Genomic DNA, 144179 nt, shown 5'->3' on the forward strand with positions numbered 1-144179 from the left:
ATAGTCTATACCTATATATGTATGTGTGTATGTATATGTATATATATGAATGTGTGTGTATAGTTAGAAGGTTGGACTCACAAAAAGTTCTTTGCAATTTTTCAAAAGCAATTCAACATAGTTTCCTCCTCCTTTTCAATTCTGGGCCAAGTTCACTGTTCATATGTATTGTCTGTATAAGATATACATACAGGTGTAAACAAAATTAACTTAATCTGTAAATTTTATAACTGTGGGCTATATGAAAAATTATAACTTTAGAAAAATTATAATTGGGCCATAAATCCCTTCGTGGTCGCCATTCAAATGTAAAAAATATTATTAACTAGTTTGGATGGTTGATTGGCTGGCTATCTGATTGCTATTAATATAATATGGACCGTTCTTTCCCCCACTGCATTTCAGACTAATAAGGAAAAAAGGATTAAAATGCCTCTTTTAATTAAAGCAAATATGGGGTTTATTTAGGTGAATAAACTTAGAGTTAAATGTAGAAACAAGGGTAACAAAATTAAAATACAACCTGTCAGTTTTTTAAACTTTCTGCCACCTCTCGCCTATGGGTATGCTGGCTGCTGCTGCCACTTGGACTGGTTCGCTTTCAGTCCTCTCCAACTTTAATTCTTTTTCTCCTTCACTCCAGCTCCCCTGCTTTGCTTTCACTGCTCAGCTCCTTTCTTCTAACTCCAAGTCCCTTTCACTTTGTTGACCCCCCTTACCATCTAACTTTCCTCTCTGTACTGCCACACTGAACAAGCGCTTCTTCTCTCACCAACCTCCTTTCATTCTCTTAGTCCTCCGGCATCCTCCCTGACTGTCTAACTACCCCAGTATATAAAAACTCTTTCCTCACCTGAAACTCAGGCTGACCACCTACACACCAAGCTAATTTGCTGGCCTCCCCAGGGCCAGCCAAGTCCTGTGCCACATACACTGGGAGCTGAGAGCTGGACAAAGCCAACTCCTGCGTCCCTCAGGTTTTTTTGTGCACATCTCCACTGTGCGCACAGGCCTTTTCACCCGCGCAGCTTACCCCAGCTCAGAGGCCCCCACAGCTGAAGTGGAGGGGGAGGGGCAGCTCCGCTTGGGGAGCCTGAGGCTAATTTTAACACCTACACAGGTTAGTAAAAGATGAGTTCAACATTTCTGCCTTTTCTACTTTGTTTATGATATTTTTGTGCCAAGATACATGGTCAGTTTTTGTAAAGGTGTTTTGCCCACCTGAGAAATGTATAAACTCCTTTCTGTTTCCATTTAGTACTTGCCAGAGGACTATGAAATTTATTTTTCTTAAGTTCTATTCAGGTAATTAACTCCTTGCTTATGTTTTAAAAGATTTATCTAGGTCTGAAAGTGGTACATTGAGTTTTCTCTTGTGGGGAATCTCCTTTATAGTTTCTCTAAAAATATGAAGAAATAATATTTTCCTGGTTTAAAAAAAGCCTTTGTTTAAAGATAGGTTAGGTAAAGGAAAAAAGGGAAATGGATTAAGGATGATAACCAAACTTAACTCTTATCTTAGTAAGATCATTGTCTCTAACCTTCAGAAGTTTTTGATATTATGATTCACCTAAAGGCAGTGTCTTCTTCACATTCAAGGTTAAAATACTGATTGAAGGTTGAAACTTTTTCAGTACTTGAGGGAGAGTGGCCTAGAAAGGAACTGAGTAGTTACTATTGTTTAGAATAACCTGAAACTGTATTTTAATATATTATATTTTCTTTATTCAGGATTCCTATAAATGTTACTTCAAATCATGTTTGGATAGAAATTCATGTCACAGGACATGAGGAATAGGTGTTCCTTTTTATGATTAAGAAAGGGTTGGTGAGAAAGAAGTATTATTCTTAACACTAGTGAGCATAATTTAAGAGATCTTCCTTTCCCTTCTTCTGTTATCTTTCCCCAGTTCTCAACCATGGGATTTCATTCTATCTTTCCTTGTATTCTCCCCATCATGCTTTAGCCTCTGATGTTGGAGTTTGCTTTGCATATCACCATGTCCTCACCTACTGTGCTCTCCTTAAACTTTCCTTTCCCCTCTTATCTCCCTATCTTTACTTCCCCATTGAGTTTAATGTATTTCTACACAAACCATTTGTTTATGTATATATGGAGTGGGGGAGCAGAGAGAGAGGGGAGGGGGAAAAGAATTAAAGGGTAAGATGGAGACAAAGAGATTAGTCAATATTCCTTTGGTTCAAATTAAAATGAGCTTCATGGAATTCATGTTTCTCCCACCTCTTACTCCACATCTATATTATAGGCCTTATGTACACTTATTATGTATTCCCTCTATTTTCTTTCCTTCCTAGCATATTCTTCTTTCTTTCCCATTTTCTTCTCCCAAAATCACCACAAAAGAACAGAACCTGCCCTGGTCATCTGTCTTATTTAATACTCTCCATTCTCCTTGAAAATTAGATTTATAGATTTCCAAGATTGTAATCTAATTCTTTCCAATTGGTCAAATAAATATATTTCCTTTTCTATGTTTCTTGATTTCTGCATTCGATTTTCAAATATTTTACTCAGTTCTGGCCTTTTCACTAGGAATTCTTGAAAGTCTTCTATTTCATCAAAGATCCATTTTATCTCTGTAGGATAATACTCAGTTTTGCCAAATATGTTATTCTTGGTTGTAAATTTTTATCATCCTCTCCCTTTTTGAATATTGTTTTCCAAGCTCTTCTCTTCTTTAAATGACAGTTGCCTAGTCTTGTGTGATGCTTGTTGTGTCTCACTGGTACTTGAACTCTTCTTTTTAAATGCTTTCAGTATTTCTCATGTAACTTAGAAGTTCTGGATTTTAGCTATGATGTTTTTGGAAGTTTTCAGTTTTGAATTTTATTCAGGTGGTGACTGTTGGATTCTTTCTTTTTTCAATTTGTTCTCTGGTTCTAATATATCTGGGCAGTTTTATTTCTTATTTCTTAAAAAATAGTATCCAGACTTATTTGGGGGAGGGGGGTTCACTGTATTCAGATAATCTGATGATTCTTAGATTATCTCTCTTTGCCCTATTTTCCAGGCTAATTGTTTATGATAATATATAACTTACACTTACTTTTGTTTTCTCAATGTTTTCATTTTTAACAAAATTCTTATTGTCTCATAGAGTTATTACTTTTTGTTTGATCCTTTCTAGTTTTCAGGAAGACCAATTCTTGGGTCAAGTTTGCCACCTGTTCTAAGTTATTGATTCCTCTTGCCTTTCTTTCTTCCATAGTTGTCATTTTATTTAGCATTTCATTTTTATTGCTTTATTTCTTCTAGGTACTTTTATAGTCATTGTGACCAGTGCCTTCTTTTCATTGAGGTTCTACTTGGAATTGTAGAGTTACTCTTTCTTTTTGGGCTTTTCTCAATCCAAAGTGTTTTGTCATTGTGTTTAGCACTTTTTTCTGTATACCCCTATCTCTACCCTCAGTTTATGGTTTAGGGGGCTTTATGCTTGGGTCAGATTGTTTCCTCCTGTACTTTTGGATTGTATGGACAATCTCTGCTTAGACCTGGATGGGGTGGCTAAGGCTAAGCCTCCACCTTCTTCAGGAATTTCTGGGGTTTGGCTTGGTCTCTTGGTGGCTTGACTAAGGTTTTGGTCTTGGCCCCTTCTCTCTCCTTCTTCTTCCATAGTCTGAAACCTGAATTTGGCTCCATTCCTTTCTGTGACCATTTCAGACCCCAATCCGATGTTGTTGATGGGGCTGGTAGCGGGGATCTTGCAAGGCCCCAGATGTTTTTCTTCCCTGGAGCAGCCCTAGCCTGTAGGAACTGTAGTTCCTGATGTGGCTTCAGGGTGGGCTGCCTGAGTGCTGGCTTGGCCATGAATCCTTTACTGGTTTGCATGTGGACTGCTTGTGCTCTAGGTTTGGCATAGGCTGCCTGGTCACTGGATTGGGAATGGGCTGCCTGGGCATTGGTTTAGCTCTGTCTCCTGCTGTGGCTAGGGGCTAGGCTGCATGGGCCCTGTGCTGGGTGCTGTTCTGGCCCTGTGGCTAGCTGTGGTTCTGGCTGCTCTGTTTTGCTTTCCCCCTGGCTTGTCTCTGCTAGAGCCTGGCAGTCTTTTTGTGAAGTCCTGGACAGATTGGAAGAGCTTAGAGCTGTTTCTCTTTGGTTTTCTTTATAATTGTTCTTTCTGGTTCATTCCTGGAAACTTTATTAGTGTGTGTGTGTGTGTGTGTGTGCAGGGTGCAGGGGGGAGATTTAGCCTAAAATGTTTCTATCTTTTCACCATTCCTTTCCCAGGACTTTTATCTGAGGGGCGACTTTTTCCCAGGTTCTCAGAATTCTGTATCTCTGCCCCACTACTGACAGTCTACTTTTCTCACAGAAGAGTCTTTCTTTTTAAAAAATGTTTTAGAACTTTCATCAAATAAAAATGTCCATATAAAAAAAACTACCAACTAACAGGGGAACCAAGACTCAGTGAGAGTTGTGTTCAGAAGTTGTCTAGTGGTACTCATCTGAGCGCGACCAGCTGAGCTTGCTTCCAGTATTCAGTCCACAGAGAAGGGTGGTCAAGCCACATAATACTACAGTGTTACAGTGCCCAGAATGGAATGGAATCCTTTAGACACGGTCATATTGAGCCAGAGGAAAGGGGGACTATCAACTCTCTGACTCTGGATACTAATTTTATTGGCTAACATTAAGGTAGAAGGGAAAGGAATACGCATTTATATAGCATGTACTATGTGCCAGGCACTGTGCTAAGTGCTTTACAAATATTATCTCATTCGATCCTCACAACAACCCTGTAAGATAGGTGCTATTATTACCCCTATTTTGCAGGTGAGGAAACTGAGGCAAAGAGAAGTCAAGTGCCTTACTCAGGATCACACAGCTAGTGTCTGAAGCCAGATTTACACTTAGGTCTTTCTAACTCTAGGTCTAGTTCTCTATCAACTATACAATCTAGCTGCCTAATCAGCTCATTAGCTGTCTTGGTTGCCATCTCATGCGTTTGACATATTCAGCTTAGAGATTAAACTCAGGGGGAAAAGCATGAGCAAAGGCTAGGAGTGTGGTAAGTATGAGGAACAGGGTGGCAGACATGGAGTATATTGGGGAATACCAGGATACCTTCTGTTCTCCCCTCCACTTATCTAACCTCATCTCATCAAGGGCCAGCTCAAGACCTACCTTTTCCATGAAGCCTTCCCCAACTACACCAGCTCAAAGGCAAGGGATGACAATTACTTTACTGCTACAGAGAGAAATGAATCCTGCACTATTATATACCAGAAATTGATGTAGTGAGTGGCAGCATGGGCTAGTGAATGGAGAGGTGGCCTAACAGTCAGGAAGATCTGGGTTCAAGTGTGGTCATTGATGCACATTGGCCACATGACTAGGCAATTCAATGAAGCCCTCAGTGTTTCAGGCAATTCTCAAAGTTGTAAAGCAGATGCTGACCTCCACTCTTTTATATGTGTTGTCTTCCCCTATTAGAATGGAAGTTCCTTGTGGGCAAGAACTATTTTGCTTGTTTATATTTGAATCCTCATAATTTTGAATCCCAGGCACAGTGCCTAGCATGCTTTCATTCATTAATTGGGGAATGAAAGACCATGACAGGTATGGAGCACTGTGTGAAGGAAAGTATGGAAATAAAAGAGGGCAGGATGAAAACTGTCCTTTTGAAGAAGACTATAGAATGGTTCAATTTGATTAGAATATACTACATATGAAAGAGGTGGGGTGGGTGAAATAAGGCAGGAGCAAATAGGCTGAAGCCAGATTAGGGAAGGCCTTGAATGCTAAGATGAGGGTTTTATTGTGAGTACCAAATTGGAAAGCTAAATTTAACCAGGATAAATATAAAGTCCAACACTTAGGTTCAAAAAGTCAACAAGTAGTGGCAGCTAGATGGCGCAGTGGTAAAGCACGGGCTCTAGATTCAGGAGTACCTGAGTTCAAATCCGGCCTCAGACACTTGACACTTACTAGCTGTCACTGGGCAAGTCACTTAACCCTCATTGCCCTGCAAAACACAAAAACAAAAACAAAAAAACAAAACAAAACAAAACAAAAAGTCAGCAAGTTGTGTAAAGCATTAGGAAGATAGAAGCGTAAGACTGGTTTCATATTAAAGAGATGTTGAGAGCTTAGTTGACCAAAAACTCAGTACATGTCAAGAATGTGACTTTATTAAGTAGGTTAATAGGGAATCACTGAAGGTTTTTGAGTCAAAGAGTGACACGAGAGAAGTGCATTATGAAAAGCATTGTGGAAGCTAGATGAGAAAGGATAGACTAACAACAAGGAGGCTAGAAAAGAGATAATTAGAACAGTCCCAGAGAGCAGTGGTGAAGATGATCTGAATGAGGGCAGTTAGCATTTTAGAGGAGAGGAAGGTTCATATATGAGAGAGAATAAGGAGGTAATGAGGACAGGATATGTGTTATTGTTGAGTTGTTTTTCAGTCTTGTCTGACTCTTCATGCTCCCGTTTGGGGTTTTCTTGACAAAGATACTGGAGTGATTTGCCATTTCTTTTTCCAGCTCATTTTACACATGAGAAAATTGAGGCAAACAGGGTTAAGTGACTTGCCCAGGGTCACATGGTTATTAAGGATCTGAGGCTAGATTTGAACTCAGGAAGAAGAATCTTCCTGACTCCAGAGGCCCAGCAATCTATCCATTGAGTACCCAACCTGCCCCAGGTAGATGTGTACAGAATTATTATTTTTCAGACCTGACCCTGTTGGCAATTTTACTTCTTAGATTCTGAGCTTTGGCTAAAAATTAACTCCCTGCCCTCACCCTCATTTCTAATCTCTGAGTGCCAGGCTGTATATTTCCCTGAAGGCTTCCACAACTAGGCCCCATCCTTTGAACCCGAGTTTCATGGAATTATCTTATCAATGCTACAACCCTTGGCTGCTGATATAAGAGTATTGAATGGGAGATTAGTCAAGTCTTTGAACTAATAATGTTCCTTAGGACCTTTTTTAGCCAAGCAAAAAGTACCTTATAGGTGTTCTGGTACAGTTATTAGGTAGAACACATATTTCATTCATTTCTATTTCCAGAGTGTTTACCAAGTCTATATTATGTGCCCAGCCCTTTGATAAGTACTATAGTTTGGGTTTGAAAGGCTAACCCTATATAGTTTAGTCTGAGTAATCGCTCCTGGTAATTGTGATAGTTGCCACCAGATGATATCACAAACAAACTGTGTGAGCAACTATGATTTAAATTATGAAAGGTCTTAAATTGAGTAGTTTGGAGTTAATGCAATGGCAATAAAAAACCATAATAGGCTCTTGAGCATGGGATAGAGGTGTTGGAAGTACTATTTTATTAATGTAATAGGCCTTTGGCCACACTCACAGGGGAAAATGATTCAAGAAACTTGGAATGAAGTACCTGCTACTGTTGGCAGAGTGGACTGATCTTGATTCTCAACTTTCCCACCCTTGGATTTATGGGAACAAGAAACAATGGAGAAAAGTTTGAAGCTGAGGAGAGGAGGGTCACTATTGAAAGAAAAGTGGGGCAGAATAGAGGTAGCAACTCTGCTGATTTCTTTCAATATTCCCCTCCAAATGACTTTAAAATAAGACCTCAAAACAAATTTTGGAGTAGCAGAGACAACAAAAGTTCAGGGTAAGACATTTTTCAAGCTTAAGAAAAATTAGGAGGGGCAGCTAGATGGCACAGTGAATAGAGCACCGGCCCTGGAGTCAGGAGTACCTGAGTTCAAATCCGGCCTCAGACACTTAACACTTACTAGCTGTGTGACCCTGGGCAAGTCACTTAACCCCAACTGCCTCACTAAAAAAAAAAAAAAGAAAAGAAAAAAAGAAAAAAAAGAAAAATTAGGGCATCAGCTGGAAGAATTTGTGACACCAGTGTGGAGGCCTGTCCAGAGTACACACACATGAAGTATCAGCAACAGTGGTTGCAGGAGCAGCAGCAGCAGCAGAAACAGCTTCAGTTCTCAGCTCAGAGATGGTAAGGGGGTTGGATAACAGGTCAAAAAGATTAAAGGAGGGGCAGCTAGATGGCACAGTAGATAAAGTACCAGCCTTGGATTGAGGAGGATCTGAGTTCAAATCTGGCCTCAGACACTTGACACTTACTAGCCATGTGACCCTGGGCAAGTCACTTAACCCTTACTGCCTTGCAAAAAAAGAGAGAGATTAAAGGGGATGTGTTTCTGGCACTGGGTGCAGCTGTCACTGATTGGCAACCTTATTGCCCATACACTATCTGGATCTGGATCACAGTTCCAGAGCAGAGAGGAAGACTTCTGATTGGTCACAAGGGAACAGGGGAATCACAATTCCAGGGCAAAGAGGAGCACTCATGATTGTGGCTGCAAGGGAGCTGGGACCCTTCCTGAATGAAGACCAGAATACAGACCAGGAGACCAAATCTCTCTCCAGATCACACCACTTTGGAAGCACTGAAAGCTTGCAGATCCCAAGAAACTAGTTCTGAACACAGCAGCCTGAAGCTTGAGAAAATATCCCTCTCCTCCAAGTGAACAACTTTAACAAAAAGTGCAAAGTCAAGAAATAGGCTGGGAAAATGAGCAAACAACAAGAAAAGAACTTCATCACAAAAAAGATACTATGGGGGCAGCTAGGTGGCACAGTGGATAGAGCACTGGCCCTGGAGTCAGGAGTACCTGAGTTCAAATCCGGCCTCAGACACTTAACACTTACTAGCTGTGTGACCCTGGGCAAGTCACTTAACCCCAATTGCCTCACTTAAAAAAAAAAAAAAGATACTATGGTGGCAGGGAGGATAAAGACACAAACTCAGAAGAAATAATGTAAAACCAGTTACAAACAAAGCCTCAAAGAAAAATGCAAATTCAACTCAAGTCTAACAAGAATTCCTAGAAGCATTAAAGCATGAGATGGGAGTGATAGAGGAAAAATTGAGAAAAGAAAGAAAAAATGATGCAAGAAAATTATGAAAATGGAATTAACAGTGTGGTAAAAGAGGCACAAAATTACTGAAGAAAATAATACCTTAAAATAGAGAATTGGTCCAATGGTAAAAGAGACACAAAAATTCAGTGAAAAAAAAGAACTCCTTAAAAAAGCAGAATTGGCTAAATGGAAAAAGAAGTGCAAAAGCTCCCTGAAGAAAATAATTCCTTAGAAATTAAAATTGGGCAAATGGAAGCTAATGACTCTATGAGACATCAAGAAACAATAAAACAAAGCCAAAAGAATGAAAAAAAAGAAAATGTGAAATATCTCATCAGAAAAACAAGTGATCTAGAAAACAAATCAAGGAGGATAATTTAAGAATTATTGGACTACCTGAAATCCATGATCAAAAAAAGAGCTTAGACATCATATTTCAAGAAATTATCAAGGAAAACTGCCCTGAGATCTTAGATCCAGAGGATAAAATAGAAAAGGAAAGAATCAACTGATCACCTCCTGAAAGAGATGCCCAAATAAAAACTCCCAGAAATATTATTGCCAAATTCTAGCAATACCAGTTTAAAGAGAAAATATTGCAAGAAGCTAGAAGCAATTAAAATATTGTGGAGCCATAGTTGAGATCACATAAGATTTTTTTTTTTTTGCGGGGCAATGGGGGTTAAGTGACTTGCCCAGGGTCACACAGCTAGTAAGTGTTAAGTGTCTGAGGCTGGATTTGAACTCAGGTACTCCTGAATCCAGGGCCAGCGCTTTAACCACTATGCCATCTAGCTGCCCCCTAGATCACATAAGATTTTGCAGCTTCCACATTAAAGAAGTGGAAGGCTTGGAAATAGTCTGGAAAGTAAAGGAACTAGGATCACAACCAAGAATAACCTTCCCAGCACAATTGAGTCTAATTCTTCAGGTGTGAGGGGAATGGATATTTAATGAAATAGAGGAGTTTAAAGCATTCCTGATGAAAAGGGCAGAGCTGAATAGAAGATTTGACATTTAAACACATAACTCAAGAGAAATATAAAAAGGTAAATATGGAAGATAAATCATAAGGGAATTAATAAGGTTAAACTGCTTATATTACTATGTGTAAGATGATACATGTAACTCTTAAGAACTTTATCATTATTAGGGCAGTTAAGGAGTTTACATAGACAGAAGGCATGTTGTGAGTGGACTATGTTGGAATGATCTCCAAAAAAAAAAAAAAAATCAAGGGATAAGAAAGAGGACTGCATTGAGAGGAGGAAGAGGTAAAATGGGGAAATTTTTCTCACATAAAAGAAGTATGCAAGGAAGAGCTTTTACAGTGGAGGGGGAAATAGGGGTAATAGTGGTAGGCAATGCTTGAACCTCACTCTCATTGGAAGAATACACACACACACTATATATAGCTTGAACCTCACTCTCATTGGAAGAATACACACACACTATATATATATACTCAGTCATATATAGAAATCTATCTTACCCATAGGGAAATAGGAGGGGAAGAAGACAAGAGAAAGGGGTGAGGGGATGATAAAAGGGAAGACTGATTAAGGGAGACAGTGGTTAGAAGCAAATTAGACTTTTGAGGAGGGGCAGGATAAAAAACCAGAAGAATAAACAGAAGAAAATGGGATGAAGAGAAATAAGCAGGTAGTATTCATAACTGAGTGTGAATGGGAGGAGCTCACCCATATAACAGAAGTGGATAGCAGAATGGATTAGAAAACAGAATGCAATAGTATTTTGTTTATAAGAGACATACTTGAAACAAAGACACACAGAGTTAAAATAAAGGGCTAGAGCAGAATCTAATATACTTCAGCTGAAGTAAAAAAGGCAGAGGCAGCAATCATGATCTCAGACAAAGCTAAAGCAAAAAAGTGACCTAATTTAAAGATATTATCAGGAAAACAACACTTTGCTAAAAGGTACCATAGTCAAGGAAGCAATATAAAAATTTTTTTACAGCAAGTTTCTCTGATAAAGGCCTCATTTCTTAATTATATAGAGAATTGTGTCAAATTTATAAAAATAAGAGATATCCCTCAATTGATAAGTAGTCAAAGGATATGAACAGGCAGTTTTCAGAAGAAGAAATAAAAGCTTTCTATAGTCAAATGAAAAAATGCTCTATTCACTATTGATTAGAGAAATGAAAATTAAAACAACTCTGAGGTACCACCTCATGACTATAAGAAATGACAAATGCTGGAGGGGATGAGGGAGAATAGGTATATTAATGAATTGTTGGTGGAGTAGTGAACTGATCCAATCATTTTGGAGAACCATTTGGAGTTTATGGGTATAAAACTATGCATATCCTTTGGTCCAGCAATACCACTATTAGGTGTGTATCCCAGAGAGATCAAAGAAAAAGGAAAAAGACCTATATGAAAAAAATATTTCTACCAGCTCTTTTCCTTGTGGCAAAGAATTGGAAATTGAGGGGATATTCATCAATCGCAGCATGGCCAAACAAGTTGTGATATATGATTGTGAAGAAATACTATTGTGCTATAAGAAAAGACAAGGGGGGTGGTTTCAGAAAAACATAGCAAGATCTATATGAGTTGATGCAAAGTAAAGTGAGAAGAACTGGGAGATCATTGTTCACAATAACAATAATGTAATGATCAACTGTGAAAGACTTGGATACTCTGATCAATATAAGTCCTAATAATATGCCCATGATAATTACAAAGGGCTCATGGTATTAAAAAGCGATACACTTCTAGAGAGATAACTGATGAACTCTGAGAACAAACTGAAGTATCATTTTCATACTTTATTTTTTATTTGCTTTTTTGGGTAATATGGCTAATGTTGAAATGTTTTTGTATGAGTTCACATGTATAATTGATATATTGCTTGCCTTTTCAGTGGTTGGGGAGGGGGTGCGAGGGAGGATGAGAATTTGGAACTCAAAATTTTAAAAAAGGGGGCAGCTAGGTGGTACAGTGGGTAAAGAACTGGCCCTGGATTCAGAAAGACCTGAGTTCAAATTCAGCCTCAGACACTTGACACTTATTAGCTGTATGACCTTGGGCAAATCACTCAACTCCCATTGCCCCGCGCGCGCGCGCGCACACACACACACACACACACACACACACATTTTAAAAAGAAAAAAATATTAAAAGTAAATAAATAATATATTTTAGGGGCAGCTAGGTGGTGCAGTGGATAGAGCACCGGCCCTGGAGTCAGGAGTACCTGAGTTCAAATCCGGCCTCAGACACTTAACACTTACTAGCTGTGTGACCCTGGGCAAGTCACTTGACCCCAATTGCCTCACTAAAAAAAAAAAAAAGTAAATAAATAATATATTTTTAAAAAAGAAAAAGTAGAGAGTGAAGCTAAGCCAAGAGCTGCAGCTTCCGACCTGGCTAGGCTTAGGAGCCCTACTGAGTTACAGAAATACTGTGCAGAGCTGGGAACAACCCAGAGGTACTTAGCTGTGGTCTAAATTGTCTGTATCTGGTGTCTTTTGGTGAGACTTGGGATTTTCCCTGGTTCTTTCCATGGGATAGCACTCCTGCTCTCATTTACTTGTCCCAATCTCCTCATAGGCCTTTATCCCTCCTCACAGAGTAGGATGGAAGGTTATCTAATTATAGCCTCTCCCTTTTCCCTCCCCTTCCTGATTGTAGCCTACACAGATGTGGCTTAGAACTTTAGTATTATCTTTCAGAATTTGTATTTTAAAAAAAGATTACCTGATTTATGTCAGGTGCATTTTGTCTGAATGTTGTTTAGTTGTTTCACTACTTCTTGTGACCCTATTTGGGGTTTTCTTGGCAAAGATACTAGAGTGGTTGGCCATTTCCTTCTCCAGCTCATTTTACAGATGAGGAAACTGAGGCAAACAGGCTTAAGTGACTTGCCCAGGGCCACACAGTTACTGTCTGAGGCAGAATTTGAATTCAAATCTTCCTGACTTCAGGACTGGAACTCTATCTACCCCTCCATCTAGCTGCCCATTTTTCTCTGGATGCACATGGAAAATTGATCTAGAGAGAGAACCTTCCTGGTTGAAAATCTGGTTATCTGTGTTAACCATGTGTTCTACTATAAGCCCTTTGTATAGTATTAGGAATTATCTTATATTGATCAGAGCATCCAAGTCTTTCACATTCTGAGATTTTATAATTCTATATCACAGAATTTCTTGTAATATCCTTAAAAAACAAGGTGGATTGAGGTAGATCAGATGACAATATGGCTGGATATATCTTTGAACTAGTTCAGTCATGATTTGTAGATCAATATTAACCTAGATATGTCTCTAGTGGAGTATCCTAGAGACTAGGGGCCTTGATTTCAATAACATTTGATCCATGACATGATACCACCTACCTTTCAGGACTGTCATGAGGATCAAATGAGATGATAATTGTAAAGTGCTTAGCACAGTGCCTGGCACATCGTAGCACTATATAAATATTAGCTATCTTCTTCATCATCATCATTGCTAGCATGAAAGCCCAGATGACATGATTATCAAATTTGAAAGTGACATGGAATTGAGTGGGATCGCTACCGCAGAGAACCCACAGAATGAAGATCCAAAAGGATCCTATCAGGCCAATAATAAGATTTTAATAAGATTTAATAAGATTTTCATAGGGATAAATGTAAAGTTTTATACTGTACTCACATTTAAGAAATGAACTGCACAAATACAAGATGGAGTGCTTGAACGATAGTTTGTCGTGGATTATAAATTCTGAACTAGAAGAGCTATTAGAAATCATCTGACGAGAATGATGTTTTAAGGGTTTCAAAGTGCTTTACAAACATTATTCTCATTACAAAGAAGGAAAGAAGGAAATAAGCATTGCATTTATCAGGTGCTTACTATGTGCCAGGGACTTTACAATTATTATCTCATTTGATCCTCACAATAACCATATGAGGTAGGCGCTATTAACTCCAATTTACAGATGAAGAAACTGAGACAAAGATGATGTGACTTGCCCAAGGGTCGCAAAGCTGGTGAGTATGTGAGGACATATTTGAACTCAGGTCTTCCTGAATCCAGGTCCAGTGCTCTACCCCTGTACTACTCGGCTGCTTAATCTCAGTCATTTAATCCAACAAACGAATAACTATATGGAGAGATATACACGTGTTTACTCTCCATCAGACACCGTTCCCATTCAGTTCCTCAATGGTCACACACCTAATGTTGTCATTACCCACAAATACACCGCCTCCATATTGCCAATTGTGCCTCACTAAGCAAGCTTCAGCCTTGGATCACTCCCACCATCTGTCGCCTTCACTCCTGTACATGTACTGCTGAACAAAGGTGGAGAGAATCAATCAACTGTTCTAAGTCTTCCAAATTTATGTTAACCTCGACTGGCTACTCATTCCTGCTAGGCAATCCTTCTACACCTTCCTGATCAGCTCACTAACCCACTCTCCACAGTGACTTTCCCAAACCTTTTCATCTCTTTTCAAACCTCTCTCTCTCTCTTTTCTCTCAGCTAAGAACCTTGCCTCATATTTTACCAAAAAATATGAGGCCTTTTGCCATGAGCTCCCTCTTCTCTCCTCTTCTTCATCTCATATCACTTAGATAACTTTTGCCACCATCTCTTCCTTCACCCTTGTCTCATATGAAGAGGTGGCTCTACTTCTTACCAAGACATACCCCTCAACCTGCACAGGTGCTTCCATTTCTTCCCATCTCCCCCAACAGATTGCCCCCTCAGTCATGCCTGCTCTTTCATTTATCCTCAATCTTTTACTGTCTACTGACTCATTTCCAAATGCCTACAAACATGCCTGTGTCTTTCCTATCCTTAAAAAACCCTCACTTGATCCTTCTATCCCTGATATCATCTTATCTTTTCTGCCTCTCACTCTTTTTTTTTTTTTTAGTGAGGCAATTGGGGTTAAGTGACTTGTTCAGGGTCACACAGCTAGTAAGTGTTAAGTGTCTGAGGCCAGATTTGAACTCAGGTACTCCTGACTCCATGGCCGGTGCTCTATCCACTTTGCCACCTAGCCGCCCCCTTGCCTCTCACTTTTAACCCCTTAAAATTAATTTGTTTCTCTATCATTCCATTGAAATTACTTTCTCCAAAGTTACCAATTAGCTTTTAATTGCCAAATCCAAAGGCCTTTTCTCCTCATTCTTCTTGACCTCTCTGTAGCCTTTGACACTCACTGGTTGATACTCTCTTCTTCTTGATTCTCTCTTTTATCTAGATTTTCAGGACATTACTCTCTGTTCTCTTACCTATCAGACCACTTTTTAGTCTGCTTTACTGGATACTTATCCACGTAATGTGCTCTAACCACAAGTATTCCTCAAGGTTTGGCCCTGGGCCCACTTGATTTCCCTCTATACTACTTCTCTTGATGATCTTATCAACTTCCATGGATTTAATTGCATCTCTCTGCTGATAGTCCTTAGATTTACCTAGCTTGCTCTATTCTCTCTGCTGACCTTCAATCTCACATATCTAACTTTTTTTCAGACATCTCCAACTAGATGTCTAAAACACATCTATCTGGAACTCCACTGTCCCAAACTACCCATTATCTTTTATTTTTTTTTCTGGGTCAATGAGGGTTAAGTGACTTGTCCAGGGTCACACAGCTAGTAATTGTGAAGTGTCTGAGGCTGGATTTGAACTCAGGTCCTCCTGAATCCAGGGCTCATGCTTTATCCACTGTGCCACCTTATCTTTTCCCATTATCTTTTCTCCTACACCTTCCCCCCTCCCTTTTACCTTGCCTATTACTGTAGAAGGCAACGCCACCCTCCCATTTCCTCAGGCTTGCAACCTAGGAATCATTCTTGATTCCTCACTATCTCTCCCCCCATATCCAAGTTGTTGCCAAGGCTTGTTGACTTCATCTTTGTAATTTCTCTCCCATATAACACCTTCTCTCCTCTGACACTGCCAACATCCTGGTATAGACCCTCATCGCCTCATACCTGGATTATTATGATAGCCTGCTGGTGGATCTGCCTCAAGCATCTCCTCAATCCATTCTGTCTTCCATTCAGCCACCAAAGAGATTGTCCTAAAGAGACCAGTCATGCCCCTGCTCAGTAAACTATAGTGGTTCCTTGTTGCCTTCAGCTTCAAATACAAGATGCTCTGTTTGGCATTCAAAGCTTTTCATCACCTGGCCCCCTCCTATTTTCCAGTCTTTTTACACCTTACTCCCCAACACATATTTTTCCATCCAGTGACACTGGTCTCCTGGCTGTTCCACACATGATACGCTATCTCTTGCTCTGAGAATTTCCTCTGGTTGTACTCCATGCCTGGAATGCTTTCCCTTTTCACCTCTGCCTCCTGGATTTCTGGCTTCTTTAAAATCCCACCTTTCACAGGAAGTCTTTCCTAAAAGTTCTTATTTCTAGTGCCTTCCCTCTATTAATTATTTCCTATTTATATTGTCTATATCTTTTGTGTTCATATTTGTTTGCTTGTTGTCTCTTCCATTAGATTGTAAGCTCCATGAAGGCAGGGATTGCTTTTTGCCTTTTTTTGTATTTCCAGCATTTAGCACAGTGCCTGGTCCATGGGAGACATTTAATGAATGTTTATTGACTGACTAACTGAGCAATTCAAATGAAGAACATAACATTTTTTCCAGCCTTCATTTGGACTTAAAACAAAAACTGATCATGTGAGGAGGTCTGAAGAAGGCAGAGATAATTATGGAAAAGAAGAGATCCCTTTCTTTTATGACATTACAAGCTAGAATGCAATAAAACTAGTTGTAAATAATGATACAATGAATAAAAAGTATGGGGGGCAGCTAGGTGGTACAGTGGATAAAGAACTGGCCCTGGATTCAGGAGAATATGAGTTCAAATCCAGTCTCAGACACTTCACACTTACTAGCTGTGTGACCCTGGGCAAGTCAGTTAACCCTCATTGCCCTGCCCGCCCCCCCCCCCTGAAAAAAGTATAGGAACTCACAGATACTAAACAATTGACAGATAATAACTGAATGAAAAAATAAATTATAGGAACAATAGCAAGTCACATCAGAGATAATGATAATTAAGATAATACACCTTCAAATAGATATGTTTTTATGGGTTGCTTACAAAGCAGAACTTAGACAAAGGATTATAAACGTTGAGAGAAAATTAAAGAGTTGGATTTGCACCTAACATATTGAGAAAAGCATCAAAACTGCAGAGAAAAAGAAAAATGGCCAAGATCAGATCAGAAATCAATAAAAATGAAAATAAGAAATATTTGTAAATGTTAAAATAGATCTGTGATCTTATCAATTGGTCAAAATAGTTGAATTCTGTCCAGCAATTCAACTATCCATGCCTCACCAGTTTTATAGGAGGAATGTTTTTTCTTTAGATCAAGTTGTACCATATGGCCACTGAGGTCATTGTGACTCTGTGATTGATCAATCAATTGATCAATAAGCATTTATTAGATACCTATTATGTGCTAGGCACCCACTTTTGGTATAGAATTAAACAGATTGATTATGAGTGGAATTGCCTAAGGTCATATTGGTAATAACCACTAGGACTAAAATTTGAACATGTTTTCTTTTCATTAAGAGGGAAGGTCATGTGGGACTGGATGGCCAACAACCTCCCATGGGCTAGCCCTGACCTTTATCCATTAATATGGAATCTGACCCAGAATATTACCAATGATGGCTTGGTTGCAAGACATGATGTAAAAGAAATCATTCTGGATGTGTGTGACCAGAAGAGGCAGACTATGTAGGGAGAATGAGGAATAACAAATGGACAACCTGAATATAGCTTTGTTATCCAAAGCACACAGTAGGTGCTTAATAAATGTCTGATTGATTGATGCATGAAATATTAAAAGACAGAGGAATTCCTTCAGCATGTTAAACAGAAGATCTCCTGCTGTGCCAGGCTATGAAAGATATATATCATTGTCATAAACCTAACATGTCTCTGGACAAAAGCTGAAGTTTGTGGGTCATTTGTTAGAGAATGGAATGATGGGATCAGAGTTAGAATGGACCTCAATGATCAGCTAATCCAATCCTACAATACTCTCTGTGACATGCCCAATATGGCAGTCATATAGCCTCTACTTGAGAACCTTCAATGAAGGGGAACCCATTACTTCCTGGAGAATCCAATTCCACTTTTGGACAGGTTAGGAAGGAATCTTAGAACATAGAATGGTGGTGTTGAATGAGCTCCTCAGAAGATCAAAGAATCATAGATTCAGAACTGGAAGGGACCCCAGAGACCTGGTAGTACAATCTCCTCATGCTATGGGTGAAGAAACAGGACTGAGAGGGATTTATTGATTTGTTTAAGGTGACAGAGATATTAAGCAACTAGGATTTGAAGCCATGTTCTCTGACTTCAAATACATTACTCTCTCTACTGTTTGACCCAATTCCATCATTTTAGATATAAGGAAACCAAAGCCTAAGTCTTCTGACTTTGAATACTGTATAGGGTATCCATACTTCACACCAGAATTGGGGGGCTAGGTCTCAAAGTGGAATGGACCTGGAGTCAGGAGGACCTGAGTTCAAATCCTGACTCAGATCCTTACTGGCTGCGTGACCCAGGACGAGTCACTTAACCTCAATTTGCCTCAAATTTCCTCATCTGTAAAATCCCTCTCAGGATTGTTGTGAGGATAAAATGATGTTTGTAATGTGATTCCAATGCCATGGAATAGCATTGGAAATACTAGCTATTATCGTGTTGGAAGAAACCCATGGCTAGAGTTCTATCCCTACAGGAAGAGAAGCTGAAGTTCTAGCAGCAAAGCAGAAGGGATGAAAACAGAAGGGGAGAGGCCCTCTTTTTGAAGTGACGCTGACATTCATCACTTGTGTGACCTCGGGAAAGTCACTTGCCCTCTCTGGGCTTCAGCTCCCCACTCTGTAAAAGGAGGGGTTTGGACTAGGTGACGTCTATGGTCCCTTCCATTTAGAAGTTTAGGGTTATGACCTCTGACCTTCGGCAGCTCTCTCGGGCTCGCTCCCTCCCTCTGCCCGCTTTCCTCTTAGCTCCGCCTCTTTCTGGTCACGTGCGCTTATCCCCTTCCCAGTGACAGCAATGCAAACCCCGCCTCCAGTTTGACCCCTCAGCGGCCTCCGTAAGTGCTTCGCCGTCGTTGCCAAGGAAACCCTGACCCCGCCGGAAGCACTTGTTCCGGCCCACCGTGAGAGGAGACTCGTTTCCCGCCGGCGGGAGCTGTGGCAGTCGTGGCGGCGGCTGCTGCGGCGTGAAGAGACGCAGTTGGGGACTGTCGAGCCCCTTGCCATGGCGGACCAACTCTACCTGGAGAACATTGACGAGTTCGTCACGGACCAGAACAAGATCGTGAGGAGCCCGGGGCGGCGGAAGGAGGGGGGGAGGGGCTTTCGCCCCGGGGCGGGGAGCCGGCACCTTGGTGCGGAGGGGACAGGAGGAAGTAGAGAGTAGAGCTGGCCTACCATGGGGTTTGAGGGAGGGGGCGCGAGCCGGCTGTGCTTGTGACCCGGAGTCTTCGCGTCCTCGGGATGGCGCGTGCAGGGCTTACACCCCCACGCTGTGTTTGAGGGTGGAGGAAGGGGAGTGGAGGGGCTTGGCACTCTCAACCGGAGGGCTGTGACATGCTGAGGCCTGGGAGAGAGTGAGGAAGGGAAGGGAATAAGATGTCAGTTTGGCTTCTGAAGGCCTTTCACACAGTCTGCTGTGACTGCAGCCTGTCTTCCTTAGCTTCATGTTAGGTCCCGTGGTTCCTCTTGCGACACTCTCCATCCCAGCCCAACTGCTCTGTTTGCTTTGCTCTCCCTGCAAAAAGCCTTTTCGCAGGCTGCCCAGCATGCCCAAAACGCCCCCCCTCCTTATTTCTTGATTCCACATAGGCTTCACTCAAGGACTGTCTCAGGTTAACATGCATTTATTAAGCACCTGCCGTGTGCCAAGCATTGTGCTAAGCGCTGAGGGTTCCAAGAAAGGCAAAAAGAAGCCCCTGCTCTCAGGGAGTTGATAGTCTGATGGGGAAGCAACTATATACAAACAATATACAGGCAGGATAAATTGGCGATAATTAACACAGAGGAGGCTCTAGAACCTAGTTATGAAATGGGAGGAACAAGGGAAAAGGAGCAGTAATTGGACTTTTTGGGGGATCCGATCTGTGATTTCATTGGTATGAGTTTCACTCATAACCATTCAGGTCTGTATCTCCCCTGCAACTTATAGGGTTAAGAGGTTGTGCCTTGCCCCAGATTGTACTCTTTGTGTCTGAGGCAGGACCTGAAGTCAGGTCTTTCTGCCCTTGAAACTGGCTATAGCCACTACATCACTCCAGCTTTGCATGGGACTGTGATACTGTAGTACTGTGCCTGATTGTGAGACTTTATGGCATGGACTTTGAATAGAAAGCACTACTTCTTTCCACCCAGATGGTGTTCAAGGCCAGCCATACTAAAGTAAAAATAAAAGGTATGTATGTATGTACATATATTTTTAAAATTTATATATAATTTTAAAAATGTCAAAAGCATCAAATTATAACATAATATAATAAGTGTAAACAAAATTCAAGTCTTTCCATGTTGCTTCCAAAGCTGTTATTATAGTACCTGAGTTTAGGGTATATTATCACTCTAATACACCATTTCTCAAACTTTTAGTCTCAGGACCCCTTTAGATTCTTTTTTTTTTCTGGGGCAATGAAGGTTAAGTGACTTGCCCAGGGTCACACAGCTAAGGAAGTGTCAAGTGTGTGAGGCCGGATTTGAACTCAGGTCTTTCTGAATCCAGGGTGGGTGTTATATCTACTGTGCCACCTAGCTGCCCCCCTAGACTCTTAACAATTATTGAGTACTTCCCTAAGTGCTTTTGTTTATGTGTAGGTTATATCTGTAGTCATTTACCATATTAGAAATTTAAATGGATAAGTTTAAAAATTTTTTTTTAAAGTGAGACAATAGGGCTTAAGTGACTTGCCCAGGGTCACACAGCTAGTAAGTGTCAAGTGTCTGAGGCCAGATTTGAACTCAGGTCCTCCTGAATCCAGGGCCAGTGCTCTATCCACTTCACCACCTAGCTGCCCAATAAGTTTAAAATTTAAAAATATATGTCCATTTACAAATAACAGTAACAGGCCCATTATGTGTTAACAAATATTTTTATGAAAAAACTTTTCCAAAACAAAAAGAATTAGTGAGAAAAGTGGCATTGTTTTACATATTTTTGTAAATCTCTTTAATGTCTGTTTTAATAGAAGACCCTTGGATTCTCATAGCTGCTTCTGCATTCTGTCTATTGTGGTTTGTTGTTTTGGTTAAAGAGTACATGAAGAAAATCTGGCTTTACACAGATAGGTAGTTGGAAAAGGGAGGAGTATTTTAATAGGCGAGTAATGTCTTAGCATTATTATGAAAATAGTTTTGACCTTGTGGAATCCCTGAAAGGGTCTTGGTGGAGACCACTGTTTTTATAAACCATTAAAAATAGTCAGATTTTAAGAAAGAATAACTTGTGGTTAAACATTTAATTTTTCTGAGACAACCCAAATTAGTTAACATCTGCCTAAAAGGCCAGGGAATTTTTCACGGTCAATACATTGAGCTGAACATTCAAGGGTATTACCTCATTTGGTTAAGAGCCCTTTACTAAGGCCTTTGGGATGCCCCATGTCTAATAGCCTTTATTTACTCATCCCCAGGGCCTTTCACTTAGTAGATGCTTAATGAATACATTGTTTAATTGAATCAAATTTCCTTTGTTCCCTGGGTACTTTGGATAGTTTTCTTGACTTTATCACATTTCCTCTTGTCATTAATATGTCCCCTAGTAGATTATAAACTGATGAAGACAGTGATTGTTATTTAACTTTCTATGTTCAACACTCAGTACATTACAGTCTTGACTTAATATTGTTAATTGAAATGTGACTGAGGATTCCAAGGGTTAAGTAGGAGAAGGAACTTGTTTGTGTGAAAAAGAGAAACAAAAGAATTTGTGTTGAATGTATTTGAAAGTCAGGATATAAATTTTCTTATACTTGGGACCAGTACAGTGCTCTCTGGTCCATTAATTTATGTTTTGATGTTACTGACTCATGACTATATAAATGCATTTGCTTCACCTAATGAGGGAAGCAAGTGAGGGAGGTTGCAGGGGTAATGGAGTAGGATAGGGAGGCTGGGTGGAGCTTGGGAATTGGTACTGTTTCTGGCACTGAGAGTGGAGTGACCTCAAAAGTTGAGAACCCCACATCCTTTGTGCTGGGGCATGACTCCAAGGGGTAACCAATAGGAGCATAGAAAGATGAGTTGCATCTTACTCCTCGCTGTGGTAGTTAGCCTTGGGACTTTTCTTTCATCAGCCCCACCACCGTTTCACTATTATCCCCCAACACTTTTAAATTTGATACCTCCACTGACTGACTGCAAGCCCCCAGGCTCCCTTTCTGTTCTGGGAGTAGGCTTCTCAGGGCAGTTATAACTTAACCAGTTGTACAGGCAAAATTCCCCTGCCTCCTAGCACACCTCATATTATGGACAGTAGCTCTCATTTGACTTTGCTCTATTGGGAAGTGGCCAATGAGTAAGATTCAACCTCTTTTTTGGTGGGACAGTTGAACTGCACAGGATAAATGAGCATGGTTGGGTGGTGATCTTCACTGTAGATCTTATTACATTATCTGCCCCCCCCCCCCCACATACCCCTCTTCTGAACTTCTTACTTATTTCTGGGCTGCTACCATCCAGTTAACCAGGTTTGCAATCTCAATAACATCCTTTCTTCATATTCTCTCATGCCATATCCAAATCAATTGTCAAGTTATACCTATAGCTTCTCATATGTATCCCTATCTCTTTACTCACACAGCCACTGCTTTTGTTTAATCCCTCATCAACTGTCCTTTTGACAATTTCAGTAGCTTCCTAATTGGTCTCATTGCCTCATGTCTCTCCCCATTCCAATCCATCCTCCCAAACAGCTGCCAAATTGATATTCTTTTGTTTAAGTGAGGCAGTTGGGGTTAAGTGACTTGCCCAGGGTCACACAGCTAGTAAGTGTTAAGTGTCTGAGGCCGGATTTGAACTCAGGTCCTCCTGAATCCAGGGCCAGTGCTCTATCCACTGCGCCACCTAGCTGCCCCCAAATTGATATTCTTAAAGCACAGTTCTGACTCCATGAGCATATATTTCATCTTTATGTCATCCTTTTAAATTCTATTTTCATTTATGTTTTGCAATGTATAAAATTAGTATAGTAATTATGTATGGTATAGTAATTATAGTAATGGGCAGCTAGGCTGTACAGTGGGTAGAGCTCTGGGTCAGGCAGACTTGAGTTCAGTTCTAGCTGCAGACAGTTATTTAGCTGTGCGACCCTGGGCAAAACCCTGTTTGCCTCAGTTTCCTCATCTGTAAAATGAGCTGGAGAAGGAAATAGCCAACCACTTCAGTATCTTTGCCAAGAAAACCTCAAATAGGATCATGAAGAGTTGGATGTGACTGAACAACAACAAATCATGGAACTGTTGTGTGTCTACCCAAATTTACACAACCTCAACTGGGCCCTCACTTCTGCTAGGTAATTTTTCTATACCTGCCTTATTCATTCACTATCCCATTCTCCATAGCAACTATTCCAAATCATAGATCCCTTCTCAACCCTTCCATGCCTCCCCTCCTCCTACTCCTCCTCCTCCCCCCCTACTATCTACTGAAATCCTTGTCTCATGTTTTGCAGAAAAAATTGATCATTCACCATGAATTCTCCCTCATCCTCATCTCCTATCACTCAGGTGCCTTTGACAATTGTCTGCTCCTTCATCCCTGTTTCACATGATAAAGTGGCCTTATTCCTCACCTCTACCTCCTCAAGTGATCCCATTCCATCCTGTCTCCTCCAACACTTGGCTCTGTCATCCCTACTCTTTCACTTTTTTTCAGTCTCTCATACTACCTACAAACATGCCCATGTCTCCCTATCCTTAAAAATCCTCACTTGATCCTTCCATCCCCACTATCATACTATATCCCTTCTGCCCTTTGTAGCTAAACTCCTCAAAAGCCTGTTCTAATAGGTGCCTTCACTTTCTCTCTTCTCCTGCTCTTCTTAATCCCTAATAATGACTTCTGACCTTGTCATTCTACCAAAATTGCTTTCTCCAAAGTTATTAATGCTCTCTTAGTTAACAAATTGAATGTCTTTTTCTCAGTCCTCCTCCTTCTTGACCTTTCTCCAGCCTTTGACACTACTGATTACCTTCTCCTCCTTGATATTCTCTTATGTCTAGGTTTTCAGGATACCACTCTCTCCTGGTTCTTCTCCTACCTGTCAAACCTCTCCTTCTCTGTCTCCTTTGCTGTATCCTCTTCCAGATCCTGCCCTCCAACCATAAGTGTCCCACAGGGTTCTGTCCTGGGACCTCTTCTCTTCTTCCTCTATACTACTTGGTGATCTCATTGGCTTAATTGTCATCTCTATGCTGAAAATTCTCACATCTGCCTTTCCTGCCCTTCTTTCTTCTTTCTCTGTGACCTTCAGTCTCGAATCTCCAGATCCTTTTCAGACATCATGAAAGGGATGTCCAGTAGACATCTTAAACTCAACTCATCCAAAACAGAATTCATGATCCTTCTACCTAAGTCCTCCCATTTGCTTACCTTCCCTATTACTGTAGAGAGCAATAACATCTTTTAATACTTTTGTCTCACAGCCTAGGAGTCATTCTGAATTCCTCACTATTCCTTGTCTCTCCATATCCAAGTTGTTGCCAAGGCCTGTCAGTTTCACCTTTGCAATGTCTCTCACATACTTCCCCTTCCCTCCTCTGACACTCCCAACCACCCTGGTGCAGGCCTTCGTCACCTGGACTATTATAGTAGCTTGATAGGTGGGTCTGCCTGCCTTGAGTAGTCTATCTCTCACTCCAATTTACCTGCCATTTTCCTACAGCTCCATTTCACCCATCTCACCCCTTCTACTCATTACACTTCTATTACTTCTTATTACCTCCGTGATCAAATACAAAATCCTCTGTTCAAAATCCTTCAAACATTGCTCTCTCTTACCTTTCCAATCTTCTTAAATCTTTCTCCCCAGCACGTTTTCTTCCATCCAGGAAGACATTAGCCTCCTCTGTTCTCCATCTCCAGGCACGTGGCCTGGAATGTTCTCTCCTTATCTCCGTCAACTGGTTTCCCTGGCTTCTTTCCAGTCTCGATTAAAATCCCACCTTCTATAGGAAGCCTTTTCCAAACCCTCTTAATTCTAGTGCCTTCCCTTCCTGTTTATAATGAATATAACTGGATATATATTCTGAATATTTTGTTGTTCAGTTGTTTCAGTTGTGTCCATTTGGGGTTTCTTGGCAAAGATACTGAGTGCTTTGCCCATTTCTTCTCCAGATCATTTTACAGATGAGGAAACTGAGGTAAACAGGGTTAAGTGATTACCAAGGGTCACATAGCTAGTGGGTGTCTGAGATTTGATTTGAACTCGGGAAGATGAGACTTCTTGACTATCCACTATGCCACCTAGCTGCCCCATCATGGAGAATATCCTGAATATCTCCCTCCCTCTCTTTCTACACACACACACACACACACACACACACACACACACACTCTCTCTCTCTCTCTCTCTCTCTCTCTCCCCCCCTCCCTCTCCCTCTCCTTTTCCCCTGTACATCCTGAATATAGTATTTATCATATTTTCTCTCCCATTAGTGTAAGCTCTTTGAAGGCAAGGAATGTCTTTCACCTTTTTCTGTTTCCACAGCACTTAGCACAGTGCCTGGCACATATTAGGTATCTAATAAATTTAATAAATGTTTATTGATATTGCTCAGTAATAATTCTTGTATTTTTAAATCCTCAAACTGATCTGTGATATTACCCGTTTTGCATTTCTGTCCAAGTAAACAGATTATAATCCATCCATGCCTTCTTTTTTTTTTTTTTTTAAGTGAGGCAATTGGGGTTAAGTGACTTGCCCAGGGTCACACAGCTAGTAAGTGTGTGTTAAGTGTCTGAGGCCGGATTTGAACTCAGGTACTCCTGACTCCAGGGCCGGTGCTCTATCCACTGCGCCATCTAGCTGCCCCCATCCATGCCTTCTTATTCTGTGTTAACCATGTCCTTCAGAAAGCTCGTTAGAGGGCATCTACCCAATTTACTTAAGGCCTTCCTCATTTTCTTGTATGTGTGTGTGTGTGTGTGTGTGTGTGTGTGTTATATCAGATAAATATAATCTGGGAGGTAGACATTGTTCATCTATTTGGTCTTTCTGGTGTAGATGGACAGAAAGTAGACTGGGTTTCATCACAGCTAGGTGATTATTATGATAGGTGTCATTATTTCTGTTTTCCCTTTCTCACTTCTGATTTTCAGTGGCATATTTACGTAATTCAAGGTTGAGTCTTAATTGTATATGATTTCTGGGGGGGGGTGAAAATCAAATAAGATAATATTTCTAAAGTGCTTACCATAGTACCTGGCATGTAGTAGATGCTGTATAAATGCTAGCTATTATTACTATTCTAATATTCTTTTTATTATAATTTCTCATTTTAGCTCTCACAGGAAGATGGTCTGACTGTGCATAGACAGCTGACAAGAATAACATCCACATCCATAATAAATCTTTTTCTCTCTGTTAAAATGTATTCAATTTCATTCTTTGTGGTATTTGGTGCTTTTCATGCCCAGATCCTATCATTTCTTTTTCTGAAGAAAAGTTTCATGATATAGAGGCATGAGTCTTCTCTGTATAATCTGAAATTATTTGGCTTCTCTTGTTTCTTTCTCCTGAACCATGATTTATTATATATTTTTCCCTATCCTTAACTTTTCCTACCTTTGCATTGAAGTCATCAAGTATTAAGAGTGTGTGTTGATTTAATTTGGGGCATCAAGTTCTTCTGAGAATTTCTCTACCACTTCTTCCTCAGTGATTGCCGTTGATGCATAAGCTGCCATTATTTTCTTTGTGGGTTTTTTGCAAATACTTGGCATTAGTACTGTAATATGATGACCATAAGTCCTAAAAATAGTATTTCTTATAGCTTTGGGATATAAAATATCTGACATTTATTCAGTGTTTTATGGTTTGCTAAGTACTATATTATCTCATTTGGTCCTTAAAACAACCCTGTGAGATAGAGGTGGTTATTATCCCCTTTTTACAGGTAAGGACTTAAGGCCTGACAGGTTAAATGACTTGCCCAAGTTCACATAGTTGGTTACTGTCTGAGGTAGGATCTGGATTTAGGTCTTCTTGACTCTAGGTTTAGCACTCTGTACATAGTATCACCCAACTGTGATGAAACTCGATGCCCTTTTTTCCTTTCTTGGCCACTCCCAGGAATGCTTATGAACCATTTCCCCATTTCCCTGAAACTTTTTTCAGTAGCTGGTAAGTGTTTCAGGCTGGATGTGAACTCAGATCTTTTCTGCCTCTAAGTCTAGCACTCTGTCCAATGTAAAGTCCTTGAGGGAAGAGACCCTCTTTCTTTTTTGCTTATATTTTTAGAGTTCATCATAGGAGTGGGTTCCTAGGGCTAATTTGTGGTCTACCATCTATACATGATAACATTTTGAAAATTGTTTTCTCTTATAGGTGACCTACAAATGGCTTAGCTACACACTAGGGGTCCATGTTAACCAGGCCAAACAGTAAGTAACTAGATTGCTCAAAAACTTTAGATTGCAATTACTTTCTTTTTTTATAAGCTCCAAGTTTCTTTTCCATTTAAACACAAAAGACTAGGTTACTATTATGAATTGTAACTTAATTAGGACAAGTGAAAAAGACCATTTACTGATTTTTTTATTATCTTTTTTGCTGTTAACAATAAGCATTATGAAGTTCCCTATTATGTACTAATTTTAACTGCATTGGTTTGGTTTCATTTCCTTTCCCATGCTTTCCTGTAAAGCTTTCATTTCGTTCATATGGTTCTTGGTTTATTTCTTCCCTTTGCTTGCAGGTGTTATGGAAACATACTGATTTCCCTTTACACAGACACACTCTTTCCTTATCCCCCCACTCCCACCCTGGCCCCTCCTGTCTTTTTAAGCTACGTATTAGAATCTAATATTAGGCAGTACTTTAGTTTGAAGTCTACTTGGTCTAATCTGAATTAGAAGTTCATATCAGTCTTTTTTTTTAACTATTGACTGAAATAATGCCCCTTTTCTTCTTAACAAAAACCCAACTACTTTCTTTGAGGAAATTAGTTAAAAAGATGGAAAACTGGTAACCAGGGGAAAATCTTTGTAGCAGTAGTATTTGATAAAGGGGTTACATCCAAAACATGTAAGGAATTAATTTAAATTTATAAGAATAAGAATCATGCCCCAATAGAAAAATAGTCAAAAAAATATGATGAGGCTGTTTTCAAAGAAAGAAATCCAAATGATCGAACATGAAAAAATCCTTCAAATGCTAAATAATTAGAGAAATGTAAATTAAAGCAACTCTGAGGTTGCACCTCACATTTACCAGATGACAAAAAAAGGAAAAAGATAATTGGTGGAGGGGCTGTGAAAACAGGAATACTAATGCACTAATGATGGAGCAGTGAATTGGTCCAGCTGTTCCAGAAAACAATTTGGAACCAAGTCCAAAAAGTCACTGAACTGTGTTAATAAACTTTGACCTAATGGTTTGACTACTAGGCTTGTAACACAGAAGTTTTATTTAAAGACCTTAAAGTACAAAAATATTTATAGCAGTTCTTTTTGTAGTAGTCAAGAAATAGAAACCAAAGGATGCCCATCTATTGGGTAATGGCTAAACAAATTATGGCATATGAATGTAATGGAATTATTTCCCTGTAAAAAAGGATGAAAAGGATCTCAGATTAACTTGGCAAGACTTGTATAAAGTGATCCAGAGTGACATGAGCAGAATGAAGAGAACAGTGTATACAATAACAACATTTAGAGAAAATTGTCTTTGAAAGACTTGGTTTCAGATCAAAGCAGTAATGACAACGACAGCAGTTGCATAGTGCTTCAGGGTTTGCAAAGCACATTACAAACGTTGGTACCATTTATCCTCACAATAACCCTGGGATGGAGGTACTATTATCCCCATTTTACAGATGAGGAAATTGAGGCAGGCTGAGGCTAAGTGATTTGCCAGCTTCATACAGCTTGTAATAATGAGGCTGGATATGAACTCATGCCATCCAGGCCCAAGGCTCCATCTGTGCTACCGAACCAAAAATACTAACTTCAGTTTGATGATGAAACATGCTCCCCACCTCTTGACAGAGAGGTGATGGACTCCAAATGGAGAATAGGTATACATATTTAGACTCAACCAGTGTTGGAATTTGTTTTGCTTGTGCTCTGAGGATAGAATTAGGTTCTGGATTGATCCACTTAACCAGCAATACCCTATTTATCCTTGCCTGGACTGGATTAGGGTAATGATCAGATTAGGAAAAGAAGTTTTTGATTACTTCATTTAATGGAATTATCTCTTGATTCACCTTTAATCCCTGAAAGGAAGATCCTTAGAGGGAGTGGTCAAAGCCAGATTTAATAGTTTTAGGAAAATGATTCTCTAGTGTCTACTGATGCTTTTAAAAATCATGTTTTTTTTTCAACTAATAAGCATTTTTATTTATTTTCCTTCCCACTTCCCCCACACCTCAGGGGGCTGGAGGGTGGGGTGTGTGAAGCAAACCCAAACCCAAATCCTTCTAACAAATAGGCAGTCAAACAAAACAAGTTCCTGATTTACTTGTTCCTCATCTTTTGTTTGTTTGGATTAGGATGCTGTATGATTATGTTGAAAGGAAGAGAAAGGAAAATTCAGGAGCCCAGCTACACGTGACCTACTTAGTGTCGGGCAACCTTGTTCAGAATGGAAACTCTGTAAGTACCTAAAATGTTTTAATAAGTTGAAATATGCTTGAATTGTAGGCAGTGTTGTTGTTTAGTTGTTGCAGTCATGTCAGACTCTTCATGACCCCATTTGGGGTTTTCTTGGCAAAGATACTGGAGTGGTTGGCCATTTCCTTCTCCAGTTCATTTTGCAGATGAGGAAACTGAGGCAAACAAGGTTAGGCTAAGTGACTTGCTCAGGGTCACACAGCTAGTAAGTGTCTGAAGCTGGATTTGAACTGAAGTCTTTCTGACTCCAGCTCAGCTCTCTGTCCACTGTGCTGTCTAGCTGCTCCTGAACTATAGGTAACCTATAGTTAATGGCACATAGAGAAAGGCTAACACTTTATAGGACCATTGACTACTATAACAGGAAGGGACATGAAAGATTAAAAAAAAAAATCCAACTTCTTTATTTGATTTCTTGCTTTTCATATTTTCCTGATTACCTATGTGACTATTACTAAATTATGCCTTGTTTCCTACTGAATTGTGTATGTGTTGTCTCCCTCCCCTCATTAGATTATTAAGTCCTTGAGAGAAGGGACTCTTGTTCTTCATCATCTTAAATCCATTCAGCACTGAGCACAGGGCCTTGAACATTGCAAGTTCTCAGTCAATGTTTGACTACAAGTAAAGAAAACAGAGAGGGGAAGGGGCTTAGCAAGTTTGCACAGCCCCTGTGAGCAGAGCCAGGAAGCTGGTGCTCTTCACATTAGATCACACTGTTTATTGTTCACACAAGCGCTCTGATGAATTGTTTAGATTTTTAGATTAATTTAATTTGTTAATCGTAATAACTTTTATTTGCACTGTTCTTCACGTCCATGTTCTCATTTGAGCCTTTACCACAATACTGATAGGTTTTGTGAATAATATCATTCCTATTGATAAGGATGCTAAAGCCTAGAGAAATGACATGCCTTGCCCATTATACCATAGTAAATGGCAAGGTGGGGGGAATGACAAGCATTTTTTAAGCACCTAATAAGTGTCAGGCACTGTACTAAGGGCTTTACAATTAATTAGCTTATTTGGTTATCCCAGTACCCCTGGGAGGGAGATGTTGCTGTTATCCTCATCTTATAGTTGAGGAAAGTGAGGTAGCCAACTAAAGTGACTTGCCCAGAGTCCCACAGCTGGTAAATGCCTGAGATCAGATCTGTATTCAACACTTCCTAACTCCAGGTCTGATGCTGTGTCCCCTTTGCCATTTAGCTAAGATTAAAACTAATTCCAAGCCCAGTGCTTTTCTCTCACAGGCCAGCTCACCATAATGATTTGATATAGTGAATGTTCTAAAGCTGAAATCTTTGGCAGCTCATTTCACAATTTGCTGCTGTTGTTTTGTGAAATAGAGAGGGTGGGAGTCTGTCACAGTGGAGAGGGCTGGTATCAGAGTTAGGAGGACCTGACTTCAAGTCTCACCTCTGACACATACTGACTGGCTGTGTGAATGGGCCAAGTCCCTTAGCTTCTCCATGCTCTAGACAGTTTTCTAAGGCTGTCACTTGCAAAGAAAGTGCTGACCTGTATTCCATGAGGGATTTTCCTCATCAGGCAGATCCATGTAGCTATGAAATCACTGGTCTAGTCTCTGTCCTTCTACAAAACAGGCAGTCAGATGGCTACTTTTGCAATTTCCATTTCACCTTTGTCCTGTGGACTTCTTTTTTCTTAAAACTAGGAGAGTTAGGTCATTCTCATAAAAATAAAAGCCAGAGTTTTGTTTGGAATTTAATTTCTTATTCTTTTTTTTAAGATTGCTGTGTTCAGTAATTGCTTATGTCATGGTCTCTACCTTAGGAACTGAGATAGATTCATACTTCCTTTTCTAGAGCAAAGCTTCTTAAACTGTGGGTTCCAACCCTATATGGTATTGTGTAACTGAATATGGGGATTGTGAAAAATTTGGCAGTAAATGTTTGATTTGTATACCTATTTTATATACCTATATACCCGGGTTTATGTAAAATTTTCTTGGGTAAAAAGGGGTTGCGAGTGAAAAAAGTTTATGAAGCCCTGCCCTAGAGAGATGACTTCCTCAAGAAAGATGGCTACTAATACATTTGTACAGTCTTTATATGTTTCAAAGTTCTTCCAAATCTGTTAGCCCATTTGGTTGTCACCGTAACCCTATGAACTAGGTAGGGCTGGTGGTATTGGAGAGGAGGTCAGTGAGGCCCCCAGAAGTTAAACCTCATACTCAAGCCTATAAACCAGGTTAATGGCAGAGTTATACTAGAATCCTTGAACCTAGTTCAGTGTCACATGACTAAAAGCTGACAGAGGTAAGAATACAATCTGCACCATTATGTCTTTGCCTCACATTATTGGGCAAAGTTATCAGTATCTTTCAGTGATTCATAGTTGTGTAGAACTCTTCATTATTCCTTTTGAAATTTTCATGGTGAGGTATAAGTAGTCTGTAAAAGTGTCACCACTCATCAGACACTGCCACCCCGCCCCCCCCCCCCAAAAAAAAAACCCTGTGAAATTTTTTGTGTAAACATAAAATAGATTTAATAGATTTCTTTGGAAATACAGGCACCAAGATAAAGTCCAAACATACTTAACAGTGGTAAAATTAATTAGGAAGAATTGTGGGAAGATGGTGTGTTAGGATCTAGAGGAGCTGAGATCCTTTTACAAACGCCCTAGTAAAACTCTAAAAAGTCATCAGATGGAATAAGACAGAAAGCCAAAGAAAAACAGCTCTAATCTCTCTTATCCAATCCAAGACTGCACAGAAAGACTGCCAGAATTTTGAAAGCTCTGAGTGGCTTTCAGCCAGGGTAGGCAGATTGATGAAAAGATTGCAAGTAACACAGACCCAGAGTAGTAGATGGGGCCAGATCAGCACCCATGCAGCCTCATCCAAGGCATATGACATTTAGTGGTGCAGCATCCATTAGGCCTGCCTAAGACATTGGGAGACCACAGCCTATACCCAAGCAACAACAGGAGAAAGGGCCAGGAAAGCACCCAGGAAGAAAAGAACCTGAAGTCTTGGAGGCCTGAAATGAGTGCAGTCAAAAACATCTGGTTGGAGTCTAACAGGGTCATAGTAAGGGCTGGAGATGACCCCGGGTTTAGGACTGTGCAAAGACACAGAAAGGGCCAACATCAGAACCTAAGTTGAGCCACCAAGAGGCTTAGCCCAGACCCAGGAATTCCTGCAGAAGGTAGAGTCTAGTTTGAGTGGTCCCTTCCAAGACTAAACAGGGTCCCAAACCAGATGCTGAAGTTGGAGTTTGGAGTAAAAAGAAGAAAATGCTGAACATAATGAAGAAATCCATTGTATTTAGAGAAGCCCAAGAGGTAAATACAAAACAGAAGAGTAACCCTGCAATAGGTGCAAGGAAAGCCTCTGAGAAAGGAAGGCCTGGCATCAACACTGAAAGACACACAGCAGGATGAGATGCGAAATGTGATGTTAAATCACTTTTTTTTTAATCATAAAAGCATTTTATTACTTTTCAGTTACATGTAAAAATATTTTTCAAGATTTTTAGTTCCAAATTTTTCTCCCACCCTTCCTTCCCTCCCCCCAAGACATAAAGCAATCTGATATGGGTTGTATATGTACAGTCACATTAAACATATTTCTGCATTAGTCATGCTGTGAAAGAAGAATTAGAACAAAAGGGAAAAACCTCAAAAAAGCAAAAAGTGGAAACGGTATGGTTCAATCCGCATTCAGAATCCACAGTTCTTTTTTCTGGATGTGGAGAACATTTTCCATCAGGAGTTCTTTGGAATTGTCTTGGGTCATTGCACTGCTGAGAAGAGCCAAGTCTATCACAGTTGATCATCACACATTTGTACTGTGTACAATGTTCTCCTGGTTCTTCTCACTTCACTCAGCATCAGTCCACTTAAGTCTTTCCAGATTTTTCTAAAATCTGCCTGCTCATCATTTCTTGTGATGTTAAATCAAATGGCAGATGGAGAGGAAAAATGGCAAGAAGAATGAAAGGTGATAAACCTTACCCAGAAATTGAACTCTTTGAAATCAAGAATGAGTCAAACAGGGAGCAACAACTCCATGAGACAATAGGCAATACTAAAACAAAATCAAAAGATGGAGAAAAGAAGAAAATGTCACAAGCAGCTGACCTGGAAAACAGGTCAAGGGGAGATAACCGAAGAGTCTTTGGGTTATGTCAAAATCATGATTTTAAAAAGCCTATATACCATATTTCAAGAAATTATGGACAAAAAATGCCCAGATTTATTAGGAGCAGAGTGTAAAGTGAAAATAAAAAGGTTCTACCATTTATCTCCTGAAATTAACCCCAAATGAAAATTTCCCCAAACATCATAGCCAAAAATCCTGAACTTCCATGTCAAAGAAAAAATATTACAAATGGTCAAGTATCAAGTACCAAGAAGCTATAGTCAGGATCACTCAAAACTTGTCAGCTGCCATTGCAAAGGAGAGAACTTGAAATAAGGTATTGCAAGAGGCAAGAGATAAAGGCTTGCAACAAAGAAAAAAATCTAACAAAACAGTATAGTTCTGCAAGGGGAAAGAATTGATCTTTAATGAAATAGAGGACTTGCAAACATTCCTCCTGAAAAGGCCAGAAGGGCATAGGAACTTGGAAAGGCAAATGCCTGAAGTACAAAGGTAAATATATTTGACCATTTAGTAGAGATTACATAACAATGAGTTAATTATATTCCAAATGAGTGAGAAGACACAAAAGACCTAATGTCTTCAAGAGTCATGGAGTTAAAAAAAGATAGGCAGAAAGTCTGGGGGTAATTTTGTTTTACTTTGATAATCTTAGGATAAGGAAAAGGAGGAGAAAACTTAAAGTTGGTTTTTAGTTAGTAGTTCAACTATTAATTCACTAAGAGGAGTAAATTAGGAGAAGAATATACAAACATTAAAGAAGTCTTAGGGAGAACGTGCATCCCTTGAATCTCACTTTTATCTGAATTAGACAAGAAAGGTTTAATACATTCATAATACATACACGCAAACATGCATATGAAGAGTTTTGTGTAGAAATATCTTGACTATAAAGAAATAGGTTAGAGCAAGACGAGGAGAGAGATTTGAGGAGGAGGCCAGGATAGGTGAGGGAATGGTCATACACAAAATAAACTCCAACATTGGAGGGTAGAGTGTTAAGAATAGATTAGGCACCTGACACCTATCAGATTGGCTAAAATGGAAAAAAAAGAAGATAATAAATGTTGGAGAAGCTGTGGGAAAATTGGAACACTAATTCATTGTTGGTGGAGCTGTGAACTGATCCAACCATTCTGGAGAGCAATTTGGAATTATGCCCAAAGGGCAATAAAGCTGTGCATACCCTTTGACCCAGCAATTCCACTTTTAGGTCTTTTTCCCAAAGAAATCATGGAAAGGGGAAAGGGACCCACATGTACAAAAATATTTATAGCTGCTCTTTACGTGGTAGCAAGGAATTGGAAGTTGAGGGGGTGCCCATCAATTGGGGAATGGCTGGACAAGTTGTGGTATATGAATACAATGGAATACTATTGTGCTGTAAGAAATGATGAGCAGGAGGAGTTCAGAGAAACCTGGAGGGTCTTGCGTGAGCTGATGATGAGTGAGATGAGCAGAACGAGAAGAACATTGTACACAGTATCATCAACATTGAGTGCTGACCTACTGTGATGGATTATATTCTTCTCACCAATGCAATGGTACAGAAGAGTTCCAGGGAACTCATGATAGAAGAGGATCTCCAAATCCAAGAAAAAAAAACAACTGTGGAGTATAGATGCTGATTGAACCATACTATTTCTTTTGTTTTGGGTGCTATTGGTTTTTTTTCTATTTTGAGGTTTTGCATTACTGCCCTGATTTTTTCTCTTATGAAAGGATTAATGCAGAAATAGGATTAATGTTATTATGGATATATATGTGTGTGTATGTGTGTGTGTATATATATATATATATGTATATGTATATGTATATGTATATAGATATAACCTATATCAGATTACCTGCTGTCTAGGGGAGGGGGGAGGGAGGGGAGGGAGGGAGAAAAATCTGAAATTGTAAAGCTTGTATAAACAAAAGTTGAGAACTATCTTTACATGTAACGGAAAAAAAAATACCTTATATGTAAAAAATAATAATAATAAATTGAATGTGCTCAGAAAAAAAAAGAATAGATTAGGGTGGGGCAGCGAGGTGGCACCTGAGTTCAAATCGGGCCTCAGAGACTTCACACTAGCTGTGTGACCTTGGGCAAGTCACTTAACCCTCATTGCCCCACCAAAAAAATAGATTGGGGGTCAGCAAGGTGGTGAAATGGGTAAAGCACCGGCTTTGGATTCAGGAAGACCAGAGTTCAAATCTGGCCTCAGACACTTATTAGCTGTGTGACCCTGGGCAAGTCACTTAACCCTCCTTGCCCTGCAAAATAAAAAAAAGAAAAAGAATAGATTAAAAGAAAGGAAAGATTAGAGACTGAATGTGGGACAATGGATTAGAATAGAACTCTTCAGTTATGGGTTACTAGTGATAAGCAAACTCCTACTTCATCCCTTTCTTTATAAAGAAGTGAGTATGGGGGAAAGAGGGAGAGGAAAAAGTACAAGAGGATTAAATGAAGAGAAGTATACAGTTAACAATTATAACAACATGAATGGCATGAAATCGACCATGAAAATGGAAGAGGATATCATGGATTACAAAGCAGGATCCGACAGTTATTTGAAAGATAAAAATTCACCCAGAGATAAGATAGAAGGTTGGAGCAAAGTCTTATGGTTCAAGTTGTGATGTTTAAAATCTAAATTGTGGTCGCCTTAAATTAGAAGCTTCAGCACCAGTCTTTGGGCATTAAACATTTATTAAAGCATAGAGGTATTCACAAGGAGTTCAGAAAGTTAAGAAAAAGGCTATCTAGCCTAGAGTTCCAGCCTGGTTGGGTTCTTCCTGAAGTCCTCCTCCATGAGCCTGCTTTAATAGAGAACTCTCCAGCAAGCTGATTGTGGAAGCTTTTTATAGGTCTGGAGCAGAGGCAGTCCTTACACACTGCTTCAAGCTGATTGGTTGGCGTCATCCAAATCCATTGACTTTGAAGGTGTTCTCAAGTTGAGTTCACAGTCTAGCTTCTGAGAACAATACCTTCTTAAGGGCTAGCCAGGTGTGATTACAATCCAGTTAACTTGAAATAGGCTAATCAGCACTCAATCACTCTCACTTGATTCAATCAGTCTAGATTAATCTGCAGGTGGGTCTTTGAGTATCTTCGAAATCCCATTATTTCATCACAAAGTGAACATAAAAAAAAATGGCACCATAGATAATGAATTGATACTTCCAATACATGCTCTAATAACATAGCATAAATACTTAAAGGAAAATTTTGCAAGGGAAAATAGTAAAATTAAAATATTGGGGAAAGCTTATTGTGCTTTCAAACCTATACAAATCTAACAAAATAAGCAAGAAAGGCATTAATGACTTGAATATAACTTTAGAAAAGTTAGATATGATAGATTTGTTGTGCTTAGGAACAAAACTTAGAATAGAACAAAATAGGAACAGGAAGGGGTTTACATATTTCTCATGAGAGTATGGCACCTTTATGAAAAATAATTATGTATTAAGGAATTAAAAACTTCACGAACCAATGAAGAAAAGCAGAAAGCATTCTTTTTTGACCACAATACAGGAAAAATATATCAATAAAGGGCTGTTGAAGTATGGTTTGAAAAAAATTAGTGACTACTTTAATCTAAAGTAATTAGTGAATCAAAGAACAAATAATTGAAACAAAATATTTCCATAAAGAAGATGACAATAGGGAGACAACATACTAAAACTTACAGGATGCAACAAAAGCAGTGTTTAGGATACAATTTATGTCTCTAAATGCTTTCATCAACAAAGAAGAGAGAAAAGAATAATGAATTGAGCATGTAACAAAGCAAAGCAAAACAAAACAAAAAAACAAACCTAGGAAAGTAACATAAAAAAACTCCAAATGAACATTAAGGTAAAAAATTTGAAAATCTGAGAAGAATTTAACAAAAGCAAAAAAACTATTGAGTTGACAAAACTAGGATCAACTGGTTTTTTTTTTTTAAACCAGCTAGATAACCTAATTTTTAAAAAAGTAGAAAGCAAATGAAAAAAATTAATTAGGAGAATTCACAACAATTGAATATGAAGTAAAAGAAACCATAATTAACTTTTATCCAGTGTGCCAACAAAAAGGATAACTTAGATGAAATTGATAGATATTTACAAAAACACATAAAATTGTCAGATTAATGAAATGAAAAATGCATTATATAAACATGTTACTCTCAGAAAAAAATCAAACATTTCACAAATGAACAACTCACAAAAGGGGGAGAGTACCAGATGTATTTACAAGAAATTTCTATCAAACTTTAAATAACAAGACCAAAATTACATAAACAGTTTGCAAAAACAAGAGATTCTTTCAAGCTCTCTGATATAGATAGATATGCTCTTTATTCCTAAACCAAAGTGTGACAAAGCAGAGAAAGAAAACTATAGCTTATTGTCTGTAATGAATATTGGCACATAAATATTAAGTAAAATACTATCGGAGTAGTAACAACAATGTCTTAGCAAGGTTACATATTATGACCAAGGGGATTTATATCAAGAATGCAAGGTTGATTTAATAGAAAAACAACAACAGATGTAATACACAGTAAAACCCACATTATTATGGGAGTAAAGTCTGAAAAAGACTGACAAAATCCTACATCCATTTCTATTAGAAACGCTAAAAAGGGAAGGAAAAAAATTGGATTTTTTTTTTTATTATGTTAAGTAGAATCTAAAACTAAGAGCTAACATTTTCTCTCATGGAGAAAGAATAGAAGCCTGTCCAATAAGATCTGTTTAAAGTACAAATGATTGGGGGGTGGAGCCAAGATGGCAGAGGAGAGGCTGTGACTCCCACAAGCACCAGATAAACCCATCCACTCACTCCCAAATAATGCCATAAAATACAAATGATCATTATCACCACTAGTATTTGATACAATTCTGGAAATGCTGTATATAGCAATATAACAAGAAAAAGAAATTGAGGGAATTAGCAAAGCCAAAGAGGAAACAAAACTCACTTTTTGCAGATGTTGTGATAGTCCATTTAGAAAACTCTAAAGAGTCAACTAAAAAATTAATTGAAATAATAACTTTAGCAAAGTTGCAGGTTATAAAATCAATCCAAATAAACCATTAGCATTTCTGTATATTTCCAGCAAAACCCAGCAGGGATAGAGAAATTCCACTCAAAGTAACTACAGAATGTGTAAAACATTTGTGAATCTATCTGCCAAGACACACACAGGAACCATAGTGATATATCTAAAACATTCTTTATAGAATAGAGATGGGCCTAAATAATCAGATATTAATTGCTCATGCCTGGACCGTACAATATAACAAAAATTACAATACTTTCTAAAAACATGTACTTAATCAATATCATACCAAAAGATCACTTTATATAAAGCCAGAAAATATTAATAAAATTAATCTGGAGGAGAAAAGGCCAAAAATCTCAAGGGAAGTAATTAAAAAAAAAAAAGTAGAAAGGTAAGAACCCTAGCAATTTTAGATCTTAAACTATACCACAATTCAGGATTCATTAAAACAACGTGGTATTGGTTAAAAGAGAAGTCATTCAGTGGATCAGATTAGGTATACACCATACAGAAGCAAAAGAACATAGTAGCATCCTGTTCTTTAAACCCAAAGATCCCAGCTACCGGGATTCACACTGTTCAACAAAAATTTCTGGGAAAATATGGAATGCAGTCTAGCAGAAATTAAGCACAGACCAATAAACTCTAAGTGTGTGTGTGCCTTAGATATGAAAGATCACATCATAAACAAAGATGATCAAGGAAGAATATACATTTCGCTGCTATGGGTGGGGAAGAGTTTTGATCACAGACAATAAAATGGACAATTTTGATTACCTAAAATTTAAAAGTTTGTGCACAAATCCAGTTAGTGCATTTAAAACTAAAAGGTAAATGGGGGGGGGGGAATTTTTATAGCAGGTTTCTCTGAGTTTCCTGTACTTATTTGGTATTTTTGATAGAAATGGATGTTAGATTCTGTAGGCACACTAATGCACTGTTGGTGGAACTGTGAGTTGGTGGAGCCATTCTGGAAAGCAATTTGGAACCATGGGGTTTTGTTGTTGTTGTTGTTTTATTGTTTTTTTAGTGAGGCAATTGGGGTTAAGTGACCTGCCCAGGGTCACACAGCTAGTAAGTGTTAAGTGTCTGAGGCTGGATTTGAACTCAGGTACTCCTGACTCCAAGGCTGGTGCTCTATCCACTACACCATCTAGCTGCCCCCTGGAACTGTTTTAAAAAACCAATAAACTTTGACAAAGTGAGACCATTGCTAGTCCTAATATCAAAGAAATCAAAGAAAGAGGAAAAGGCCCCATATGTATTAAAATACTTTTTGTAGTTCTTTCTGTAAAGGCAAAGAACTGGAAACAAAGGAGGGTGTGTATGCATGGATTGGAGAATAGCTGTATATAATTATGGTATATGCATGTAACCAGACTATTATTTTGTAAGAAATTATGGAAGGGATGATTTCAGAGAAACTTGGAAAGACTTGTAGGAACTGATGCTGGGCGAAGTGAACAGAACCAGCACAATTTAAACAATAACAACAGCATTGTAAAGAATAATAACTTTGAAAGACTTAATGATCAGTCTCAATTCTGTCATGATGATGCATGCTCCCCACCTCCTGAGAGAGAAGTGATGGGTTCAGAGTGCAGAATGAACAGTACGTTTGCAGACATAGCCAATTTAGAAATTTGTTTTTCTTGACCACCCTTTTTTATTACAAAGGCAATGTTTTTATTTTTATTTTTTCCACTAGGTGTGTGTGGAAGAGGGATATGAATTAGGGTGTCTTACTCTTTTCTCTCTCCCCCAAAAAAGAAAAAAAAGAAAAGAGGATCAAAAGAACAGAAGTGAACAGAAGGCCAGAAAGAATCAAAGTTGGGCATTTGAATATTATGCATTTAATTTATTGAATACTTTTTTTAAAAGCAAGCTATACATTATAGAGATTTGCAGGTTTTTTTTTTTTTTAAGTGAGGCAATTGGGGATTAAGTGACTTGCCCAGGGTCACACAGCTAGTAAGTATTAAGTGTCTGAGGTCGGATTTGAACTCAGGTCCTCCTGAATCCAGGGCCGGTGCTCTATCCACTGCGCCACCTAGTTGCCCCCAGGTTTGTTTTTTTTTAAGACTTAGTCTTTCAATTCTGATATCTGTCTACACACAAATGAAAATTCTCATTTTTAAGGTTCAGAATGCAATTTGGAATTATTTAGTTTTGGTATTTGTAATATTGAAATAAGCCTTGTAATTTTCCTTTATCTAATTTAGAAGATAAATAGTAGGACAGACTTAAAAGGGTCTGTCCCAAGCTTTAACTTGTGCTAGTGCTCATCATGCACTTTATGTTCCAGGCAAAGTGGAACTTTGTTACCTGTTATTCTTCCTTCTTCCCAATATCTATCATTCTGTCCCTATCTTCCACCCCTACCTTAGGATCTCTATTTGTTGAAGTTCCTCTCTTCTTTCAAGGTCCCATTTCATGTGCTGCCTACTCTGTGAAGCAGGACCTAATATGTTCTTCCCTTCCTTCAGCAGAAAGTGATCTTTTCCTCCACAGATTTATCATAGGCCTTTGATGGAGTCCTTCCTTTGCGTTTACCATCCTGTTCTTTGCATCTTGGTTATGTATATATGTTTTTCTCCCTCCCTCTCTCTTTTCTTTTTTCTACCTCCCTTCTCTTTGCCAATTAGAATTTAAGTTCTTTCACAACAAAGCCTGTGCCATATTTATTTTTGTATTCCCAGTGCTGAGCATAGAGGTTATCACATATTTTTGAGATATTCATTGCTGTCCTAATACTCCTTCCAAGTACTATTGAAATATTAGAAAGCAAGCCTTACAATTGTAATGGACATAAACTGTTATTTCTTGCAGTGCCACAAGGTTGCAGTAGTGAGAGAAGATAAACTGGAGGGTAAGTGTTTGAGTTGTTAAGCAAGTTTTTCCTCTTAAGGTACCAAAATGTAGGTATCATAAAAAGCTGCTTTAACATCTGCACATAATACTTTCAACTGTTTAGCTGAAGAGTTCTGAATTCCTTTTATTACCAGTTTCTCAAACCTTTTAAAATATGATACTCCATCTGCCTAACCTCACACTCTTATAACTTAATAAAAACTGACATTTATATAGCACTTTTCATCAGAAGACCTCAAAACTTCTGATGGACATTCCAAACTACTGAAAGCTCAAGAGATTTTTTTACCAATCATGGAGAGACAGTAGCCTTTCATCAGTGCACTGTGCTCTTTGACAGTTGTTTGGGAAGAGAATGAAATAGAACTTCTCTGGAAATCCCACAGAGCTTCGTGTCACTTCCATATTAAATGTTTGAACACCATAACAAAACTCTTCTGTTTTGTTTTGTAGCAAAAACAAAAACCACCACCACCACCAGGAATCTGTATTAACAATGAGATGTTATGGTCTTGGATCTCTGTTTCCTACCAAAGCATTGGTTGTTGTCTTTGTATGGAAAGACCCATTTCCATACCAAACTTTCCATTGTTAGCTAAAGTTAAATTTACTGTGTTAATAACGGTAGTTACCTTTTTCTCCCATCTCTTTGCCATTTACACTGACATTCTTCTGGTAGCAGAAGCAAGGTGGTTGATGGGGTCTGGGGCATTTGCTATAACCTAGATGTATCTTTTCCCTCTGTTTTTTCTGTATTTGATAGGCAGGTGCTGTTGTATCCACTCTGCACCAATACCTTTCATTTATGTGAGGGTAATAGGATTGTAGATTTAGAGCTGGAAGAGACCCTAGAAATCACTAAGCCCAGCCCCCTCTTTTACAGTGAAACTGAGGCCCACAGAGATTGTGACTTGCTTAAGGCTATAAAGTAATAGGTAGAAGAGTTGGAGTTGAACCCAGACTTTCTGACTCTACACCATCCTGTCTCCTCAGGCAAAGCTTTATGAGAAGACTTATTTCATCATTCCTCGATGCTGGACTCAGTAGTCCTCTCATAATTCTACTAATATGCCTGTTGATCATTGTTAAATTTATAATAAAAATTAAATTTAAAGTTTAAAAAAAAGGTTTTGAGACTTTAAAAGCTATTTGTTTCCAAAGGATTGTGTTCTTTTGATTTATAGCTCAAAGGGACCTTGGAGATCCTCTAATCCAATCCCTTTGTTTTTATAGAGCAAAACAGCTGCAGAGGTGCTAAGTGCCTTGCTCAAGGTGGCAGAACCTGCCACGTTTTCCAACTAATCCCAGGCCTTTTTACTCTGTCATGCTGTATGCCTTTGTTCCTATATTCCTTCCTGTATTCTTGAGGAGTACTCAGGGATGAATTGTTGCTCTACTTTGCAGATGAAGAAACTGAAGTGAAGGTTACCTAGGTAGCAAGGAGAGCAATTGACCCTCAAACCCATGCTTCTGTCTCCTGTTCTAGTGTGTGTCCCACTAAACCATGCTAAGCATCTTCCTAAGAGAATAGTATCTCTGTGCAGAGATTAATAAATATTAATGTATATTGGTTCAGGCAGAAATGACCTTCAGCAACCTTATTTCCCCCCTAGCAGTATGCTAGACTACAAATCCTTCAGTGACCTAGGGAAAGAGAACCCCTGCTTGTCATCATCAGTCATCAGTTACTGTTTATTGAGTACCCGCTGGATGTGTGAGACGATAGTGGGCTCTATGCTGCCTGACTCACTACCACCTACCTTGTCAAAATGTCCGTGTTTGCAGACAGATGAGTTGATGTTATTGCAGGGTGGCTCGTTAGCCTTTGAAAGCTGTTGGACTACCACAAAGTGAGAATGGTTTAATGCAGAAGGGTTTCTTGTTATATTCCTCTTCATGCCATGAAGACTATGTATTAACAGCGTGCTCTTCCTGTTGACTTGTAGCAGTGAAGTCCAGGCTTGCTGTGACTGCCAGCATCCATGTGTACAGTGTCCAGAAAGCAATGCTCAAGGACAGTGGGCCTCTGTTCAACACTGACTATGACATCCTCAAAACCAACCTGCAGAGCTGCAGCAAGTAAGTGCTTGAAACCTTCTCTGTGGGCTTCTTGGCTAATTGGTCTTGTAAATTGTTTGCACAGTGGCTCCCTCTTAGAGTGAAATGTCAGCTATGTTTAAACCCCCATGGCCTTACAGTGCCTAGTCTGCCACTGCTGAAAACCCCCAAAAGCTCCGTGTAAAGGAAGATTGGATTTCCCTAAGCCCCTGATCCTGAAATCCTAATGCAGTTCCTCTGTGCCTCTCTCAGGAAGAACTCCAGTGTTTACTGCAGTATGCCACAAAATGCTTATTAACTAGAATCACAGAACCTCAAAGTAGTCATGGATTGTAGACAGATAATGCTGTCTAATCCTTCCCTTCTCTAGCCCAGATGCAGAGACCTGGTCCCAGAAACAGGAATTGCTCTGTAGCATCCCTAATTAGTGGCAATCTTGATGGGGTGATAAGGAAACTATCTCCTGGCTTCCTCCATTCCTTCCTTATGCTGAATTGATATCTGCCTCTGTAGAACAATAACTCCCCCCACCCCTACCCCACTCCTAGGCTCCCTTAATTTTGTCCCGGTGGAGCTAAATAGTGCATGTCTATTCCCTCTTCCATGGGATAGCCCTCTAGATATTTGGAGACAGTAATGTTCTCTACCTTATTCCTTTTTCTTTTCTCCATGTAGGGTAAGGCTCATGAAATCTTATTTCTTTTCTGATGATGACTCTGTAAGTCACTATAGAATCTGAGTTTGGGCTAAATATCTGTAGTTCCTTCAAGAAGTTTTACTTGTTTTCCTGATAAGTGGTCTTGCAGCTTCTTTGAACATCTCTAGTGATGGGGAGATCAATAATGAACAAGGCAATTTCTTCATTAATTTAATAATCAGCAAACATTAATTATCTACTCTGCGTAGAATGCCCATTGTCCTAGGCACTGGGAAGGATTCATACTTTATATGACACAATCCCGGGCCTCACTTGGTCCACAGTCTAGCAGGGACATCTTATTTTCAGTCAGCCCAGGTAGGAAGTAAGTTCTGAAAAAATAAAAATAATAAAATTGTGTGATTTGTTTTGTGAGAATTTAAAAAAAATTATTAAAACTCTGGTAGGTGTCAATCAAGTTAAATGATTATTCGTTTTTGAAAAGCCTTTTTGCATTATAATTTGGAATGATATGTTAGGTTCCAAAAATCAGTCCCGTATTGCAAACAGCATGTCAGTAAGCAAGAAGAAAAGGGACTCAAGCAATTTGAAAAGGGAGTTTGCTCAGGGCCCCCTAAAATAAACAAGGCAAGTGGAAAACTTGGTAACAGGAAGCATTCTAATGAAATTTCACTTAAGCTATTCCCGGTAGAAGTATGAAAAATTTATCTTCAATAAAGAAGTTTGTATTTAGCCCTGAAAATTGTGGGTCACGAGGGAACTGACTCATTTCTAGGATTGTTTCATGTGTTTGAAGAAGTGCTGTGGAATCAGGAGAGTTGAAACTTTAGAGTTGAGCAGAGGGCCTTTGTATCCTGGCTCAGATTTAGAACCACAACTTGTTCCATTTCCAGCCCAGTCCTTAGGCTGAGAAATATAGACTTAAGAAGGGAATAGATTGCACTGACCCAACAGTTGATATTGACAGTTCTGTGAAACATAGCCCCCTTAATTGAGAAATAGACATTTTTCCATTTTCACTTGTGTAAGGGAGCAGAGTAGCTAGGGAGAACGAAGGGTTAATACCAGTGCTGATATTCTGTTCCTAACTTTAATTGGACAAAATTGTTTTGTAAGTATAGGTTCTTAAAAGGTGATCTTCATGTAGGAACTTTATGCTGACATGGGTCTTTGGAAAACTTCTGAAACTCTAATATTAATAATAATAGCTATACAATAATAGCTATAATAACAGCTCTCATTCGATGCTCACAACCATCCTGAAAGGTTGGTGCTGCTATTATTCCCGTTTTATAGATGTGGAAACTGAGGCAAACAGGTTAAGTAATTTTACCTTGGGTCACCCAGCTAATAAGTGTCTTGAGGCTGAATCTGAACTCAGGTCTTTGACTTCAGGCCAGTATTCTATCCACTGCTCCACTTAGCTGCCCTATAGCCTGAGGTGACTTTTGAAACTTAGTGAATGATCAGTAGATTACAATCCATCAATAAATTTTGAAGCCAGATCTTCTTGATATCCAAGCTGCTACTACCACATACTCTTCTTCATAATTTTTGAATGATTCCCAGCTGAGGGGGGGCCTGAAGTCATTTGTATACTCTTCACCCCTATCCATCTCCAAGGATATTCATAATACTAATAGCTAATATCTCCATAGTGCTGTAAGGATTATAAAGTAGCTTCTTCATAACCACCCTTTGAATGGAAGTAGTACAAGTGTTATTAACCTTTTTTAATGAGGAAAATCTTTTATAAATGAGGAAACGGAGACTTGTAGAGCTTGAATGACTTATCCAAGGTCACATGGTAAACGGCAGCAGAACTGAGACTCAAACTTTTGAGTCTTCCAACTCAAAGTCTAGTCTGTACTCTAAAGTTGGGGTGGGGGAGTTGGGGAAAGTTAGTGTGGAAGAAATCAAAAGTAGTCTTTCCTGCAGAAAAACTTGGTAACTGTAGCTTGCATCAACCTTTTGAGCAGGTCTGAACAATGTATGTTTGAGAGACTCTGTTTTCTTTAACCCTCAGCAATGATCATCCTAGAATAGATTTGATAAATTTGAGCTCAATTCTCATGAACTTGAGTCTTTCCTCTGATATTAAGGGAAAAAATTAATCTCTAATTTCTTTATTTGGTTCTCTTTTTGTTCTGTTTGTGCTAGGGTTAAATTCATTAAAGTTACTCCTTTTCTGGTGCTAATCTCATAAATCATCAGAGAGACTCAGGTTTTTCTTCCTTTTTTATAAGAGGGCTACTGAACTGATAGATCTGGGGATTGCTATAGACTTAGTTTACCTAGATTTTTTTTTTTTTTAGCAAAGGATGTGTATTATGTTAGTTATTCTTGTGGAAAAGGTAGAAAGCTATGGGCTACATGATTTTCCAGTAGAATCAAGTGGCTGTATTCACAGCTGTGAGAAAGCAAGTTGGCCAGGCCTCAAGAGAAGTGGGTAATGGCTAGATGTCAGCTTGGAAGGATGTCTCTAGTGGGGGATCCCCCAGGGAGCTGTGCTGCTTAATGTCTCAGGCAGAGAAATAGAGACATCTTTATCTAATTTGGAGAAGGTTTGGTTAGGAGGAGCAGCGAATACACTGTACCACAGTGCAAAATCCCCAAACGTTAGACTATTAGGCAGAATATAAAAAAATGAAATTCATTAGGGGTAAATGTAAGGGCTTATACTTGGCTTCATAAATTTGATTTCATACACACAGGATAGAGGAGTAAAGTGTTAGAGAAGTTCGAAAGAGATCTGGAAGTTTTAGTGGACGGCCCTCATCAGACCACGTTTAGAGTGTTGGGTTCAGTTGTAGACACCATGTTTTGGGAAGGGCATTGTAAGCTGGAATGTGACCAGAAGATAGCAGCTAGAATGGTGAAGTACCTGGAGTCCATATTATATGAGGATCAGTTGAAGGAACTGGGGAAGTTGAACCTAAAAAGAAGGCAGGAATGGAGGGAATCAATGTTTATATAGCGCCTGCTGTATAAACCAGGTCCTGTCACAACAACCCTGGGAGGTAGGTGCTACTATTATCCCTATTTTATAGGTGAGGAACCTGAGGCAGGTAGCAATTAAGTGACTTGCTCATTGTCACCCAGCCTGTAAGTGTCTGAGACCAGATTGGAAGTAAGGTCCATTATATCACCAGTGAGAATGAGAGAGAGTGAAAGACAGTGAGAGACAGAAAATATAAGACAAGACTTAGGCAGGACATAAAAATACTTGAGAAGCTTTCTTTTTTGTTTGTTTTGATTAAAGATTTTTTAAGCAAAGAAAAAGAGGGGGGAAAAATCAGCAAAACTGAAATAGTTTCAAAATATGTAATGTTCCATACCCATTCCTTCCTCCGCAGAGGAGTGGAAAACAATGTCTTCTTATATTTTTTTAGAGCAGTGATTATTCTTTTGTAATTTTTCTGCATTCACTTTTGATTGTTTCCTAGTGACTCTTTGTATTTCCTTTGTTTTGTTTTTTTAAATTTTTGGTGAGGCAATTAGGGTTAAGTGACTTGCCCAGGGTCACACAGCTAGTAAGTGTGTTACGTGTCTGAGGTCGGATTTGAACTCAGGTCCTCCTGAATCCAGGGCCGGTGCTCTATCCACTGCGCCACCTAGCTGCCCCTGTATTTCCTTTGGATAGTGTTTTGTTGGCTCTGCTTACTTCACTTTGTATCAGTTCATGTGAGTTCCATTATTATCTGTGCTCATCATCATCATTGTTTCTTTTGACCCAGTACTATTCCATTACAGTCATGTGCCACATCTTACTTAGCCATTCTCCTAATCAGTGGCATCTACTTTGTGACAGACTGTCTTGTGATAGGAGGAATAGATGGGGGAAAGGCAGAAGTAAGAGCAATGACTGAAGACTCCTTTCACCTTGGTGTCAGGGTTAAAATTTCTAACAATGACAGCTCTCCAAAAGTGGAATGGGCTGCCTCAGTCTTCAAGCAGAAGCTGGAGAACCATGGATTGGGTAAGACTAGATGGCCATTGGGATTCCTTCCAGCTCTGAAATGTTGTGATACTGAGTTGGAAGGGACATCAGAGGTGTCAAACATGATGATCCTCTTCACTTCCCTGTGCAGAACCAGATTAAAATAGAACTGAAAAATATTTAATGAAATCAATTAAAAAACAATAGAACATAGTATATAGTGGGACTCCCTAAGTTACATTAATGTTAATTTCTAAGGCAACATATGGTCTGCAGGGATCTTTATATGGTTTAGTGGCCCCTGTTTCATTTGAGTTTGACACCTCTGTTCCAGTCTCACTTCAAAGGGAAGTACCTCCTCTGCAAATCTCTAAAAGTCTTAATCAGTGAGAGTGAAATTGCTATTTCTTTGGGTTATTTTTGGTAGTCAGTCAGTCAGTCAGTCAAGCACCTACCATGTTCTAGGAACTCTTCTGAATGCTGGCTACAAAGAAAGTGACACTGGTTCCTGCTATCAGGGAGTTCACATTTTAATAAGGAAGAAAACGTGTAAATAATTATATATGTGCAGGTCATGTACAATGTAAAAGGAAAATAATCTTAGAGGGAAGGGACTTGCAGTTGTGGGGGGAGGGAATAAGAGGGGGGAGAAATTAGAAATGTGTTAGTCCATGTTTTGGGCTAAAACCTTTCTGTTATTTTAAACTCCTAGAATCTTAAGAATGGGAATAATAATAATAACAATAATAATGGTAATAGCTGGCATTCATATAGCCCTTTATGGCTTTCAGAGCTTTCTACATGATCTCTCACCTGATCTTCACAACAACTCTGAATTAGGTACTATTATTTTCCCCCATATATAGATGAAGAAATTGAGGCATAAAGAGGTTAAATGATTAGCCCAAGGTTACACAGCTAGTGTCGATGAGGCAGAATTTAAACTCAGGTCTTCTTAACTCCAAGTCCAGTTCTCTTACTCACTGCCCTTCTGACTGCCTCAGGTCATCTCATTCAGCCCCTCCCCTCTACGGAAGCCTGAATCTCCTCAGTTGTATCTCTGACCACTGTCAATCTACCCTATGCTTGAAAACTTGTAGTGATAGGCAGCTCAAGCTACTTTTGGGCAGTTCTTATCATTAGGAAGTGTTCTTCTACACTGAGCTAAAATCTGCCTTTAAACAAAAAATTATAAAAGTATTTTATTATTTTCCAGTTACATGTAGAGATAGTTGTCAACATTTGTTTTTATAAGATTTCTAGTTTCAAATTTATCTCCCTCCCTCCCCAAGACAGCAAGTAATCTGATATAGGTTATATATGTACAATAACATTAAACATATTTCTGCATTAGTCATATTATAAGAGAAGAATCAGAGTAAAAAGGAAAAACCTCAAAAAAGAAAAACAACAGCATGAGAAACAAAAGAAATAGAGCATGGTTCAATCTGCATCCATATTCCATAGTTCTTTGTTTTTTGTTTTTTTTTCCCCTGTTTTTGGAGAGTCTTTTCCATCATGAGTCCTTTGGAACTATTTTGTACCGTTGTATTGATGAGAAGAATCAAGTCTATCACAGTTGATCAACACACAATGTTGTTGATACTGTGTACAATGTTCTCCTGGTTCTGCTTATCTCACTCATCATCAGTTCATGCAAATCCTTCCAGGTTTCTCTGAAATCTGCCTGCTCATCTAAAATCTGCCCTTTTTACTGTTGACCTGTTGCTCCTATTTCAGCCAGTAGAAGAAGCCAAGTAAAACAGATCTAATCACCTCAGCTTACTGAGCACTTGAATATGTTCTCCAAAAGACTTTGTCTATATTTAATATGCCCCTTCCCTATTTGTTCCATTGTTGCTGTATTTGAACATAAGCTCCTTGATGATATGCATGGTTTCTTTTTTGCTTTTGTATACTTAGCTCCTACTACAGTGCTTTGCAAATAGTAGCCATTTCAGGTTTTTCAGATTGAATTTTTGAATGTAACAAAATTGTTGTATAACACTATTCAAAAGAGTCATAGTCAGCATCTGCTGTGATGACAATTTAACTGTGTAAACGTCAACTTAAATTATTTGATATATCCACCTGTTGGTTTACTCAAATGCATATATGTTATAAAATAATAAACTTAATTCATTTCATTAGTATTGAACTGGCTATTTTTATGTTTTAGAGTTCTGTGACAAAGAAATATACAAAGATGAGAGATTATTTCATGATTAATATTTGCAAAATATTTCAGCATATTCCTCCACCTGTCCTGTGTATTCAAACCCATGTGGGACCACTAACTGATATTAAGGAAAATTAAGTGTAGTAAATGGATGTGTAGCCATAGGTCTTTGGAGCTGGATAACCCTTGTACTAAACCATGACTAGCACCAGCAAAGAAATTTGCCAGTAATTTTATGTTTAAGCCCCATAACTTCATATTTATTAATTACTAAATATCTATAAGATAATTGCTATTATGGATTTAGGATTAAGAGCCCAGTGAAGATGTTCAGTTTCACATTAATAGTGGCTGTGTCGAGGTTTGTTGTTGTTACTTGCTGGTTCATATTTAATTCTGGATTGGGTTGCTTCTTTTCCAGAAACTGGAATAAGTAATTGGACTTAATTGAGATGGTGTTCTTTTGGGGAAAGGTTAAGATGGAAAGGAAAGCCAGGGTTGGCTTCAAGTTGTCATGAAATGAAGCTAATAGAATGCTTTCTTGCCCCAGGTTTAGTGCCATCCGATGTGCAGCTGCCGTCCCCAGAGGCCCTGATGAAATGTCCCCTTCAGAGAAATTTGGACAGGCCGATCCTCAGACATCAAATGAGGCCCTCTCCAATGGTGGGCCTACAACCAATGGCCATGGTCCACCTGCTACCAAACAGACATCACAGCATCCCAAAGGGATTATGGGAATGTTTGCCTCCAAAATGGCTTCCAAACCCCAAGACACGCACAAGGAGACTAAAACAGAGTCAAAAGAGGCAACGAATGTAAGTTAGTCATTGAATCTTGCATCTTCCCTGTATGATGCGGGTTGTCTTTTAACATCCTGCTACTTAAATTATTTTAGTTAATATTTTAATATTTAATGATAACATTATCAACTTTAGCTTGAATTCAATAATGCTTGTAATTTTTCTCTCATTGTGAGACAGGGGGCATGGTATGGTAGAAAAAACACTGAGTTTGCAGTTGGAAGACCTGAATTTGAATTCCAGATCTGCTTATGTCAGCTGTGTGACCCATGGCAAGTCCCTTGACTCCGGGGCCTATTTCCTTCTCTGTTAGATGTGAGGAGGTTGGACCAGATGGTCTTTCTGCTCTTTATCTATGATCTTCTGGCTGACTGTTTTTTGTTCCTTTTTAGAACTTGCTCCAGTGTCTAATCCTCCATTGTTTCTCTTTCTATCAGGTTGGAATTCTCATGGATTTGCCTTATAAATGTTCTTCACTTTTAAATTTTGACTTTTAAGTGCATTAATATAGTGATAAGGTTCATAATTCAGTTAGGTGCCTGCCTAGATGTGTGTCCTCATTGCCTCATCTCCCTGCTTTGTACACATCTACTCAGTAACAGTTGGCTCAGATACGTTTTAAACATCATTTAGAGAGAAGTTTGGTTGTGTAAAATAAAAAGTAGCATATCTGTCAAAGTTAGGGAGATTTTATGGAAGAAATATTTGTAAGGGTCTGGGGTTTCCATATCGTGTGTACTGCCTTCCCCAGTGTGGATGGTAGTCCCTTTGTACTTTACTGATTTTATTCATCAATTGCTGGGGCTTAAAAAACAATTTTAAGAGTGGCTTACTTAGTCATGTCTTTTTCCATGTTAACTGTGGGTTTGTACTCACCCAGGAGATGTCGAATCCTCTGTTGGGCTTCTGTTTAGAGCTTTTGTGGTACGATGGGACTAGACACACAGCCTGTGTTTCACTGGTACAGCTACTCAGGGTCTCCCCACAGTTAGCATCACAGAAAGACATGACAATTATAGTACTTGTTCTCTGAGAGTGACACCAGGGGAATATCTACAAAGGGTCTTTGTTATTTTGTTTGATCTTTACAATAGCTTTATGGAGCGGGACTTGATTTCTCATCTATAAAATAGGGTTGATATATTTTGTACTACCTACCTCACTCGGTTGTTATAAAGGAAGTGTTTTATAAAATATAAATGTGAGCCACTCTTTAGTGTTAACTGAGGGTTAATAGACTAGAATAAATAATTCATCACTAGTAAATGGTGGGTCTATAACTTGAATGCAGGTCTAAACCTAGGTTTCAGAACAGTTTAAATACATTTGCTAATTATATATCTATAATGAATTACTAAGAAGAACTGGGTCATTTGGAAGTTTATCTGAAACCTTTGGGTTTTGGGGGGTTTTTTTTTGGTTAGAGAGACAGACCAATTATGCCCTCTCCCATCTATCTCTTAATGTTACTGTCAGACAAGTATTGATTAAGGTGGACAGTTGGCTCCACCTCATATGTGCTTTTGTCTGAACCATGGAGATCCAATCTAATTCATGAACTCTTCCTTCCTGCATGATGTCTTTAGTGTTGGAGTGGAAGGTGAAGACTGCTTCTATATAGGTAGGATGAACTTGACACCAGAATTGTGGAACAAACTGTTTTCTTTTCTGTGCTTTCAGACATCTTCAGCAAGCAGCAAACCACCAGGGAAAGGGAATGTGATGAGCAATTTTTTTGGGAAAGCTGCTATGAGTAAGCATGTCCTTGTCTTCCTAGATGCTTCTGCTATAATGAATAGAATTTTTTTAAAATTTTGTTTTGACTTGTGATTTCATTAGTGTGGGGAGCTCCCTTTTATGCAGCCCTGCCTCCGCCAGTGGTGTAGACTGGCAGCTTCTCTGGAAGTTAACTGAGTTAGAGAGTTGCTTGTGGCCTGGAGCCATGATATACCTTTTTTGTTTGTTTGTTTTGCTTTGTTTTGTGAAGCAATTGGGGTTAAGTGACTTGCCCAGGGTCACACAGCTAGTAAGTGTTAAGTGTGCCTGAGGCAGGATTTGAACTCAGGTCCTCCTGACTCCAGGGCAGGTGCTCTATCCACTGTACCACCTAGCTGCCCCGAGCAGTGATATGACTTGAGCAAGATCGTGCAGCCAGTGTGACTGATTCACACAGAGACTGATTCCAGGTTCCTCTGTGCACTATGCCAGGTTACTTCTAGATAATGATTCTTTACCTTTTGGGGTCATGGACCCTTTTGAGAGTCTGCTGAATCCCATGGATTTCTCAGAATATTTGTAATTGAAGAGAAGCCTAAATTTTAGTTAGAGGTTAGTAAAAATAAGGATGTAATTTTTTTCCCATTTCCAGACCCCGCTCTGAAATCTATCCATAAACCTCCACGTGTGGATCCCAGGTGAAGAACTCCTGATCTAGTCCAGTCCCCTTATCTTAAAGAAAATGATGCTTCTCTTCTTCATCGTTTAGTCCTTTATGATTTCCAAAGTGCTTTGCTTACAGTAGCCCAGAAAAATAATTATTGCAAAGGGTTATTCCGTTTGATAGATGAGGAAACCGAAGCTCAGAGAGGAAATCATTTGCCCAATGTCATATGGCTAGTAAGTAAGTCATAGTGTCAGAATTGGAACTTGAATCTACATTTCTTGACTCTAGATGGAGTGTACTTTCCATCATACTGTGCTGTGAATGAGGTCATGCATAGGTGGCAAATCTGCCATCCTTTTCCATACAACCTTTTATACTAATCTCTGTGTGCAACAGGAAAGACAGGTATGCAACCAACAGTTTTTTTCCACATTTGCAACTGTATAACTTTTTCACTTTGCAACTAAAACCACCATTTGCAGAACCTAGTGCTGCTTTTAGAGATCCCCCCTTTGTCTTATGCCAGAGCACAGCAAACACTGGGCCACCACACAGCACCTAATGTTTTTATTATGGTGCCTGGTATTGAGAATTAACTTTTGGAAAGGGCAGGTGGGTTGTTTATCCTGCCAAGGGAGTGGTCTGACTCTGTTAGATTGGTACTGTTCCCATTTTTAAAGAGGCCTTAAAGTGGGTGGGGGTTGTGGAATGTCTTAGATATTAGTAACTGCATCGCATCTTTATAGAAGTCAGAAATCCTGATCAGAGTGAGGATTGGAAAGAGGACTCCCAATGGAATTGAGATCTAGATTTAAGGATCAGTCATGGGATTTTAGGAATACCCTTTACTCCTTTGAGCTTTGGTTTTCTTAGCCATAAAATGGATGGTAGTACAACCTACTTTCTAGGCTGTTGGGGCGAAAAGTATTTTGTGTTATGGAAATTAGATTTTTTGTTGTTGTTCATATATCTATGATAGAATTTCAAAAATAGAAGGATCCTCAGAAGCCGTCTAGCATATATAATTTTTTTTTTTAAGTGCTGGAATCAACTCTACAACATCCCTCTTAAATGGTACTCTCATCTCTGCTTGCACATTTCTGGTGCTGGGCAGCTCCAAAGGCAGTTCTGCTTTTGGAAGATTAATTGCTAGGCAGGTCTTCATTTTGTTGTTTTGTAATCTGTCTCTCTGATCTTTTACCATTTTTTTTCTCATGAAGGTAAAGAGAGTTGTCAGTTTCAACAGGTAGAAGAGACTCCAGCCAGCTGAGACAGAAAATATTGAAGCAAAAATATTAGGTTATCTGCTTGTTTATGTGTAAAATCTAATATATTTTTTGCATCTTTGTTGAAATGTACCGTAGTTGGACAGGCAGCCCACCCAGTTGTCCATCAGTAGGTATGTCTTAGACAGTTGATGCAGGCAGACTGATCCAAGCCAAGAATTGAGCAAGAGGCAGAAATCTGGAAACCTCATATTTAGAAAACTACCTAACACTTTCGATGATACCCAACTGTTCACTGCTTTTTAACACTAGTATTCCCCTAATGAGGTTTGTGGATTACAAAAAGACCAAACCCACAGGAAACTCAAACTTACCAGGTCTTCATAGGGCAGTGGAAAGCTCTGAAGAAGATGGATAGAAGTAGTCCACGGCATGCCCATGACTTCCATGTGAAAAATGACAAAATAGATTTTTAAGGACATGCATGACTAGAACATGGGTGGTTCATTTGTGGAGCTGGAGGGAGGGAAGAAAGATGGACAGCTTGAGTGCTACCTTGATGATCTGAGAGCATTATTAGAAGGTCTTCAGGACTTTAGGTAACTCCTGTGGAGAATTTAGAAATCAGCGATCCGGGAAAGTGTCACTGTCAGTGAAACATACAATTTGAGAAATTGGAAAATGTGTCTCCACTTTTGATCCAGCTCTTAGGTCCAGAGCAAATTTGTTGAGCCCAATTTTGTACTACTTTACAGGCTTATTATTATTTTTTAATTTTTAACCCAGCCCAAGTGATCTGTGTCCACCGTGTGCCAAGCTAGTCTGTGCTGCATTGGTTTCCCACAGCTAGGCCCCATTGTTTGAATTTTTGCTTTGGTGCATCCCCAAAGATTTTTTTTCTCCCCCATGTCCATCTTAATTTGCATTTGCCCTAGTTTGGTGCACCACACAATGGCTAGTTGGATATTCTTTTATTTTCTGGCCAGTGGAATTATATTGCAACAAGCCTTGCTTTGGGGCTGGTATTTGGCTGTGTTCTAGGATCTTGGTGTTAATGATCTTACTTTGCCATTTAATGTTAATCGCAGTTTATTGGCAACACTTATGAGATTCCTTAAAGAGATCAAGTGTCAGGTCCCAGCCATAAAGAAGGTTGGACACCACCACTTCACATTTTAATTTGGTCTGGAGTATGATGCTGGACCAATGCCACAATCCATCTTTCAGATTCACAAAAGACTTTGCGACTATTTTCTTTTGTTTTCCTATTCCCTTGTCAATCTTTAATGGTCATTTGACATTTATTGAGTACTTACTATGGGGGAAAACCCTTAGCAGAAGTTGGGAGTGACAATGTTGGAAGTAGAGACTACTGCCATATATTTCAGATGTTAGCAAGATAAGATTTAATTTGGATAAACATGAAGTCCTTTGTTTAGGTTAATAGAAATCAACTATGCAAGTATAGGATGAGGGAGATGTAGTTCAGATAGCATTTTTTTAAAAAGACTGGGGGCAGCCAGGTGGCGCAGTGGATAAAGCACTGGCCCTCGATTCAGGAGGACTTGAGTTCAAATGTGACTTAAGACACTTAGCACTTACTAGCTGTGTAACCCTGGGCAAGTCACTTAACCCTCATTGCCTCATCCCCCCCCCCCCCCAAAAAAAAAAAAGACTTAGGCATTTAAATTACTGTAAGCTCAGTATGACTTAAAGGACTGGGGAGGTTAGGCCAGAGAAGACAAGACAAAGAGGTAGCTTGATGCCTGTCTTCAAAAATTTTAAAAGACTATCATATGAAAAAGGAATTAGTCTGATCTATGTGGCTTCACAGGGGAAAACTAGGTCCATTGACTAGAAGATAAAGGGAATTGGGTTTAGGCTCTTTTTAGAACTTCTTGAGTCATGGGGGTGTATAACCCCTTGTTGAGGATATTGTAGAGCTTTGGTTATGAATTGTATTAGAAGGCCTCTGGGGAATATGAAGGAAAAAAAGCTGAGGAGATGGTTCACATGTATAAATTCTAAAAGATAGTGATTAGATTTCTATTCTAAAAGAGCTAAAACTCAGATATGTGCCTAATAATACTGATTAATTTATGAGGTGAAAGTATTGACTGGTGTGCTTGATTCAAGAGGTGGTGATAAGGTAATATATATATATATAAAACTTACCCTGCTGTGTTCACAGATAAACTTAAAGTCAATTTGGACTCAGAACAAGCAGTAAAGGAAGAAAAAACATTGGAGCAACCTCCAGTTTCTGTCCCTGAACCAAAGCTGGCATGCCCTGGAGGCCTGAAGAAACCCTACAAGAAAGTAGAGCCTGTTAAAATGCAGCAAAAGGAGAAAAAAAGGTAGGAAAGTTTTGTGGAGCTTGGAGGAAAAGCATCTCTGCTGGGGGCCAGGAGGTCTGAGCTTTAGTTTATTGACACCAGTGGTTTTTAGCTGAGTGGTGAGGCCTTCCTGGTACCATAGGATAGAGCCATATAACCAGAATGAAGTAAAAAGCCAACAAGTACTAGTGTATCTCATGAAGCCAACCCTTTCAGGCTTGGCTCATTGTCTCCCTGTCTTTATTTTAGTCTTATAGACATAACCTAAGAACACCAATTTTTTTTCTTTTTTCTAACTTCAGATTGCCAATTGAGGGTTTACTCAGGGATACTGTTTCCAGTCAGGTTTAAGAGAAGACTTTCTGTGTTTACTTTTTCTATCAATGAGTTTATTTTTCAAGTGGTAAAAGGTAATTAGAAGAGAAACTAAAAAGCACGTAAGCTATTAAAAATGGGTCCAGAAGTTTGAGACACTACCTCATAGTCGGTAGCAGTAAGTCTGTTGAAAGAACCTCTGAGCGACTCCGTCAGGACCGATAGACCCTAGAAAGGTCTGACTTTTGTGGGGAGGTTGGGGCTGTTTCTTTGCCAGACAGATGTCAGCCAGTTCTCCTGAGGTTTCAGGCTGAGTTGGAGCACTATCCAAGGGACTTCACCTTGCCATGAACAGGTGATATGGATGGATTAAAATGTTCCCAATTGTGGGTACACTATTCGCTGTGATGGCTGTTGTTGGCCCTGTAAGTGGGGCTGGCAGAGTTTCCAGGGGCAGGAGGTAGGGGAGAAGAGATATTGTATATTAGTGGAATGTCTCATTTACAAAGTATATGGTACAAAATGTGGTTTTTATAGTCCTTGGTCATTGGTCTCTGAAAGAACAGGCTGCTTGCTACCTCCCAGTTAGGGACTGGGGGATTGAACATCTAAGTCTCATCCCAACTCGATCTCCTCTGACTCAACTCATTCCATCTTTTATGTTCTTAGGGATGCTGTTGGCATTGGAGATTGGCAGCCTTTTGTAAACTCTTTCCCAGTGCCACTAGAATTTATTTGATCGCATCTTTGCCTCCTTCCCTCCACTGATTCGAGCCAGATATGAGTTAGGGACACCTTACCATCTATTAGGGAAAGAGTAGAAGTGTACTTTAGAGTTCTTGAGAAATCATTGAATATAGACTCCCAGGGCTCTTACCTGAAGCTTTCTTCCTTTTTGGTCCATGTCTGTTAGCTTAAAGAGTAAGTACCAGGGGCAGCTAGGTAGTGCAGTGGATAAAGCACCAGCCCTGGATTCAGGAGTACCTGAGTTTAAATCCGGCCTCAGACACTCAACTAGCTGTGTGACCCTAGGCAAGTCACTTAGCCCCCATAGGCCCGCCAAAAAAAAAGAGTAAGTACCACTAAGCCTCAACATCACATAATATTTCCATCTTGCTCCTGGGAGCTCAGATAAGGTCATACTAACTTTAGCTTTCCTCAGGCTTAACTCCATGAGATCCTGCAGGAGTTATTTTAACCTCTTTGGGACTCATTTCTCTCAGCTATATAATAAGGGGATTGATAATAAGACCATCTCTAGGGTCCCTTCTAGATCCAAATCTTTATCCTCTTCCCTTCTTTCTGTAAGCCCTTGTGTCTACTGTGAGCCACCAGTCATACCTATACCATAATAATAGAGATCTGTCTGTTCCTCTTACTAAGTGGGTTGTATGTTATTACACACGCCCTTCCTCAAGGTACTAGTTATGCACTTAGTATAATGAACTTGTATATTGTAATAGCCATATGTATATACACACACATATATAGTACGTGTGTATGGTATATCTATGTGTGTATATGTAGTAGATTCAGTATTTTCCTCAAAACAATCCTGTGAGGTTAGAGAACATCCCATTTTACAGATGAGGAAACTGAGGCCCAGGTGAAGTGGTCATAGACGTAGGGGGTGGTAAGTGGCAAGTCCAGGATTTGAACTTAAGTCTTCTGACTCCAAATCCAGTGTTCTTTCCTCTATATTCGTCTGTCACTTCGAAAAGGGTCCACTTTTTAACAGACTTGTGAACTCACAGTTGGCTGTTTTGACACAAACAGGGTTATAATAGGTGATAATGGGAAAAACATTGGAAAAAAGAGAAGACCAAGTATGTTGATTTTAACAATGATGATTCTATTCTAGTTCCCATAAAACTTTGCCGTGAAATTTTAAGGTGATTCAGAATAGCCTTCCTGGGAGAAGGGACCCTTGGGAATCTTGCTTTCAGGGGACTTCAATTAAGAGGTCATTTCAGCTGTTTGCTCATCTGAAGACATGGTTGCACCTAACCAGATAAATCCCCCCCTCCTTTTTTTTAAACGACCTCTAAAGAAATTTTGTTACTCACATTTATATAAAGGACCGAGCTTCTTGTACATATTTTTGTCCCTTGCAGTGCTCAGATATTCTTTGAATGGTTGAGAGGAGTCTGGTAGGATACATAGGAAAAGTACCCCCAGAGAGGACTGGAAAGGACAGCAAGAAGGAGAAACTTCTCTGATCAGCTTTGATCACCACTTCTGGTCACGGGGTGGCAGTGGCAGTGCAGTTCAGTTCCAGTTGTAGATCTAGTCTTCTTTCATCCTAGTCTTGTTAACTTGAGCCCACGTTTCTCTTCCCTCTCTGGTGCTCATTTTGTGAGCTTTATCAGGCAGGAATGATAGACCATTTCAGTATGAACATTTGAGCTAATGAATTCTTGCCATGTGTAACATTGTCTGTTTTTGAAAGCAAAAGCACTTACTGAAATAGAAACAAACAAGCAAAACATTCTTCCATAAACCCGGGATAACTGTCTCACAGATGTACACAAAAAGCTCGCTTGCAGATTGCCTTAGTAGAGAGGCACACATGATGGGAGAACAGATCCCCAAGGCAGCTCACCTCCTTGGCGCTGTAGGTTTCCCTGGGCTCCTCCTTTTGCTCCGCAGAGTACAGTGCACTTCCAGGTGGTAGGCGGCTTGCTCTCCCTCTCCTCTTTGCAGCTCAACCCCAGTCACTGGGTCCGACTCTCTCTCTACCAGCTGTTCTTCTGAAAGACACTGTGGTTGTGGGGAGGCCAGGGAGAAGAGATACAAGGGAGATGGTGAGAAGAAACGTGCTCATTTTTATTCTTGGATGGCAACAGGGGAAAGCCAGCTGAACTCTCAGATGATGAAAGCCAGAAGAAAAAGAGGAGAAGAATTAAGCTTCCTGAATCAGACAGCAGCGAAGATGAAGGTCAGTTATTCCTCTTTGGGTTGTGGGATTGAATCTTTGCTATGGTTGTTTATCTTTTGCTCACTTGCTATATGGCTATCTAGGCTTTAAAGGTGACTTTATTTTAGGTATGCTAAGGAAAGTTGTCCTAATTAGGATCTCTATCAAATTCCTTCCTTGGAAAACATACCCTATTCTTGTTCAGGTTTAAATAGTTGGAAATTCTTTTGGACTTCTGGAATTCTTCCAGCTGGATGGTGGGAGAGCACACATAGTTGAATCCTGGTCTACTCTTTCGGAGGGATTCCTTCTTCTCTAGCAGACTCGTACCCTGGGTTTACTGTGCTCCGTCACCTGCCCCTTATCTAACCTTGGCCTCCGGGTTACATGGGTTCTTCAGCTTTCCTGACCCAGAGAAGGAACAAAAATCCCTTCTTCCTTTAAGTTGGTAGACAAAACAGTAAGGATACAGAATCCATCTTTTTTGTTGTTCATTCGTTTCTGACTCTTCATGACCCCATCTGGACTTTTCTCGGCAAAGATACTGGACTGGTTTGCCATTTCCTTCTCCAGCTCCTTTTATAGATGATGAAATAGGCAGACAGGGTTAAGTGCCTTGCCCAGGGTCACACAGCTAGTAAATATCTGGAGGCCAGATCTGAACTCAGGAAGTTGAATCTTCTTGATTCTAGACCAGGTGATCTTTCCACTGTGGTACCTAGCTACCCCAACTCTAACTTTATGAGGTAGTTAAAGTAAAAGGTAATAGTAGTAGGGGGCAGCTAGGTGGCGCAGTGGATAGAGCCCTGGCCCTGGAGTCAGGAGTACCTGAGTTCAAATCCGGCCTCAGACACTTAACACTTAGCTAGTTGTGTGACCCTGGGCAAGTCACTTAACCCCAATTGCCTCACTAAAAAAAAAAAAAAGGTAATAGTAGCAAAACTTTAGGTAATCAAGTTTATAGAGGTGGAAAGGTTTTTGTTTGCCCCTTTTTGGAGGAAGTTAGGGTTAAACTCTGCCTTCCTCTTCCCCAGCCTCTCTTGTCTTGCCCTCTTTGTTCTGATGAGAGAGGGATAGGAGGAAAGGACTAGAGCAAGTCATGTCTGTCAGTGGGGGCATCCCCCAGTCAGGAACTCTCCCTAATGCTTTTTATTAAGGACACATTGTCCATCAAATAGCACATATTTTGCAATGAGGATCTTGGTCACTACATGGGAATGAGAGGGCTCCCAGCAGAGTTCTGAGATACTGGAGTAGATTCATGATTTCATCACTGTAGGTTCTCCCTCCACTAATTCACATCCCAAACCCTCCCAGACGTAGTCTTTGTGAGTTGCTCTAGTCAAAACTGTTCATCCCTTGGTCTCCAACCTTTTAGAGATGAAGGCCAGACATTTAACAGACCCGTGGGGTGTCGTGAGGACTCAGAATTGAAGCCCTCCTGGTCTGGGGAGACCTTTTGCTCCATTGACTTCACCTTTGAGAGGCTGCTCTCTTCTCTGTGCCACAGTCTGACAAAGGCAGGAGTCCTGAAGGTCTGTCTGGCTGGGTTCGAGGCCCACCTCAGATCCATTCTGGCTGTTTGGCTCCAGCCAAGTCACTGACCTCTCATGGTCCCAGGCCTCTTCCAGGCTTGTAGAGTAGAATGGGAATGTCACACTTGTAGCCCAGAAAAACCTCCAGTGATGCAGAGCCAGATTAAGATGCAATTGGGCAATGTTTAACAAAATAAATAAAAATCCTGTATAACACAGATAGTGTTAGTTTATGGTGGCCTTCAGGGAATTCATGCCTATTTGCGTCTGATACCCCTGGTACTTGCAGAGTACTTCATTGGTAGAAGAGGCTTACTCACCATGAATTCTCTACACTCATGAAATTATAGGTCTGGACAAATGAGCAAAACCTCTAGGTTGCAGTTTTTCAAAAGAAGTGAGAGATGTTTGGAAATCTTCAGATCTTGACTATGATGGAGGGAAATATACTGAGCTGGGTGTATAATTAGCTAGAATGGAATTTGGAACGTCTGGTTTGTAGGGAGGCTCTCTTGCTCCTCCAGTATAGTACAGTATGGCATATGTAAGAGCAGTGTACCATGTGTCTGCATCAGAATCATCTTGGGGATCAGAATCGTTTTGAGGGTGTACATGCAAAGACAGTTATTTGGACTAAGAAGCTAGGCAAAGCAAGGTTGCTGAGTTCAGACACTGTCTAGCACCAGAGGGTTGTTCTGCCCGATTTGGAGCATTTTAGACTTCCAACAATAATTAATCTGGGGGAGGGGGAAGAGAAGGCAATACAAGGCCAACGAATGAACGTGTAGCACATTTCCAGAGAAGAGCTAGTGCCCCAGATCTTCCCCAGAGGCGGAAACTCTCACACCAGCTAAAGTTTGCCAAGCAAATACAAATCAACCAATACCCTTTTCTTCCTGAGTGCTTCCAAATATCCATGATTTCCTTGGTGTGAGCCCTCTGACCGACAGAGGAGGCAGGTCCGCCACACCTGAGCAGACCACTTGCTGTGGCCCCCAGCATGCCCTGGTGACAATCCTCCACACCTAGTTTAGTAGAATTTTGCAGAGCTAAAGCTCCACCTCCATAATTAACCATCAGGAATTTAGGATCATCCCTCATCCATTTAACTGAAGAAGAAACGAGTCCTGCTGAACTCTAGAATAGCAGCCCTGAGCTGCCACAGACTGACTGTATTCCTAGCAGATCCAGCCACAGGAGGGGGGCCTTGGGAACACAGTAGATTCAGCTAACGTTCACATTTCCTTCAGGTCCCTAAGTCTTCATTGAGTGTCTGCTATGTATGTGTAAAGTGCTGTTCTGGGTATTGGGGACGTACAAAAATGAACTGTGCCTGGTCTTCAAGGAGCTAACTTGCTGCTGAGTGGAAAGAACCCATACCCTGGAAATACAAAACATGTAAGAAGTGCAGAGTGACTTGAAGTGGGGTCAGGAAAGGCTTGTGTAGGGCAGTTCTTGAGCCTGGATCCTGAAAGGAGCTATGATTCCCTGACATGAGAAGCACAGAGGCAGGAGACGGAAGAGCATAGTCAGAAAAAGCACTCCGGACAGTTTTGCATGAGGCAGGGTTCTGGGAAGGCTCCGAGCTCAGGGTTCACCTCTGATATCTACTGACAGTGACCCTGGGCAAGTCACCTAACTTTAGAGCTCTCGCAGCCCACCTGGAAACATGGGCTTGAGCAAGATGGAGGAAGTTGCTGGTACCAGTGAAATCACAAGTCTAGTCCCTGTCTCCTACATTCATGTATAATCCTTTGTTCAGCCAGTTCCACTGGTGAGCACCCATTTATTGACAGTTGTTTGCTATAAGAAGCGCTGCTAGGGACATTTTTGTACACACGAGTACTTTCTCTTTGTCTTTGACCACTTGGGCTTGTATGCCTGGTAGTGGCTTATATCTAGCTAGGTAGTGCGCAGATGGAGCACTAGGCCTGGCATCAGGAACACCCGAGCTCAAATATAATTTCAGGTGCTTCCTAGCTATGTGGCTCAGCAAGTCACTTGGTCTCTCTAAGCCTTAGCTTCTTCAACTATAGAACAAGGATAACAATAGCACTTATGCCCCAGGATTGTTGTGAGGATAAAATGAGACTATTTGTAAAGTGCTTTGCAAACCTTAAAGCTCTACATAAAATGCTATTATTATTGTTGCTAATATGTTAAGGGGCATGCACAATTGAGTGACTTTTTAGGTATAGTTCTGAATTACTTTCCAGAAAGTTTGGACCAATTCACAGTTCCACCAATTAACACATCCCTCCCCCCCCCCCCAGGCAATTGTCATTTTCCTTTTTTTTTTTTTTTTTTGTTTCCCACTTATGCCAATCTAATGGGTGTAAGGTAGAAGCTCAGAGTTGTTTTTAATTGTATTTATTTTTGTATTGGTCATCTGAAGCATTTTTCATGTGGTTATTGCTAGATTGAACTTCTTTTGAGGACTATCCCTTTACTGAACTAAACTATCTGTTAGCCATTTACCAGTTAGGGAATGACTTTGTTCTTAGATATTTGTATCAATTCCCCGTCTTAATGAATTTTCAAAAAAACATTTAATTCTCAGTATTCCTAGAGGAATAATCTAAATCAAGAAACAGCTTTGGTTGTATCGAGCCCTTTTTTTTTCTAGGAACTATAGAAATTTGATCATTGTATTAAAAGACTAATACCCATAATGATTAAAATGGTTAAATGAATAGTCAGTTTAGAAAAATGAGAAGTGGATAACATAATGATAACTTATTACATAGAGCAGAAGTTCCACCTTTCTTCTGGCACAGATGATTTTTGGAATCTGAAAAAAATCCATAGGAATTTTTTGAGTATGAAGTTTTTCTTTCTTTTTTTTAAATCTAGAAACCATTTAAAAATTACGATCTCAAACTCCGATTATTTATTTATTTTTCACTGTTTTGCTGCATATATGTTTGTTCACATTTCCTTATGCAGTATATTCTCAGCAAAACTTCAGATGGAGCAGTGGAGCTTAATAAATATTCCTCAGTAATCCACATTAGACTGTAGCCTTGTCTCTCAGATTAGCCACTCTGTTCTCACCCCCAGTTCTCTTTCTTATAATCATTCTCCAGTCTGGCAGTTTCTTTGTCCTGAAAACACTCAGCAGTCATAGGATCAGAATCTTAAAGTTGAAAGACCCTTACAGGTCATCTGATCCAACCCTCTGATTTGACAGAAGAATGAACTGAGGTCTAAGGAGTTAGTGACCTCCCCATGGTAGTGTGATAGGTAGTTGGGGGTAGAAGCGAATGTAGAACCCAGATTTCATGGACTCTCAGAGCACATCTAGTTCATCCCCTGGCTTAGAGAAATCCCTTCTACAGTGTCCCTAGAAAAGTGGTTATTTAGCCTCTGGTATGTAGGAAGGAGCTCACTACCTCCCAAGGTGGCTTGTTTTACTTTTGAATAGCTCTAATGGCCAGGAAGCTTTTCCTTATGTGAAGCCCAGAATTCCTCTCTGAAATTTCCATCCCTTTTTTTCATGGTTCTACCCCTTGGGGCCAAGAAAAATCAATCTAACTCTTCTTCCACATGATACCCTAGAGGAAAAGCTAATGTCCCCATGAAGTCTTCCTTTCTGCCTAAACCTCTTCAGGTCTATGAACCAGTCATTAGGGCATGTTTTTTTAGTCCCTTAACCATCCCGGCCATCTTTGTGTGGACGTCTTCTGGCTTCTCTCCCGACTCCCAGTCGTGTTCTTTTCACCTACTACAGTCCTTTGAGGCCATTTTGGGAAGTAGTAAAGTGGGCTGTGAATACTGTCACAACAGAGAGAGAGAGACACCTTGGTAGGCAGTAGGTTTGCAAATTGCTCTCATTCCCTAACACTCCCTTCCCCCCTTCTCCCTGTCTCCTCTGGGCTAACTTTTTTTTTTATTAAAAAAAAACCATTTTTACAAGTGCTAACTTTAATTTATTAGAGCAAAACTTGTCTAACCAATGGACCTTCATAAGCCATATAAGTAAGCAACCTCAGACCCTGAAAAACTAAATGCTGTAGATAGAATCATATCTTATTGAAGTCAAATCTCATTTCCCATAAGTTATTCTGCTTGGTTTCAGCTCCATACCATCATATCGTAATGCCACCAGTCTGGGTACCTTCTGCTCCCTCTTGCTTGGCTCCTCCCCCCACTTCAGCTTTGTGTATTGTCTTTCCCCATTTGATTGTTGGCTCTTCTTCTTAGTCTGGGACTGTTTTTCTTATTTGTAGCCCCAGCACTGAGCACAATACCTGGCATTTAATAAGTGCTTAATAAATATTTGCCTATTAACTATCATTGTCATGGATTCACATAGATTTGGAAAATTTACATAACCTTCCAAAAATGCAAAAATGGGTTTTTATCTTCTCAGGACTTTTAAAACTATAAATTTAAATAAATAAATAAATATCCCCCTCTGAATATTGTCCTCAGCCCAGCTAAACTAAAAGGAAGACCACACGCACTTGTTCAGCAAACAAAAGCCTAAATATAAATAGAGATGCTCAATATTCTGGGGAAAAGAATTCTTGCCTCAAAACTTCTTGTCTTGGATAACCTTCTGATGATGATCCTGTCTTTTTTTTGTTTGTTTGTTTGGTTTGGTTTTGGTTTTGGTTTTTGCGGGGCAATGAGGGTTAAGTGACTTGCCCAGGGTCACACAGCTAGTGTCAAGTGTCTGAGGCCAGATTTGAACTCAGGTCCTCCTGAATCCAGGGTTGATGCTTTATCCACTGTGCCACCTAGCTGCCCCCTGATGATCCTGTCTAAATGTAACCAGGCCAGTTCTTTTTTGGCAGGGCAATGAGGGTTAGGCGATTTACCCAGGGTCACACAGCTAGTAAGTGTCAAGTGTCTGAGGCTGGATTTGAACTCAGGTCCTCCTGAATCCAGGGCTGGTGCTTTATCTACTGCACCACCTAGCTGCCCCCTTTGGCTGGTTCTTAGATGACAGATACCCTGTCCATTGCTGGGCCCATATCTGAAGCCTTTTCAGCCTACCAGAGGGCTGTGCTTAACTGGCTACCCCTAGCTTCATGCCACAATAAGGCACTGAAGGAATATTTTAGTGGAAGACTTTTTCAACTAGTAAACTCAGAACTCTGGCAGCATTGACTGGTTAGTTCTTAAGTCCATCTCCAAAGGAGGTCAAAAATGTCCATTTTGCCAGGAGGGAAATGAGGGTCAGAGTGTATTAGGAGGATTCCTTGGAGCTATGAATGAGCTCAAGAAGTTCTCATGCCACCTTCTCTAGACACCAGAGTTGATTACATTTCCTTAGCACTTATTAAATCTGTAGAAGAGAAAAATTAAATGACATTATCGTTACCTTTAAATATTTATAGAACAGACATAGGGAAGAGGCATTAGATTGGTTCTTCTTGTCTCCAGGGTGCAGGGAAGGGTAGAATGAGATGCAGGGGAAGAAAATTGCAGAGATGTGGATTTTGGTTTAATGGGATTAAAAAACCCAAACAGCCCCCAATGTCCTAACAGAGCTCTCCAGAACGGAAATGGGTGGGCTTGAGAGGGTAGGTTCCCCATCGTTGGAGGGTTTCAGGTAGAAATTGGGTGACCATTTATTAGGGATATTGCAAAAGGGTTCCTTTTCAAGAATTGAACTGGATCACCTCTGAGGTACTTGGGGAGTCTTGACATTCTCTGGGAGCTTTTCTGTTTTGTGATTTCCTCAACACCACAAGGATTCAGGTAGAGGCTGGATGACAGTTTGTTGTAGATTGTCAAGGGGGATTTATTCTTCATACTGGAATGGAACTGGAAGAGTTTCCTGGTCCCTCCTAACAAGTTTTTGATCACTATTATGATTCTAAGAACTAAAAAACCTTATACAGATAACTTAAATAAACTCCCAGCCACAGACATTTCTAGTTTTTTTAGCACTGAAAAGTTAGTAGAGTGAATTGTATGCTTGATGAGGTTGTTTTTTAGCTTGAAAAGTGATTGGTTAGGTGTCTTGTTTTAGTCTAAAACAAGTTAGTTTTAAAAACCTAGAAATAGATTCTAGGAATGAATCATTTCATTAAGCTGTTAAGTAGCTTTTCTTTGACTGCTTCAATTTAACAAATATTATTTTTAAAATTTTATCATTGAGTTTCATTTTCCACTCATGTTCTTGGAATAGGTATTTCTGGGAGCTCTTTGGATTTTCATGCCAGCTCATTCAGGGTGTTAAATTCCAGTGGTGGGAAATTAATACCAGTGCTTTGAATGTGGCCGCAGAGCTAGCTATCTTCTGAAAGAATTCCTCCAGATAATCCTTGGGTAAATTTATTTGTTTTATAAAAATCAGAACTTTTCACATATGAAAGAATGAATAGACTCATTCTTCTTGGCTCAGAGGAAAGAACTAGGACCAGTGAGTGGCAACTTCAAAGAGGTTCACATAAGCTTGATGTCAGGAAAAGAGCTTCCTAACAATTAAAGCTATCCCAGAGCAGCATGCTGTTTCTTGGGATGTAATCAGTTCCCCTCCTTGGGTGACTTATAGAAGAAGTGAGATGACCACTGGTTGGTACTTGATGCACCATGAATAGTTATGGATTGGACTAGAGAGTAACTGACTTGGGCTCTGGTGATCCTGCTTTTGTTTTATAAACAGTAAAAACAGAAGACTTAGGAGACTGTTCCTTAAACTCTAAATACAGGGAGTGAAAGGTTGTATATCAGTGAAAAGTCACCTCTGCCCTTGACGTTACCTCCCCAAGGAGCCCCAGATACCAGATGGGAAATGGTTTTGTTGTTTTTTATGTTTCATAGCAATCTTTTTTTTGGGGGGGCAGGGCAATGAGGGTTAAATGACTTGCCCAGGGTCACATAGATATTAAGTGTCAAGTGTCTCAGGCCGTATTTGAACTCAGGTACCCCTGAATCCAGGGCTGGTGTTTTATCCACTGTAGTTTCATAGCAGTCTTGATGAATTTCTCAAAAATGCCAGTGCTGTTGGTTTGTCATATAGTTATTTTAAGTTTCTTCATTCTCCGGTCCTAAATGAACTTGTTCACTGCTTCTAGCACTCACTTTCCTAACACAACAGCATGCAGCGGTGAGACACCAGATGCAGTTGGGTCAGTGGATCAAAATGTGGTAGGGGATGGATAGTGGGAAAGCCCATAGGGACTCCTCCCTGAAAGGCCAGGAGGTCTGAAGGGACTTCTGGGAGAAAGGCCTCTAACAACAAGTAGTTATTTTGAGGGATTCAACTGTCTGCTTATTTTATTATTTTTCTTATGTGTAATTTAGCTTTATAATGTATAGTTCTCTGGAAGCAGAGAACATTTTCAGTCATTTTAATGTGTTTATATGAATTTTATTTTTTTGAAGCTAAAATAACCAAAATAATATCATTTCCATACATATAGCAGAACACAAAGATGAAACCATAAATCTGTTCATACCACTTGTTTGGTTTTTTTAAGTCTAAAATAAATTCTACATATTACTTTCAAAACTGCTTCCTTCTGAGATTCCTTCTCTTCTGTGGATTTTTAAAAAATTGTTCAATGGCTTTCTTCTCCTATTCCTCCTCTTTCTGTTTTCCAATAAATAATAATAAAAAAAGATGCCAGCAAGATAAAGGGGACCCACTAATAGCTAAGGCAAAATTATTTTGAAATAAGAGTCAAAACAATGGAAGTAACAACAAAGCCCCAAGGAACCTTTTCAACAACAAACACCACCAGTAAATGCAGAGTTTCTCCCCATCTGCTGGATGAGGAATCCAACTTCCAAGGAGGCAGTAATGAATGAACACAAGCTTGCAGAATCACTGTTGCTAACTCCTCCCTTCACCCACTCACCAAATGAAGAACTGAAAGGAAAAATAAAGCCCTTGTAACAAGCATAGTGAAGCAAAATTAAATTGGCCTATGCCCAAAAAATAGGACTCTTTTTGTACCTTGTGTCCATGTAGAAGTAGATAACATGCTCCATTCATCCCAAGTCCTCTGGAGTCTTGATTGGTTGTGCTGTTGATCAGAGTTCTCAAATCTTTCAAAAGTGTTTTTCTTTGAAATTTCTTTTGCTTGTGACTGTTCCCTCCCAGGCATTATCCTTCCTCTTAACCCTTCTTCTCCTCTTTGTCTCCTGTTGAATTTGATCTCTTTCCACCCCCTGACTCTGCCTGTGTTTGATGTATTCAACACTCCTTTGTCCATTTGAAAGAAGAGTAAGGCTCTCCTGGTGCCCCCTCCCCTTCCCCTGCCTTCCACAGTTGTTTTCTCTTCTTTTCACATCCTCCAAGTATGAGAAATGGCAAGTTCCATGCCTTTCTTCCTCTTTTCTACATTCTGTTTTTTTTACCCTCCCTAGAGGTAGCTAGGGAGTACCATAGTTCCCAGAATGTTGGCCATGGAGTCTGGAGGACCGGAGTTCAGATATGGCTTCAGACACATCCTAGCTGTCTGACCCTGATCAAGTCACTCATTCCTGTTTGCCTCAGTATTTTCATTGTAGAATGGGGCTAATAATAGCACCTACTGCACAGAGTTGTTGTGGAGTTCAAATGAGATAACATTTAGAAAAAGTTCTTATTAAAGCATGGTGACTAGCATATAGTAAATAATGTAAATGTTTATCACCTTCTTCCCGTCCCTTTTAAAACCCTCAGAGCAGACCTAATCATGCCCAAGAACTCTGGGTTTTGTTTTGTTTCATTTTGTTTTGTTTTGCTTTAGTTCATGGCCTTAATATCCTTTGGAGATATTAAGGTTTTGAAGGGACACTTACTTTTTCTCCTGTCAGAATATTAGTTCTCTATCTTCCTACAGCTCCTTGCATTTGCTTAAATAAATTTGCCATTCTAGTTTTCTCTGGACTCTTGTGTTTCTAAGTGCAAGATTTGGTGTCAGAAAGACCTGAGTTCACATGTGACCTCTCATTTAATAGCCATCTGACTGGGGGAAAGTCACTTAACTTCTTAGTCTCAATTTCCTCTTTTATAAAATCAGAATAATAATGGCACCCACCTCACAGTTGCTTTGAGGACCAAATGAGATAACTTTAAAAAGCTCTTCAGGAACCTTAAAGGGCTATATAAAGTATTTTATTATTCATTTATTCACTCATTCACTTATTTATTCATTCACTTATTTTTATTTATTTGTTCATTTTCCCTGAAGTTCCTGCTCAGCTCAGGTCATTTCATCAGAATGCTTAAAATCCTCTTTTCCATTAAAGGTTCATTTTTCCCTGTAGCTTTTCAAACTAAAGTATTCTTGGTTGTCAGCCTAGATCTCTTTTACCTTTTAGAATATTTTTATGTCAGGAACTGCTTCTAGTTTTTAGTAGAAGTGAACATGGTTCCCTAGTATTTGAACTACTTCTTTCTGGAGAATGGTGGTATTTTTTCTTTGAAGCTGATCCTTTTTGGAGATGACATTCCTAGAACTTTTCCTTTTGGGGTTCCTTCCATGAGGTAATGGGTGGATCCTTCTTATCTATACTTTGCCCTCTGGTTTTAATAGCTCAGCAGTTTTCATTTACGGTTTCTTGAAATGTATTGATATTGTTCAGGTTTTTTTAGTCATAGCTTTCAGGTAGTCCAGTGATTTTATGATTTTAAAATTGTCTCTCCTTGGACTCTTTTCCAGGTGAGAGGTTTGTGGGGTGTGTGTGTGTGTGTGTGTGTGTGTGTGTGTGTGTGTGTGTGTGTGTTTTGATATCAGGTATCTTAAATTTTGTTATATTTCAAAAAAAAATTTTTGATTTTTTTCCCCTATAATTTCTTGCTGTCTCATGGAGCCATTGATTGTTGTTTATTTCTAGTGTTCAGGGAACCCCTGTCTCAGTATGGCCACACTGGGCTGTTCCCCATTTGTCCCTTCTCTCTTTTGACTTCCAAAACCCTTGCCCTGTAGCTTTCTAATTATTTCTGTTGCCTTCATACACACAGAGCTTTGCTGGTCCCCAGTGTCCCCAGCCTGTCTCTGGCTATGCTTCACTCTGGGAGATTATTCTAGACAGCTGCCACCTTTCCTATTGCCCTCTATCTAGCTGACTTCTTGGGCATTTGGGAGTAGTGCCAGAAGTTACTGTAGTTTCCCATTACATTTCCTTATCATTATTCAGTCTGGTGGGAGCTTGAGGCTAGAGAGCTATGTGGGAAGCAGGGAGTCCGATTTCTTATTCAGATCAGAAACCATCTCAGCAAACATTAAGTGATTACTGTGTATGGAGTACTGTGCTAGGAACCTTGGCAAGACAAAAACCAAGTGTGATCTAAGTTCTGAGAAGGGGGGATGGTTATAGTTAAGAGTCATGTAATAGGTTTTCTTTCCCTCCTGGGGGGAAAAAAACGAAATAAAAACATTATAGTTTGTCCATTTTAGCACCTTTACCTTAAGGGAAATAAGTTGTTTGGTTCTCTGCTCTCTTTTTCTCCTACTTGAACTCCTTATTCTGTTCTATCTGTTTAAGGTCCGATCTCCTTCTGGGCAGCATCCCATTGTAGTTCTGTATCTTATTCCAAAGTTTACTGTCTCAGTTCATACTTGCAGTGGATAATTTATGGTTTCATGTTGGCTGCTGCTCAATCTTCTTCACCTCTGCAGGTCATTTGGCCTAGTGCCCTGCATGGTCATAATTTTTAATACTGACTGACCTAATCAGTGGGGAGAATTGTAGGTCCAGATTTTGTGTTGAGTTTAAATCCAGGCATGAGATCCAGGGAGCAGGTGAGGCAAACAGCTACTCAATCTTCTGTCCAAAAATTTCATTGTGCTGATTGAGCAATAGGTCACTTGAGGATTTTGACTTCTCCACTCATGGGCTTTGCATATTTGCTAACAGATGAGATTTCCGTGGTGATGCTATCCTTCATCTTCCTCTGATAGAAAGGTTTCAAAAGGCTAATAGTTTCCCACTGAGGTTACTTTCATTTTGCTTTGCATAAGCCTTAGATGCACATAATTATTTACATATTGTGTTCTCCTTTAGAATGTGAGCTCCTAATTTGGAACTGTGCCCCAAAGGCAAGAGAATTGTGCATACCCTTTGATCCAGCAATACCACTGCTAGGTTTATATCCCAAAAACATCCCCAAAAAGAGATAAAGACCTAGTTGTACAAAAATATTTATAGCAGCTCTTTTTGTGGTGGCTAAGAATTAGAAATCAAAGGAATGGCCACAAATTGGGGAATCTTTAAACAAGCTGTGGTATATTATGGTGATGGAATAATATTGTGCTGTAAGAAATGACAAGCAGGATGATTTCAGAAAGGTCTGGAAAGACTTGTGTGAACTCATGTATAGTGAAGTGAGCAGAACCAAGAGAACATTGTGCACAGAGACAGCAATATTGTTTGATGAAGAACTGTGAATGACTTGACTATTCTCAGCAATATAATGATCCAAGACAATCCCAAAGGACTAATGATGAAGCATACTTTCCACCTCCAAAGAAAACTGATATTGATAGAACACAGACTGAAGCAGGCTATTTTTTTTCTGTTTAGAATTTTATTTTCCAAATTACATGTAAAAACAAATTTTGACATCAATTTTTTAAAACTTTGTGTTCCAACTTCTCTTCCTCCCTCCCTCCCCGCCCCCCACCCCCAAGAACTCAAGCAATTCAATATAAGTTATACATAAGTAGTCATGCAAAACATCTCCACATTAGCCAGGTTGTGAAAGAAAACAGACAAAAACAAAACTTCAGATTAAGGAACTATCAACAAAAATTATGCTTCAGTCTGTTTTCAGATACAATGAGTTCTTTCTTTGTAGATGGATTGCAATTTTCATAAGTCCTTCAGAATTATATTGGATCATTTGCATTGCTGAAAATAACAAAGTCTTTCACAGCATATCATCTTACACTATTGCTGTTATTTTGTATACAGTACATTTCACTCTGCTTCAGTTCATGTAGGTCTTTCCAGGTTTTTATGATAGCATCCTGTTCATCATACCTTTTATATAGTACCTTAAACTTGACAAAGAATTTTCTTTACAATAGCCCAGCAAAGTACATACCATATGTTTTGACATTATAATCAATCATCATAACTGTTTCCCTCCATCCTATTCCCTTCCCATGATATTTACTTTATTTTCTATCTTCTTTTACCCTATTCTTCCTCAAAAATGTTTTGCTTCTGACTGCTCCCATCCCTGTTCTGCCTTCCTTTCTTTTACCCTTCCCTTCATATCCCCTTCACCTCCTAGTTAATCCAGTGTTAACTAGATTACTCCACCCAATTGGGTGTGTATGTTATTCCCTCCTTGAGCCAACTCTGATGAGATTAAGGTCTTTGAGCTAATTCTGATTATGTAAGGCTCCTTCACTTCCTCACACCTCTCCCATCTCTCTCCCCACTCCATAAGCCCTTTCCTGCTTCTTTCATGTGAGATTTCACCCCATTCTGCCACTCCCCTATCCCCTCCCCCAGTGTATTCTTCTCCACTCTCAATTTTACCCCAGAGATGTCATCATGGGGCAGCTAGGTGACACAGTGGACAAAGCACCTGCCTTGGACCCAGAAGAACCTGAGCCCAAATCCAACCTCGGACTCAAGACACTCATCAACCCTGCCCATCTCCCCTGCCCCCCCCCCCCAAAAAAGAGAGAAACAAAAAAAGAAATACTTTATAGGTATCACCCCTTTATAAATTCTTACCATCTTCCCTAATACTCAGATGGCTCTTATGATTTAGACATATCATCTTCCCATGTAGGAATGTAAACACTTTAACCTTTTAACATCTCTCATGATTTCTTTTTCCTGTTTATCTTTGTATGCTTCTGTAGGGTCTTGCCTTTGAAAGTCAAATTTTCTATTCAGTTCAGGTCTTTTCATTGCGAGTACCTGAAAGTCCTCTTTTTCATTGAAGTCCCATTTTTCCCCCTGAAAGATTACACTTAGTTTTGCTGGGTAGGTGATTTTTGGTTGTAAACCTAATTCCTTTGCCCTCTGGAATATCATATTCCATACCTTCTGATCTTTTAATGTAGAAGCTGCTAGATCCTGTGCTATCCTTACCATGGCTCCACAGTATTTGAATTGCTTCTTTCTGGCTGCTTGCAATATTTTCTCCTTGACCTGGGAGCTCTGGAATTTGGCTATAATATTCTTGGAAGTTTTCCTTTGGGGATTTCTTTCAGGAGGTGATCAGTGGATTCTTTCAATCTCTATTTTACCTTCGGCTTCTAGAATATCAGGGCAATTTTCCCTGACAATTTCTTGGAAGAGGGTGTCTAAGCTCTTTCTTTTATCATGGTTTTCAGGTAGACCAATAATTTTCAAATTATCTCTCCTGGACCTATTTTCCAGGTCAGCAGTTTTTCCCAGAAGATATTTCACATTGCCCTCTATTTTTTAATTCATTTGGATTTGCTTTATTGTGTCTTGGTTTCTCATAAAGTCACTATTGAAGCATGCTGTTTTTCACTTTCTTTCATTTTTTTCTTTTATTTAAGTTTTATTGTACAAAATGACTAATATGGTGATGTTGTACATAATTGCCCATGTATAACCTATATCTGATTGCTTGCCACCTCAAGAAGTTCTCATATCTCTAATTGGTTTTCATTGTAGTTGTTCCAGATTCTCCGGGGGTTTATGAAACTGAGTCACCACCTTCCGGGCCTCCTCAATCTCCCCCTCCCGAGCCAGCTCCAAAGACTGAGCCAGAGCCTCCTTCCATCAAGGTAAATGTATATGGCTGGGACTTGCTGTTGCCTCTCAATCTGCTTTATTGACCATAGGTTCTAGAGCTACAGTAGCCCTGTCTCTGCCACACTACACATGCTCTTTGGATAATTGTGGACAAGTCAACACTGTGAGTCTCACTTCCCTCATCTGTTAAATAGGGATGATAGTTTACTAACCCTACAGGGTCGTGAGGAGAATGCTTTATAAACATTTAAACATTGTTAAGTAGTTGTTGTTAGTCCTCTTATTATCATCATGAATTATTCTTCAGTGGAAGAAAGCTCTTTTTATTATCCACCCACATGCCCACAAATAGTTGTGTGCCTGCTTTCTGCCCACTGTGCCTGGAGTTGTGCTATACCTGTTCCCTTCTAAATTGGGGTTTTGGGGGGTATTTTTTGGGGGGGGTTTTGGTGGGGCAATGAGGGTTAAGTGACTTGCTCAAGGTCACACAGCTAGTAAGTGTCATGTGTCTGAGGCCATATTTGAACTCAGGTCCTCCTGAATCCAGGGCCAGTGCTTTATCCACTGTGCCACCTAGCTGCCCCCTAAATTGGGGGTTTTGGCAAGGGAAAATAAGATGGTCTAGCCAGAGTCCTTGAATTCTTTTTGCTGTGTATGACCTCTTGCCCAAGATAGACTAGTTGTGGGGAAAGAGGGCAAATTCAGTTGACTCATTTTTATAGCACACTGATGGCTCTCCTGTAGAAAAGTTGAGAAGTACAATAGTTTAGCAAAGAGGAAAAGAGTAATAGCTGCTACTGACCTAGCATAGGCTGAGATTTGCAGTTGGAATAGTCTTCAGCAGCCATGGGTCCAACCCCTTCATTTTACAGAGGAATCAGCTGAAGCCTCACAAAGTTAAGTGACTCACCCAGGGTCATACCTCTAGAGAAAGCCAGACCATCTGCTGCCAAATCCAGGACTCTTTCCACTGTCCTATGCTCCCTCTTCTTTTGTGGATTTATAAAGTCCTTAATGCAAAAATAGCTTCATTTGAGACTCAGAAGCCTCTGAGAGGAGCAGATGAGGAAGCTGAATCTCCAGGGAGTTAATTAAAAGGTTTGAAGTCACACGGTAACTGGCAGAGCTGGAATTCCACGCTAAATCTTCTGACTAAGCCAAGTCCTGACTCTGTATCATCTATATTTTCAGTAAATTCATTATGTTTCTTGGACTTTTTCAGTATTCTCCTAATTGGTCTCCCTGATATTCAGTCTCATCCTTCCCCAAACCATTCTGCATCAGCTTTCAAAATGATATCCCTAAAGCATGGGTCTGACCATGACACTCCCACTCAAGAAGCTTCAGTGACTCCCTGTTGCTTTTAAAATCAGTCAATCAGCAAGCACCAGTTGACTTCAGTGCATAGACTGCTGAACTTGAATCCAGCATAGGAGTCAGTCAGTCAGTAAACATTTATTTAGTGCCTACTATTTGCCAGGAACAATACTGATTAGTACTGGACAGAAGCATAAAATCAAGAATTGAGTTTGATGCCTGCCTCAGGCACTAGCTGTGTGATCCTGGGCAAGTCACTTAAGCCTATTTGTCAGTTTCCTCATCTGTAAAGTGAGTATAATAATAGTACCTATTTCCCAGGGTGGTTTTAGGGATCAAATGAAATAACGTGTAAAACTCTTTGCAAATCCTAAATGCTCTATAAATGCTAGGTACAGCAGTGTTTTACCCTTTCAACAAGGACAGAGATGGTTTTTCTTTTTGTCTTTGTATCAGTAGTGTCTTGCATATAGTAGGTGTTTAATAAATGCTTATTAATTTAAGTTGCATTAATGTAGATAACTGAAAGTTGAAAATATGTATGTTCATTGATTCATCAAAAATATCCTACCCCCCAACTGTGAGGATCCTGCAAGGTTCTGTGCTAGGGGGAGAGGGGCCATGAGAAGCTTCTTCCCAGAATTGAATTAACGTGGGAAGAAGAGAGCACTGGGACTTTGTAGACCTGATTTCAAGGCTGTATTCTGCAACTGATGAACAGTTCTTTCAAGGTTCCTCTTCTGTCATTCATCATTCATCATAAATCATAGATTTAGCACTAAGAAGGACCTTAGAAGAGGATGTTGAATCCAAACCTCTCCTTTTATAGATGAGGAAACTGGGGCTCAGTAAATTAACTTGCCTGGAATCACACAGTTAGTAAGTGTAGAGTCACAATTTGAACTCAAGTCTTCCTGATTCCCAAGTCTAAGATGTTTAGACATTCATTTATCCAGGTTAGTAATCTTGCGGTGTCGTCTTCAGCTCCTCACTCTATGTATTCTCCCAGGCAGCTTCCTCATCAGCTCCCATGGATTTAATTAACCTCATCCTGCAGATAATTTCCAAGTCTACGGGTCCAGGTTTAATCTCTCACCTGAGCTTCAGTCTTACATGTGAAATTGCCTGCTGCACATTTTGAATTGGATGCCACCTCCAACTCAGCATGTCCAGAACTCATCATCTTTGCTCCTCCCAAACTTCCCCCTCTTTCCTATCTCTGTGGAGGGTACCTCTGTTGACTCAAGTTTGGACCCCGTGTGTTATCCTTGCCTCCTCATTCTTTTGCACCCCATATTTCTTTTTTTTTTTTTTCAGGGCAGTGGGGGTTAAGTGATTTGCCCAGGGTCACCCAGCTAGTAAGTGTCAAGTGTCTGAGGCCGGATTTGAAAGTACTCCTGAATCCAGGGCTGGTGCTTTATTCACTGCGCCACCTAGCTGCCCCCCCATATTTCTAATAAATCACCAATTTTGTTGTTTCTCCCTCTACAACATCTCTTGCATTTGTCTTCTTCTCTACTCCCAGGACCCCTCTAGTTCAGGCCCTCACCTTTCACCCAGACTGTTGCAATAACATGAGACTGTTGAGCCCTTCCTGCCTCATTCTGAGGGGTCAGTCATCTCTTTGACCCCTAGAGTCCCTCATCCTGCCATCAGTCATTCAACAAGCATTTTGTTCAGTGCCTGTGCTCTCAGGCAGCTGAGGTTCTAATGGGGAAGATGACAAGGACACATATAAGTATAGATGGAATAAACACAAAGTGGGAGAGACGGCCATAGCATCTGGCTTTCAGAAAGGCTTCCTGTAGAAGATGGTGTTTGAGCTGCATCTTAAAGGTTCAGAGCAATTGTGTGAGGAAGAGGTGATGAGGGAGTGCTTTCTAGGAATAGGCATGACCAGTGTGAAAGCCCAAAAAAAGGCCAAAGTAGCATGGGTGAGGAACAGAAAAAACTGGAGTGTGAAAGGTAGAGGGGGAGAGGAAGGGGTAATGACCAATGAACCTGAAAAAGTTAGGGCCAGGTGGAGAAAGGTTTTAAAAATTTAAAGGGGAATTATATTTTTTGAGTCAATAGGGAGCCATTGAAGTTGATTGAGTAAAGGAGTGATTTGGTTATATTTATGCTTAAGGAAAATCACTTTGGCAGTGCTGTAGAATGGAGTACAGTGGGGAGAGACTTGAGTCAAGGAGACCTATTATGAATGTATTTCAATAATTTTAGCAAGAGTAGCTGAGGGCCTGAACTAAGGTGGTAGCTGAGTGAGTAGAATGAAAGGGTGTTGTAGAGGTAGAAATGGTAAGACATTAATTAGATATGTGGGATGAAAGAAAAGTGAGGAGAGGAGGATGTCGATAAGTTGATAAACCTAGAAGACTGGAAAGGTGAGGGTGCCTTCACCATAGAACTAAGAAAGTTTGGAAAACTTTGGTTTTGAGGAAAAGGTAATGAGTTTAATGATGGACATATTGAGTTTGAGTTGTCCTGAGGACATCCATTTGAAATGTCCAATAGGCAGTCAGTGAAAGTGGGCCTGATGCTGCAGGCAGAGATTGGGGCCAGATCTTTAAATCTGTGAATTATCTGCATTGGCATGATGGCTAATTCTGTGCCAGTAGGTGAGGTTTCTGAGGGTGTTGAGTTGTGAAGGGTGTAAGACAGGTCCTTGGGAAACACCCACAATTAGGAGCCGGGATAGAAATAATGAGCTCTCCAAGAAGATGCTGAAGGAAGCATTAGAAGGGGAGGGGAAGCAAGAGAGAGGAGTGTCATGAAACCCCAGAAAGGGGGCCAGCTAGGTGGTGCAGTGCAATAGATAAAACATCAGCCCTGGATTTAGGAGGACCTGAGTTCAAATTCTGCCTCAGGCGCTTGACATTTACTAGCTGTGTGATCCTGGGCAAGTCACTTAACCCTCATTGCCCCACAAAAAAAACCAACAAAAAAAACCAAAAAACAGATGAGGACTGGGTTAAAATCCAGCATCTAACACTTGGGAAAGCTAGATGGCTCAGTGGATAGAGCACTGGTCCTGGAGTCGGGAGGACCTGAGTTCAAATCTGGCCTCAGATACTTGACACTTACTAGCTGTGTGACCCTGGGCAAGTCACTTAACCCCAATTGCCTCACCAAAAACAAAAACAAAAAAAGGGGAACCCCAGAGAGGAGAAAAGATCCAGGAGGAACAGGTGGTCAACAATTGTGAGATAAGCTCATTATCTGCCCCCTCCCATTCATTCTTTACCCAGCAGGTATTCTGAACCTTTTTTGTTGCTGGGCATCTTTTGACAGTCTGGTGAAGCTTATGGCCTCCTCAGAATTAAGTTTTTAAAAAATTACTCTTAATTGAAAGAAATTCTGCTTTTTCAGTTAAGAGGGCACTGAAAATAAAGATGTATTTTTTGATCATCTAAGTGTGCACTTCCTCACCCCCACTTCTCCCGCTATCTGTGGGTTCCATCCAGGTTAAGAATCCCTGTGCCAAAATGATTTTTTTTTCTAGAGTTGATGTCTGACCATCCCATTCCCTATCATCAAACTCCAGGGTCTTCTTATTTCTTCCAGAATGAAAATAGCAGCCTCTTCTTTTTGACTTTTAAAGCCCTTTACAACCTGCTCCCACCCTGCTCCTCCAACCTTTGCACATTCTGTGTTCCAGCCATGGCCTTCTTGTTGTTCCTCACACCTGACATACCATTTCCTGCTGCCTCCATATTGCTATTCTCAGTGACTGCATGCTGTCCTTCCTTCTATAGAATTGAAGAATTCTTCCTTCTGTTGCCAGCTCAAAAGTATTCATTGGCTTAGTTTGTAAAATGTTGTCACTTCTTAGAATTGTTCCTCTATCGGTCAGTTACCTTTGCTTTGTCGTTTTTGATCCTTAAGGCCACAAGTGGAGAAAAGAAAAGAAAACGGAAGATAGTATTGAAATCCAGAACCTTTACAGATGAGGACGGCTGCATTGGTAAGAGGCATGAGGTTCCCTGGTACTGAAATGGGATGGCATGTGTTTTTAAACAGCTCATTTGAGATTAACTGAGTTCGGGGCAGCTAGGGTGGTACAGTGGATAAAGCACTGATCCTGGATTCAGGAGGACCTGAGTTCAAATCTGGCCTCAGACACTTGACACTTACTAGCTATGTGACCCTGGGCAAGTCACTTAACCCTTGCTGCAGTGAAAAAAGAAAAAGAAAAAAAATGACTGAGATTAGCTGAGTTATCAGTGAATTAAGAAGAGTCAGCAAGAAATTGTGTGGCAAGGAACCTCATCCTGCTTCTCACTTCATTTGTTCTTTTAAGGAGGGGATTTTTCCTTCATAGGATCTTAGCCTTAAAGCATGAAGGTGCCTTATAGTGGTCAGCTAGTCCACCCCTCTCATTTTATAGGCAGGGAAACTTAAGCCTGGAGAGTTGGTGAGTTGTTCATGGTCACACAAATCATAAGTGGCAGAATTCCAGATTTGGTCTCAACTCCAAATCCAACAATACTTCCGTTGCATCATTCAGTTTTCCTTTGATTTTGTGTTCTTATTTTGAGGGGTCATAAATCAAAACAGCAAAAATAATAAGATAGTAGTCATGTTTCTAGGGTGCTTTCTTCACAACACCCTTGCTGCCTAGAGTGGTGTTCTGTAGGCCCTCCAGGTATGTGGGAGGAATCATGATTCTTTAAGTGTAGACACTAGTGATCAGCCTTTCCATGATGAATGAGCTTTTCTGAACTTACCCTATGATCCACACACCATCCCTGGCTGCTACTGGAAGAATCCTTTGCCATTTAGTGGGGGACCTGCTAGTCTCCTGCCCTCCGTGGGCATAGCCTTCAAGAGCTGGCTTCACTCATTTATCTGAATAAATAAGACTTTTACACAATCGAAATTTAATTTTGATTGCATTGAATTTTACATAAGACCTTTTCAGAGTCTCAGTCTTTCTTAAATGACTTGTTCATGGTTTAACTTTCAAACTCAGGTCTCAGCTGATTCTGTCTATAAGCTGCTTGCCATTTATTCTCTAGCCAGGTTCTACTTTGCTAATATACTTCTTGCAGTTCAGTTCAGCAAAGAGTTATTAATAAGCACCTACTATTCAAAAGGCACCAGGCTCCAATATGGGTTCTTTCTCGTATGTCCTTTTTAGCTGTATGACCTGATACCCAGTGAAGTTTCCCATATTCTCAAATTTCTACGTATGGAGAATTATAGGGTTCATCCATATCTCTCTCACTCATCTTGGTCCAAGTAACCCAGGCTTCCTAATTGGTAAGAGAGACTGTGTGTATAGTTGGTGTGGAGTAGGCACAGAGCCCCCACGTAGAGAGACAGGATTGGTGGCTTGGTGATTGGTGGCTTGGTGCTTGACTCTGCCTTCCACTAGCTCTCTGACCCTAGACAAGTCGCTTAATTTCCAGGAGCTCTGCTTTCTTCTGTCAGATAGAAATCCTAATTCTGTTAGCAACTAGTGCAAATGTGATTGTGAGAAAAGTGCTTTATCAACTCTAAGGTGCTATGTAAACACAAGCTAATTTATTAACATGATTAGTACCCTTCCTACTTAATTCAAGTTTTCACCAGAGAAATTCCTTTCTTCTTTCTAGTTTTCATTTTAAAATTCAGATTTCTGTGGATCCCTGCTATAGGGGAGAAGGCTTTTTTCTAGGAAGGTAGATGTTAACTACTTGCTACCTTGACCAAGTTATTTAACTTTGTCTGGGCCTCAGTTTTTTCCTCTGTATAAAATGAAGAGGTTGGACTGCATGACCTATCATCTATTTTAGTCCAAAATCCAGTGATCCTGTGATCCTAAGTCTTTCAGCAATGTGTCCATCTCCTGCATTATTTGCTTACTGGAAAAGTGCCATTTAAGCCTTTTTTTGTTGTTGTTTTTTGTTTTTTGTTTTTAGTGAGGCAATTGGAGTTAAGCGACTTGCCCAGGGTCACACAGCTAGTAAGTGTTAAATGTCTGAGGCCAGATTTGAACTCAGGCACTCCTGACTCCAGGGCCGGTGCTCTATCCACTGTGCCACCTAGCTACCCCGTGCCCTTTAAGTATTAATTGCAATGTATACTGTTAGAAAGTAGTATTTGTTAATTACCAAAGCTTGTCCTCTGTTTCTAGGCTTTGTTTGGCTTTCAGTGCCTTTTTAAGCATTGTGGATTCATCATTAATAGCTCTGTGTGTGTGTGTGTGTGTGTGTGTGTGTGTGTGTGTGTGTGTTTGCTTTTAAACTTTGTGATCATCTTCTCTCCCCCCCCCCCTTTAGAAAAAAGAGGAGGATAGAAGTGGGACACACACTCAGGCCAGACATTCTTCTCTCTCCTAAGGCCAAAAAGAGAAGCAAAATAAAACATGGCCATGTGAGGGAAATGAGTTCACTGGGGGCTGGTAGCTAATTACTTGTGGCTTTGTTCAAAACCTAGCCTTCAGTTTTGGCCAGGTGCACACTGTGGGCCTTTTTGCACTCCTCAGTCCAGACAGGATTGTTAAGAGCCTTGGACGCAACAATGAAAACTGTACTCCTCCAGTAGACATTTTTTTCACCCTGAAATGTTTGAGTCCAGAACTTAACCTAATGCATCTTGGCTCCTTTTACCAACAAAGGAGTTTTGCTTTTCTCCCTCTGCTTAGCCTGTTCCAAATGTACCAGCACAAGGGGGCTTGTCCTTTCCTATCCCTGATCAAAGTTTGTCCTGGTGATTTTAAATGGCCAGCCTTTCCTTTTTAATTCATTTAATAGCAGAAGCAGGGAAGTTAGCCCCCCCCTCCCCTCCCCAAGATGTAGTTGGAAAGTTCCCCTCCTCCAGGGCAAAAGGGAGGGTTAGGCATGTGGATTTCTAACTGCAGACTAGTCGTGAAGAAGAAATCAGATGTTAGCTACACAAATGGTGCCTTGTTATGGCACCTCAGAAAAGCAGCATATGCAATATGTATTACTAGCTAAGTCATCATGCCTTCATGATGACTGCAGAGAAGCTATTGGTTCATCTTCAGGGTATAATTTCCACTATACCACTGGATGTAGATCTTAAGGACTCTGAGTTCAAATCCTGGCTTGGCCTCTTACTACTTCTCTGACCTTGGACAAATTATTCTGGGCCTATTTGAGCCTCATTTGGACTTGACGATCTGTTTCTTCCAACTTAAAAATTTATGAACTTGTAGGGTCCCAACTTTTATTAGAGTTTCCACTTTTTGCTTTCCTTAGTATTGGAAATAGATATTTTAGAAGGTGTGCCCTGGATATAGAGCTGCCATCTCATCTTTTAGGAAAGTGCTAGTGTATGAAGATGCCTGAAAGTAAATGGTAGCCCATTCTGCTTGACTGCAGAAGGAAAAATAAAGAAGAATGTTTGGGTGGGAGCCGAAGGGAAGCAGATTCCAATGCATCCTAAGAACTTCCTAACAAGTAGAGTTTCCCCAACAGGGAGATGGGCTACCTCATAAGGCAGTAAGTTCCCTCTTATTCTAGTGACTGATCATGGTCTAATTATTCACGCAGAAGGGATGTGACTGAAGTTCTAGTAACTTAAGAGTTGAGAGGTCACCTTCAGACTCCTGGGTGTAGAATAAGGTCTGCTACACCACCAGCCTATGCAAAGAATTGTCCATGACAGCAAACTTATTGCCGTATGTTGATTCTATTGCTGGACAGCCCTGACCACCTTCCGGGATTTTGTAGAAGAGATTCATGCTCCAAGTCAAAGTTAGATTGCAGGTATCAATAGTGATTCCCATTTATATAGTGCTTCCCTTACAACAGTTTAGTGAGTTTGATAGGTGCCATTTTGCCTGTTTTACAGATGAGGGCATTGAGGTTCAGAGGAGATAATTTGTCTCCTGACCCTAAGTCTAGAACTCTGCTTCATGATGCCTTTCATGACAGTGCAGAGTCTTTGAGATCCCCTTCAATTTGGAAAATCTGTGCTTTACAAAGAGGGACAAAAAATGGGTGGCAGCCTCCACTGTCCTGGTGCTCCCTGTCTAGTACAGAAGACACCAAGACAAAAAACTACAGTGTGAGGCATAATGTATCAAATCTCCTAAGAGTTTAGAGAAGGGAGGAATTGCTTACTCTGGTTGAATAGAAGCCTGACAAAATGATGTTGTCCTGACTTGTTTTTAACTGCCCTAGGCACTGTACTATAGTCAGGTTGGCAAATGAGTCAGCCAGAAACACATTTAAACCCTTTCATTCCATATATTAATGAGCTAATTGACTAGAGTGTGTAATTAATTTTTGTCAGCTGCTCTATCTGAATATAGAATCACATGCACTGAGAGAAGAGCAAAGCTTTTATACTATACCTTAGAGATTGTTACTAATAAGTACATTTTCTCCCCTCATAAAGTATTTAAAAGCTCCCTAACATGAGGTGCTGAGTTAACAGAAACAGTCCCTGGTCAGTTTCCAGGAGTTGATGATCATACTGCTTCTCCAAGTGGGGTAGTGAGAGATGTGAGAGGGATCAGAATTGTTGTTAAGCACATAGACACGCTTCCCTATGGAAATCCCCTGAAAATGGATTGACTTGTCACTGAGTGCTGGTATTTCATTGGACAGGTGTCAAGAAGCAAGCTCAGGCTTTTGAGGACAAACAGAGGTTCTCTGGAAACAAATAGCCTTCAGATACTCAGAACTCATTCTCTAGGATGCTGCTGCTAAATGTGTCAGCTTGATTAGGAGAAGAATATTGGGCCAAGGGCAGAGGATGTTCAAATGATCTTCCCCAAAGGGAGTCTCATGAGAGGAGGAAGCATGGGACAGTAGAGTGAAGTAAGAGTCAGGATATGGGTTCTAGCCCAGCTCTGCCCATCTTCTTTTTGTGCTTTTGGGTTTGGTTCAAGCCAGAAACTAAGCATTTGGTTTGCTGAATTATCTCTTGATCTCAGTAGAGAAACTCATAGAACATTAGAGCTTCAAGGGGCCTTAGAGATCATCTGCTCTGATGCCTACATTTTACAGATAAAGGAGTGGAGATTCAGGGTCACAATCTAGGTTTCCTGACCCTTCATCTAATGTTTTACTTGGAATATCATGCTGTCTTCCATCATTTAGGTTGTATAGGGACCTGGGTGTCCAGTAGGTCAGAAGTTTGGCTTTTTAGACAGGACAAAGGTCAAGGCCACAGTATTTAGCTAAAGCAAGGGGAAGCAGGCAGATACTGTGCACCTAGCTCAGATGGAGGGTTGAATTCTGATTAGGTGGAAGACATTTAGAAACTAGAAGGCCATGGGTCACAGACCCAAGTCCAGGGTCCTGGAATGAAAAGCCGTTAAATCATCGGAATTAGCATCGGAAAGAACCTTCAAGATCATCTGGTCTTGACTCCCTTATTCTATAGAAGAAGAAATTGAGCCCTTGAGAGGTTTGATGACTTACCCAAGATCACACAGGTAGCAGAACTGGCCATGGGCTGATCATAGGATCATAGGTTTAGGTCTGGAAGGGATTTGAGAACCCTAGATCTAGTCCATCTCTTTATTTTAAGGAAGAGGAACTGAAGCCCAGAGAGGTTAAGTGATACATAGTGAGTAGCAAACATGGGATGCAGATCCAAGTACTCTGACTCAGAATTCAGCGCTACTCCTCTTGGTGATAAATTCCTTGGAGACCAGGATAGTCAAACAGACTACCCATCCTGATTGGCTCTGGTAATTACAGCCCCTTCCCAAGTCCCCATGTGGCCTTCCTTACATCATTCTCTCTGGCTTTTCTAGACTTTGAATAGGGTTCAGTCACCTGTTTTGCTCCAACTGTCCTGCACCTAGTGCTGTGTCCTACAACTGACCATTATAATCTTATTTTGCCTAACATTATGCTTTCTAGGGACAAATTAAGGATATCTGGGGATTTTAGTGGACTATATAATCTCCATATCAAATGGAGCTGTTTTGATCCTAGGACAGATTGATCTAGGTATGCAGTCCCAACCATGAGAGTTGATAGACTTTCTGTTCCCTGTCCTACTTTAAACATATCTGTAAGAAGATTGTGTTTATTTCTGAGCATTACATTTTAAGGACATTGACATCTTGGAGTGAGTACAGAGGAAGGTGAACAGGCTGGTGAGAGACCTAAGGATCATATTATATGAAGACTGTTTAAAGGGACTAAGACTGTTTAGTTTGAAGAAGAAAAAGAAGACTTAGGGGGAGTGTAGTAACTGTCTTCAGGTCTTTAGAGGGCTGCCATGTAAAAGAAGCAATGGACTTGTTCTGTTTGGGTGGAAAATGCTGAAAAGCAGATTTGGGCCTAATGGAAGGGAAAATCTCTTCAGTTAGAGCTGCCCCAAAGTAGCACAGGCCAACTTGAAGATCCCCCATCCTCAAAAAAAACCACCCTTGATTCTCCCATCCTCTCTAGCTAGTTATTATCTCATATCTTGCCTCTTTTTTTGTGACTATACTTGAGAAGGCCACCTATGTCTACAATAGGCGCCACTCCTTTTCCTCTTACTTTCTTAACTCTACAGTTTGACCCAACCAAAACAGCCCTTTCCAAAATTAGTAACAATCTTTTAATTGCCAGATGTAATGACCTTTTCTCAATCTTCATCCTTTCTGATTTCTTTTCAGCCTCTGGCTGTGTTGTCATCCTCTTTTCCTTGATATTCTCTTCTCTCCAGGTTTTTTTATGACACGACTTTCTCCTGGTTCTCCTATCTGACTGCTCCTTCTCAGTTTCCTTTGCTGGATCTTCATCCAGGCTATGCCCACTCAAGGTGGGTGCCCCCTAGGGCTCTATCCTGGACCCTTTTTTCTTCTTTCTATACTAACAACTTTACTTAGTAAGCTCATCCTCTCTCACAGATTCAGTTATTGTCTCTATGCAGATGATTCTCGAATCTACCTCTCCTGCCCCAGCCTTCCTGCTCATCTCCTCTCACATCTCCACCTGCCTGTTGGACATCTTGAACTCACTGTGTCTAAAACTAAACTCACTGCCTTTCCCCTCAAAACCTTTCCCTCTTTCTAACTTCTCTATAACTGTCAAGAGTACCACCATCTTTCTAGTCACCCAGGCTCACAACCTAGGTGTCATCCTCAACTCCTCACTCTGTCTCACCCAGCATATCCAATCTGCTGATAAGGTTTGTCAGTTTTACCTTCTTAGCATCTCTTGGATATGTCCCCTTCTTTCATACTGCCTCCACTCTGTTGCACCCTGCCATCACCTCATGCCTGGTCTGCCTGACATCAGCCTCTCCCCACTCCCCACTCCAGCCTAATCCTCCACCATCTTCCTAAAGTGCAAGTTTGATTCAGTCAACCTCAGATTAGTAATGAAATCTGCTACTTAGCTCTTAAAGTCCTTCATAACAACCCCATCTGCATTTGTTCAGGTTTTATTACATCTTAACCCTTCCAGGGCTCCACACATATACCCTGTGATCCAGTGATGCTGGCCTCTTTGCTTTTCTAAGAATTCTCTCCCTGTCCATGTCTACCTTCCTCGTTTCCTTCAAGTCCCAGCTAAAATTTTACCTTCTCCAGAAAGACTGTCGCGATCTCCATTGGTGCTAGTGCTTCCCTCTGATCCTGTATGTAATTTGTATGTATGTTGTTGTTTGCACGTTGTCTTTCCCATTAGTCTGTGAGCTCCTTGAGAGTGGAAACTGAATCCCCCATGCTAGTATAGTGACTAGAACATAGTAGGCTTTTAATAAATGTTTATTGACTGACTACTGACTGACAAGATTTAGACTTAAAAGAGAAAATTTCAGGATCGTTTAGTGCACCCAAGTTCTATTGGACTCTGCCTATTTGTGATGCACCTAAGTTCTATTGGACTCTGCCCATTTGTGATGCTTTTTAAAAATTCTTTTTCCAACAACAGTGACAGAAAAGACTTATGAAAGTGAATCCTGCACAGATAGTGAAGAAGACTTTAAGGTGAAGACAACATCGTCACAGAGACCCCCCTCAATGGCTGTGAAGAAGGAGGCCAAGGAGGAACGAAAGGGCCTCAAGAAGGGGGTGGCCGCCCCTGGCAAAGCCAACAGGCAGGTGTCCATTACCGGCTTCTTCCAGAGGAAATAAACAGCGTCTTCCTACAGAGGCACAGACCCACCCATCCCACGTGTTCACAAGGGGCATCAACTCCACCTTACTTACTGTGTAAGTGAGTACATCTAGCTCCTCAATACAGACCAAAAGGGCATCTCCTGGAAGCAAATGACAAGTGGATATTTCCAAAGCTGCTCACTTCTGATGATCTTCTTACTCTGTTTAAAGCACAGCCTTCAGGATGTCTGAGTGGGATCTGCTCTCCATCAATAGAGACAGGTGACAGACTTGTTCAAGAAGTCCTTTAATGGCTCATATATCCCGGCCCACGTACCCCCTACCTTCCTGCCCCATTTGTGTCCATGTTTATACCTGCCTTTGTACTCTCCCTACTTGTCTGGGGCATCCCCTTGAATTTCACTGGATGAATTCTCTCCCCTTCCTAGGTCCTTCTCCTCTTCCACTCTCCTCCATCTCATCACCTTCACCCCCCAAAAGAAAAAGGAATAAGCAGTTTTCTCTCTGCTTTTAAATCCTGATTGGACTAACTAAGCCTTGTAACAGAAGTCTCCCTGTCACCCTCTTTTCCTCTGTTATTAAGTACCCTGCCGCCTGGCACCAGACCCGGAGACAGACGACTTGTGCCAGGTCCTCTTCACAGAAGTCCTCTAGACCTTTGCCCACAGCCCATGGTTTGGGAAGGGCCCCAGCAGATCACACAAAGACATTTTATGATTGTATTTGACTCTGCAAGAGGGGCGGTAAAGTGAACACTGAAGTCGTCATGTTACTGACACAGTGAGTGCTTCATATTGTGTCGGGTGGTTTTAATTTTTTCTCTTCCCCGTCTCTCAGCACCTAGAAAGTGCAGCCCAGCTAAGGAGGAGCCTTCCTGTGAATAACAGGCATTGAGGAGGAAAAACTTCTGTTCTTCTGAAGGAAATGCAACCTCAGTACCACTTTCCAGAGAGCTGCCCCGGATTGGGGAATGTTCTAAGCACAGAGACACACACGTCCCTCTGGGTCTTTATTTGGTACCATGGTGTATTACCCAGGAATACAGGGTACACAAGGAAGCAGCTGAAAGGAGAAAAATACATATGCAGGTCAAAAAAGTGAGGGAACATTTTTAACTTGTTCTTTTGAGGGGAAAATCCCTTAAAACAATCAATAAATCATTTATTGTAATTGTATTCTTTAAAAAGTGATTTCTCTTAAGGCTAATGGAGTGATCTGAATGGATTCAACCAAGCATGGCAATTGCTAACAATAAGCTTTGGTGAGACATGTACATGTGCTGGCAGGGCAGTCTTCCCCATCTTGAGTAACAGACGAAGGATTCGAGACGTCTGACTTGCCGCTTACGTCCTGAAAGGGATCATTACAGTGGCTGAGGTAGTAAGCAATGTAATCAGCTGTCTGCTATTTAAGGTTAGGGTTATATCTGACCCCAGGCTTCATAATGAGCTTCATTAATAACTGTCACCCAGGGCTTTCCAGCCAAAGGAGCCCCTAGGGACACTATTAAGACCAGAGGTTTTCAGGGTGAATTTTGGCATCATGTATAAGGACATTAGTATATTGAGGCCTATGTAGCAAGCTGAGTAAGGGTTGGCTTATCCTATAACTGTTTCTTAATGGGAATGGGGCCTTTGTTCAGAAAGTATGGGAAACCTAGACTCTTGAGCAAGCTTTTACAAAGACCCTTACCTCTGAAGTGAAGAGCCTGTTGAGATGTTTATTTTTACTATTAGTGCTGAACGTTTATTCTAAACAGTAACATTGAATTAAAAACCACTAACAGCAATCTAAGCTATTTGAACATTGTACTGGGATCTCTGAAAAAGCTGATTCCTGAATTAAAGAAATTCTAGGCTGTTAGGGGCTCTGTCTTGCTGGGATAACACAAATCCTGTGATCTCTGTTACATGTTCAATGAGCTCCCTCAATATTGAGCTGTCTGCAAAAGCTTCCCCTTGTAAAAACAGCTTAGCAAGTAATCTTAGCATAGGTTTTTTTTTTTTTAAGGTAATACTGTACCATGTTATTCATACAAGTTTGATAAATTTGAGAGGTTGTTTTTTTAAAAAAATGATTTAAGCTGTGAGTTGTCTAATGTGTTCTTTAATTTGACAGGACAGCAGCAATGTGTGCAGTTATTTAAACTCTTAACAGGAGGCAGACTTGTTTTCAGTTTATAAAGGTTAAAACTGTACACCCTGCGGTCTGAGAGACAAGCTGTTTGCCGCCTCCGTCATTTTTTGTGGCTCTGCTGGATGCCTCTTCGTTCCAACTAGCATCATTTTTAGTTCATTTAGGATGACATTCTCTTTGCAGTCATGTCCTCAGACATTGTGTTAGCCCTTCCTGGAGTGTGTCCAAGGTCATTGGCTGGTTGCTACATTGTTTTAAAGCATTATACTGGCTGTTCATCTAGAAATCTAAAGATTTGTTAAATAGGGAAAATATTTTGGCCCTTGTCTTTAAGTCAACAAATATTTAATGAGCACTTATACTTTCTAGAGTACTGTGCTTGGTATTAGGGAAGAAAGCAAGTGTAGAAAAGACTTGGACCCTGCTGTCATGGATCTCATGGAGGATATATAACTCATTTGTATCACACAAATGATGATTACAGAATTGTCCTTGAGAAGTACACCAACAGTGTTATGATCACAGAGAGAAAGAGAGAGAGGTCATTCCTAGCCACAGGAAATCATGGAGGGCTTCCTGAAAGAGGCGATATTTGAGTTGAATTTAAGTTGAGAAGAATTTAACAAGTAAAGGGAAGGCGTCATGAGTAGAGGCAGAAAGGCAGGAAAATACAGGGGGGTGTTGAGTGATCCCCTTTGGCTGGAGTGAAGACTAGAGGAAAGGGGGGGTAGTATTTGATTTATTTATTAAGGGCCTTTCAAGGTTCAAGGTTCTGTCCTAGTTGCTCACATGAGTTAAGAGTGGACCCCTAGAGCTGTGCTAGATTGTGGAAGACCCTAAAAGTGAGGCTAAGCAAGAAGGGGTGGTTGTTGGGGGCAGCTAGATGGCGCAGTGGATAAAGCACCGGCCCTGGATTCAGGAGTACCTGAGATCAAATCCGGCCTCAGACACTTGACACTTACTAGCTGTGTGACCGTGGGCAAGTCACTTAACCCCCATTGCCCCGCAAAAAAAAAAAAAAAAAGAAGAAGAAGAAGGGGTGGTTGTAGAGCTTCATTGAAGAAACAGTGGGGAGTGACATGGCCAGATCCATCCATTGGGAAGATTAGCCTGGCACCCATGGAAAGCTATGACTTAATTGAAAGAATATTGGATTTGGAATCAGAAACATGGGGTTGTCCTGGTTCTGCTACTGACTTGCCATATGACCTTGAGCAAATAATTTAGCCTGTCTGTGGGCTTCAGTCTGCTCATGTGTAAAAATTAGTGAACTACACTGGATAGAGGTCCCTTTTAGCTTTCCAACCTATAATCCTATAAAGGCATGTTTACTAATCCTATAAAGGAATATATTGATTTCAGATTAGAAGGACTGGAGTGAAGGTAGAAAGGAACTTCAGCACTATTATAATTGACTTCCTTTGTAATTCTTTGTGTTTTATTCTTAGAAGCAGTCCATCAGGGACCCATGACACACAAAAACCTTAATTAATCTTTGGTTTAAGAGGAAAGGTAGGGGCAGCTAGGTGGTGCAGTGGATGGAGCACCGGCCCTGGATTCAGGAGTACCTGAGTTCAAATCTGGCCTCAGACACTTAACACTTACTAGCTGTGTGACCCTGGGCAAGTCACTTAACCCCAATTGCCTCACTTTAAAAAAAAAAAAAAAGGAAAGGTAATTCCAGTTTTGGTGACACAGAATTTCAGGAACCAAATGGGACATCCAAATGCTAGAGATGTCCAGCATGCATTTGAGAGAGTTTTTCCTATTTCTAAAAGGATGCGGGGAGGGGGGAGAACTCATAGGCATATACATATTGGTAGAATGTAATGGAGTATGTTTTTCTCAGTGGCTATTTGGATTTTCATTGATCTAAATTGGGTCTTGTATGTGTTGCACATTTTATCTGTTGATGGCTTCTGTCATCCTTTCCCCCTGGCTCCCTCCTCTAGAGATCATTTCAGTGAATTTATGTCCTGAATACACACAAATATCAATGTATAACATATTCTAGAAAGGCCATTGTCTCCACAATGCATATTTAATAAATTAAAAGATTTCTTGTATGTAGGGAAAATGAAACAGTAAGTTTTGATGAAGTTAAGTGAAAGTTTTACAACTTATCTACTTCATTTTTATCCCAGCCATCAGCCTAGAAGATTGTAGTGTTTTTGTTGACTTTTCCATTAACATGGCCAATTTTTCTAGTGAAATAAATCATAGTAACATTAACCACAGCTCATATTTCAACAAGCACTTCCCTGCTTATAAACTGCTTTCTTCAGAACAACCCCATGAGGTAGAGGTAGTAAAAGTATTACGGGCTCCATTTTGTGGATGAGGAAAATGAAGCCCAGAAAAACGAAATGACCAGCCCGAAGTCACTTAGCTAAGCAAGCATTGGTAGCATAGTACAGGGGCTCAGATCTATGGATTTCAGATTGACTCTAAAGAGGGACCTGAGAACCACTCAAGTTTAAGTAGTGTCTTTCTTGAAATGACCTTTTAAGGTTCCACCCTTTTCAAAAATGAGGGATAATGAGGGTCACAGAGGTGAAGTCAGCTAGTCCAAGTGAGTGTCAGAGGCAGCGTTTAAACCCACATCTCCATTCCCATGTTCCTTCCACTGCTCTGCTGATAGTCCTCTTTCTAGTGGCATGAGCTCCCTGTACAAGGCATGCAGAATTGTTCTTCCCCGGGAATCTTTGCTCCTCCAGCAGGGACATTCGTTATTGTACAGGACAGCACTGAACAGAAGGGCCATATAAGGAAGCTAAATAGTTTCCTCAGGACATGGGCAGAATGAGTACATGGTATTGTGTTTGCCAGAAATGTACTCTGTCAGGACTCGTTTGGGTAAACTTGTCTCCTTTCATTGGTTACGGGATCTGAGGATGCTGTAATACAGTTTTTTACCATCATGGAACAGAGTGAGGCTGCCTTGTGTTGTGAGAGGTAGCACTGCTTTCTGAGTTACTGACCTGACTGGACCCTGGAGGCCCTATAAATTAGTTAGGGCTGTCACCATGCCCTCTCTGAAGGGCACACTGTACCCAAGCTGTCTGTGTTTAGGGTTGGATCTTATTGCTCCCTGCTAAACGACGCTGCCTTTCATTCGTATCTGCGTCCAGTTTCTAACGTTCTATGTGGGCCACCCACAGACTGCCTGCCACCCGTGGTCCTTAGCCAGAGAAACTTGGTAAGGCTTCTGACCTTCTTCTTTTTTCATCTGGTAATCCCACCTTGTCCCTACAATTTCTCTTCCATTCCAAGTCCCAAATGCTGTCAGACTTCTTATTGCGCCCCCCTTCCCCCCCCCCCCCCCGCCCCTGCTTGTCTTCTCATTTTTTGAAATAATGCTCCTTTATCCCAAGAACTCTTTATGGGTAGGCCTCCACTAACTTTTTTCTGTCCCTTTCTGTGTTCACGGGAACATTCTAGACTTTGGAATTGGTGTGAACAGCGTCAGGGAGGACAAATAGTTTATGTACCCAGGGTTAGGGTAGGCTACTTTGGAGGGAGTTTAGATTATGTGAGGGAGAGCAATCCAATCCAACCTTCCCGTGTTTATTAAGCACTTAGTACTTGTAACACTCTGTGCTAAGCCAGGGGATATAAAATCAATAAAAATCAGTCCCTGCCCTCAAGAAGCTTGCATTCTGCTGGGTATATGAGACATAGAAATAGGTATGTGGTGGGGCAGCTAGGTGGTGCAGTGGATAAAGTACCGCCCCTGGATTCAGGAGGACCTGAGTTCAAATCCGGCCTCAGACACTTGACACTAGCTGTGTGACCCTGGGCAAGTTACTTAACCTTCATTGCCCCCTCCCCCCCCCAAAAAAAAAGGTATGTCTGTGTGATGGTGTGAAGAAGAGGCAGGAGATACTAAAAACTAAGGAGATGCAGAAAGGCTTCCTCTAGGTGATGGTACAGGAGCTGAACTTTGAAGAAATCTAAGCATTTTAAGAGGAGGAGATAAAGAGCAGAGTAGATTCCAGACATGGGGGACACATTGTGAGAGGCACGTGGGTAGTTGGAGCTGGAGTGATGAGTTTGGGAAACAGCCAGTCACCCACTTGGACTGGAACATAGAGTGCCATAGGCCTGGAAAAGCAGGAGAGTTGTATTTTGTCCTAGAGGCTGTAGGGAACTGCTAGAATTTTGAGCAGTGGAGTGGTGCAGGCAGGTGTGCACTAGGAAGGTTATGTTGGCAATGTATGGAGGATGGATTGGAGAGAGAACCTGAAAGCCAGCAGTCTAGGCAGGAGCTGATGAAGGCCTGAACCAGGAGGCATCCATGTTAGTGTAGAGAAAGGGACAAGTCTGAAAGATGTTATGGCAGAAGGACTGGCAAATGGTGGAAGGAGAGGGGAGATTTGAAGAGGACTGTGAAGTTACACGCTTGGGTGGCACCCTCAAGAGAAATTAGAAAGTTAAAAGGAGGGGTGGGTGTAGAGGGAAAAGATGAAAAATTCAGTTTTGGACATGTTAAGTTTGAAATGCATATAGAACCTCTATTTGAAGATGTCCAGTAAACAGGGACTTTGAGAGTCATCTCATTTAAATCCTTTGTTCTCTTGCCATTAGTTTTCCTTTGATGAAGTAAACCGAGGCCCATGGAAGTTAAAAGTGACTTGCCCAAGGTCATATGGGTGGCAGACATAGGGTAGAGCAGTAAAGTGGGATAAATCTAGAGAGGTGCTATATACCCTGAATTGGAAGGAACCTCAGCAGTTCTTTGTTTTGTTTTTGTTTTTGTTTTCTGCAGGGCAATAAGGGTTAAGTGACTTGCCCAGGGTCACACAGCTAGTAAGTATCAAGTGTCTGAGGCCGGATTTGAACTCAGGTCCTCCTGAATCCAGGGCCGGTTCTTTTCCACTGCACCACCTAGCTGTTCCCTCAGCAGTTCTTTGATCTAAACTATATATACATTCTAGAATTCTCCTGCAAATTACCCTAAATAACTCACTAATAGAGACAGTATATTTATTCTGCTTTTGGAAAACTAATTGTTAGAAAGCTATTCATATATATCAAGCTGAAATCTGCCCAAACAAAACACATGACAGCTCTTCCAATACTTGGAGAATCCTCATCTTTCCACTTAGTTTCCCCTAAGCCTTTGTTTCCTCCTATGCCATGATTTTGAATTCCCTCACTATCCTGATCACCCTTCTCTGGACAGGTTCCAGCTTGTCAGTGTCTTTCCTAAAATATGGTACTTAGAACTTAACACAATAGTCCAGGATGGAGTCTAAGTGAGATTGTCATTCCCTCATGTTGTATACTATTCTTCTAGTACCATCTGTGACTATATTGCCTCTCTGTCTATGTCAGTCTATCTATCTTATCTCCCTTTGTATTTTGGCTTCCATATTATGTTGGACTCGTTGAATTTTCAGTCCACCAAAACAGAAGCACATTCCTCAGAATCAGTGATTGGTTATGTTGTAGTAAGGATCTTTCTTGGGGTGTGGGTTGGACTAGATATTGTGGTTTAAAAAAAAAATCCTGTAATTCTGTGAATATTTAAAGATCTTTTTCACAAGAACTGTTGTCTAGCCACATTTCCCTCATCCTGTACTTGTGTGGTTGATTTTTTAAAAAATGTTTTCCAGCTTTATTTCACACGATTCTGCTTCACAAACTACATTCCAGCCAAACTAGTAAATTGACTGTCCCTAAAACTTGACACCCTTTCCTACATTCCCACAAACTGTCCCTCAGGCCTGGGATGTTTTTCCCTTCTTCCCTCCTCTGCTTCTCCAGAGCCCTGGTCTTCCTTCAAAACTTGACTCTTATGCTACTTTCCATCGTGCCTTCTCCGCTCAGTCTGGCTCTTCTCTTGCCATTAGTTTTCCTTTGACTATATTTGTGTATTTCATTTACTCCAATAGAATTTACATGCCATCCTTTGAAGGCTTACACAGTGGCTTACACGTGGGTGGTTAATATACATTTGTTGAAAAGAACTTGAACCCCCCAGGGTTGGACTTTTACATTTATCTTTATTAGATTTCATCCTATACCACTACTTCACAAGTCATTGTTGGTGACTGATGGCATGTTGTACAGTAGTATATTTATGTCCACCATGCATCCCATAATGATAGCTAGTATATATTAACATTTTAAGGTTAAAAACACTTTACAAATGTCTTAACCCTCATAACACCGTGGCCCAAGAAAGCACTTAAGGGTAGAGGGATTGGAGGTCTTGATGGGAGCAAAGGATGGGTGAGGAAAGAGGGGTGAGGCAGAGAGAGAGATGGAATGAAAAATTATGGGTTTGTGAGAGAACAAGGACTCAGATTCCACAGAATAGAGATATATGGGTGGGTTACTGCTTTTTACTATTGGTGGAGGAATATTCACATGGATGAGCTAATGAATACACTGAACTATACATTTATTTCATCTTGGTAAATTGACCCCTTAATTCTGATCTGTCAAGAGGATCCTTTTGGATCCTAATTCTGTAATCTGGCATGTTGTTTCTCCCAGTTTTGTGTCATCTACAGATTTGATAAGCATCTATACTTTCACTCAAGTTAGGTGTGATTATAAGATTAAATAGAATGGGGCCAGGGCAACTTCCTTCCAGGTTTTCCCAGTCACTTAACCAGTTCTGAATTTGTCTATTCAGTTCACATCTTTCTTACATGTTCGCTACATCAGCCTGAGAGATTTTGTCCAATGCCCGAGTGAAATCTAGGTAGCCATTCCACCAATATACCAACAGAGCAGTCTTGTCAAAAGGATGCAGTCTAGTAGTAATTACCAGTCATACAATCAGCCAACCAGGAAACATTTATTATATGTCTGCTATGGTCCAGGAATTGCACTAAACTTTAAGGATTTAAAACAAAAAAAATCCCTGTCCTCAAGGAGCTTACAATCTAATGGGAGTCTACATGAAAACAATTATATATAAACAGGATATAAAAGTGTGATGTTTAAAATCTAAATGTGTTGTCTAAAAAAATCTAATATGTGGTCGCCTTAAATTAGGAGCTTTAGCACCAGTCTTTGGGCATTAAGCATTTATCAAAGCATACTAGGTATTAGTAAAAAGGAAAACGTGCATTTCAGAAAGTTAAGAAAAGGCCTATCTAGCCTAGAGTTCTAGTCTGGTCTGGTCTGGTTCTTCCTCAAGTCCTCCACCATGAGCCTGCTTCAACTTTGAACTGTCTCCCAAAAACTGAGTGTGGAAGCTTTTTATAGGTCCAGAGAAGAGGCGGTGCTTACACACTGCTTCAAGCTGATTGGTTAGCATCATCCAAATCCATTGATTTACTGGATTTGAAGGTGGTCTTGAGTTGAGTTCAAAGTCCTTAGCTTCTGAGAACAATACCTTCTTAAGGGCCTGCCAGGTGTAGTTACAATCTAATTAACTTGAGGTAGGCTAATCAGCCATGTCAATCACTCTCACTTAGTTCAATCACTTTAGATTAATCTCCAGGTGGGCCTTTGAGTATCTGCCAAATCCCATTATCTTCTCACAAAGAGTAAATTAGAGATAAGCCTGAGGGAAGGTACTAGTATAAAGGGGACTGGGAATGGCTTGCAGAAGATTGGACTTTTAACAGACTTGAAGGGAAGCCAGGAGACAGGGAGAGAATTCCAATGAAAATGCAGAGTTGAGAGAAGTAGTTATTGTCCTGTGTGAGGAATAGCAAAGCAGCCAATATTACTGGATTGCAGAGTATGGTAGGGTTGGGGGACAGGCAGGAGAATAATGCATAAGAAGACTGGAAAGGTAAGAAGGGGGCATGTTATGAAGAGCAAAAAAACCCCCCAAAAAACAAACAAACAAAAAACCATTTTCAGATTAGCCACGTTGCAAAAATAAAAAATAAAATAAAGAAAAATAAAGTTTTAAAACTAAGTATGCTTCAGTCAGTACTCAGAGTTCATCAGTTCTCTTTCTGGAGGTGGATAAGCATTTTTCATAATCCTGTGGTCCTTAGAGCACAGCAGGAAAGCAGAAAGTAATGGCATCATCATTAATATCTTTATAAACTCATATCAGTTTCTGTTGTTGGAGGATGTGACAACACCAATGATGTTGGTGACATTTTTCCCTTCTGGTCATTCAATAGCTGTGGTACTCACAGAGGCAGTTGCCAAACCACATCTCCACAGGGTTTGCTTCCCAGGCCAACATCAGCAAGGGATGACCCATGGCAGGACCAGTGGTTTGGGGGATGTTACCCCTTCCAGAATGCTTGGGTTTACCTTCCTGTCATCAGCTAGTGGTCATGTGAAGGAAGGTGAATCCCTTCTCCCAGTGATGTCTCCCCTCGATGATACCTACTGTGCCTGGGCTGGAAGAAGGACTCATGGTGTGAAGAACACTGCCATTCCCATGGCTTGTGGGTTTAGAATCCTAGACTATTTCCACTTGGGTCTCAGGAGAGGTGGTGGTGATGGTTTGACTTGCCTAAAACAAGGTAATCTTCCCCTTTACTCCTTCTCTCTCCCACTCTTTCTCTTGGTGCCTTGCTGTGTTAGCTGGGCTGGCCTGCCTGCCTTATTGAAGGGTGGTTGGCCAACAGTTGATGGAGAAGATGATCCCTTTTCCACACAAGTTGCTTCTAGAACAGTTGCTTAGATCAATAGAGCATTTTGAAGATTTACAAAGAGCCCTCAACTTGGACTTAAGAGGTAGGAGTTTGAGACCAGCTCTGTCATTTGACCAGGAACAGCTAGGTGGCATAGTGTATACAGCTCTGGCCCTGAAGTTTTGAGAACCTGAGTTCAAATAAGGCCTCAGATACTTACAAGCTGTGTTACCCTGGGAAAGTCACTTAACCCCAATTTCCTTAAAACATCCAGGGCCATCTCCATTTGTCCTGATGTATATCTTGCCACTGGACCTAGATGGCTCTGGAGAAGAGTGAGGTTGGTGATTTTGCACAGCCCTGCTTCACTTAAATCCAATTCACCGCAAGTCATGACATCACTCCAATATCATGGTCCTCTTCAAGAACGAAGGACAAACAATAGCCATTGACCAGCAAATCACCCGCCTTCCTGGGAGGCTGTTTCTTCATCTATAAAGTAAGAGAAATGTGCTAGGATCAGCTCTCTCCACCGTTGACATTCTGTGTTCTAAAGTCTAACATCTATTTCAGCTCTGGCATCTCATGAGTCTGTTTTATAAGCCTTTTCAGCAAGGTTTGAAACACAAGAATATCTGGTTAATCCTCAATTAACTACAAAATTCAGGTAACTAGAGGGTGCCCCAATTCAGTTGATTAAGTTTTTCATTTCTGAATCAAGAAGAACAGTTCCCATTGGGGGAAAACATCCAGTTTTTGGGAATGCCTTCTGTTTGACCCTTTGTATGAAATTCAGCTCCCAAGATTGCCACATAACTCACACCTTTGACCATGCCAAGATATGGACCTGCAGGTGGAAAAGAGGCCTCAGGATGCTTTCTGTTGCCAGGTGGCAACGACCCTTCCTTTGGCCATTGGGTGTACTCTATTTTTAATCCGTGAGCTACTGCTTCAAAGTACACCATACATGTAGACTCCCCAAGTCCCTCTGCATGTGAACAATAGGAATTCAGCAAAGCTCTAGATACTTATGCTTTTTTATAACTGGGAGGGACCTCAAGAAATTATGTAATTCAGCTTTTCACAGGAGAGAATTTGATAAGCACGTCACCCACATCTTCACTCAAGTCACTGATTTAAAAAAAAAATGAACAAAACAGGATGAGAAACTAGAGTCCTATGACATCCTGCTATGGGCATCAGCTTTAACCTAACTAACAAGCCACCCTTTTTTGTTCTATAGCATTTACTGTAGACCTCCCCTCATTTTGGACTTCAGAATTCCTGGCGTTTCTAGAGACCCAAGCCACTCTTTTTTTCCATCTTCAATTGTCTGCCCTTATTACTTTTTATTTCTAGGTAATTTAGTCACTTGATTAATAAGACCAGCATGTTATTAATAAAAGGATGGTTATTTGGCTGTCTCTCTTAGACCAAAGACCCCTAATGGTAGTGGGGTCAGTTTCTATGGCCTTCACAGAGTAGGTGTTCTTGAGGGGTGACAACTCTGATTGGTCAACACAGTGGCAGGTATGGGCTATATTAAAATGAAGTCCTTGGGGTACTTAGGTCACTCAAATCTTGGTCAAAGAGAACAATTTCCATGTTATATGTCTTGGAGGGATTATCAACATTTCCCCAGACTTGTCTGAGCAAACACAATGAGTAGGAATACACCCATTAGCACAAACTTAGAATTTCTTTTACTGTCTGATTAGATCTTGACCTGGGTAAGTAAATCTTAGAGAGATATTTCCCCATGCTGGTTGGTTTCTGGCTATGGAAGTAGAAAAGGGGAAAAACCTTGGTCCTAATACAGTAATTATTTGTTAAATACAAGAGAGAAATCATTAATTTCTCACATTCCTCCATTTGATTCTATTGAGAGACAAAGTATCCTCAATTAATCACTAACTGATATTACAAACATTTTATAACCATGGGACTTGTGATGGGTAATAAGGTGAGAGGAAAAAGGGGAGAAATTGATTGACACATTGACAAAACCAATAGGGGAAGGCCCCTTTAGGAAGTGTGCCTTACAGATACACAAAGGGAAAAAGTAAATAGTAAACAAATTATCCATTTAATGCTCAGAAGCCTCATCCCATTCAGCTGTCTGATTCTCGGGACACTGAGATGCATCTTTCTGGTCTGGGTATAGTCTCAGAGAAGTTTCCAACTGTCTTCTTAGACTCAGGTCACTTGTAAAGATCTTTTCTCTGTAAAAAAAAAAAATCTGGGGCAGCTAGATGGTGCAGTGGATAAAGCACTGGCCTTGGATTCAGGAGTACCTGAGTTCAAATCCAGCCTCAGACACTTGACACTTAACTAGCTGTGTGACTCTGGGCAAGTCACTTAACCCTCATTGCCCTGCAAAAAAAAACCAAAAACTAAACTAAAAAAAAAAAAAAATCTACAAAATTGGTCTTAAACACAATTTTAAATTTACTTTGCCAGTAACCAGGCCAAATAGTGAAAGTTAGCTCAACCCTTATGTTTTTACTATTAGAAAATCAAATTTCAAAGCTTTGAAACCAGGGTTTAGGTTAACCATTTGTCATATTGATATATCTAAGAAACTCAAATACAAACTGAAAACAGCCCTATTTTATACTTTCTGCCCTAACTTCTTTCTTCCATTTTTTTTTTTAAAAGCTGATTTGGTCAGTGAGTTCCCTCCGTCCAGACCACTCCCATTTCTCTGTGTTTGTGTTGTCAGAATTGATTTTTGAGAGCATCCCAACACTCTTGAGCTGACTCCCCAAGCAGAATTCTAGGCTGTGAGATGTAACCCTGAATCTTTCAGAGTTGGCTCTCTCCAAATCTAGGCTATGCATCAAACCACACTAAATTTCCCCTTATTGTCTGTTTTAGCAACAATTAATTTTTATTGGTCAAATGATGATTATGCCCTCTCCTAGGTGCCATCTTTTCTATTTCCTTAAAGCAAGCTTCATACAGAATCATAGAGTTAGGAGGGACATAATCCTTGGACCACTAATCCAAGCCATACCCAAAAGGTATCTTCACTATAGTATAGCTGACAGCTGTTTATCTAGTCTTTTACTGATGGCCTTCCATAAGAAGGGAGAAGCCTGCCATCTCCCAAGGTGGTCTATTCCATTTTCAGACAGCTCTAATTATTAGGAAGTTTGCCCTGACATCATTTGCCTTTTACATTTGCCTTTTTGCAAATTCTACTCATTGCTCCAGATTCTGCCCTATTCTGCCCTTTTCTGCCTAATTTCCATCCTTTGAAGGGAAGAGTGGTAAAATAGGGCTTCCCATCTCATACTACATTTACTTCCATCTCCAGTCTTCTTTGGGAAGAGAAGTGGTGCCCTCCACCCAAGGATAAACATTCTCACATTTGGTCAGATCCTTCATCTAAACTCCTGTAGGTCATCATTCAAATCTCATTCCTTACCCTCTATTACCCTATTCCTCATTCTCATCCCTCTCAACCCTCCCAACCACAAAGTTCCAATCAAACACCACCCACCCCTTTCACTGTACCCTCCGGAATGCCTGTTCTATAGACAGTAAACTTTACATCTTGAATCTGTTCATAAATCCTTCCATCTACTAGCTCTTATTGAAACCTGGCTCCTCCTTGATGACATAGCTTCCCTTGCCACCCTTTCCAGCAATGGTTATACCCTTGGCTTGCTACTCAAGGTGGGGGGTTGGAATACTTCTTGCTCCCTATTGCCATTTCCAGGTTTTCTCCCTACTGCTATCACTCTGTGACTTTCCTCCTTTGAGGCTCATACTATTCATATCTACCTCCCAATCAAAATACTGGTAGTTGTCTAGAGACCTCCAGGTCGCTTTCCTTCCTTCTTCGATGAGTTTAGTATATGGCTCACAAATTTTCTCTCCTCCCCAACTCCTGCTCTCATATGAGGGGGACTCTCACTTCAAACACCCTAACTGCTCAGTTCCTCAACCTATTCACTTCCCACGAGCTACTTTTCTTCCCCATCTCAGCCACACACAAAGATAGTCAAACCCGTGATCTTGTCATCACCCACAAATGTACCACCTCCATGTTTAAGAATTCTGAAATCGGCGCAGTCGATAGAGCACCGGCCCTGGAGTCAGGAGTACCTGAGTTCAAATCCGGCCTCAGACACTTAACACTTACTGGCTGTGTGACCCTGGGCAAGTCACTTAACCCCCATTGCCCCGCAATCCCCCCCCCCAAAAAAAAAGAATTCTGAAATCCCTTTATCCAGTAATAATCTATTGGCTTTTCACTTCTGCCTCACAAAACCCTATTCTTCAACTGCACCATGACTTCTGATTCTTTGACCCCTTAATTCTTTTCCAGGCTGTCTTCCCTGCAATGGCCACTCTCTCCTCTTCTTCCCTTCTTGACCCCTTGGTGAACCAACTCAACTCCATACCATCCTTCCCTTTTGCATCTCTAGTCCCCTTCTAATATCACCAATTACACCCTGCTAAGTGTTAGCCTCAGATAACTCCAACTTTTGTTTCTACACACATGGTGCTGAAAAAAGGTGGAGAAAGTAATACAACTGTTCCAACTGGTCCACTACAAATTTGCATTGCGTAACATTAACTGGAACCTCATTGCTCCTAGGCAATCCTACTGTATCTCCCTTATCAACTCACTATCCCCTTCTTCGCCATAGCTGCCCCAAACCTTTTCATCCCTCCTCAAAGCTCCCATAGCTTCCTCTCTCCCCATCCCCTCAGCTGAGATCCTTACCTCATATTTTACAGCAAAAATAAATAAATAAATGAAGCTATTCACTATGACCTTTCCTCTTCCCCATCTCATGAATCAAGTGCTTTCTGTCACTATTTCTTTCTTCCATTGTCATTCTCCTTGCCAAGGCTAATCCCTCTACCTGCTCAAGTGATCCCATTCTATCCTGTCTCTTCCAACATTCTATCACTTACTTTCAATCACTCCCTGTCTACTGGTTCCTTCCCTACTGCCTACAAGCACACCCAAGTCACCCCCATCCTGAGAAAACCTTCACTTGATCCTTCCATTCTTGTTAACTATCATATATCTCCTCTGTCCTTTGTAGCTAAATGCTTTGAGAAGGCTGTCTACAAGTGGTGGCTACACTTTCTTCTCACTCTCCTTTCTTCTTCTTCTTCTTCTTCTTCTTCTTCTTCTTCTTCTTCTTCTTCTTCTTCTTCTTCTTCGAGGCAATTAAGGTTAAGTGACTTGTCTAGGGTCACACAGCTAGTGTCAAGTGTCTGAGTCCAGATTTGAACTCAGGTCCTCTTGAATCCAGGGCCTGTGCTTTATCCACTGTGCCACCTAGCTGCCCCCCAAACCCAATGTTTTTTCTCTCAATCCACATTCTCCTTTATGTCTTGGCAGCTTTTGACACTGTTGATCTCTTTTCTCCTTGATACTCTCTTCTCTTTAGGTTTTTTTGGACACTCCTCTCTCCCGGTTCTCCTCCTACCTATCTAATCACTCCTCCTCAGTTTCCTTTGATGAATCCTCATCAAGATCACAGTCTTTACACATAAGGTGTCCCACAGCGTTATGTCCCAGGCTCTCTTCTCCTTCCATACTACTTCACTTAATGTTCTTATCAGCTCCCTTGGATATAATTGCCATTTCTATGTTGACTTTTCTTAAATTTCCCTATCCTGTCCTAATTCTCTGCTGACCTCCAATCACACTTCTCCAATTGCCTTTCAGACATCTCAAACTGGAGGTCTGGTAGATATCTTAAATTCAATGTTCTAAACTGAACTCATTATCTTACCTCCTAAACTCTCCCTTGCCTCAAAATTTCCCTATTACTGCGGAGGGCAACACCATCCTCCCAGTTCCTCAGGCTCCCAATTTAGGAGTCATCTAGGATTCCTTACTATCTCTTAACCCTCCCCTCCAACTCCCATATCTAGTCTGTTGCCAAGGCCTGTCAGTTTCACCTTTGCAGCATCTCTCCAACATGCTCCCTTCTCTCCATTGACACTACAGATATGCAGATGATAGATACCACTTTGATGGCAGAAAGTGAAGAATTAAGAAGCCTCTTGATGAGGGTAAAAGAGGGGACTGTAAAAGTTGCCTTGAAGTGTAATGCCAATTGGTTGGAATTGGTCCCATCACTTCCTGGCAAGTAGAAGAAGAAATGGAAGCAGTTTCTGATTTTATATTCTTGTCCTCAAAGATCACTGCAGACAGTGACTGCCGCCATGAAATTAAAAGATGCTATGGCAAGGGGGCGGCTAGGTGGCGCAGTGGATAAAGCACCGGCCCTGGATTCAGGAGTACCTGAGTTCAAATCCGGCCTCAAACACTTGACACTTACTAGCTGTGTGACCCTGGGCAAGTCACTTAACCCCCATTGCCCTGCAAAAAAACAAAAAAAACCCAAAAAACCCCAAAAAGATGCTATGGCAAATCTGGACAGTATACTAAATACCAGAGACATCATTTTGCTGACAAAGGTTTGTCTAGTCAAAGCTTTGGTTTTTCCAGGGATAATGTATGACTGTGAGAGTTGGAATTTAAGGAAAGCTGAGCACTATAGAATCAATGCTTTTGAATTGTACTGGAGAAGACTTGAGAGTCCCTTGTTCATCAAAGAGATCAGATCAGCCAATACTTAAAGAAATGATTTGAGGCTATTCACTGGAAGGTCGAATACTGAAGCTGAAATTCAAATTCTTTGGCCACATAATGAGAAGTCAGGACTCATTAGAAAAGACCCTGATGTTGGGAAAGATTGAAATCAAAGGGAAAAGAGGATGACAGAGAATGAGATGAATAGATAGTGTCATGGAAGCAACAAACATGAGCTTGGGCAGATTTCTGGAGATAGTGGAGAATAAAAGAGCCTGGGTTGTACATGACTGAAAGACTGAAAAACAACAATGAAGGAGTTTGAATGACTTGCCTAGGACCACACAACTAGTAAGTATGTGAAACAGGATTCAAACTCAAGTCCTCTTGACTCCAAGCCTACCACTCTATCCATTAGGTAGACTTACTATTGTTCAATGTTTGATAATGTCCAACTCTTCATGAGCCTGGGGACCATACTGTTTGTGGGTTTTTCTTGGCAAAGATACTGGAGTGGATTGCCAAAATTTCCTTCTCCAGTGGGTTAAGACAAAGAGAGATTAAGTGACTTGCCTAGAATCACACAGATACTAAGTGTCTGAAGTCAGATTTGAACTCAGGTCTTCCTGACTCCAGGCTCTACTTATAGGAGAGTTAGAGCATGAGTACAAATGTGGGGTAATTGACAAATGGCCTTTTGCTGCATCATCTCATGTCTAGTGTTCCATCTGGCTCCTTCCTGGACTGTAATCCCAGTTAAACCATGGAAACTGGATTGGTTCCACAGCTCAGAGGATTCACATAGAGTCATAGAGTTAGGAGGGACTGCTGACATCATCTAGTCCAGGGCTTCTTAAACTTTTTCCGCTCATGACCCCTTTTTGTCCTAGAAATTTTAATGCAACCCCAGGTATATAGGTATACAAAATAGGTATACATAACCTTTTACTGTTGCCAAATATTTTGTGACCCCTGCATTCAGTTATGTGACTGTCATATGGGGTTGCGACCCACAGTTTAAGAAGCTTTAATCTAGTCCAAGGGTTCTTTACTTAGGATCTGTGGATAGATTTTTTTTTTGGGGGGGGAATCCACAAATTTGGGTAGGAAAGAAATTACATCTTTTCTAACCTTTGGTTTTCTTTGTAATCCCATGTTGGTTGGCTTTTTTATTCATTTAAATGTATTCTGAAAAGGGTTCCATAGGCTTCCAGAAGGGTCATGGCACAAAAAAAGGCAAAAAATCCCTGGGCTAGTCCAAACCTGACCCCAGTGTTTGAATCCCCTTAGTACCATCCTTGACAAATGGTCACTCTCTTACCGCTGGAATGATCTCTCTAGTCCAAATCCCCTGCCTGATGCTTGAGCCTCTTCCACAACATCTCAACAAGCACAATAATAATCTCTCTTCTCCTTGAATACCTCCAGTGATGGGAAATGTACTATCTTATGAAGAAGGGCATTCCAGATTCAAACAGCTCTGATTGTTGCTGGTATTGGCTCCTCTTCTGGGGCTACATAAAATAGGATCATAGGCTTAGAGGTCACCTTGTCCAACGCCTTCATTTTACAGATTGAGGACACTGAAACTCAGAGAAGGGCAGTGACTCGTTTAAGGCCACCCAGACAGCAGGTGGCAGAGCCAGATTAGAACCCAGGACTTTTGACTCCAAATGCAGTGCTCTTTCCAATGCACTACACTGCCTGCTATGTATATCTGTTCCCTCTTCTCTATGGCAGCCCTTCAGTGATGGAAGGCAGCCATTTTGTTTTCTCTAAGTATTCCTTTCTCTGGGCTAAGCTTCCCTAATTCTTTCAGTTGATCCTGACATGACATGGATTCAGGTCAAGTCAAGCCAACTGGCATTTATTACACACCTTCTATGTGTTAGACACTCTGCTAAACACTGGGGATACAAAGAAAGGCCAAAAAAATGGTTCCTGCCCTCAAGGAGCTGACAGTCTAATGGAGGAGACAACAAGCAATTGACTATGTATGAACAAGATATAGACAAAATCAACTGGAGACAGTCTCATAGGGAGGGTACTAGAATTAAGATGGTTCAGGAAGGGTTTCCTGTAGAAGATGGGACTTTGGCTGGGACTTGAAGGAAGCCAAGAAGAGATGCCAAGCATGGGGGACAGCCAGTGGAAATGTTTCAATCACCATGGGGACCATAGGACTCCTAGAGTTTGGATTCCCCAAGCTATTCACACACACACACACACACACACACACACACATGCTGGTTTTTATCTAGAAGGTGATACCTTCCCCTAGGTTGCTTTGGACCATACTTGATCCAGAGGCACACCCATGTATTCTGCTATCACCCATCCTCCACACAATTCCTTTGCCTGTTGGCGATTACAATCAAATGCCCTTTTGAACCACAGTCTCAGTCATCATCCTTCACTGAAGAGTATCTACTCTGTGCCCATGCCCTTAGGCACCCTTCTCACTCAGCGATTCTGAGTCTTGAATTGTGTTCAGTCATTTTCCAGTCATGTCTGGGGTTTTCTTGGCCAAGATCCTACAGTGGTTTGTTATTTCCTTTTCCAGTTCATTTTACAGATGAGAAAACTGAGGCAAACAGGGCGAAGTAACTTGCTCAGGGTCATACAACTAAGTCAGGTCTTCCTGACTCCAGAACAAGTGCACTATCCACTGTGCCCCCATCTGCCTCCTACAAACTTAGTGGTCTTCATTGTTTCCTATGGGCACCATTCTTTTACTTTGCCATACATGATACTGACCTTGGGTGATAAAAATAAATAAATAAAATGCATTCTGTCTGAAGGACATGTGTGATGAATCTTAGATTTTTTAAAACTGCAAAAATTGTAAAGTTGTGGGGGCAGCTAGGTGGCACGATAAAGCACCAGCCCTGGATTCAGGAGTACCTGAGTTCAAATACGACCTCAGACACTTGACACTTGACACTTGACCCTGGGCAAATCACTTAACCCTCATTGCCCTGAAAAAAAATTATAAAGTTGTGAATTTGAAATAGCTTAACAGAGTCGGTATTTAAAATGCTTTCAGAGGGCAGCTAGATGGCGCAGTGGTAAAGCGCTGGCCCTGGATTCAGGAGTACCTGAGTTCAAATCTGGCCTCAGACACTTGACACTTACTAGCTGTGTGACCCTGGGCAAGTCACTTAACCCTCATTGCCCTACCAAAAAAACAAAAACAAAAAGCATAAAATGCTTTCAGAGGCCTTAAGAGTTTCATATTATCCAAAGGTGTGCTAGTAAATGTTTAGCAACTAGTTCTCAGAAAAAAGTTAAGTTTCATCTGCATTAGTAGCATTTTCTTTATAACTTTCTTGGATCTAGACCAGAGGTTTTGAACTCAAGGGTCATGCTGCCACTAAACTCCCAAGGTCCAAAGCAGATTACAATGTAATTGGGAAAGGTTTAGCAAAATAAGTAAAGATGCAGTACAAAACAGATAATGTTAATTTGTGGTTTTCTAGTAGGGATCTGTTTTTATTTGAGTTTGACACCACTGGTCTGGATCTATCAACAAGACAATAAATCTAGCCCTGATTTGTAGTATTTGCCAGTATCTGAGGTATAAATGATCACATTGAATATTTATCAATCAATTCTCACTAGCCACAGGGGTGCAGCCCTGAATGCTATCCTGAATGCTATCCTTTGTTTTACAAAGGTGGAAACTTGAGCCCAGAATGGGTTTAAGATCACAAAGCCATCTGAATCAGGACTAGAACCCAAGCATCCCGACTCAGTCTATTTTTTTTACAGTGATAAGGATTGAAGTAGTTGTGATGTCTGTGGTCCAATAGAAGAGAACAGAGACTGTGAAGCAGGAGGATCAGAGTCTGACAGTGCCTGTGTAACCTTGGGCAAAGCATATCATCTCCTTTTGCCTCGGTTCCCTCCCCGGGGTTTGGACCAGATGGTCTCTGAGAGCCTTTCCAGTTCCAGATCCTAAAATTCTCTGTATCTCTGAAGGCTTTTGAGTTCTAGACTTGTAGTCCTCTTATCCTCTGTATCTCTGGGGGTTCTAGCTCTGAGGCTCCATGATTCTACTCCCCCTCTGCTGCCTCCTGATACTGCAGAATTGACTCAGTGGAGATGGATGAGGCATTCTAAGTGGTAGGTCTCCCTGTAACGGTCCTGACAGGCTGTGTCATTAGTGCTTGGAGGTGATCCTGGGTTTTCTGAGGCCAAGGGAACACAAGCTCTAGCAGATTCTACCAAGATGGAAAAGCTTTGAGTAGCATCCAACACATCTGTCATCCAAAGACCAGCCTAGCCAAGCACTGAGAGGTGTATCCCCAGAAGGATGGCCACCAAAATGTGAACTATTTTTGGCTGTAGCAACTCTATTAAATCAACTAAGGTGTGGAAGGACCTAAAATCTGGGGGAAGATGGATATGTTCAGAATCCTTGAAGTAGGCCCTAAAGACCGGCCTAAACAAGTGCTGATAGAGCCTGAGTATCAATGCAGGCAGATTATAGCAAGGCCTGTTGCCATCTAAACTGGAGCTAAATTTCCTGATTTCCCATTGGCCCACCACCTGTCATGTTCCTTTGGTGCTGTTATGTTCATATTGTCCTTCAACTAAATTTCAACTCAAAAGCAGTTTGGAGTTTTAGCCAATGGGCTGAATGTTAATTCTGGGTCCTGGGGCTGGGGGTGGGGTGGGGTGGACATTTTCAGAATGAACCTTCTTCTACCCCTTCCTCACCTTCCCTTTGATAATAGCCACATAACCAGCTCTCCACTGGGGAAGCTCCCTCAGGCCCCTTCCCTCAGTGATGTATGGGCTGTTTGGATGACAGCCCTGCCTATAGTTGAAGCCCATCTGTTTTCTCCATTCTACTCCAGAGCTCTGTCCCTCTGTGGTTTGCGTCATTCCCAGAGACCTGGGCCAACTCCCGCTCCCTCAATCCACCCATTTCAGTAACTGTCTCATTTCAACACATTTCCCCCCTCCCCCCTTCCTTCTTGGGTGCCAGATGTGAAGGGTCATCTTGGCAGTAGGGCTGACACAGCGACACCTGCCTCCTAAGACAAGCCAACTGGAGTGTCTGGGCACCAGTTCTGCTGATACAGGTCATTCCTTGGGGGACTCGGGAGAGTGGGAGTTCTCACCCCCAGCAGCCTTCTCACCCCTGAGGCAGCCTCAAGGGGCTCATGAATTAGGGTTTTGTTTACTCAGAACAGGCAGAGATAGCTGAGACAATCCCAGTAGAGGACGTTTACCTTGCAAATTTGAGCTTGTCCAAGTCATGCCAATACCTTAGAAAGGATACCTCTTTTCTCTGCTAAAGAGCTCTCTAGTCAAGTCAAGGCAACAAGTATTTATTAGATGTTACAGCGCTCCAGGGACTGTGCTAAATAAAGGCTGAGGCTGCAAAAAAAGGCAAAAACAACCCCTTAGCCTCAAAGAGCTCACATTCTAATGAGGGAGACAACATGTAAATAACAACGTCTGTATGAGTATTGAGTACATTGGAGGAGAGAGGTCCTTAACCTGAAGTCATTGATCTTTTAAAATCGCTACCTAGCATCCATATATCCACCCATCCATCCCTTTACCCCTTTTCCCATCCACCCATAAGTAGAATTTTATCCGTTTATCTCTGTCTCTCATCTGCCTACCTGGCTATCAATAGATAACTAGATGTCAGGGTAGTTGGTTTCCTTCACGATCCTATGTATTTAATGCTTTTAAAAATATGCTTTTGAGAAGGGGTTCATGGATCTCACCAGATTGCTGAAGGGGTCCATGACCCAAATGAGGCTAAGAGCTCCTATGTCTAGGACAATAACAATTTTTAGGTGAGCTGGGTGGTGCAGTAGATAGCGTGCTGGACCAGGAGTCAGGAAGACCTAAGTTCAAATCCAGCCTCAGACACTTACCGGCTGTGTGACCCTGGGCAAGTCACTTAACCCTCATTGCCCTGCAAAAAAAAAAAAAAAAAGGTACTAGAGAGGTTTTCCATTTCCTTGTCCAGTTTATTTTACAGATAAAAAACTGAGGCAAACAGGATGAAGTGATTTGCCCAGGGTCACACAGCCGGTAAGTGTCTGAGGCTGGATTTGAACTCAGGTTCTCCAGAATCCAGGGCCAGTGCTTTATCCACTGCACCACCTAGCTGCCCCCTCTAGCACCTATTCAGAGGAAACTCCAAATGGGGTCACAAAAAGTCAGTCATGACCAAACAGCAACAATAATTTTTAAAAACCTTAATCATAGAATTTCAGAGCTAGAAGAGTTCTTTTTTTTTTTTTTTGTGAGGCAATGGGGGTTAAGTGACTTGCCCAGGGTCACACAGCTAGTAAGTGTCAAGTGTCTGAGGCCAGATTTGAACTCAGGTACTCCTGAATCCAGGGCTGGTGCTTTATCCACTGCACCATCTAGCTGCCCCTAGAAGAGTTCTTAAAGATATTCTTGTCCAACCCCTTCATAGCAAATATCCCAGGACAATACCAATATCTGTGTGACCTTAAGTAAGCCCCTTCCTCTTTCAAAGTCTCAATTTCCTTGTATGTAAAATGTGGACAATAATGTAATTTCACTCTCTACCTTAATTATTGTGAGGAAAGCATCTTGTAAACCTTGAAGTGCTATAGAAATTGGAGTTTTTACTGTTATTTTACAGAGAGCCTCTGATGCTTTGGGGGGGTCAGAGAATGTCCAGTTCTGCTTCTCCAACCTTTATGCCTTTTTAGAGTCTATCCCCTATACCTGGAATAATTTTGATGATGATAATGATAGCTAGCATTTATATAACCCTTTACAAATATTATCTCATTCTGTCCTCACAACCCTGGGAGGTAGGTGCTGTTACTATCCCCCTTTACAGATGAGGAAACTGAGGCACGGAGAGCTTAAATGACTTGGCCAAAGTCACACAGCTCATCAGTGTCTGAGGCTGGATTTGAACTCAGGTCTTCCTAATACCAGGTCTAGCTTTCCATCTCTTGGAATCCTGATTGCCTTGGTTGCTTCATTAGTGCTTCCTCTCTCCTCAAATTACACTGTATTTGCTTGTAATAAATGACTTAGCTCTAGGCTTACATGGACTGGGGGATTAGTCCCCAAATATCAGTGTCTGGTTGCTTTCTTAAATTCCCTGTCGGACTTTCCTCTGGAAAAATCTCTTGTGCCCAGGTCTCTGCATATAGATGTAAGATGATTCCCCCAGAATCCTGTAAAAGCACTAAAAATCACATTGCAAATGTCTCCTCCAGTGCAGCCTTGATTTTGCCCTATAGAAAATGCCAAAAGTGGCAAAGACTGACAGAAGTCCATAAATAAATGCATAAAACATGTCAGTGACCCTCAAGCTAGCTCAGAAACAATCAATACAGTTTTATTCTTTCTTTGGTGGGTCCCCCTTTTCCACCAGGTCCTAAAATCCTCCAGTTACAGTATCATCCTATGTTTGTCCCTTCAGAAAAGATTTGAATTTGAGGTTGCCGGAGGAGCAGTCTGAGGTCCCTCTAATAGCCTGGTGAACCTGCTTTTCCATAGGGTCCCACAGTATCCTCCTCCACTCTGCCCCCAACCCTACTCATTGTGCTAAAAGCAAATGCACCTCTGGGCTGCTGGAGGGAGCTAGCTGGGGCCTGAATTCAGATTTGACCTCAGATACTAGCTGAGTGACCTCGAACAATTAATTTAATCTCGGCCTCAATTTCCTCAAAAAAACAAACGGGCAGCTAGGTGGCACAGTGGATAAAGCACCGGCCCTGATTCAGGAGGACCTGAGTTCGAATCCGACCTCAGACACTTGACACTTACTAGCTGTGTGACCCTGAGCAAGTCACTTAGCCCTCATTGCCCCGCCCCCCCCAAAAAAAAACACCTGGGTACAAAGATAGCACTTACCTCCCAGGGTTGTTATGAAGATCAAATGAAATAATATTTGTAAGCAATGCTTGGCTCTTAGTAGGTGTTCTATAAATGCTTATTCCCTTCCCCAATGCCCTAAAATTTGGGAAAATCCTTCTCTTACCCCACAGAGACCCTCTGAAGGTCTATACTTTCCTGGAAGGGAGGCTTGGGGCTGCTAAAGGGACCCCCCCCTTCCCATCAAACCCACAACATCTTAATAACCCATTATAATGGTGGAGTACCAAATCCAGGCTTCTTGCCCCTCCATTTTGTGACTTGAGTTCTTTGTAATGTTGTCTAGGAACTCTAAGGCCATATGTGTGAGTCTATTTCTGCCCCTGTGTCAAGAAAACCATTAATGTCTCTCTCTGTAGCTCTCCAGAAGAAAAGTAGAATGAAAAAAAGTTGGTGGGGGGATTTGGAGAAAGGGCAGGCAAGTCTGTCCATTCTCTTTTTTCTACCAGCATAAAGAAAGGACTTCCTGTAAGATTCCATCTTCCCAAGAGTTCAAGCTTGCTGACTGACTTTGAGAGTAGCCCTTATTGGCAAACATCTACCCTGTAGGAAGTACCAAAGGGTAGCTCCAACCAGTTGATGGAAACAATTCTAATCCATGAGGTTTCATCAGGAAATATCTTTTGTCTTCTCACAAGGGGCCAATGGGCAAATAGTTGTGTTTGTATCCTCCATAGGGAGATGCTTTCAGAAGTTTCAAACAAAAGCTCACCACCCTATAAACTTCCTGAACTGATCAGAGAATTCCCTTGTTCAGTCTCTTTATATACATTTATATCTTTTCTTCTTCCGTTCACCTCTTGTAGAATGAAAGCTCCTTGAGGGTAGGGACTGTTTTTCATTTAGTCTTTGTATACCCAGCCCCTGGAATGAATCCTTTACATATAGCAGACACCTTATTAATGCTTATTTAATTAATTAAATTGGATTATGTGACCTTGGGCAAGCAAGGTTGTACAGTGGTTGTAGTGTTACAGTTATAATCAGTGAGATCTTAGTTTGTTTTTGTTTTGTTTTTGCATGGCAGTGAGGGTTAACTGACTTGCCCAGGGTGTCAAGTATCTGAGGCCGAATTTGAACTCAGGTCCTTCTGAATCCAGGGCCAGTGCTTTATCCACTGCACCACCTATCTGCCCTGAGATCTTAGTTTGAACCCTGCTTCATACACTCCCTAGCTCTGTGACCCTGGATAAGTCACTAAACCCCTTTGTACCTACTGCTGTTAGAATATAGATCAGCTGTTGCCAAAGTATGGTCTAAGGAATCCTGGTGTCACCAAGACCCTTGCTGGGCACCTATGAGGTAAAAACTATTTTCTTAATAATAATAATTCCTAATAATAATGTTACTTGCCTATTAAAATACTCCTCCTATTTCCAACTACATATCTGTGTGATGCTGGATTTTCTTCATTTACTTCAACCAAAACAACAAACCGCAACAGTCTGAAAGTGAAGCAGATATGAGAAACCAGCTGTCTTCTATTAAGCCAGCTATTAAAGAGATTAGCAGAAATATGTAAGATGATGCCACTCTTCTCACTACATTTCTTTTCTTTAAAAATATAGTTGTTTTTCATTAAAATGTTATTTATGTTAATATATAATGGAGTTACTATTTTTTAAAATTAATATATGTTCTAATGTCAGTTTTAATGTCTAATATGGACCACATAGACAAAAACTCTTTGGGAGGGATGCTCAGTGATTTTTAAGAATGTAAAAGGGTGCTGGGGGTAAAAAGTTTGAGAACCAGTGTTCTAGATCATTGATTCCCAACCTCATATCGAAATCTCCCAGATCATCAGTCAACAATAACAAGGTCACAAAGAAACCTCTGGAAAGACTCAAAGATTTGGGTTTGATTTCTAGTTGTCATAAGTGCTCTGTGTGACCTCAGGCAAGGGAGCATGCTTCTGCAACTACTTAAGGTTTACAAGGCATTTTCACTTGAAACACAGGTAAGGCAAGTAATATTAGCTCCATTTTTCAGATGAGAAAACTAAGACTTAGGGGGTGAATTGCCAGTGGTCACAGCTAGTAAGAATCTGAGCCAGGATTTGAGCCCAGTTTCCCCAACTCCAAGTTCAGTGCTCTTTCCATTAATACCCTGTTGTCTATAAAATGCCTAGTGCCACCATGATGGTGCTGCCTGGTATCCCTGTGTGATGGAGTCCTGCTCAAGGCCTGCATTAGGATTATAGTATTATAGGATGATTATGGGCCTAGAAAGGACCTTACAGGCCATAGAGTCTAGACCGGGGAATCCTATGGATCCCTACCCAGAATAATGGTTTTAATCTCACTAAATAATTTAATTTCGTTAAATAAAACTTGTAGGATAACAAAGGAAACCAATTATATTGAAATAGTTATCAAAAAAGGTCTCATTAAAATCAGTGAAAAACAAGCTCCCACATTAAAGCTGCTAAGTGGTGCCATAGTGAATAGAGCACTGGACCTGGAGCCAGGAAGACCTGAGTTCAAATTCAACCTTAGACTCTTACTAGCCATATGACCCTTGATTGAGTCTGCCTCAGTTTCCTCATCTGTGAAATGATGATAATAGTAGCACCTATATCTCAGAGTTGTTATGAGGATCAAATGGGATACTTGTTAAGAGCTTCACAAACTTTAAATTACTATAAAATGCTGCTTATTTGTTACTACTACTATTGCTGCTGTTGCCACAAGCCAAAAAATTTAAGAAGACTTGGTTGAGTCTAGCTCTCTTATATTTTTAAATCATAAAAGTATTTTATTATTTTCCAGTTACATGTAGAGATAGTTTTCAGCATTTGTTTTAATAAGATTTTTAGTTCCAAATTTTTCACCCTCCCTTCTCTCCCCCTTTCCCAGGACAGAAAGCAATCTGATATAGGTTATATACATACAATCACATTAAACATATCTCTGCATGAGTCATGTTGTGAAAGAAGAATCAAACAAAAAGGAAAAACCTCAAAAAAGGAAAAACAAAAACAAAAGTAGAAACAGTGTGGTTTAATCTGCATTCAGGATCCACAGTTCTTTTTTCTGGATATGGAGAACATTTTCTATCATGAGTTCTTTGGAATTGTCTTAGATCATTGTATTGGGGAGAAGAGCTTAGTCTATCACAGTTGATCATCACACAATGTTGCTGTTACTGTGTACAATGTTCTCCTGGTTCTGCTCACTTCACTCAGCATCAGTCCACTTAAGTCTTTCCAGGTTTTTCTGAAATCTGCCTGCTCATCATTTCTTTTTCTTTTCTTTTCTTTTTTTTCTTTTTTTTTTTTTGTGGTGCAATGAGGGTTAAGTGACTTGCCCAGGGTCACATAACTAGTAAGTGTCAAGTGTCTGAGGCCAGATTTGAACTCAGGTCCTCCTGAATCCAGGGCTGGTGCTTTATCCACTGTGCCACCTAGCTGCCCCCTGCTCATCATTTCTTACAGCACAATAGTATTCCATTGCATTCATATACCACAACTTGTTCAGCCATTCCCCAACTGATGGGCATTCCCTCAATTTCCAATGAATTCTTGGCCACCACAAAGAAAGCTGCTATAAATATTTTTGTGCATGTGCAGTCCTCTTATTTTAAGGTAAATGATTTGCCCAAGGTCACATAGTAACTATATTAGCTAGAATCTGAATTTGAGTCTCACTGACACCGAGTTCAGAACTCTTTACCCCACTGCATACTACCTGGTGAGAACCCCTGATAGAAAGGGTCCTGGCCTGAGAGTCAGAAGAAGAGTTTGAATCCCACCCTGTTGTTCCCTTTGTGACTTGAGGCAAAACATTAGTTTTCTCTTCTGTAAAAATGATAGTATTTGGGGGCAGTTAAAGGTGGCACAGTGGATAAAGCACCAGCCCTGGATTCAGGAGGACCTGAGTTCAAATCTGACCTCAGATACTAGACACTTAACTAGCTGTGTGGCTCTGGGCAAGTCACTTAACCCTCACTGCCCTGCGCACACACACACACACACACACACACACACACACACACACACACACACACACAAACCCAACAAACCCAACCAAAAAATGATAGTATTTATCCTTGCCTGATTGTGTAGCTACATTGTAACAGTGTTATTACAAAAGGATTTTTAAAATCTTAAAGATCTGGGGGGAAATGGGAGGTTTTTTTTAAAAATTATTTACTCTTGTGAGACTATTAGAAGAATCAAAACTTCAGGAGACTCAAAGGGCAATGGAAAGATTCATGAAGGATCCATATTCATGGGGGAGACATATCAGTATTGTCCACAGAAAGTGGTTTGAAACATACCATGGATGATATGTATGAGCAGCATTACAGTTGGGCCAGGGACACAACAGAAATGAGAGACAATATGGATGGATCACCTGAGTGAGTTACTAGTACTACTGAGATATTTAGATCCTCTGTGGAGGATAGATGGAAACCCACAGATGAGAATCACATAGGCTGGCAGGGACTTGTACCCACACCAGTGAGCTTCTGGATCTAGTTGTCAGTCAACAAACATTTAAAAAGCATTTTCCATGTGTCAGTCACCACACTAAGCGCTGAGGATAAAAAGAAAGGCAAAAACCAGATATTACCTTCAAGGATCTCATATCCCAATGAAAGGTACAAAACCACTGAAGGCTTCTCCAATCAGGGAGCTCCTCCCCAGAACCTCCATTAAGGAAGTGGCCAAGCCAGCAATGCTTTGTTCCAACCCAGCTCCACTCCTAACTCTCAATTTTTCTACCTCACCTCCATCACAACTCTCCTATACTTCCCCCCCACACATATCTTTTCAGTTTCCTTTTATGTCTTCCCACATTCAAATGTAAGCTCTTTAAGGGTAAACTATCTTTCTTTTTCCTTCTGTTTGTATTCCTAGTGCTTGGCATAGTGTCTGATGCCTAGTAAGTACTTAATAAATACTCATTCACTCTATCCATCCATCTTTCTCTTTATTTCTCCATCTTCCTTTATTTTTCTTTTTTCTATCCTTATTTCTTTTTATTTATCCATCCAACTTTCTATAAATCCATTCATTTATCCATCCATCCATCCTACCTACCTATCCATCCATCCATCCATCCATTCTTTCTATTCACCTATCCTATCTTTCTTTTTTCTATCTATCCATGTATCCTATCTATGCATCCATCTTTTCCCCTATTTATCCATCTTCTTTCTACACATCTATCCATTTCTCCCCACCTATGCATCTTTCTACCCATCCATCTTTCTATCCATCCATCCTATCTATCCATCTTTGTACCATCTATTTACATCACTAGGTAAATCACTAGGTATGTACAAGATACAGAATAGATAGAAGGCAATTTGAGAGGCAAGGCATTAGCTGTTGGGGAAACTAGAAAAATGCCTCCTAGAGTAGGTGGTATTTGAACTGACTCTTGAATGAAATCAGAGAAACTAAGGCAGAAGGGAGGTGGTAGAGCACACTCTAAGAATAATTTCGTCGGGGGCAGCTAGGTGGCACAGTGGATAAAACACCAGCCCTGGATTCGGATGGACCTGAGTTCAAATTCGGCCTCAGACATGACACTTACTAGCTGTGTGACCCTGAGCAAGTCATTTAACCCCCATTGCCCTGCAAAAAAAAAAAAGAATAATTTGGTCAAGTCATTAAACTTCTGTAGATCTTGGGGCACTGGGGGGAGGAGAGGACTAAATGATCCCTAAATTCAGCTGCAAATCTTATGAATGGAAGAGAGGTTGGTTTCAGCTCAATATAAAGAAAAATGTCTTAATAATTAAAGCTGCCCCAGAGTGGAATGGGCTCCCTAGGAAGGGAGTGAACTCCTTATCACTAAAAGCCAAGGAAAGTTTGGATGGCCACTTGTCAGGGACACTGTAGAGAGAGTTTCTTCTCAGGTATAAGTTGAACTGGATGGCCATCTCTAAGAGTTCACATACAATAATTTATTTGGAATGAGCAAAATGTTTATTTGTTATAAGTGGGGTGGGGTTGGTAGTGTGTTAGACTCGGAGTCAGAAAGACCTGGGTTCAAATCCTGCCCCTGCTACTGATTAACTAACTGTGTGACCCTGGGCTAGTCACTTTGCAGTCCTCGCCACAGTTGTGTCATCTGTAAAATGTATGTTGTAGTACCTTCCTTACAGGGTTATGATGCTCAAATGGGATAATGTGTATAAAAGACTTGGTAAACTTTCAAGCTCTGTAAAAATGCCAGTTTTTAAAAATTCTTCCATGCTACCATGATGGAGCCATTGCTGGCTTGTGGTGTTGCATGAGAGGCTTTTCACTATGAGTTGACAGTACGTTAACAAATACTTATAGGATCATAGATTTTAGAACTAAAAAAGCTTAGAATCCATGGAGAGCAGACACCTCATTTTACAGATGAGAGAACTGAAGCCAAGAAAGATTGAGTGCCTTACCTCAGGTCAGACACCTGAGTACGTTTCTGAAGCATGATTTGAACTCAGGTCTTCCTAACTCCAAGCTCAACGCTCTATTCATTGCATACTTACTGAGTAGGTAGGTGCCTGCCTGCAAGCAATGTAGTAGAAAGAAGAAAAAGCTCCAGACCTGGGGCCTGCAGTCAAGCTCCTGGTTCCAATGCTTTGTGTCTGTATGACAATGACCAAGACCTCAAAAGGCTCCCATGGTGACTTGTGAGATGTGGCTTGGTATAGTGGGAAACATGGTAGATTTAGAGTAAGGAGAGCCAGATTCACATCCTAATGCTTACTAGCTGTGTGACCCTGGGCAAATCACTTTTTTCAGCCTCAATTTCCTGATTTGTAAAATGGGAACATTAATACTTGTGCTACTTCCTTCACAGAGTTGTCATGAAGAAAGTGAATGAATGAATGAATGAATGATGTGTTTATTAATTACTTATCATGTCCCAGGCACTGTTCTAAATGTACTACCAACAAGTAAGCAAGATGTTGCCTATCTCAAGGAGTTTACATTCCAGAGGAGTGGTGGCCAGGGACGAGTGTTTTGGACAGGGAAGTCAGAGGGAGGGTGATTGCAGTTAGAATACAACCCATTGAAATATCCTCTCAGGAATGGTAGTGTTGATTTGATTACTGTTCTCAGAGTTAGAACTGAAAAGATGAGAGGAGTACTCAGGCACGTGAAAATGCCTGGAAAGTGATGATGGCTAGGTTTGACCAAGGTACTGTGAATGCCCACCAGGCAGAAGCCCAGGGTGCCAAGGTGGGAGGTTGAGGCTGGAACACGGGAGCAATGATCCCGTGAAGATGGCCAGATGCCATGCCCAAGTGCTTTGTAAGCCTATAAAGCTGGAGTTATAGACATGTGAACTGTCCCAAGTGTGCTTAGTCCTGGGCTAGGCACCATGACAGATGTGAGAGATGAAGGCAATATCTCTGCAAATCTTGTTGGAGAGACAAGAAGCCCTTGTATGGAATGGTGCCAGATGGTGCATTTACCAGGACTAAACTGTGTGTTGTGGAAAGAGAGGGGTTCTACAAGAGGAAGGCTCTAGAGGAAGACTCTATAAAGGCTAAAGGAGAGAAGGGCTGGGTAGCAACCAGGGCTATCTCAGGGAAGGTGGCGTTTGTGTTGGGCTTTCAGGAATAAGCAGGAATTCAAGAGTTGAAGAGGAGGCAAGAGTGACAATCCCAGGCCAGGAATAGTGAGCAAAGGTACAGAGGCAGGGGGGGAGGGTATATATTCCTGAAGGTCAAGTTGTCCGTTTTGTCTGGAGTACAGGACAGTAACGTGAGACCAGGCTGGAAAGGTGGGTTGACGGTTGGCTCTGTATTGTTGTTCAATCATTTCAGTTGTGTCTGACTCTTTGTGACCCCATTTGGGGTTTTCTTGGCAAAGATACTGGCTGGAGTGGTTTGCCATTTACTTCTCCATCTCATTTTATAGATGAGGAAACTGAGGCAAACAGGGTTTAAGAGACTTGCCCAGGGTCACACAGCTAGTAAGTTTACGAGGCTAGATTTGAACTCAGGTCTTCTTAACTCCAGCCTTGGCACTCTATCCACTGTGTCACCTTGCTGCCCCTCTGTATTGTACCTCAAATGAGTGCCAAAGGAATTTGAACCTGTAGGCAGCATTAGGGAACTGAGTAGAGAAATTACATGATTAGCTCTATGCCTAGTGGAATGAAATCACCAAAGAAAGGCTAAATGCAGAGAGGAGACCAAGAGTCTAAATGAATGCTAAGCTTCCTTTTCTTCTGGCTTCTCCCCCGCTTCCCCACAGCCCCCCTGACTCTGGAAGAAATAACACTGAGCCTAACTGGAAAGGCTCAGAAGCCTGGTGCTGGCCTTTCTAGTTAATAATGTAACTTTATTGAGTCTCAGTTTCTTTATCTGTAAAATGGGAAGAACAGCTCCTACACCTCCTATATCGAAGGGCTGTTTTGAGGAAAGTAGGCTGAATTTGGAGTCAGAAGATTTGGATTCCCTCCTGGGCCTCTCGTTTCCTCATCTGTAAAAGGAGAGGGTTGGACTAGTTAATACAGAAGGTTCCTATCTCCTACAATCTTTTGAAATGTGAGGCTGCAAGGACGTTTGAGGGTACAGTACAAAGAGGACTGGATCCAGGGGGCCTGGATTCTATCCCTACCTCTGACACTGACTCACTCTGTGCCCCTTCTCCTGCCGGGGCCTGTTTCCCCCAAAACATAATCATCTCTAAGGCCCTCTTCAGTCCTCCCATTCCAAGTCACTTTGTGACTGACTTGAGTGCTTTAGAGCCACGAGTCATCCTTATTTTTAGGGTTATTCTGACAGTGGCCGTTACTGAACATCATTGGATAATAAGATTTAGAGCCGGAAGGGACCAGAGAGACATTTGCTGGCATCTCCATAGTGCTTTAAGGTTTGCAGAGAATTTTACACTCATAAATGATCTCTTTTGATCCTCACAACTGGCCCTGGGAAGTAGGTGCTGTTGTTAGTCTCATTTTACAGAAGAGGAAACTAAAGTGAAATGACTTGCTCAGGGTCACACAGCTATGAGAGGCAAGATATGAAGCCAGGTTTCTCCTGACTCTATGTCTCATGATCTTTTGACTTCACCACACTACCTCTCAGAGAAGGCAGAGAGAAACCCATCTAAGGGCTCTTTACATGCTGTCCACAGACCCCTAAGGGGTCCAGGGATGTATGTCAGGGCGGCTATAAAAAAAAGAGATGTCTTTAATTTTTTTACTAACCTCTAGGTGAAACTTAGTATTTCTTTCTACTCTCTGAAGACTTGATTCTGAAAAGGGGTCCCTAGGTTTCACCAGCTTGTTGAAGGGGTCCATAGCACAGAAATGGTTAAGAATGTCTGTTCTAACCCAACCCCCTCATTTGACAGCTGAAGACCAGGGAAAGTTAAGTGACTTTCCCAAGATAATACAGGTGGTAAGTAGCAGAGAGTTGGGATTCAAAGCTAGGTCCTCTGACTCCAAATCCCCTGCTGGCAGTCAAATTGTACTCAGCTTTTATAAATGTAGGAGTTGGGTTTCCTGGTGCAGTAGATAGAATGCTGGGCTGGGAGTCAGGAAGATTCATCTTCCTGAGTTCAAATCTAACCTCAGACACTTTCAAGCGGTGTGACCCTGGGCAAGTCACTTCACCCTATTTGCCTCAGTTTCCTCATCTGTAAAATGACCTGAGAAGGAAATAGCAAACCATTCCAATATCTTTGCCAAGAAAACCCCACAATGGGGTCATGAAGAGTCAGACACGACTGAAATGACTGAACAACAACATTCTTTCTCTCTGTCTCTGTCCCTCTGTGTCTGTCTGTTACACACACACACACACACACACACACACACACACACACACCAGCAGTAGTAGCAAACACTGCCAGGTGCATGGTTGAGTTTTTCCAAATTTCAGGAGCAAAGAATGAACCAGGGCCAACTGGCTTATCCCGACACCCTGTCCTCACTAATTCAATCTACAAACACTGACCAGGGACTGTTTCAGGGCCCAGGCCCAGGCCAGCAGGCGGGCTGAGGCGGCTGCCTTGGCTCTGGCCAGGGTTGAGGCATGGCCAGGGCCAGCTGAGGTTGTCCACATGGACTCAAGCCTCATCCCTGGGCCACAGTGGTTTGGGCTTCTCACAGGTCCTGCTGTGGGGAGAAGGGTCTGGGGGTCCCAGCCAACTGTGGGCATTTGTGTATTCTTTAGATGAAAGATAGAGAAAGCTCATTCCTGTTGTTTCTTACAGTAATTGAATTTAGGTCTGGGTGGAACCTTAGAGATGATTGATAAGCTAACCCTCTTCTTTTTCTAGGCTGGGAAGCTAAGGATGAGCTGCAGACATGGACTCACAGGGAGTGGGTTGAAATCACAGCTCCACCTGTGTGACCTTGGACAAGTCCCTCCCCTTTTTTCTCTAGCCCTCTCTTTCCTTATCAGGAAGATAAGGGGGTTGGATTAGATAACCTCCTAGGTCCCTTTCAGTTCTAAATCCCAAGATCCAGAGAGGGTAAGGAATTTGCTCAGTCACACAGCAGGGTCCTGGTGGGGCTGGGACTCCCTGTCCAGTGCTCTTTCCATTACACCCCATGACCTCCCTTGCTCCCCCATTTCACACTCAGAAAGGTCACCTCCGGGTTAGGCAGAGCCCATCCTGCCTCCAAGAAACAGGGCACGTGGCCTGCCAAACCTGCACTTATATGGTTCCCCAGGCAGCCGGCCTTGTTAGAGTTGTCCATGTGCCTTCTGCTGTTTATGCGTTTTGGCCTTGAACTGGTGCTGCCAGACCCCCTCTCGGAGGCCTGGTGAATGAGAGAAAGGGGATCTGCCAGTTCTCTCTAGCTCCGGTGGGAGAAGGGGACCAGTTTTCTGCTGGTCACCTGAGTTTCCCAATGTCCTCTTTGGGTTCAAGAGGGTCGTGATGCCTTCTTCTGTCTGCATCCCCTGCAATCTGCCTCCCAAGCCTGGCCTTGGCTCCCTGGAATCAGCTCTCCCTCAGATCACACCTGGCCAATTGGAGCTCTTCATCAGCCTTGGAGGCTGTCCCCCGCCACCTTCCAACCCTTTCTCCAGCCTTCAAAATGCTTTTCACTCTTGACTCCATCTCTCTGTATTCCCCTTGTTCTTATCTGACCATCCTTCCCCCATTTCCTCTGCTGGCCTCGCTCCTCCATCCTGGGAATAATCATTGGCTTCTCCCTAGTCTTGGCCCTCTCCATCCTCTCTGATGCAGAGGTCAGCCCTCTCAAAATAAGCTAGAGCCAGAAGGACTCTTTAAAGGTCATCAAAGCCACTTAACAGGTGAGGAAACTGAGGGTCAGATGGCTTAAGTGATTTGTTTAGGGTAACACAACAATTCCAGAGCCTGGGCCGCCCAAAGATGGCATTCCTCGTGTGGTGCTACATCTTCTCCAATGTTCCTGGAGACTTAGTCTGACTCTCTCCTTCACTCCTCCCATATGCTACCTTGTGACAAGCCTACTGTATTTGTTTGTATGTCTTATCCTCATTTCCCCCTTAAATTGTAAGCTCCTTGGAAGGCAGAGGCTGCCAGTTTTTAATTTTTGCATCCTTGAATATGCTTAATAAATGTTTAGTGAATGAGCAAATTACATACCTACACACACACATTCATTGAACTCAGCTACTCATTATTATAAAGCACACAATGCCAGGGCTGGAAGGGCTCTGAGAGCACAGAGTGTCAGAATTATAAAGGATCTTAGAATCCAGAATGTTAGAGCTTGGAGGGTCTTTAGAACATAGAATGTCAGAACTGGGAGGGATGTTAGAACACAGAATGTCAGAGCTGGGATGGACCTTAGAACATACAATGTCAGAGCTGGAAGGGCCCTTAGAACACAAAATGTCAGAGCTGGGAGGGATCTTTACAGAATGTCAGAGCTGGAAGTAGGATTGAAATCCATGTAGTCCAACTCCTTTATTTTACAGCTGAGAAAACAAAGGCTGAGAGAGTGAAAAATGTATTCTTCACAATCATACCTTTTCATTATCTATCTTCATTCTTTAACTCCTTTCCCCTTTTTCTACCAGGGAGAATTATCTTCAGATGGAACGGTATAGAACAAAACTGTAGCCCCTCCTAAGTGAAGCAGGGGGCAGAGCACCCCCAGCTCTCCTCAAAACCATCATTTCTCCTGGCCTGGGGAAACTCCATTCCAGGGAACTCAAATTTCTTTGAAGTCAAATAAAACTGTTGGCCTTGGAGAAGTCATGGAGCAGAAAAGTGCCACAGGACTGATAATGTCTGACAAAGGAAGGAAGATGGCTTTTTACCAGCTCCATACAGGTTGGTAAGTTTGATGCCCATCCCTTGGGAAAGTTTACCATTTAGTAGTGGCTATTAGAGGGTATTTTGGACAACTTAGAAAGGGAAGCAGTGATCCCCAGGAGCCACCAATGGCTTCACTGAAAACAAGTCATGTCAGACTAATCTCATTTCAGCCACTTTCCCTATGCAATCAATTATATTGGTAGCATGAAAGATAGAAAAGTAATATGTTAGGACATGGAAATCTCCAGTTGTATGGTACAGTGCAAAGAGTCCCTGCATTAGGAATCAAGATTACTTGGTTCAAATTCCAACTCTGCCATTAACTGGTTCTGTGATCCTAGGAAAGTCATTTGCTTCCTCTGGGCCTCTCTCTTCATCTGCAAAATTGGGGGGGGGGGGTAGTGGTCATGACATTGAACTCTATGGTCTCTGGATATACCTTTCTAATTCTAACATACAAATTTAAACATGGTCTGGATTAAGTAGTCATTCAACAGCAGCAGCATGACCTGTTTTTCCTTTCTATCTCCACCCTGGCTTAGGCCTTCGCCTCTTAACTTATCCCTCCCCTCCACAAGCCGAGCCTCCGGCTATTCGACCCTTGGATTCCTCCTTCCCCTGCTCTCAGCATCATCCCTATAGTGCACAGCCCTGATTCTATCCCTTTGGGGGTTCCCCATCACCTCCATGAGAATGCCTATGGTCCCTAGGCTGGAATCTGAGAACCTCAGTGCTAGAGCCCTGGCCTTCCTCTCCAACATCATCTTCTTCTTCTCCCATTAATAAACCCTTTGTGGAGCCAGACAGATTTCCTGTCCCTGCTTCTGAATCATTGTCAGTGTCAGTCCTCACACCTAGAAGGTCATCTTGCTTCATTTTCATCTACTGGTAGAGGGAAGATAGAGTCCACAGTGGTAAAACGGTCCTTGAACAGTATCTTCGCTGACCCCCACCCTTCATTTTACATATGGGAAAAAGTGAAGAAATTGGACTAAAGCAGGGATCCATGGGTATATTTCAGGGGGACTATGACTTTGTTTTTAATATTTTGATAACTTTTAATATAATTGGTCTCCTTGGTAACCTTATGCATTTTTTATTTTATACATTTAAGAATAGTATTCTGAATTGGGGTCCTTAGGCTCCCCCAAAGGGAATCAGGACACAAAAATGTTAAGAATCCCTTCCTTAATGGATCTGTGGCTAGGTGTTGCAGTGGATAGAGCTCTAGGCCTGGAATCAGGAGGAGTCCTGAGTTCAAATCTGATCTCAGACATTTGCCAGCTGTGAGACCCTGGGCAAGTTACTTAACCCTGTTTGCCTCACTTCCTCATTTTTAAAAAGAGCTGGAGAACAAAATGGCAAACCACTCCAGCATCTTTGCCAAGAAAACATCAAACGGGGTCACAAAGAATCTGATATGACTTAACAACAACAGGATTTGCGATGAAAAGGGGAAGGGGACAAACATTTATTAAGTATCTACTATGTTCCAGGCCCTATGCAAAGTGCTTTATTAATATTATTTCACTTGATCTTACAAAAACCCTGGGAGAGGAGGTGTTATCATTATCCCCATTTTACAGTGGAGGAAACTGACGCAAAGAGAAGGTAGGTGACTCACTCAGGGTCACACAGCTAAAAAGTGTCCAATGCTAGATTTGCACTCAGCTCTTCCTGACTCTAGCACTCTATCGATTGTGCCATCTCACTGCCCTTAGAGAATGTTTGGGCCAGCTCTCATTTATAGGGGAGGAAACTGAGGCCTGGAGACAGGAAGGGACTGAGTCCCCTGAATCTAAGTCTACTGTGTTCTTTGCTAGGCCTGTATGAGGCCTCTCCACCGTAGATGCTAATCCTCACTCTGCCTCCCATGATGGTTGTGAAAGTACTTTTGTAAACTCTAGAACACTGTACAAAACTAATCACTTTTATGAGGATCCCTCTCATGGAGGGCGGCTGCCTCTGCCAGGGCCCACAGAACCTGGCTATCCTCAGCCACTGGACGGCACAGAGGCGAAGAACCTTTGTCTGGGTGGCAGCGAGTAAGATGGCATCCGTGCACAAACCCAGCTCCCTGCCAATTACTGGAGTATTTCTCAACCAGAAGCAGGCAACTCGCCCAAACCAGCTGCCACCCTGACTGTTTTCCCACCCCTCCCCCCTTCCTGGGCCTCCCCACCTCCAGGGCTCTAGCTGAGGCTAGAAGCGTGATTTCCAAATGACGTAGCCCATGTGGTCATTCCTGGGCCTCCTTACACAGTTGCTGTGATTTTGCACGGGCCCATTAATCCCCCTGGGTGGGCAGCATCGTCAGATGGGACCTGGACTCTTCCTAGGCAGAAGTGCAGGGACGAGACATGCACCCTTCTCCTGACCACCCTCCTGCCTGGAATTTAGAGACCCTTACTTAGTATTTGGAAGGATATACAAGCCAGACCTGGAAGAAACCTTAGAACAAAGAATGTGGAATGTCTGAGCTAGAAGGAACCTAAAATATAGAGCATTGAATGTTAATGCCAGAGAAGGCTTAAGAACATAGGACATCAAATGTTACTGCTGGAAGTTTCCTTTAGATAGAACACAAAATATCAAAACAGGAATCTAGCACCAACAATGTGACAAAGTCTAGAATATGGAATGTCAGAGCTGGAAGGGACCCTCCCTCTCCTTTTGCAGAGGAAGGAATGAAGAATGGCCCCAGGTGACCGAGTGGGTCAGGGCAGAGCCAACCCCAGAACTCAGGTCGCCAGACTCCCAGACACAGGTTGGGGGTTTGGTTTTTTGCCTAGACCAGGATGCTTTCAGAATAAAGATCAAAGGCCTCAGCCAGGCATCCAATCCCTGGTACATTATGTTCCCTGTCTACTTTTCCATATGTATATTTCCTTCCTCCCCTCCATGAAATCTGGCCAAACTAGACTCATTATCTCACACAATCTTTTTTTTTGAAGCTGGCATTCATATAGTGCTTTAAAATGTGTAAAGCACTTTTACAATCTCATTTAATCCTCACAACAATCCTGGGAAGTATGTGCTGTGATTATTTCCATTTTACAGTTAGGAAATTGAGGCAGATAGATCAAGTGACTTGCCCAAGGTCAAACAGCTAGGCAATGTCTGAGACCGTATTTGAACTGGGTTCTTTCTGACACCAATGACACCAATCCCAGTGCTCTATCGACTGTTCCACCCAGTCTTCTGTCTATGTTTGTTTATACTGTTTCTCCACCCCAGAATTCAGCAGACATTCACTAAGCCTTTTCTATGTGTTATTTGGTCCTGGGGATACAAAGATGAAAGGAGTCAGTCTCTGCTTTCAAAGAGCTTACAATCTACTAGTATGTACCATATATAAATCAGCATAATACCCAGGTTAAGGGGCAGAGAAGAACTCCATATAGGGAGGGAAGTAAGGAAGAGAAGGAAAGGGAGCAAGCCATGAGAGAGAGGGAGAGAGAGAGACAGAGACAGAGAGACACACAGAGACAGAGAGACACACAGAGACAGACGCAGAGAGACACAGACAGTGACACAGAGACAGACAGACAGACACAGAGAGACACAGACAGAGAAATACAGAAACAGACACAGAGAGGGAGTGAAGGAAAGTGGACAGAGAGGGAGAAAGAGGTTGAGAGGGAAGAGGAGAGAGAGGGAGAGAAACACATACACGGTACACACAAAGAGAGGGAGGGAAGAGAAAGGCTTGTTTTCTCCCTGATTTCACACCTGTGGGGATGACATGAGCAGGCCAGAGATGCTGAAGTTCAGAGTGATGTTGCCAGGGCACCGGGAGCCAGATGATGTGAAGGGGAAACTAGTCCAAGGTTGTTGTGTTGCTTAATTTTTTAAAAGCTTGTAACTACAGCCCATTGAAGGGATTGAGTGTGTGTGAGGGGGAATGATGGAACGTTGGGATGTAGCCCAGTCCATTCGCTGACTCTACACAGAACTACATCCAAATAATTGCCTAGAGAGTGATGCCCTGGGGTCCCACAAGTCTTCTGGTTGAGAAATCTCTCCTGATGTCTAAAGCAAATCTCTTCTCCTGCCAGCCTGAGAAAAGTCACCGTGATTAGAGTTTGATCTTTCTTGTTCTATCCTCAGTGGGGAAAGATTGTCCCTTTTCAATCTGCATCATTTGAATCTTTGCGTCTGCCACAAGAGATACAGGAGCAATTTGGGGGGACTCTCTCACACAATCTCTCTGGCTCGTTCCCCCTCTCCCCATGGAAAGCTGACTCATTTAAGGTCTGACTCATTTTGCTCTTTCCTAAAGAGTTCTCGGCTCCCCTGAGAGTACTAAGGCTAACAAGACCCCAAATATAGAAAAGGTTTTATGGAACTCAATAGAAAATGCAGTTTGGGCCCCTATTCAAACCCCTCAAAAAATCCCCTTCCTAGAAGGATGTCAAGGGCAGATAGGTAGAACAGTGTCTAGAGCTCTGGGCCTGGAGTAAGGAAGACTCATCTTTGTGAGTTCAGAACTGACCTCAGACACTTACTAGCTGTGTGACCCTGGGCAAGTCACTTTACCCTGTTTGCTTCTGTTTCCTCATCGGTAAAATGAGCTGGAGAAGGAAATGGCCAACCACTCCAGTATCTTTGCCAAGAAAACCCCAAATGGGGTCACGGAGAGTCAGACACGACTGAAATGACTGAACAAGAGGATGTCAAGTCACTATCCCTCTACTGCCCCCCGCCCCTTCCCATGGAACTGTACAGTCTATATAATTCACAGTTCCCGAGAAGGAAGAAGTCCAAGTTGCCCATTGGTACATGTGATTCTCTGTTCTATGGATGCCTCAAATACCAGTCAGGGGAAGGAGGGAGGAAGGGTTTGCTTCTTGTTGAAACAGCTCTTTCTCCATTTCAATGGCTTTTCCTCATTCTAGCTTCTTGGCTCTCTGGTTTGCTGTAGGGCTGTGTGGATGTCCACATCTCTCTCCATGTCCCACTCACCCAGCTTGTTCTCTCTCTCTCTCTCTCTCTCTCTCTCTCTCTCTCTCTCTCTCTCTCTCTCTCTCTCTCTCTCTCTCTCTCTCTCTCTTTCTCTCTCTCTCTCTCTCTCTCTCTCTCTCTCTCTCTCTCTCTCTCTCTCTCTCTCTCTCTCTCTCTCTCTCTCTCTCTCTCTCTCCTCCTCCTCCAGGTCCATATGCCCCTTCTTGATCTGAAAGCAGATCCATTCTTGTGTATACACCCCTGGCAGCCACAGTGGATGAGTGAAGAGGGGCTTACCCTTCTCTTCTCCAGCCTAAAGGGTCCACATTGCTTTGAGTCATGGCATATCCCATATCACTGAATGATCTCTCTTCCATCATTACATTGTTTACTAGGTGGTGAGTAGAACACCAGGCCCAGAGTCAGAAAGAACTAAGTTCAAATCTGGCATCAGGAACTTATTAGTTGTGCTACCCTGGGCAGGTTAATTGATCACTATCTGCCTTAATTTCCTCATCCATAAAATGGGAATAATAATAATAACACCCACCACCAAGGATTATTGTGAAGATCGAATGAGACAAAATCTGTAAAGTGTTTTGCAAACCTTAAATTGCTACATAAATGTTAGCTATTATATTGCCGCCTCCACCAGGAAGTTTACTCAGAGGGATCCAATAAGCCTTACTGGTTTCCCTGAGAATTCTTTGGTTATTTGCTGAGCCTACAGGAAGGATGTCCCCCTAATCTCCACTCTCACTCATTCCCTGGCATCGCCTGACTTGATGAGGCATTAAAGAGCCCTGGATGAGGGATTGGAAGACCATGGTCGTGATCTTGGCTCTGTCACTGAGTTGGTGACCTTGAAGACCAAGTCCTGTATGTGTCCAATTCATTTCAACAAACATTTACAAACTCTTCTTGTTGGCAAGGCACTGTGCCAGGTGTTGGAAATAAAACAATAAAAATGAATCAGGACCTGATTTCAAGGAAGGCATTTCCATTCTATGGAGGGTGGGAGGGTACTGCATGTTCCCAGATAAGCAGATACAGGGAAGAATACTAACAGCTGGAGAAATCATGGAAGGCTTCCAGGAAGAAGTGGAAGCCTTGATGGAAGGTAAAGATTGTGAGAAAGGAGAATGAGGTAGTGTGTGCCAGGCATGGGGGATAGGAAGGAGGAGGAGGAGGAGGAGGAGGAGGAGGAGAAGGGAGAGCATTTATTAAACTCCCATCATGGAAGACACTAGCGCTATGACCCTGGATAAGTCACTTAATCCTCTTTGCCTCAGTTTCCTCATCCATAAAATGAGCTGGAAAAGGAAATGGCAAACCACTGCAGTAACTTTGCCAAGAAAACCCCAAATGGAATCACCAAGAGTCAGTCATACATGACTGAAACAACTGAACAACAGAAATGTACTGGGCACTGTGCTAAGCACTTTACAAATGTTATCTCATTTGATCTTCACAACAAGCCTGTGAGGTAGGTGCTGTTACGATCTTCACAAACACAGGAAGGCAGAAGATGGAATGTGGAGCTCAGGAAATAACTTAATAAGCCAGTTTGGCTGGAACATAGAGTGCTTGAAGAAGAGTAGTGTGTAATAAGGCTACAAACGTAGGTGGAACCACATAGTCTAGGATGCCAGGATGAGGAGTTTATATTTTATTGTAGGAGGAATAGGGATCCATTGATGCTTCTTGAGCAAGGAAGTGACATGGTCAGACCTATGTTTTAGATAGATTATTTTGGCAGTTATGTGGACGATGGCCTGAAAAGGGAAGGGATGTCCATATCATTAAAATAAGTATAATAGTATTTGTATTAGCTATCTCCTAGGGATAATATGAAGAGCAAATAAGAAAATTTGTCTTCCTTGATAATAATATTACTAATAATAGCTAGCCCACGGAGCAGCTAGGTGGTGCAGTGGATAAAGCACCGGCCCTGGATTCAGGAGGACCTGAGTTTAAATCCGGCTTCAGACACTTGACACTTACTAGCTGTGTTATCCTGGACAAGTCACTTAACCCCAGTTGTCTCACTAAAAAAAAAAAAAAATAGCTAGCCCACATATAATGCTTTGCATATGTTGATCTGTCCTTGAGAACAACCCTGTGAGGTAGGTACTGGTATCCTTCCTATTTTACTGATGAGAAAATTAAGGTTGAAAAAGGTTACATCACTTGCCTAGGGTCACAGTTAGTAAATGTCTGAGGTATAATTTGAACTCAGGTCTTTCTGACTACAGGTCCAGCGCTCTGTTGCACCACCTAGTGGCCAATGGAACGTAAACTCTTTAGGGGATTGTTTAATTTTGATTCCTGTCTCCAGTACCTAGAACAGTGACTGACACATAACAGACACTAAATGCTTGCTTGCTTGCTGGAGTAGAGGTAACATACATAGAGAGCCAGCTTTGATGACAGCACAGGTCCAAGTGCCTGTCCCTATCCTACGGTAACTTCCAGGGAGAGGTAATGGGGGTTCTGCTTTTTTTTTTCCTTTCCAGGGCTGGGCACAGTTTCTTGCACGGGATAGGTGCTAAATGGAGGGTGGTCAGTGAGCACTGGTAGTGGATGCCTATAATCCCTGTGGATGGGGAGGCCATGGCTGGTGGATTACTTGAGCTCAGAAATTCTTAGCCACAGTAGCACTCTGGGCACACAGTAGTGTGTTCCCACACTAAGTCTGGTCCAAGTATGATACGTCCTTAGGAGTGGAGAATCACCAGGCCGCCTAAGGAGGGGACAGCACTAGGGTTGGGTCATGAGTGGCCACTATACTTCCAGCTAAAGAGACCCAGTTTCATTAAATGAATAAATGAATAAACAAACAAATGAGTAACTAGATAAATGCATGAATGCATAAACAAAGAAGGTAGATAAATGAACAAACACAATAATTAAGTTGATCTTGGTTCAGTTGAAACATGATGGTAGCTGTGTATAAGTGGAGAGAAGAGGACAGATCCAAAAGATACTACAGAGGCAGAATCCACAAGATTTAGTATCTAATTGAATATGGTGAATGAGGGAGAGAAGAAAATCATGGATGACTCAGAAATAAAGAACCAGGTGAATGGAGTGTGGGGGAGGGAAGAGTGTACCCTAGACAAAAATAGGATAGTTGGGGAGGGGAAAGAGTGAGTTTAGGGGGAAGGAGGATGAGTTTCATTTTCTACATGTTGAGTTTGAGATGCTGATGAAACATCCAGGTGGAGATGTTTAGCAGGCAATTGGTAATTTAAGACTGGAGTTTCAAAGACAAATTAGATTCAGATGTCTAGATTTGGGACTCATCAGTGTAGACATGATAATTGAAACCATAGGAGATGATGAGATCACCTTGGGAGAGGGTGTGGAGAAAGAAGAGAAGAGGGTCCAGGACAGAACCTTGGAAGATACCCATGCTTAGTGGGCAGGAGGCAGTGATGAACCAGCAAAGGAGGAAAAAGAATAGGTACCGTAGGGAGGAGGATCGGGAGAAATCGGTGTCATAAAAGAGAAGGGAGGAGAGACCATCCAGGACGGGCTGGGCCATAGCCTCAGCACCTCCAGAGAGGTCAAGCGGGACAAATTCTGAGAAAAGGCTGTTCATTGAGCTCCTGCTATGTGCCAGGCACTGCACTAGGCACAGGAGATACAGATCCAAATGTCAACTAGTCCCTGACCTCGAGACGCTTTCATTCTAATAGAGGAGGATGTAACACTCACACTCCCAGGGAGTGGTAGTCAGAGGAGACAGCTCTGGTCTAGGAAGTCCCACAGAAAGGGAGTAGAGCCAAACAGCTCTTTTCCAGAGCAAGAACTGGAGGTGAGGGGGCAGCTAGGTGGCACACTGAATGAAGCACTGATGCTGGATTCAGGAGGACCTGAGTTCAAATTTAGCCTTGGGCACTTGACACTTACTAGCTGTGTGATCCTGGGCAAGTATAGTGCCTGGCACATACCAAGCTCTCAATAAAAGCTTTGTGTTTCACTGGCTGATTTAAGGGGGTAAATAAAGCTATCCATCTTCCTTAATCACAAATTTCTCTGCTCAGAAATCTTCTCCAACCATCATAACCCTCATTACCCCACCAAAAAAAAAAAAAAAAAGAATTGGAGGTGAGGACTATTGTTAGGACAGAGCTTGCAAGCAGTGGCAAGGCAAATGGATAGGCACTAGTGTCCTGGTGTGTGGCTAAATGAGAAGTGAAGCATGGCCTGGGGTCAGCTAGCTTGGGTGAGTTAAGAGCATGGAAAAAATCATTGGCAACCTTGGAGAGAGCAGTTTTAGTCACAGATGTATGATTATAAGGAGGATAGAAGTGTGTTGGGAAGTGAAGTGGGGGCCTCAAGAGTAGATAACTCACTACGAAAGGGAAGAAAGATATAGGATGATAGTTTGAGGGGATGTTCAGGTCAACCAAAGGTTTTTTTTAAAGGATTAGGGAGACCCAGACATGTTTGTAGACATAAAGGATGGTCCAAATAGAAGGGACTTGTTAAAGATGACAGGGAGGGAGGCAGTGATCATTGGGCCACTTCAGGTTTGCAAAGCACTTTAGAAATCATATCTCATTTGATCCTCACAACCCTGTGAAGTACGGGGCTATTGTTATTCCCATTTTACAGATGAGGAAACTGAGGCTGAGAACTGGGGTCTTCCTGACTCCTAGTTCAAGGCTTTTATAAGAGTCCTGCACCATTGCACTACCTAGTTTTTTACGCTGTCAAATGAAGATGATCTCCAGGGGCTTTCCCTGTTCAGGAATTCTATGTTTTAAGTCCATTTCTGGCTCCAGCAATATTTTGTAAGGTTAATTCTGGTTGTTCTGTATTTTAAGATCCCTTTGAGTGCTGAATGTCTTTGTGCCAATGTTTTATTTTAATTCTAGAGAATCTCCTCTTTTCCCCATCTTCCAGAAGGGACCTGAGAAACTCTCCTCTTCACTTTACAGATGGGGAAATTGAGGCCCAGGGAAATTAAGGGAGATGGAATTTGAACCCAAGTCTTCTGACCTTTCCACAGTACCATGATACCTCCTTTCAGTGATGGATTCAAATCAAGTAGGGAGTGAAGAACAAGGACATAGTCCCAGATAGCAGAGAGAGCACAAACTGGGCGATCAAGCCAGACTCTCTACTTGTGTTTCTTGCTGGAACAGGAGGCCTGCCTGGGGGTAGCCTGCTAAGGGACATCAGGAGGAGGCAGGGAAGAAGATGTACCTGGCTGGAGGGGGATATGTTGGGGCCAGGATGAAGGGACGCTCCCAAGCCTGGTGAAAGCCCCACTGAGGGAGTTTTCCTGTTTGGGAGACTGCCCTGGCTTGTCCCATTGCTCAGAGACTCGACCTTGTGTCTCAATTCCTCACCTTGGGTAGCTCTTTGTTGTTTCTCTGCCTCTATTTATCTCTTCAACCCCATCCCTGACTTTTTACACACACACATACTCTCTTTCTCCTTAATTTCTGTCTTTCTCCTCCTTTTTTCTTTTTCTTTTCTTTGCTTCTTCTTGTCTCCTCCTCCTCTTCTTCTCCTCCTTCTCCCTGTATCTCCATCTCTCCTTTTCTCTCTCCTCTCTCTCATCTTCCTCTAACTCTTTCCATCTTCTCCTGTTTTCTACAACCTCTTCCCAGTTCTCTCTCCCATTCTCTCCTTGTGTCTCTCATTCTATCGTTATCTCTCTGTATCTCCATCTCTCCTTTTCTCTCATCTTCCTCTAACTCTTTCCATCTTCTCTTGTTTTTCTACAACCTCTTCCCAGTTCTCTCCCATTCTCTCCTTGTGTCTCTCATTCCATCGTTATCTCTCTGACCTCATTTCTTTCTGCCTCTCTCTCCATCTTTTACTCTATCCCTCACTTTAGTCTTTCTCCCATTCTCTGCCTCTTTTCCCATCTCCCTATCTTTTTTTTAAAATTTTTAGTGAGGCAATTGGGGTTAAGTGACTTGCCCAGGGTCACACAGCTAGTGTTAAGTGTTGGAGGCAGGATTTGAACTCAGGTCCTCTTTACTCCAAGGCTGGTGCTCTATCCACTGCACCAACTAGCTGCCCCCATATCTTTTTTCAGTTTCTCTTTTCTCTTCTTTCTTTACTTTTCCATCCCTTTCTCTACAACTCTTTCTGTGTCTTATCTTGCTCCCCATATTTCCTATATCACTCTATGTCTAACCTCATCTCTCTCATTATATGTTGTCTTCTCTTTTAGCTCTGATCCCTGTGTCTCTTCAGTTCTCTCTCTCTTTCTCTCTCTCTCTCTCTCTCTCTCTCTCTGTCTCTGTCTCTCTGTCTCTGTCTCTCCCCTCCTCTTCCTCTGTCTCTCTGTCTCTCTCTCCCCTAATCCACATCTCTTATAAAATTAGGAGGCGTTTCAATAGTCATCTGAAGTTTCTCTCACTCCCCATTTCTTTTCTTCTCTCTCCCATATCTTTGTCCTTCTCGTGTGATCTCTCCATCTTTCCCCGACTCACTTTCTCTGACTATTACTATATCTCTCCCATGTCTTTTCTCCTCTCTCCCACTCTCCCCTTCCTCCATCTCTCTCCCCATCTTTGTCTCTCTCCTGGTCCTTCTCAGTCTCCCTCCCTCCCCCTCTTTTCCTCACAGAAGAGAGCACTGTGCCGTCCATGTCTGTGAGCTCAGTGCATGAGTCACAGACCTCTGCAGCCAGGTCCCCACCCCCACCCCCACCCCCAAGATCTCCACTCCCTGAGCCCAGTGGAGCAGAGCCATAAGGGGGAAAGAGTAGGCCCATGAGCTCATGCTGGCTCAGCTCCGGGTAGGGCAAGCTGCCAGTTATGGCACACAGCACCCCAGGGGCATGGCTGGCAGCAGCTGGCAGGAGCCTGGCCTGAGGGGCTGAGACTGACTGGGGACCCTAGAGGGCAGGCTATCATGCCTGAAGACTCAAGAATAGGCTCAAGAGATAGTCGAAGGATCCCCAACCTTCAAATGAGGAACCATGGGTTAGGGTCCCAACTCTGCCACGCACTAGCTGTGTGATCTTAGACAAATCACTTGCCTTCTCTTTATTTCTGGATCTGATGATCTCATAGATCCTTCCAGATGTGCAATTCTGTGAGCCTATGAGAGAAAGGGGGAGCACTGGACAAAGCTGGAATAGGGTGGGAGGAGTCACTGTAAGGACACAGGAAATAGGGATAGACCAATAGATAGAGATGATCGAGCTAGAGATGGGACATTTCTTTCTTCCTTTCTTTCATTGATCAGGAGAACAATAAGATCTATTTACTTTCTTGGGGAAAGAAGGTAGTGAATTGGAATTTCAATGGGGCATTTAAGTTTGTTTATTCTCTTGGGGAAAGTGAATAGGGACTGTTTGGCTTCAGTTTGAAGTCTTTGTCAAAAGGCATTTTGCTCCTATTAGTCCAGGGTCTCATAGAATCCACTTGGATAATATGGCAGCTCCATCAAATCCAAGTGATATATACATTCATAATAACAATTTGGCGGGGCATGATGGAGAAGTCTAAAGTCCAAAAGCAATGGAGCTAGAGGAAAATGGGGAGAAGTCTATGCTGAGCCCTCTTCTTAAATAGGTACCCTAGAGCCCATGGCCTTGCCTTCCAGTCAAAGAATACTAAAGGATACTAAAGAGATGAGAATGTCAGGCTGATACCTGGCCTCCAATCAATCATCCAATAAGTATTTGTTAAATAGCTCCCATGTGCCATGAACTATGCCAAGTGTGCTGAAATACAAAGACCAAAGTAAAACAATCCCTTCTCTCAAGGAGTTTATAATCTAGGCAGGGGAAGCAACATGGGTATATTGACTTGGGGATGAGGGGAGGGACCAGCGACCGACCAAAGTGATCAAAAAAGGCTTTCATGCAAAAGGTGATAGTTGAGCTGAACCTCGAAGGAAGCTAGAGATTCTAAGAGGCAGAAAAGGAGGAGCGAGTGCATTCCAAGAATGATGGACAGTCAGTGAAAAGGTATAGGGGTGGCAGATGGTATGCTGTGTGAGAAACAATACGAGTGCCAGTTTGGTGAGACAGCAGTGGCGGGCTTACCAATGTTTACTGAGACTGGCAAAATACATTGGGGCCAAGTTGTGAGAGCCTTGGAATTCCAAACAGAGGAGTTGATATTTGATTCAAGGAGCCATAAGGGTTTGTTCAGTAGAGGAGTGGCATGTAAGAAAATCACTTTGGCATCTGTGTGAAGGGTGGAGTAAAGGAATGAAACAAGCACTTAGTAGGTACCTACTATGTGCCAGACACTGCCAAGTACTTTACAAATACTCCTTATAACTCCTTATAACAACCCTAGGAAGTAGGTGCTAGTAATAACCCCATTTTACAGATGAGGAAACTGAGGTAGACAAAGGTTAAGTGACTTGTCCAACATCACACAGTAAGTGTCTGAGGCTGGATTTGAACTCCAGGATTTCTACTTCATGTCCAGCATCCTATCCACTGTTCTACCTAGCTGGGGAGAGACAAGGTAGGAGGCATTGCAATTGTCCAGGAGGGAGAAGGTGAACTAGAATGTTGGCTATGTGGATAGAGAGAAGTGGTCAGATGTGGACAATGTTGTCTCATAGAAATGGCAAAATTTGGCAAGTGGGTGAGCAAGGGGTGAGTGAGAGTGAGAAGTCAAGGTTGTGAACCTGAGTGACTACAAGGATGGTGATGCCTTTGATATAACAAGGAAGTTTAGAAGAGGGGTGAATCTAGAGGGGAAGAATTTGTTAGATATGTTGACTTTGAGATGTCTCTGGAACATAGAATGTGAAAAGTGCGGTACGCAGTTGGAGATATGTGACTGATGCTTAGGAGAGAGACTACTCTGAATATGTAGATCTGTGTCATCTGCATAGAGATGTCTTTTGACCCCATGAAAACTGATGCAATCACCAAGAAAGAGAATGGAGAGAGAGAGAGAGAGAAAAGAAGAAGGAGGAGAAGGAGGAGGAGAAGAAGAAAGAAGATGACAAGGATGATGAGGGAGGAGGAAGAAGAAGAAGGAGGAGGAGGAGGAGAAGGAGGAGGAGAAGAAGAAAGATGACGAGGATGATGAGGGAGGAGGAAGAAGAAGAAGAAGGAGGAGGAGGAGAAGGAGGAGGAGAAGAAGAAAGAAGATGACAATGATGACGACAACGACCCAGGACAGAGTCTTGGGAACAGTCCATGGTTAGGGGGTAGTGTATGAATGATCCAACTAATGAGACAGAAAAAGGGAGGAGGAAAACCAAGAGAAAACAACATCAGGAAAACCCAGTGCAGAATGAATGAATTGGACTGAAATGAATTTTTTCTTTGCTTCTGTGTTCTCAGAAATTAATGGTCCCCAGGGGTAGCTAGGTGGTGCGGCAGATAAAACACCAGCCCTGAAGTCAGGAGGACCTGAGTTCAAATCTGACCTCAGACACTTGACACTTACTAGCTGTGTGACCCTGGGCAAGTCACTTAACTCTGGTTGCCTGAAAGAAAGAGAAATAAAGAAAAAAAGGAAAGAACAAAAGAAAGAAAGAGAAAGGAAGGAAAAGAAAGAAAGAATGAAAGAAATGTTTCCCTTCCTGTCATACATACTACCTGAATAAAGCAATAGAATCCTAGGACTTAGAGATATATGGGCTTTCAAAGACAATCTCATTGGCATTCTATAGATTAGGAAACTGAACTTCAGAGAGAAGAGGCTTTCTCGTTGACTGTTAAGTGGCTTTGTATACAGGGAAGAGCACTAGATTTAAAGTAAGGAGACATGAGTTAAAACCCTGGCAATGACATTTACTAGCTGTGTAGCCATGTGCATGTCACATTATATCTCTGAACCTCAGTTTTGTGGTAAATCCATCCATCCATCTATCTATCCACCAGTCCATCCATCCGTTCATCCTCCTACCCACCCACCTACTCACTCACAAGCCCCCCCACCCATCCGTCCATCTGTCTGTCCGTCCATCTGTCTGTCTATCCATCCATCCATCCATCCATCCATCCATCCATCCATCCATCCATCCATCCATCCATCCATCCATCCATCCATCCATCCATCCAACCCACACTGAATCTCCAGGTGCTTTTCTAGTGAATACCAAGACAAAACAAAACAGAACCTTCCCTACAGGGTGTGGGGGAACGAGTGCTGGATTTGGCATCAGGAAACTAGAGTTAGAATCCTAGTTCTCATGATCACTAGCTGAGCAATCCCAAGCAAATTCCTTTCTCCTCTCTGGGCTTCCTTGGCTTTTCCTTCTGTAAAATGGGGGTGGGGTAGGGTGTATCCCTCTGTGTGACTTCCTAGGTTCTTCCCATCTCTAAATCCTCTGATTCCCCCATTTCTCCTGGAGTCAGAGCAAGGCCCTGAGGCCTGATCCACCCTGATGGTGGATCAGGGCAACCCAGGAATAGAGACTCCAAGAGTTAGGTTCACATAGCAAGTCTCACAGGCCATTTCAGGGCAGGGCCAGGTGAGTGGAACTCTCTAGGCTTGAGATAAAACAGTGGCCCCTCTAGCTCTTGGTCTAAGTTAGTCCTCTAAGAGTCCCAATTTCCAGGTCATTCATGTCTATTCCAGAAGCAGACTATTAAAAGGTGGAGGGCTCTGAGCTCACAGAGAGCAGCTAAGATGGTCTCCTGCCCTTGGGGAGCTTTTTCATCTCAGTAGCTTAAGCCTTGGATTTATCTTAAATGCCATAATCATCAAGAAACTCTTAATAAAGGGAAGTCGTTAAACCCCTCCAAATAGCATGTGTTTAGGAATGAAATTGTGTTGATTGCATCAAGCCCTGGGACTTTGCAGAGCCTCCTCAGTAAGATTTCTATCACTGAAAAGAGTATGATTAACTATCTACATGCGTGGTTGGATAGACAGCCTTTAGGGTTGGTCCATCAGTATTTCTATCTTGAACCATCACTTCGGATGGACAAATCTGGGACCAGAATTGAATAGGAGGAGATAGTTGAGCTTCATTGCCTTTGAAAAATTGTTTAGTTTTCCCAAGGACCCAAATTTTCTCCCTGAAACAAAGACCCATCTCATTAACATCTTCTGATAATGCTATTATGGAAGTGAATCATGGGATACCACACTCTGAAAAATCAAAATTGATAGCTGCCTATGGGGTAAGGCAGAGAGGAAGGGTAGGCATAAATAGGCATATCAAGAATTAAAAGCAAAAAACAGTGTGAAAGAGAACACCAAAGAGACATGTGATCAGAAATGGGAGTGATGTGTCAAGAACTGTGAGCATCAAATGAGAGAATGCTAAAGCACTGAACAGATGTGAGTTGTTACAGTCATTCCTATGCCTGCCCTTCCCTCAATTAGACTGCATGCTCCTTGAGGGGTAAGGCCTATGTCACATCCATGTTCATATCTCTGACATTGGACGTAAGGCCTTGACCATGTATACCAGGCACTCTCCAAAGGGCACCATGAAGGTGTGTTGAATTAATCATCAGAATACCTAGCATTTATAGAGTGTTTTAGGATTTACAAGCACCATACATAGCTATCTCATTTTAATTAACGACATTCCCATCATGCCCTCATTCCCATCAGCCCTGATGCATTCAGTTTGTCCTATTTGTTCATATTGACATGGCCAAAAGATATATGTCTTTAGCAGAACTGTCCAAGAACGAATGAACTCTGGCTATGTGCTAAGCACTGCAATTAGGAAAACAAGACCATCTCTGGTCTCGAAAGGTTCATGTTCTAAGGCGGGAATACAAAACATATGGAAGGTGTCAGCTGTAAGTCAGATGGGAAGGTCTCATGGTCCTTAGGACTCTGGGCAGCTAGGTGGCATAGTGGTTAAAGCAACCAGCCCTAGAGTCAGGAGGACCTGAGTTCAAATCTGACCTCAGATAATTACTTATGTGACCCTGGACAAGTCACTTAATTTCCCTTTGCCTTTTCTAATCCAGCTCAGCCCCTGACTCTTTCTGTCTTCTAGCTTACTTTTCTACTTTGCCCCATGTTGGTATCTTTTTCCACCCCACCCCCCATCACCTTCCAATTCCCTTGTATGTGTTGTTTTCTCCCATTAGAATGTAAGCTCCTGGAGGGCAAGACCCCCTTTTTTGTTTATATTTGTATTCTCCATGCTTGGCACATATTAAGTGATTAACAAATGTTTTATCTAATCTAACAATCTGATTTAATCTAATTTAATCTAAATCTAGTCTAATCTCTTAGTTCCTTCTTGGTAAAACGAGGAGGTAGGACTAGCTGGTCTCTGAGGCCCTTTTCAGTCCTGGATCCAAGCTCCTCTGAGCCTTTCTGTCCTTTACTCAGACAGAGAGTCTCTGGGGACAGGGGCCACGTTGTCTCCTCCTGTGGGGCCATGCATGGGGTTTGGCATCCCCTGGGGATGCTCATGACAAGGCGGGAGTGGAGGGAATGAGAGACTGGCTGACAGGCTGACAGATGGAGCACAGTGGGGGAGCAGGGCAGTTGGGTTAGAAGGTGCTATTTGTGCCAGGTGGGTATATGGAGCCTGGGCACCTCCAGCCAGGGCTATTTTTAGAAGTTGTGTTTGCAGGTTTCATATTAATAGTGCCTCTGTCCCTGGGCTTGGCTCCCAGAGGCAGGAGAGAGAGAGAGAGAGAGAGAGAGAGAGAGAGAGAGAGAGAGAGAGAGAGAGAGAGAGAGATTGATTGATTCTGAGCCCTTCCTCTTAAGCACAGGTGGCCTGTTCTCCATCTTAGACCTGGAGAGGGGC

The 144179-nt window shown here is 41.4% G+C and overlaps 1 protein-coding gene across 2 annotated transcripts; it reads left to right on the plus strand.

The window, feature by feature from the left end:
- The first annotated feature begins 19024 nt into the window (after window positions 1-19024).
- On the plus strand, window positions 19025-91244 carry POLD3 (DNA polymerase delta 3, accessory subunit). 2 transcript variants are annotated; one of them, XM_043998353.1, is made up of 13 exons: window positions 19025-19239; window positions 20310-20349; window positions 27493-27548; window positions 29660-29762; window positions 41790-41829; window positions 43778-43910; window positions 51217-51481; window positions 53147-53219; window positions 57267-57432; window positions 60573-60664; window positions 75736-75848; window positions 81016-81094; window positions 88968-91244. In XM_043998353.1, exons 4-13 carry the CDS (start codon window positions 29661-29663, stop codon window positions 89168-89170), a joined length of 1266 nt encoding a protein of 421 aa, XP_043854288.1. In that variant the 5' UTR covers window positions 19025-19239; window positions 20310-20349; window positions 27493-27548; window position 29660; the 3' UTR covers window positions 89171-91244. The 2 variants fall into 2 exon arrangements, with proteins under 2 accessions (XP_043854288.1, XP_043854286.1); XM_043998351.1 differs by lacking the exon at window positions 20310-20349 and having other exon boundaries at window positions 19026-19239.
- The last annotated feature ends 52935 nt before the right edge of the window (window positions 91245-144179 follow it).

The sequence above is a fragment of the Dromiciops gliroides genome, chromosome 3, assembly GCF_019393635.1.
Source record: "Dromiciops gliroides isolate mDroGli1 chromosome 3, mDroGli1.pri, whole genome shotgun sequence".
In the NCBI taxonomy this organism is placed as follows: Eukaryota; Metazoa; Chordata; class Mammalia; order Microbiotheria; family Microbiotheriidae; genus Dromiciops; species Dromiciops gliroides.

Excerpts from the sequence above, each read along its gene's own strand:
- POLD3 (XM_043998351.1), top strand. The coding sequence starts at position 19,180 with ATGGCGGACCAACTCTACCTGGAGAACATTGACGAGTTCGTCACGGAC. Across the intron at positions 27,549-29,659 it reads CATGTTAACCAGGCCAAACA|GATGCTGTATGATTATGTTG; the intron begins GTAAGTAACTAG and ends TGTTTGGATTAG. Across the intron at positions 75,849-81,015 it reads CAGAGCCTCCTTCCATCAAG|GCCACAAGTGGAGAAAAGAA; the intron begins GTAAATGTATAT and ends TTGATCCTTAAG.